The 142,694-nt window shown below is 43.7% G+C and overlaps 3 protein-coding genes and 1 long non-coding RNA gene across 14 annotated transcripts; all 4 read left to right on the top strand.

The window, feature by feature from the left end:
- Window positions 1-3,670: 3,670 nt before the first annotated feature.
- Window positions 3,671-21,620, top strand: LRRC8C (leucine rich repeat containing 8 VRAC subunit C). Of its 2 annotated transcripts, none has more exons than XM_015870066.3 (3): window positions 3,671-3,750; window positions 13,161-13,302; window positions 15,426-21,620. In XM_015870066.3, the coding sequence occupies exons 2-3, from the start codon at window positions 13,165-13,167 to the stop codon at window positions 17,694-17,696; spliced, it is 2,409 nt and encodes an 802-aa protein (XP_015725552.1). In that variant the 5' UTR covers window positions 3,671-3,750; window positions 13,161-13,164; the 3' UTR covers window positions 17,697-21,620. The 2 variants fall into 2 exon arrangements, with proteins under 2 accessions (XP_015725552.1, XP_085367536.1); XM_085511410.1 differs by lacking the exon at window positions 3,671-3,750 and adding an exon at window positions 11,713-12,844.
- Window positions 21,621-42,568: 20,948 nt separating this feature from the next.
- LOC116653796 (uncharacterized) lies at window positions 42,569-47,582 on the top strand. Its single transcript, XR_004308253.2, has 2 exons — window positions 42,569-43,272; window positions 44,089-47,582. It is a non-coding gene; the product is annotated as an uncharacterized LOC116653796 (long non-coding RNA).
- Window positions 47,583-49,747: 2,165 nt separating this feature from the next.
- Window positions 49,748-95,336, top strand: LRRC8D (leucine rich repeat containing 8 VRAC subunit D). 5 transcript variants are annotated; one of them, XM_015870241.3, is made up of 3 exons: window positions 49,748-49,920; window positions 58,830-58,962; window positions 90,088-95,336. In XM_015870241.3, the coding sequence occupies exon 3, from the start codon at window positions 90,090-90,092 to the stop codon at window positions 92,658-92,660; it is 2,571 nt and encodes an 856-aa protein (XP_015725727.1). In that variant the 5' UTR covers window positions 49,748-49,920; window positions 58,830-58,962; window positions 90,088-90,089; the 3' UTR covers window positions 92,661-95,336. The 5 variants fall into 5 exon arrangements, with proteins under 5 accessions (XP_015725727.1, XP_015725728.1, XP_085367526.1 ...); XM_085511400.1 differs by lacking the exon at window positions 49,748-49,920 and adding an exon at window positions 50,500-50,613; XM_015870242.3 differs by lacking the exon at window positions 58,830-58,962.
- Window positions 95,337-110,390: 15,054 nt separating this feature from the next.
- On the top strand, window positions 110,391-130,279 carry ZNF326 (zinc finger protein 326). 6 transcript variants are annotated; one of them, XM_015870243.3, is made up of 13 exons: window positions 110,391-110,506; window positions 110,961-111,035; window positions 116,189-116,315; window positions 118,379-118,784; window positions 121,456-121,654; window positions 122,177-122,211; window positions 123,014-123,101; window positions 124,229-124,343; window positions 125,504-125,651; window positions 125,872-125,971; window positions 126,525-126,655; window positions 127,365-127,460; window positions 129,562-130,279. In XM_015870243.3, the coding sequence occupies exons 1-13, from the start codon at window positions 110,491-110,493 to the stop codon at window positions 129,724-129,726; spliced, it is 1,701 nt and encodes a 566-aa protein (XP_015725729.1). In that variant the 5' UTR covers window positions 110,391-110,490; the 3' UTR covers window positions 129,727-130,279. The 6 variants fall into 6 exon arrangements, with proteins under 6 accessions (XP_015725729.1, XP_015725732.1, XP_085367531.1 ...); XM_015870246.3 differs by lacking the exon at window positions 110,961-111,035; XM_085511405.1 differs by lacking the exon at window positions 118,379-118,784.
- Window positions 130,280-142,694: the final 12,415 nt, after the last annotated feature.

Genomic DNA, 142,694 nt, shown 5'->3' with positions numbered 1-142,694 from the left:
CTGAGTAGAGCTGCTTGGTATGGATTCTGTGCATTAGTGAGCATCATGGCCCTGCCTGTGTGAGGGACAGAGGAGTGCTGAGAAAATAGTCTAAGTAAAAAATAAAACCCATCACTTGGATTAAGCAATCCGAGTGCTGAAACAAGGGTAAGAGGTAATTCCCATACAGGAAAAAAGGCCTCTGTGTGAAAGACCAAGTGTGACTGTTCAGCAGAGACCTCAGAGGGGGCAGAGCTGGGAAAGCTTAGGAGTCAGGAGTGTGAGGGCTGAAAGGGTGGAGCTGCCTCTTATCTTGGAATCCCCCCATAGGTGTCCATGCTGTTGCTTGTTTATTCAGTCGCACCAGTGAAGATGCACTGGTAGTAATAAAAACAAGTGTTACTTGGAAAGCGATGGTTATCAAATATAAAATACTTGTTGTGAGCTTTGGTTGCTGAGCTCCGTCACTCTTGCCTTGTATGAGCCACCCCCATGGAGTGTGTGGCATCTAAAGATGTCGTGTCCTGTGAAGTGCACAGCTGGGAGCTGCAGTCAGGTCTGGGTGTAGTGGTTGCAGGCACACTGCTGAAGGAAGCCCAGCCATCAGAAGTGATACAGAAGGAAAGCGTCACTCACATCCAGGAGCTCCAGTTCAGCCAGAGGTCAGGAAGTGGGAGTTAGCCCTTAGCCCTGTGCCTTTTGGCACAACTTGAGCTCTCTGTTTTCTCAACAATACAAGGTACGTGGGGAGTGCTGTCAATAGCTACACAGAGAACTAGTCAGGCCAAATTCTTCCCTGGTGTAATGGTATTGCTTTCATTGTAATCAGAAGTACTGAACGCGGCTCCTCTTTACTTGGGAGCAACAAAAGAGCTCAGGAGATGAAAAATGATTTCATTGTTTGCCTTCTGATTAAAGTGGTTTTTAATACATAAAAAATGTTGCAGGATTAGGAGATGACAGCTTAATCTTCACCTTGCTCTGAAGCTTTGCTTCTCCTGTCTTGATTCAACCCATCATCTCCATGCAGTTCATTTTAAAAGTATTCCCAGCACGCTGCTATTGTTTAAACATCTGCTGTATCCGAAGTTATGTTTCAGAAACAGCACTGTGGCAAGGGGTTAAAATGTAAATCTGCAGAAATGCAAAGTGGGGAAAAGATGAGCTGTGAGAGAAACTTGAAGCAGCTGAGAAGTGCTGGAGCTGTCAGAGCGCACAGCTCGGATCTGAGTTGAATCAAGTCACAGAAGTAGTTTCTCAGTACTTTGTCTGAAAGCAATTTAGCTTTTCTGTGTTAGCAGATTATGCTGTTTTCAACAGTTGCTGGGAGGAGATGACTGATGGCAAACATTTCCATTGTGGGTCTGTTTCCAAGAACAGTCCAAGCTCTTGCATTCAAGCTGTGGTTTTCTTGCTCCGCTCAGCTTCAGGAATGGGTCTGCCAGGCTCCGAGCCCTTTGCCCCCAGTTTCTGGGCTGCTCATGAGACCCAAGGCTCTTTAGCACAGGGTGAAACTTTAGAGTAGGATTTGAAGACTTGGGGCTGTACTCTGGTAGATGCCATGTTGGTGCTGAGCAGTGGCTTCAGGGCTGTGCAGCTCAACCCTAGGTCCCAGCAAAGAGTCGGCCCATGGGTGGGTGAGTGCCAGCTGCCCAGTGTCCCCTGCTGCTAACAAGGCAGTGCTGCAGCTGTCTTGCTGCAATGTAAATAAATACTGCAAGGCAGCATGCGGTAGCAAGTGATAACACCTCTGGAATTTGTAAATGATGAATATAGGACAGGCCAATTGATAGCAGATGCAAATGCACAAAGTTGGCAGCAGCAGCAGCAGGGTGTCTTAGGTGGCCTGTCCCACATTCCTCAGGAGTCAGTGGGAAACAGGAAGGTTACCTTAAATCAAAGCATGCAAAAACTTGCAGTCGTGCAACTGGTTGAATCCTGTTTCTGTTTGGGTAGAAACAGTGTTTTTAGTAAAGACCCCAAAAGGACTTCAGGCTTCAGCTGCCCAAGTGGCCTTAAGGAAAATAAGGTCACCATTTTTTAAATAAATTATAGTTGTTTTTTTTGTGTGTTTTTTTTTTTTGATGCAGTGGTTGGAGCTGCAGTTGTGTGTTTAATTTCAGGTGTGAGTTGTGGGTTTCCTCCCACTGGGAGCCCACAGAGCAGCACTGCCCTGTGCCTCCATCCTCCAGGTGTCATTACCTGGGCACGCTGCCTTTCCTGTGGGGTGTATGGGGCTGTTGGGGGGTTTGCCCATTGTTATTCCTCACAGAGCAGAGAAGCTCAGACCTCAGCACACGGCAGCTACTCTGAACAAAAATAACCCCAAAGTCCACAACAGGAAATGTTAACAATGGCAGGATTACTGCCTACCGTGTCACCGCCACATAAAGGAGCAACTGAGAGGGAGCTGAAGGAAAGGCAGCGGTGTGATTAAGGGAACGGGAGGGACTGACTGATGAGGAAAGATTAAATGAGCTCAGTGATGACGGCAGGGTGAGCAGAGAGAAGAAACCATCCAGGCCAGGGAGGGATTCTCTAAGCTGCTGCCAGGAGTTAGGAGTAATGGAAAGAAACCAATAAAATGAATGCTGCAGTCATGGCAACGGCTTCTTTAGCTCAGAAACGAAACCCAGATGGAAACCTTGCTCGTTTGTCCTGTTTTAATCTCCTGCCATATCTCCCTACGTGTAGGGGTAACCGTGACACCGTGTACTGCTGTAACGCTGCAGGAATCTTTCAGGCCGCTCGTGGCTCGGCGGGCTGCGGCCTCGAGGTCCCCGCAAACACAGCGCGACGGGGGAGCTCGGCCGAACCAGGTGGCTCCGTGCGATGCTTGGTCCGAGCCGAGCATCGCAGCTGTGCCACCCGTCGGATCCGCGCACCCGCAGCCGCCGGGTGATGGAGGGAGGCACGCGAAGCAGGAGCAGCCCCCGGCCCTGAGCTCCGCATCCCGGCCCAGGGAGCGCTGTGCGGGCGGCCGCGGGGCCTCCCGTCCTGTTTGTTTCCATTAACTCCCCCCCCCCCCGTGGGGTTTATGTATTTGTGTTTCTCCGTGTTTACATAGTTGTGCCGTCCCTCGGGGGACACGCGTGCTGTCCTCAAGGCCGGGGGCGGCCACGGAGGGCGAGTGGCTCCGCTCGGTGCGCTCCGTCCCGTCTCGGTTCCGCCGGAGATGTAAATCTTTCTTGGAAACGTCGGGCATTATTCCCTTAGAGCACGCTGTTCCTTTCAGCGGCGCTTCTCAGTCTGCTCGTTCTGAATCGCCGGGCTGGAAGTTTGTGTTTCCAATTGTCGCTCTCCGAGGCGCTTTCCTGCGGTTAATAAGGCGATGCCAGCCGCGGCGCAGCCCTCTCCGCAGTCCCCTCACCGCACCGCGCTTCACAACGAGGACTTTCCCCACCCACGGCAGCTCCCGGCGGCGCCGTTCCCCGAGGCCTCGGCCGCATAACGGCAGCGCCCCCCGGCTCGGCACGCGGGGCGGAGCGTGCCCGTCCCTCCCGGCTCGGCGGGGCCTGCGGGGCGCTGCGCCCGGAGCTCTACCGCCAGCGGAGACCGCTCTGCCCGCGCCCCCCGGCCCCGACGTCTGCGTCAGGCGAGAGACGTGGCCCGGCGGCGGTCAGCGGCGGGGGCGGAGCGCGGCTGCCGGCGGCCTCCCCGCCCCGCCCGGCCCCTCCCGGCCCTGCCCGCCGCGCTCGGCCCCGCTCTGCTCCGCGGAATGATCGCGCTGCCGCCCGGCCGCCGCCCGTGAGTCCTCCGGACGCGCAGCAGGTAGGACGGGGCTCGGGCACGGGGCCGCACGGGGCCCGGCGCTGCGGAGGGGCGGCCGCGGGGAGTTCGCGGCGCCGGTGCCTCCGGGAACGGAGCCCCCCGGGGTGGCCGCGCTCCGCTCCGCTCCCGGAGGGGCGGCCCCGGTCGGGCGGGGCCCCGCCGGTCGTGCGGCCGCGGGGTAACCGGCGCAGAGCCGGGCGCGGTGCCGCGGGGCTCGCGTTGCTTTATTCCCGCAACCCCCGCACCACGGCGAGCCCGGAACACTCAGTCCGCCCGCGCCGAGCTGTGCCGCGCCTCCGGGGATCGCTGCGTGCGCCCTGACGGGAGAACGGGGCTGGCCCGGCCTGGATGCAGAGCGGTGCGGGCGGTGCTGCTCGTTGCTCCCGGGGAGCGGTTGGCCCGGAGGAACGGGGGTGATGGAACGCTGCCGAATGCGGCAATTGCGTTAGGGTGGAGGTGTTTAAAGGTGAAGGGTTTTACTGCGGGTGTCAGTGTGTGAGTCGTGGATTGCTCCTTTTAATTTTTATTTTTACTTTAAGAGTTAAGTACTGGCTTTAAGGAGAGATGTGGTGTTCGTGAGCGGCCGTGTGTGAGCGCGCACGTGTCTGCATTTGCTTCCATGGAGCTCAGTATGGCTGGTGATGCTTTAAAGTAACCCTGGGGAGGCAGAAAGGCGCTCTGCGAGGTGGTGATGGGGAAAAGGCACAGAGTGGGAGATGAGGCAGAAATGCCCGGCCGATCCCGCTGAGCGGCCGCGCTTCCTCTCACCCCGCGTTGTTTCCGAGCTGCTTTTGCTTTTCCTTCTGGCGTGGGCAGCGGCCGGAGGGCAGCGCTCCCCGCGGGCTGTCCTTCTCCGAAAGCCCCGTGTGACCGTACGGTGGGTCCGGGGGCTGAGCGTGGTGTGTGCGGGGCCTCGTCCCAGCCGGCCTGGGCTCCAGGCCCTCGATGTGCCAGGGCTGCGGTGCAAAGCACCTGTGGTTTCTGAATCATTTCCTTTCTCGTTGCACTCTTGAGTTTGCTAAAATGCACGGCAGCCATGATGCTGTTTTCCTCCAGTCTGGATGCTAACAGGCTCTGCTGTTGGTGTTAAAGTCATACAACGTTCCATCCTTTGTTTGTTTGCTTGTTTTATTATTATTATTAATTACCCTTGGAAGAAGTTTTAAAAAGGATGGGAAGTCTATAAACCTAGTGACTGCATGTCCAGCATTGGACGTGGCTGGTGCTGATGCCAGCAAAGCGCAGCACTGCAGGTTCTTGAACTCCTCTCTGGAGCTCTGTGCTGGGCTCTGCCTGGAGCTGGGTTTTGGTGCCTGCCAGCTGCTCCCTGCAGCCCTGCCACCTCACCTCACACCTGCCCAGGGGGGGCTGCCCCAGGAGCAGCATCACACCAGCCCTGTGCCCAAGCAGTGGTGTGATGCAGCCTTGTGACGGTATAAGCCAAGGAGCAATTCCCCCAATTGTCTGCTGACCTCTGTTTGCGCTGGTTCAAGTGGCCGCTATTCATTTCCCAGCCCAACTCTTTCAATGCTGCAGGAAGCAGAAAATCTCTGGTGGTACTCCAAACAATTCACAATGTCAGGAGCTTGGGTTTGATTGTACAGGCTTTTTCCTCCCTTTGGGAAAACCCAGTGGAAAGATCTTGTTCTGGCCACCATGGTGCTGTGATGGCAGGGGAGGGGCATGGAAGTGCCTGAAGAGGAAACATTCCACACCCAAGAAAAAGAGAAGAGTCCCCAAATACTTCCCCCAAAACCTCATGTAGTAAAGCAAATAAGCCATTCGCTCTCCAAAATGATTTATCAGAATTGTTAAGAAGTGTTGGATTTTAAGTGTTCAGCATATCAGAAACTTCTCTCTCACCTCTGAGTAACATGTCCAGGGATTCTGTGTGACCACTGCGGTGCAAACTGGTGGTGGTGCATCTGGGGAGCACGGGAGATGTGGTTCACCTCAGGCAGATATGGCTGTGCCACCTCGCCTGCTTAGAGCTGCTGGCTGTGGTAGAGAGCTGCATTATCACCTCCCGGCCCTGCAGGAGAAGCAACAGAGGGGACCCAGCAGCCCCTGCCTCAGCTTCTTGAGTCAGTGTCTGACTCGAGGGGCTCAGCTGGCACGGAGCAGGAATCGTAACTGCATCGTGTGGAGAGTCCTGAGCTTTGATAGGGATGGTTTCTTTCTGTGTTTTTGACACCATGGAGGTTGTGTCGACTGTTTCCATCTCCCAGAGTGGAGTGATGGGGCCTGGGCTGGCACAAGATAATACATCACAGCTTGCTTCTCAGGACAGTGCTCAGGATTGTACTTCTCTCTCCTTACCTTTCCATCGACTCCAGGCAGACAGCATCCAGCCTTGTGTACCAGCTTCAGATTCTGGACTAAGTGGTGCTCTGTTGAAAGCAGTGAGATGGGATGCCACATCTTCCTTCAGAGGCAACAGCACATCATTGATTTTGTAGGGGTTGGAATCTAAAACCCCATAAGGTGGCAATAAGGCTGCGAGCTGTGAGAATGCTTCCTATTTCGTTTGCTTACTCCTGGAGCTGAGGTGACAGCTTGGATTGCACAGTTACTCAGCGTCACACAGTGGAGCAGAGCACACAGGCCCGGCATTGCCATGCAATGGGGCAAGGTACTGAGACACACATGCTTTGTGTCACCCTGCAGTGGCTCAGGAGCAGGGGCTGCTGTAAGGAAGCATTTTTAGTATTCAGAGAGCACTGTCCAAAGCTTATAAAGCAAGTTGAGTGTTTACACACAATATTGTTGGAAAAAAAAAAAATCTTTGTTAAATGTAATGTGTCTGAAAAGAGTATTTGCTCTTTGCCATCATTTACTTATGACTGTGATCTGACAGATTATACACCTGCTGTGATATGGCCAAAGCCCCACACAATGGCTTTGGGGTTGGAGGACTCAGCCTTCCTGCTCTGTAGAGCAGCCATGGCCTTTGTGATGGAGCAAGCTTTGAGCTCTTCCCTCTTCAGCAGGCCACGGCTGGACGTGGAGCTGAAAACATCTGACCAATTCAGCAGATAGCTCTGGTTTTCCAAATCTCTGTGGTTTATAATCTTTAAAAGCCTTCCTGCATGAGCAGCAATTCCGGTTCTGTAGCTGTTAGTGCTTATCTCTGGGCGCGTGTAGATCGTATCCACTTCATGTGCTGGAATTTCTATGCGTTTGGCTTTTCATTTTTTCAGGACTGCAGATAAGACTATGAGCTGTATTTTCACTGTTGGGGATTTTTGTCACAAAAGATGGTTTGGGGGCAGGAAAATGCATCAGCAGCGTGTCGGGCTGAGAATACTCACGTGTTTATTAGGGCGTTCGGGGATTCGTGTTTTATGAGACCGTTGCAGAGTTTAGAAAGCTCTCTTGTGCAGTGTGCAAGCAGGAGCAGAAAAGGTCCTTTATGTGAAGGAGCCTCACAAATCACGAAAGCTGCATTTCTTTAATGTTTTTGGCTCAATCGCTGCATAAAAAGTTTTTAACTAACTTTTCGGCTGGTTGAGCTGCTTAGACTCAGAATGGAGCCTTTGTGCTTCCTGTCCTAATTGGGAATTAATTTTTAATTATATCAGCTGAACATTTTTTATGGTGAGTGCTTGTGTTAGCCTGGGGTCCTTCGCTATTCCTTTGACAATGTCTGGTTCTAGTTCATGTAGTATTATCTGTCCTAAAGTGTTCTTCCTGTCATCTATCTGAGTATCAAAGTGCTCTGGATAGCCTGGTGTAACTTTGATTCAAGCTTGATCTGCTTTGCTTTACTCAATCATTTAGACCTATTTCTGCAGTACTAGAAGAGCACTTTGTGGATAGTTTCTTGCTTGTGCTGGAGTTTGCTGCTAATGGTTTGCAGTCACATTAAGAATGTTTTGCTACTCTGGAAAAAGGGCCCTCAGCTTGAGTGATAGCTCTGATAAACCTGGGTCATGATTCCTGAAGCTGAAAGGCGGTGAGTGGTGCATCTGCAGAAGTCTTTGACATGGGAATATATAGAGTTCACTTTGCTTTGAATTTGGACTAACAGTTCAGCAAAGCCAAATCTCTGTGCAGTGCTATCACAGAATGCTGTGGTACAAAAGAGCTCCTATTGATTTCATGGAGATCTTATCTGGCAGAATCTGGCCCTGGACACTTTTTTGTCTTCAGCCCAGCTGAGTGGAAGTCAAAGAGCTGCTGACAATAGGAAGTATTTTTGGTGCGGAACGCATGAAAAAGGACTGTGGCTCAATTAAAACAAACAGCAAGGTTATTGTATGGGATGCCGCCACCAAGGCGGCACTTACTGGACGCGTAGGTGGAAATTGCAGCATATACTTTGACATGCAATTCATTACAGTCACTTCCTCGTTATGTCCATCCCTCGCATCTCCAAGCTCTGAGCTCAGGGCTGGGAGTGGCTCTGGGCACTGCGGCAGAGCTGGGAGATTGCTGTTTGCTGCAGGGGCACCAGGCTGCAGCTGTTGGCACAGGGTCTTGTGGGCTGGCTGGGCTTTGGCCAGTGCCTGCACTGTAGCCAAATGCAGCTCTGGTTGTGTCTGGCATCACTTTGGCTCCAATGGCTCTGAAGGGGAATTTTGACTTGCTGTCAATTTAAATTCAATCATTTTGTAGAGAACTGGAAAGAAGTGGTGAATTATGACTTCATAGCACTATTTGTTCCTGTCCCCCACCAGAAGTGGTAAGGGAAGTGGGCACCTTCCTATTGCAGCTGGGCTGCTGAGGCAGGGCAGTGCTGGGAGCCCATGGCTAAAGCCCAGGAGCCCTGACTCATGCCTGTCGGTCCTTCTGGCCACATTTCCTCGCTGCCCTGGGAAGATGAATTTCAAGTAGTTTGTTTGGCAACACCATAAACACATGTCTTTTAAGGATGACTTGTTTGTATGCAAATGGATTGGTTTTAATGACTGTCCAGTTCCTCAACGTGGGCTTTATGTTTGAGCAACGGCATCGTTTGTTTGTAATTTTGCCAAATGGTGGTATTTCTTCCTATGGAAACCTCTGCTGTAATCATCAGAACGCAAAGTGGGCCATGTTTGAAGAAGTGGCAACATGCAAGGCCTTTCTGCTGTGTTTCCCAAAAGTCAGCTTTTAAAGTAGTTTTACCAACAACAACAACAACAAAAAGGCAGGTTTTGTTTAATTTTTCAGGAAGCACCAATAGTTGTAGAGAGTAACAGGGGAAACTACAGCAAAGTAATTGCCAGCACCAAATGTCGGGGTAGTTCAGACACCATTCCACTGCACGTACTGCGTGTGTGAGAACTCAGATAAGGGTGCAGTGCCAAACTCTTGGGATTTAGGAGTTGCTAATTCCAGCCCTGAACATTTTATTTCCCTCTCAATCTTGTCTGTTTTCCAGCCTGGATGTCTCCTCACAATTAGATGATGAAGAAGGGCGAGTTTATCTGCAGTGCAGGGAGCTCTGGGCATGTGCTGGAGTTAAGGCTTAGCCCTTGCAGTGGATATGTGCAAAGCCATGGTTTCCAAGTCTTATGAATTAAAATTAACCAGCTGTGGGTGGCTATTTACAGTGCTGTAAGAAATGCTTCACCCATACACTGGCCAAATTTGGGGGCTCAGCAAGGCACTGCCACCAAGTCCAAGACATGAACTCCTTGCTTCCTGTAATTGCTGCAGCCTCTGTTAAGTGTACACTGTGCTCTCTTCCTTTAATGAAGATGAATATGCTATAAATCATGTATGGGAACCAGCCCAGAGACCTACTTGCAGCAGTATTCCCAAAAGGCATTTCATAATTTATTCTAACACATGCAGTATGTTTAAATCAGCAAGGAGAGCTGGGTTAGCCCAGCCCAGCGCTTCCTCCTGTTGATAGATCTCTTATGTGCAGGACTGCATGGTCCCAGTTCCTCGGTCTCACCCTGCCCTTCCCAGCAAGCACAGTGCTGCCAGGGCTCGGGGCTGCAGCTCCAGGGCTGGCTTAGGCTCTGTGGGGTCTGGTCCAGCCTCTAAGGCACAACGATGTGGCGGAGTGGTAAATAACTTGAGTGTCTTTTCTGGTTGGCTTAAGAGATCTCACCAACTTCTTGTGCTTTCCAGTTTTAAATGGAACCGCTTTTCTGCAACATTTACCTCTCTCCTACCACAGTGCTTCTCCTCCTTTCTGGTCTGTTATTTATGCCCTCCCCCTACTGAATGAATACATTCTTGCTATTAATTGCCAGTCCACTACCCAGGGGCCCTGTTTCTGGTGCAAGGCTGTGGATGTTACTCTGAAACAGTTGATGGACAATGGCAATTGCTTCAGTGAATGGCAGTGCAGTTGAGTAACTGCTGGAAGAGTAAGGTAGCAGAGGGGGCCTGACTTCTAGAGACAAACACCTGCAGTCTGCACACACAGCACTTGCAAACTGCAGTCACCCATGTACAGAGCAATGAGTGGCCGTGCCACTGCCATACTGTTGCACAGCTGTGCCCAGGTGTGGGACTCTTTGGACCTCTCAGCAAGGACATGGTCTGCTGAGCAGATGATGTTGAGGGCTGCCTTCCTGGAGGTGTCTTTCCCTTCAGAGTTGGGCTGGTCCCCAGTCTGGGGACAGCAGGTGATTGTCCTTGGTTAACCTGCTCTGTCATACTGGGCTCTTGATACCGAGCTGGTGCTGGCAGATCTACACAAAGAGATGGAATGAAGGCAGGGACTTCAGCTCTCTCTGTCTGTTCCACTACATGTGCCGTTTTCAGTCACCATGCCTGACAGAATCCATGCCTTAGGAGCTTTGAGTGCAGGCTGCAGCCAGCACCAGCATTTGCCATGGTGCTCAGCAGCACGGTCCCTTCAGCTGGTGGTGGGAGTGCATCCATTCAGAGCTATGTTGTCTGAAATGAGTTAAGCTGCTCCAAAAGAATCTGCTTAAAAATAGCAACAATCACTTAGCAGTGCTAGAGCGTGGAGCCAGGAAACCGTGAGGGGCCAGGAGCACGTTTATTCAGGGTTGTATCAGAGATGCACACCCCTGAATGCTATGGGATGGGATCTGTGAGGGTAATGGTGCGGTGTCTCCCCAGGTGCTCTGAGGCAGCCCAGGGAGGGAGAGCTCTGGCTTGCTGTGGGTTGCCCTATCAGCTCCTGCACAGTGGCTGCAGTCCCTGTGCACAAGGCCCTTCTTGCTGCTGTGCCCACCACACTCCCCTTGCTGCCATGCTGGGCAGGTGATGAGTTAATTTCCTTCGTGTTGTGTGCTCTCTGTCCCTGCCTCCTCCCTGCATTTCCCCTGGTGAAACCCAATTGCTCGGGAGCTGCTCTGCTTCCTGGCCATTTTGGAGTCATCCTCTGATTTAATCTCTTGTTTATTAAGGCTAATTTGTGTCCAGTACTTTCCTTTCCCACTCGGATGTATTTATTCTCTTTAGCCCTTTCAGGTCACATCGAGTCACCATGCTGTGCTGCTCATTGCCCATGCATCAGCTGATGTCTCCGGGTTGAACTCTGCAGCACTAACTATCTGATATTTGGCTCTAAACTCTTCCTGTTTACTTCAGAGAAGAGTTTGGATCTGACTGGGTGGTTTTTTTGGTTGGTTTTTTGTTTTTTGTCTTTTGGGGTTTTTTTTGGGGTGCTTTTCCACATCTCTTTCCAGCAGTTACTATATTTGTTTATTATCTTCAAGCACTTGCTTTTCCCTTCAGGGTACTGCATTTGACCCTCATTTTCCTTTGCAGTGGAGATCAGGTATTCCTTGCACATGTTCCTGGATTACAGCATTCTATTTTATTATCATGTATTCATTTTTCTTCATCAAATCTTCTTCATTTTCTAGGAATCGTCACCAAAAAATGACTAATCACCGTGTTGCTGTCCCCCTGTCTCTTCCCTGCAGCACTGCAATTCCTTCTTTATTTCCTTCTGGTAGCAGAACACTGGGTGGTTTATCTCATGGGCGGTTTTCTGTAGAGATTTGGGGGGGGGGAGGGGGGAGGAAGGGGGGGTGTTGCTGGAAACACAAGGGAGAAAAAACAGTAAATTCTGATTTTAATCAGCAGTCAGTCCAGTGTTTAGAACTCAGCATTTCCTGTGGTGACTTAGAAGGGTATTTGACGTAAGTCATATTCCACGTCTCAGGTGCCATGTGTTTTGCCATTAAATAGCATTTTGAATGTGGGTGAACTGAAGTAAGTCGTGCACTGTTGCAGTCCAGGCAAGCCTGCTGTTGTTGAGCAACAGTTTTTTCCTTTTTTAAACAATATAAGTGACAAACAGGTTCTGGTGTGGGACTGCAGAGCTCCTGGTGGACTTGAGTAGGTGGGCTGGGCATGCAACTCCACACTTGGACCATTATGGTGGGTGGCAGCGTGTGTCCTGTGCTAATGAGGATCTGCACTATGCAAGCAGTGACCGCTGAAGGGAACGAGGGGTCACAGCAGCATGTGTTTGTGCTGCCAGAATCTCCTTCATCTAAATTCTACACATCACTTACGAGAAATAAAGCAACCCCGTAACACAACAAAGGCCCCTAAAACTACAAATGAAATCTACCAAACGCAGCAGCCACGCTGCACGGTGCAACCTGAGGAGCACCCCTGGGGGTGAGCTGTGTGCCTGAACCATGTTGAGGGGTACTGCTGAATCAGGAATGTGAGCTCTTAAAATGCGACAATGATAGGTGGCGTTTGTGGTGAGCATTTACAGTATTAGTCAAAGGACATTTCTCATTAATTAATTGTCTTTGGGAGTATTTTTGTTACGTTCCCATGTGGATTTATCTTTCCATCATAACTTACTGGGGAGTTTCAGAGCTGGTTTGATCTCAAGGATGCATTACACAACATGCTGTAGGCTTTCGTATCAGTGGCTCTGCCCGTGCATGCTCGTCTGGTAGTTGATTTTTCAGAGGAGCTGGTGACGTCAGCCCAGACATCTGAGGTGAAGATAAAGCCCTTGATCTGCCCATAGCACCCGCAGTTCTGGTTAGTTGAAGTGCTCTAGCAACTTACACTCAAAACATAGCAGGTTTAAAACTGTGGTGAGTACGCACGCAAATATTCCGGCACATCTCAGAAACCACTGTGAATGGCAACGGACGTGAATGAAACGCAATAGCTAAAAGGACCTGTGAAACCTGAGCATGGGGTAAGGCTGTAGCCAGGCACCTGAGATCATGGCCAGCGTGGAGCTGGAGGGATGCAGAGGCCATGTTGACCCTCTGGTGGGGTTGGAGGCAGCGTGGGGCCAGTTTGTCTTCCTGCACACACAGGGCCTCGGTGCTGCCATGGTGCCCATTGAGGTGGGACTTGTCAGAGGGACTTGGCAGGAGGCAGCTGGGGACCTGGTGCCACTTCGTGTCGTAGGTGGGTTTCAAGCCTTGCAGAAGGACTTTCTTGCTATCTCCTGTGGATGGGGAGCGCTGGCTGCTGGAGGCTGAGTGCTGTCCTTGCTCTTTTTCCAGGAGGATGATTCCTGTGACCGAGTTTCGGCAGTTCTCCGAGCAGCAGCCGGCGTTCAGGGTGCTGAAGCCCTGGTGGGATGTGTTCACGGACTATCTCTCTGTGGCTATGCTGATGATCGGCGTGTTTGGTTGCACACTGCAGGTAAATCGGCTGGGGCAGGGCTGGGCGGCTCTTGCAGAAGTGCTGGGAGAGCGGCGGTGCCATGGGTTATTAATCACTTGAATTTGCAGCAAACAAAGCCAAATTTACAGCTACCAGGATTAAGGCTGTTTAGGCAGAAACATTGAATGGCACAGGCCAGACTTTTCACAGCTGCAAATCAGTAGAGCTGTGCTAGGGCCAGTGGAGTGGTGCCAACTTAGATAAGAGCTGTTGGTTTGGCTTGAGCCTGGATGCCTGTTTTCACCACAATTTGGCATGACAAAACAGGTGATCAAATTAAGTTCTCACACATTACCACGTTTTTGCTTAGGAGCTTGAAAATACGCAATTCTGTAATTTCTGTTATTTCTCTATTTGACAAACATCGATACTTTTATGTTTCAGAGTGATTTGAAATGGATGTGCTTGTTTTATTAATGCCACCCACAACTAATATTATGCTTCCTCCATTCCAAAGCAGCTCCGAACATGCTTACATGTAAACAGTTGACATTACTGTCACTCACTGTAGCTAAATTTTGCTAAAGAGCCAAAAGCTGAAGAGAGATGGAAAATACTGTCTGGGATGGACTTCACACGAGCAGACAGTTACAGTACTAGCTCAGACATGGGTCTCTCAGTTTTTGGCAGGACTCAGAAATGGAGCTCTCATACTGACAGAGCTCTTATGTCAGGAAGGTTTTGCTCTTCATGTGGCATAATATTTTCTCATACTGTGTCCCAAATTTCATGTGGAATCTACTGTAGTTTTACCTGGATTCACCATTTCAGATATTTTCACTGAAGAAGATGCAGTATCCATGTTTAAAAATGTCTCCTGTACAGTGCTGTATTTTCCATTAACAGCAAAATGTTTGCTTAAGCACACGAAGTAAAGCTTCTCTTGTTTTTAAATATACCTGCTTGGTTGGATGAGGCCCACTGGAAAACACTGTGAGGAAATGCTTCAAACTTATTCCAACTTACTACCAGAAGCATGAATCCAGGGTGTAAGTAATGGTGTCTATCAGAATAACATTTACAGGCAAAGATTAACAGTAAGAGTTTCTGAAGTGTCGACAGTTACTCTTAGAAACATGTAGTCTCATCTCAGCATCTCCCTGCACCAGGACAGATCATCAAGGAGGATCTGTTTTGGGAAGCTCTTATTGCATACTCTATTCTTAGTGCTTTCAGTAACCACCATGTCAAAGGGTACATCCACACTACAGAAGAAGGCACATTCTTGTTTTGGGCTGATCCCAGTTAGTCACTCAGGGCAAATAGCAGAGCTCCGTGTTTTGTCACGTGGATTCATGTTTTAAATTCATATCTCTGGGGACTGTGGCAAGTAACTCAGGCTTATCCCAAATTAAACCAAAGGTGGTTGGTCCCTAAAAGCAATCTCACCTGAGTCTGCCAATGTGGATGGACAGCCTAAATTAAGGAAGTTGCTCTTTTTTGTGTTATAGACAGACTCAGGAGCAGATGTACTTTATTCCCACAGGAGTGTTGTGGGAAAACTCTATATGAGATGCTGAATATAAAAACATCCAGGTGCATATGCATAAAACACAATTAACTCTCTAAGTATCCCTATCTGTCCTTACTAAGACTGAAGATAAAGAATGTCCCCATGCAGATGTGCTCACGTTGACTCTTTGTCAGCCACTTTGGATGTGATAGGCATCACTGTTTGAGTGTAAAGTCACACAGATGCAGCTGCACTGCTTTCAAGCCTAAGCTGTCTGAATACCCATGTAGCACTTTGATAGGGTGAATACACCCAGCAAGAACAGTCTGTCTCTGCAGAGAGCAGTGCAGGAGATCCCTTTTGTGAAAACATTGCCCATGCTTTACCTTCTTCTGGTTTATCTCAATGCCCTCTTATCCAAATAATGGGAAGCTAACCATCATTGAAAAGGGGTGACCTAGTTCTTGGCATATAGAACAAGTATCTTCTGGGAATGACAGCAGTAATAGTTATCTCAGACTGTGGGACCAAGTGCTAGGCTATGGGGTAGAATGCCTAACAGCTGGAAGAACTCCAAGGGCAGTTGCCCAGTCATACTGCCATCACTGTTTGTACATCAGTTTAAAAGATACATTTTTGTGTGTTTCAGGTCATGCAAGACAAGATAATATGCCTTCCAAAGCGACTACAGCCTTGCCAGAACCAATCTAATACTTCACATGTAATTAGCACAATCCCGGATACAACCCCTCTTCCTCCACCCAAGCCATCAACCCCTCCAGCCACAGTTGAAATGAAAGGACTGAAGACTGATTTGGACCTTCAGCAATACAGCTTTATTAATCAAGTTTGCTACGAACGTGCCCTGCACTGGTATGCCAAGTACTTCCCTTACCTTGTCCTTATACACACGCTGGTCTTCATGCTGTGTAGTAACTTTTGGTTCAAATTCCCTGGATCGAGTTCCAAAATTGAACACTTCATTTCAATACTTGGGAAATGTTTTGATTCTCCGTGGACAACCAGAGCCTTATCTGAAGTGTCAGGAGAAGACTCTGAAGAGAAGGATAACAGGAAGAACAACATAAACAAATCTAATACTACCCAACCGAGCACTGAAGGCACTTTGGTCAAGACACAGTCTTTAAAGTCAATCCCTGAGAAGCTGGTTGTGGATAAGGGAACACATGGGGCATTAGACAAGAAGGAAGGTGAACAGGCCAAAGCACTGTTTGAAAAGGTGAAGAAATTTAGACTGCATGTTGAGGAGGGGGACATACTCTATGTCATGTATGTTCGCCAGACTGTACTTAAGGTAATTAAATTCCTTATTATTATTGCTTACAACACAGCACTTGTCTCAGAAGTTAATTTTACAGTCGTCTGTAATGTTGATATAGAAGACATGACAGGATACAAGAATTTTTGCTGTAATCACACAATGGCACATCTATTCTCTAAACTGTCATACTGCTACCTGTGCTTTGTAAGCATCTATGGCCTCACATGCCTTTATACTCTATACTGGTTGTTCTATCGCTCACTGAAAGAATATTCCTTTGAATATGTACGGCAGGAGACAGGAATTGATGATATCCCAGATGTCAAGAATGACTTTGCTTTTATGCTTCACATGATAGATCAGTACGATCCTCTCTATTCAAAGAGGTTTGCTGTCTTTCTGTCTGAAGTCAGTGAAAATAAGCTGAAACAGCTGAACCTAAACAATGAGTGGACTGCAGACAAACTAAGGCAGAGGCTACAAACGAACTCCCATAGCCATCTGGAGCTACAGCTTTTCATGCTCTCCGGATTACCTGACACAGTGTTTGAAATTACTGAGCTGCAGTCTTTAAAACTTGAAATCATTAATAATGTAATGATACCAGCAACCATTGCACAGTTGGACAATCTCCAGGAGCTGTCACTGCACCAGTGTTCAGTGAAGATCCACAGTGCTGCCTTGGCCTTTCTGAAGGAGAATCTCAAGATCCTGAGCGTGAAGTTTGATGACATCAGAGAACTTCCACACTGGATGTATGGCCTCAGAAATCTGGAAGAGCTCTATTTAATTGGCTCCTTAAGTCACGATATTTCCAAAAACATTACATTGGAATCATTTCGGGAACTTAAAAGCCTTAAAGTTCTTTACATAAAAAGTAACTTGTCCAAAATCCCGCAGTCTGCAGTTGATGTTTCAAGTCACCTGCAAAAATTGTGCATCCACAATGACGGCACTAAGCTAGTGATGCTCAACAACCTGAAGAAGATGGTCAACTTGACACAGCTGGAACTGGTTCACTGTGATTTAGAGCGCATACCTCACGCGGTCTTTAGCCTTCTCAGTCTCCAGGAGTTGGATTTAAAGGAAAACAACCTCAAATCCATCGAAGAAATAGTGAGTTTTCAACATCTGCGAAAACTGACAATCCTAAAGCTGTGGTACAACAGTATAACATACATCCCTGAGCATATAAAGAAACTCACTAGTCTCGAACGTCTTTCCTTCAGCCATAACAAAATAGAGGTTCTTCCATCCCACCTATTCCTATGCAACAAAATCAGATATTTGGATTTGTCTTACAATGACATTCGCTTCATTCCACCTGAAATAGGAGTTCTGCAGAGTTTACAGTACTTTTCCATTACTTGCAACAAAGTGGAGAGCGTGCCAGACGAGCTGTACTTTTGCAAAAAACTTAAGACTCTGAAAATTGGGAAAAATAACTTGTCTGTCCTTTCACCTAAAATTGGTAATTTGGTATTCCTCTCCCACTTGGATATTAAAGGCAATCACTTTGAAATTCTCCCTCCGGAACTTGGTGAATGTAGGTCTCTGAAGCGGACTGGTTTCACTGTAGAGGACGCTTTGTTTGAAACGTTGCCTTCTGACGTCAGGGAACAAATGAAAGCTGAATAACCAGCTTCTTCTTGCTCAGTTTTACAGAAATAACGCTTCTACCAAATACCCTGTAGAAAGTGCATACTCCAAACATGCATTTAGTTTGTTATCGTTTCTTTGCTTTCTCAAGAAGTCCTTTCTGTACAAACAAATTTGGAGTAAGGAGTACATATATTTTTAAAATAAAATTTTCTTGTATTTTTTCACTGTTTTAAGATATTTTTAAGTTTATTTTGCCCTGACAACAAGGGTGTTTGTAACTTAATTTTTACTAGCAAAAGTAAACGGTTTTATCTGCTGAGATTTTTTTGTTTGTTTGTTTTGTTTTGTTTTGTTTTTTTCCCTTTGGTAAATCCCAATAGGGAAATTGTATTTCAACTGTATGCTTTGGATTGCATAATTTGTAACAGGTAATTATATTGTCTTCCTGGTTGCTGTTAATCTTGTAGGATGTGGTCTCCATCAGGTAGTCCTGCAGGTGCTGAATGCCTCATTCCTTCTTTATTTTTTGGTGGGAACTGAAGGTGTTCAAGATCTAACAAGATCTGGGTTGACTTCCCTTTAACTTATGACACTGTTTTCTCAGATGGTCAAAGCAAGTCGATATGGTTCTTTCTGTACAAGGGCTGGAGGTATTTTCATAGGTCAGAGGCAGTATGCAGAACTCCTCCAGGGACTTTTGGGAAGTGTAGTCTGTGTCTGTGATTATGTGCTGTCCGAGCAGGAGGCACTGACTGTGATTTCTGCACCCAAGATGGAGGAGTAAGGGCACAGGTCACAGAGGAGTCCCTACCAAAATGATGCGAGCTGAAGATTTTCTGAACAACGCAGAGGGATTCAGCTGCCCATTTCCTTCCTGCTGGCATGAATGGAGGGGGTGCAGTGAATGCACACTGTTGGAAAAGTCAACCCCGGGAGGTAAAACACTACTTTCAAAAACGCTGTACCCATCCTCTACTTAATGTCTGGTCCTGCAAGGGAGAAAGTGTCCTCTGCATCTCTCAGTCACTTCCCACAGGGATGCTTGGCACCGTGCAGGACCAGGATTCAGAAAAAGTGCAATCGTCTTCAGTTAGTGAACCTTCTGGCAAGGAAATGACGTTATTTTTAGCAGTGAACATGCTCCTTATTTGAGCTTTGGCATTACATTGCCAAGCCCAACACAGGAACATTTGCAGATTTGCAAAAATGGGATTCAGTGAATACATTAACTTTTTCAAAGTCTCGGCCTCCAGAGGACAGTGATGAAGGCTCTGGTTTCCTCTCACAGATAGTAATTAAATCAGAAATCATACACTCGGAGGTCTGTCTGCTTTTTAAAATAATTTAATAGTCAATGGAGTCTTTAATGGATTATGCTTCAAGTTGGGAACTTTGTCCTCTGAAACTGTCCTGTTCTTTATTTATCCAGCCGCTTGCTTTCTTCTAGGCAAGTTTGGCAGACACAGTCCATGATAACTCACGTGCTGCTCGCAGGCTAATTTAAGCTAATAAAAAATAACCATATGATAGCAAAGTATTTGGCTGGGAGATCTTTTCATTCTATCCAGCAATGCACATTTGAGTCAGATGCCAGCACTGGATAAATGCTTTGTGAGAATATCTAGGAGTCACTACTTCTTTCTCTAGGAGACAATGCTGTTTATGAGTTGCAGATTGTTCCAAGTTCTATAACTGTTTGACTGTTGTTGGGTTGGTTGCTCTTAAATGTTTTCTAGCTGCAATCAAGTGTTTTGAACTACCGTCATTCTGAGTTCTTGAGCTGATTGTTGTTTTGAGTCAGACGTACACAGGTGGGGAGGCAAAATGAATATTTCCCCATTCATTCAGGGTGCGATGCACTGTCTGATAAGTGGGTTTGCCCCCAGACCCAGCGAGTGATTTGTTGTGCTTGAGCGTGTTCTAGAGAAGGTCCGTGTGATTAATCAAAGTTGGGTCAGGCATGAAAGAATTAAAATGATTTTTTTTTAAAGTGGTTTGATTTACTTCTATGAAAGAGCTATAACTGATGTAGCTATTGCAAGAGCTACTCTTACTCATATATGGAATGCACTTATTGGAGCAGCTTGGCAGTATATGTATATTCTAAATGTATTTCACTTTGATGTAATGCGGGGGAGAGAAATGTTTCGTTACTCATATTAACCTAATTATGTAAACCAAAGTGCTGTTGTCCCTGATGAATGTAAACTGTTTAAAATGTCCCAGTAATCGGTGGAGCTGTACAGTTATCTTACTTAGATTTGAAATATGGGATTGATTACATTTGAAGTTTTTTAGAAAAAAAAATATCTTTATATTCCTAGATGTCGCATTTTAAGCCTATAATTTATTTTGTGTCTAACGTTGTTCCATGTGCAGCGCTCTGTCTTCTGAACGGAAATTATGCACACCTCGTAACTGAAGGCTGGAGATTTGTTCTGTGCTCTGTTTTTAAATACATCGTGTAGAGAATATGGGGGTTTTGTTTGCCGCTGATTATATTTATGCCAGTGCAATCCCTCATGTGGACACAGTTACATGAGTATAAAGTGCCTTGTGCTGGTATTTCCTTATTTACCTTCTGCATAGGAATAAACCTTACCAGCCTAAGCACTTTCAAGCTAATAACTGTATCTTCCCCAAGGGTTTGGTCTGCTGGGACAGTGAATGGAGCAGCTCGCTGCCCCTGCGGAGGGATTTCCTTGGTGTCCTTCCTCCTGTGCTCCCGTTCAATAGCATCTGACTGCTTTGATATGCCTTTATGGCTCTGGTGCTTGTCTGCTAACTGCACAGGACAAATCAGCCTACTGAGCCAGCAGAAAAAAGCCAGTAAGAAAAAAATAAGGGGGGAAGGGAGGGGGGACATGTTTACTGCAGGCTCAACTCTCTGAAGGATTGATGGACAATCGGGTAGGAGCAACGAGGAGCTGGGGCTGCAGCCAGAGTCTGTGCCAGGAGCAGTCGGATGGGTCACTTTGCTCAGCACTTGCAGCGCCATGTGTTGTGTCTGTAGCAGAGTCAGGTGGCGTGGCTTTCATGGGTAGACAGCCCTCGGGCTTGTGGAGGATGAAAAATTATCAGATCACTGTTAAACTGAATGAAACAAACTCAGGTAGCTGCACTGCTGACTTTTCTATACTTACTATCTAGTCTGTGGGGTGTATTTTCCAAAACTGTATTATAGTATTTTAGAAGTGTGTCAGCTCAGAGAAGATTGTTTCCTATTTCTGTATGACCTCCTGGAAAACATATAAAAGTGCCATATTTACTCAGTGATTCATGTACTGCTCATATGTATACTCACGTGCAATTGCATACTAGAAGAGTTTTCTGTGAACTATAATATTTGGCTTGGAATAGGTGGACTTTTTGTGGATAATGCTTCAGGCATGGTTTGTATGAATTCATATAACTAATTACACTAATCAGGTGCCTAATAACTAATACAATTGCCAGAATATAAGAAAGTCATTTAACATTACTGCTTAAAAATAATACAAGTCTTCCTTGGTAGCGGAAGCAGAGGGGACAGAGTGCCTCAAAAATAAGAAGGCAACCTTAACTGTGCATTAAGCCTGAAAAACAGAACTACTTTGAGGTCAAAACTGGGTGGTGGGCACTTCCCCCTTTGTCACATTCGGGATGGGTATCATGCTGACCTTATGCATCCAGCCAGTTCAGCAGCTTCTGCAAACTGTGACTGTAAAGCACCCGCTCCAAGTCTCATATCACATTTCTGGCACTTCCACTAATTCTTGTGTTGAGTGGTGACAGGTTCTGTAAGAACGCCAAGGAAAAGCTTCAAGATTTGACCAAATGGACAAACACCTTAATTCTGTAGCAAGAATCTTAATTTGTCAATAGACCTGCCTAGTGTTACATTGCAATAGAGTGCACCCAGGGGAAAAAAAAAAAAAAAAAAAAAAAAAAGAGAAATAAAATGTTCTTTTATAATAATGAGCATGGTGAGACTGCAATGTGGTTATTTCTTGGGAAACACTTTGTTTCTGGGCTATCTATAGATCGAGTAGCCATCCTTCAGGTTTGATATCTTGGGAGGGAAGTCAGGAAAACATGCTTGAGAAAATTATGTGTGACAGGATTTGCAGTGACACAGTCTGGCTTCCTGCACTCCTTCCTTCCCATGGCTCCCAGCTTGAGGGCACACAACGACGTGATGTAGCAAGGAAGTGGAGGGCCAGGAGAGCTGGTCCACTCCTTGCAGCCCCGCAGGAGATAGCATCTCGGGGCCACTCCCATTGGGATGGGCATGGAAGTGCTGGCCAAACGGCCGTGGGGTCCCTGGGGCAATGAGGCCACACTGTCAGTGCTGATGTCACCTGTTCAAGTGTGATAAAATGTTTGCTCATTAAGACCGGGATGTGGTAGCATTGTGGTGGAGTGCTTGTTCATTAGGACCGGGATGTGATGGTGGAATATGGAGGCCACAAGGGTTGCAGAGCACTCTAATTTTATGGGTAGATTGTGTACTCTGCATAGTTACAGGCAAAGCGCGCCCCGATGGATACAAAGTTTCACAGAAGGACCAACCAAGGAATGACACACCAAGTGGCACGATCACGACCGACCAATTAAAGGACAATACACTCGGGATGGACCTTACAAAAGAAGTTGCAAGGGACGGGAAGGTGCGGCAGTTGGAGGAACGAGGATTCCCCTGTCGCCCAGCGCTGAATTGCCTTTTTGTTTTACCCGCTACAATTAATAAAAGTTTCTAATTGGAACATTATCGGCTCATTGCTTGTAAATTGATGACAATTTGGTGCCGTGACTCGGATGGGAATACTGGCGTGGGTACGAGCCTGAGGGGGCGCCCCGCCTAAATAGGCGGCCTCGGCTCCTATCCTCCCGCCCTACTCCTGCCGACGATCCGAAATTTAAAACACAAAGGCAAGGAAAAACCGGTTAACCCTTTAAATTTCGTGCACGAAAGTCCGGACGAAGACGCAGGACAGGTGAGTATAGTCCGGTCTGGGTTGGGAATCCGGCGTGTGGCGAGTGTTGTGTGCTTGTGAAGGGGGGCCGGCAGCCGGCACTAACCCGAGCGAGTGTGGACCCCACAGTAGTGCGGTTCCCATTGCCCGCGAGGGCGTGGGCCACGACCTGGGGGAAGCGAGTGAATGCAACACTGAGTGAGGGCACGCCGAAGGGTGGGTACAGGGTATAAGCGGGACCCTTTCACCACCACAACCCCTAGGGCTATGGGCTCTATGGAGGGTTATTCTTTGGTGTTCCCCTAGAGCTACGAGCACTAGGGATGATTATTATTCAGGTGTTCCCCTAGAGCTACGAGCACTAGGGATGATTATTATTCAGGTGTTCCCCTAGAGCTACGAGCACTAGGGATGATTATTATTCAGGTGTTCCCCTAGAGCTACGAGCACTAGGGATGATTATTATTATTTAGGTGTTCCCCTAGAGCTACGAGCACTAGGGATGATTATTATTTAGGTGTTCCCCTAGAGCTACGAGCACTAGGGATGATTATTATTCAGGTGTTCCCCTAGAGCTACGAGCACTAGGGATGATTATTATTTAGGTGTTCCCCTAGAGCTACGGGCACTAGGGGGAGCTACAGACGTTGAATAAAACAAGAGAGCAAGAAGTAAAGAACGAGATGGGGCAGTGTAAAACTAAACCACCCACCCCTTCTAAACGACCATCCATTCCTAAGGACTCACCTTTAGGGTTCATGCTAATTGCCTGGACGCACTATCCAGGAACAAGAAATAAAGATAAAGCAAAGATGATTTATTATTGTATAGAAATTTGGAGCGGACAACAAATTGGCCCGGCAGTATGGTGGCCTAAGTATGGTTCTAATGAAGATTGGGTACAACAGCAATTAAATTTTTGGGTAAACTCCAAAACCCCTTTCAATCAAGAAGAAAGTGACTATGCAGCAGTATGGGTCACTCGCCCAGAGGGTTTAGGAGTCCCCATTTTTAATTTGACACGAAAAGAAAAAGATGTCGAAAAACGTAAACCTCGAAGGGAAGAGGAGGCCTTAGTGGGACCCCCACCATATGCTGTACCACCAGCAATTCCCCTACCTTCTCCTCCTCAGTTGGATCATGGGCAGATGGATTCGAGAGAGGGAGAAGTACAAAAGATAGAAGGGGGAGGGCCTGTGACACGGGCAAAGGCACGACAAAATAACCTCTACCCTTTAAGAGAAATGCCCATGGGAGGTCCACAACCTCAGATGGGGTTTATATCAGTGCCCTTAAATTCAGGGGATGTTAGAGATTTTAAGAAGGAAATGGGTAATATACTAGAAGATCCCCTGGGGGTGGCAGACAGAGTAGATCAGTTCTTAGGGCCAAATGTTTATACCTGGGAGGAACTACAATCTATTCTAAGTATACTGTTCACAGCAGAAGAGAGAGGTATGATTAGGCGTGCAGGGATGCGCATTTGGGATGCTCAACATGCCCACGGGCCTGCTGCGGATATTAAATGGCCCTTACAGAATCCGCAATGGGACCATCAAAATCAACATCATAGGACTCACATGCAGGACCTGCGAACTATCATCATCCAGGGCATTAGGGAGGCAGTCCCAAGAGGTCAGAATATAAATAAAGCTTTTAATGAAAGACAAAAGAAGGAGGAAACACCCACTGAATGGCTAGAAAGGTTACGCAAGAATTTACAACTATATTCAGGATTGGATCCCGATACACCGATAGGCCAGGCTCTGCTCAAAACACAGTTCGTAGCTAAGGCTTGGGAAGATATCCGCAAGAAACTAGAAAAGATAGAAAATTGGCAGGATCGGGGGCTTGATGAACTTTTGAGGGAAGCTCAGAAGGTATATGTAAGAAGGGAGGAAGAAAGACATAATAGGCAGGTTAGGATGATGGTAGCAGCGGTCAGAGAAAGTAGGGAATTGGAAAGGAAAATGGGGGGATGGACGCAAAATCGAATTCCAGGACAGCAAAAATTTAGGAAGCCTGAAAACAGGGAGGAGGAGAGAATATGCTATTATTGCAGGAAAAAGGGACACATGAAGAGGGACTGCAGGGTTAGAATGAGAGACGAAAAGTCCTTCCAAGAAGACTAGGGGTGTCAGGGGCTCTATATATTGGGGACCCAGAAACAACAGGAGCCCTTGATAAAATTGAAAATTGGTCCCCAAGCTGAGGAGGTAGAGTTTCTAGTAGATTCAGGAGCAGAAAGGTCTACTATACAACAGATCCCCCTCGGATGCAAACCTTCCCGGGAAACTACCAAAGTAATAGGAGCAAAGGGAGAACCTTTTACAGTAGGAATAGTTAAAAATGTAATGATAGAAGCAGAGTCCAAAGTGGGGTTGGGTGATTTCTTGATACTGCCTGAAGCGGAGTTCAATTTGTTAGGACGGGATCTGATTATTGCATTAGGCATAGGACTAGAAGTAGAGAATAAAGAATTGAGAATCAAACTCTGCCCTCTTAGGGTAGAGGATGAACAAGAGATCAATTCTGATGTCTGGTATACCCCCGAGAGTGTGGGACAACTAAAAATACCCCCTTTCACGGTAAAAATCAAGAATCCTGAAATCCCAGTAAAAATAAAACAATATCCTATTTCCCTGGAAGGAAGGAGGGGTCTCAAACCAGAAATAGATAGATTAGTGAGCAAAGGATTACTGGAACCCTGTATGTCCCCATTTAATACCCCTATATTACCGGTAAAGAAACCTGATGGAACATATCGGTTGGTTCATGATCTGAGGGAAATTAACAAGCGCACTGTATCTAGGTTCCCAGTTGTAGCTAATCCCTATACATTGCTAAGTAAATTAGGGCCCGACAACTTGTGGTATAGTGTCATAGACTTAAAAGATGCTTTTTGGGCTTGCCCTTTAGATGAGACATGCCGCGATTTTTTTGCATTTGAGTGGGAAGACCCAGATACTAACAGAAAACAGCAATTAAGGTGGACTGTACTCCCCCAAGGCTTCACAGAATCCCCTAATTTGTTTGGGCAAGCCCTAGAACAGATCCTGCAAGAGTATCAGCTAGATCCTGATACCAAATTAATACAGTATGTAGATGATCTGTTAATTGCTGGAGAGGATGAGGGAAAGGTTCGGAAAGAAAGTATTAAATTGCTGAACTTTTTGGGACTGAAAGGACTTAAAGTATCAAAAAGGAAATTGCAATTTGTGGAAGAGGAGGTTAGATATCTAGGGCATTACCTGAGTAAAGGAGAAAAGAAGATAGATCCTGAAAGGATACAAGGAATATTGTCCCTGACGTCGCCAAGCAATAAGAGACAAATAAGACAATTGCTGGGATTAGTGGGATATTGTAGACAATGGATTGAAAATTATAGCAGTAAAGTAAAGTTCCTATATCAAAAGCTCAGTACCGATGGATTAATAAAGTGGGATAGACAAGATGAAGAGAATCTACAAAAGCTGAAGGAGGATCTCATCAATGCCCCTGTCTTGAGCCTGCCTGACTTAAAAAGACCCTTTTATTTATTCGTTAACATAGACAGTGGTACAGCGTATGGGCTTTTAACACAGGATTGGGCAGGGAAGAAGAAACCCGTTGGATATTTGTCAAAATTATTAGACCCTGTGAGCCGAGGATGGCCCACTTGCTTACAAGCAATTGTTGGGTGTGCGTTATTGGTAGAAGAAGCCAGGAAAATTACTTTTAACAGCAATATAAAGGTACTATCTCCCCACAATATTAGAAATGTGCTCCAACAAAAAGCTGAAAAATGGATATCTGATTCTCGTCTTCTAAAGTATGAGGGTATCTTACTGGAAGCCCCTAACTTAACCCTGGAGACCACAAGTCTCCAGAATCCTGCAGAATTCTTATATGGAAAACCCGAAAATGTGGGACTCATTCATAACTGTTTACATACGATAGAAGAACAAACAAAAATCAGACCAGATTTAGAGGAAGAAGAATTAAGAGAAGGGGAAAAATTATTTGTGGATGGATCCTCTAGAGTAGTGGAGGGAAAGAGAAGATCAGGTTATGCAATAGTAGATGGAAAGACCCTCCGGGTATTGGAATCAGGACCCTTGAGTAACACTTGGTCAGCTCAAGCTTGCGAGCTGTATGCTGTTTTACAGGCACTAAAAAGATTACAGGGAAAAGAGGGCACTATCTATACCGATTCCAAATATAGTTATGGGGTAATACATACCTTTGGGAAGATTTGGGAAGAAAGGGGATTGATAAATTCCCAAGGAAAGGACTTAATACATCAAGAATTAATAAAGCAACTCTTAGTGGCCCTACGAAAACCAAAGAAGATAGCGGTGGTACACCTTAGAGGACACCAACAGGGGACCGATTACAAGACTAGAGGAAATAATGCAGCAGACCTAGAAGCTAAGCAAGCTGCCCTCAGGGAATTGGTCCTGAGGCAGGAGAGGCAGGAAGAATTGACACATGATGAGGCCCCTTCGTTTACACCGAAGGAAGAACAAAAACTGAATCAAATGGGAATAACTAAAAACACAGAAGGGAGGTGGTATCTAGCTGACGGGAGAGAGGTACTGCCTAAGTCAATAGCATCTCAGGTGCTGACCCAGTTGCACGAACGGACCCACTGGGGAAGCCAAGCTTTAATAGATCATTTTGCCACTAAGTACATGTGTATAGGCCTACATAATCTAGCTAGACATATTACTCAAGGATGTATTACGTGCTTAAAGATAAACAGAGCCGTACAAAGAAAACTGCCTATGGGGGGAAGACCCTTGGCCACTAGGCCATTTTCTAGAGTCCAAATTGACTTTACCGAATTTCCTAAAGTAGGAAGATATAAATATGTATTAGTCATAATAGACCACCTCACACATTATGTAGAGGCATTCCCCACAACTAAAGCAACAGCTCAGGTAGTAACAAAAATATTACTCGAACAAATCATCCCTAGGTATGGGGTAACAGAAGTAATAGATTCAGATCAAGGACCACACTTTACATCAAGAATCACTAGAAATATAGCTGAAGCCTTGGGAATAAAATGGGAAGAACATACTCCCTGGCACCCACAGAGTTCAGGGCGAGTAGAGAGAAAGAATGGGGAACTAAAAAAGCAATTGGCCAAATTAACACTAGAAACTAAGCTCTCATGGATAAAATGCATTCCCCTTGCCCTCTTAAACCTTAGGGCCCAGCCCCGGGCTGACATAGGAATATCTCCCTTCGAAATGTTATACGGAATGCCATATGATGCAGGAACCCCTAAAGATCACCCGGGGGTGGTAGATCAGAACATTCAAGCTTATATCACGGAATTAATGAAGTATAAACAGGAATTGTGGAAAAAGGGACAATTGACTCAAAGACCCCCTCTGGACATTACCCTCCATCGAATAAAGCCTGGAGATTGGGTTCTGATAAAGACCTGGAGAGAAACCACACTGCAGCCTCGCTGGGAAGGTCCCTATCTGGTGTTATTGACTACCAATACTGCCATCAGAACTGCTGAAAAAGGATGGACACATGCTAGTCGTGTTAAGGGTCCAGTACAAAATCACGAATGGAGAGTCACTAGTCCAGCGGGTGATTTGAAAGTAAAACTGTCACGAAACCCTCCGTCAAGGAAAATGAGAACATGAATTAACAATGATTGTATAAACGTATCAGTATAGAATTTAATGTAGAAGGGAATATTTTGACTATTGTGAATGCAACTGTTGGGATATGTTTTAGAAAGGTAGTGGACCCACTGCGGAAACAGGGATACACAAATTGGTTATTAGCCTTCAGAGTGGCCGTGGAAATTTTAATAGAAGGGGGTAAACCTGGGGGTGAATTTAGATCCTTACCAGCATCACTTAAGTGTATAACCAGTGGGAAAAAGAATAGGGTGCAGTACCCCAAAGACCCACTTAAAAGGGAAGCAAAACCAGCCCCTCCTGAAGAATACTCTTGCTGCCGAGAAGATTATACACCCCATGGCTCGAGGCAACCGAGTCGATGGGCGAGGCAGAGGAGATAAAACATGTGGAGGGGTCTGCTCCATTATGAATGAATCCAAAGATTTAGAATCCAGAAGATACCCCAAGACTGGAAATAACTCCCCCGAACAATTAAAGACTCACTACTGCAGTGGGAAAACTGCCTATCTAAAACTAGCTCAATTGATAATAATATTAAGTCTCATTAATGAGGGTTGGGGTACAGAGGTACAGACACATGAGTCATTTAAGTGGTCCCATCAGAAGTAGTGTTACAAAATAGAAGGGGGTTGGATCTTCTCCTATTGCAGCAAGGGGGACTATGTGTGGCTCTTAAAGAACAATGTTGCACCTACGTTGATCAAACGGGGGTAGCAATAGATACAATGCCTGAACTAAGAAAACAGTTAGAACAAAGAAAAAGAGCCCAGGAGTCGACAAGAACTAAAACGGTTTAATGAGCAAAACAAAATAGTACAATAAAAGAAAAGGGGGGACTGTGATAAAATGTTTGCTCATTAAGACCGGGATGTGGTAGCATTGTGGTGGAGTGCTTGTTCATTAGGACCGGGATGTGATGGTGGAATATGGAGGCCACAAGGGTTGCAGAGCACTCTAATTTTATGGGTAGATTGTGTACTCTGCATAGTTACAGGCAAAGCGCGCCCCGATGGATACAAAGTTTCACAGAAGGACCAACCAAGGAATGACACACCAAGTGGCACGATCACGACCGACCAATTAAAGGACAATACACTCGGGATGGACCTTACAAAAGAAGTTGCAAGGGACGGGAAGGTGCGGCAGTTGGAGGAACGAGGATTCCCCTGTCGCCCAGCGCTGAATTGCCTTTTTGTTTTACCCGCTACAATTAATAAAAGTTTCTAATTGGAACATTATCGGCTCATTGCTTGTAAATTGATGACACAAGCACTGTGGTTGCAGGACAAACTCAGTGGAGTGAGCTGAGCTCTGACAAACCTCATCTTTCAGTTTCCTTTGCATGTGTTCAGGGAAGGGGGACCTGAGGCAGCACCTGACCAGCAGCAGCTTCACATGCTTGACAGCAGACTGCAACACAAGAGCCAGGCTGTCCTTCACATTGCTGCTGGGAGCTGTCAATAACCACCCTGGAGGGTTTGTTTGTAATATGCTGCTTGTGAAAGTGCAGACAACCAGATCACCTGTCCTCTTCTCATTTGGAGAGTGCACGAAACCCTGAGGTAAAGAACAGTGTTGTTTCTTTTTCCCTTGTGATTGTCTGAGAAACACCCCTCCTGTCAAGGGTACAGACATTCCCGTTGCCATCTCCTTCCCAGTCAGCAATGGGAGATGGTCCTTGTGAGAAAGCCAGGATCACTGCCGGAGCACAGAAGCAGGACCAGGAGCGCTGGCAGGGATGAGCTTTCAGCTTCCTCCTGCAGCTGGGGCAGCAGCAGGGCAGGGCCAGGCAGGCTGTCCTGCCAGGGGGGTGGCTCGATGAGGCAGGTCCGTGCAGGCTGACCTCCAACCACCAGCACCCGCACAACCCCAGGCTCTGATCCCCATTTCCCATCCCATGTGCTGCCCTTTCTGCAGCCGAGGACCTGGCAGTCAAACCCAGGCTGCACCTGCCCTGTCCCCACTGGGATAAGAGAAGGCCTGTGTGCTGCAGGCAGACGTGAGGTTTGGCAGAGGTGCAATGGGCAGCAACTGGCCCAGTTTCCATACAAGGAGTCCCAGCCCATCATGAGCACCTTGCTCTAGTCCTCCGGCTCCAGGTGTGCATTTGAAGGAGTTTGTCTGGCACAGAGGTTTTTATCACTGTCTCAATACTAAATATGCTGTCCTGCGACTGGGCTGTGGACAACTGCATTTGCTCCATCAAGTAAACTCTGATACAGGTCGTGGTTTGTAGGGCCATGGTGGGTCCTTGCTCTTGGTCTGACTGAAGGTGGTTAGGCCTGAAACTGTCTTTTTCCACTGGGCCAGTGTGGGTCTGGACGTACCCAGGGGAACCTCAAGGAGCACTACAGTCATGACCAGAGGGATCTGGTGGCTCCTGGCCAGGGCAGAATTCCCAGGTACTACCACGGGCAGTGCTGGCAAGGTGCGCAATCCCAGGGTGTGGAGGTAAAACACCTGCATTGCAGACAAGCTCAAACCTTTCTGCTGTCAGGAATGATTTTATCAGTCCATCCTCTCCTCTGCTGCCAGGGCTTATGAAGCTACACACCTAAACTGGGGGAGGGTCTGAGCAGCACATCCAGCAGCACTGTACATGTGGCATAGTAACAGCAGTATGGGCAATGGGAAAGGCAATGGCCAGATGGTGCTTCCTTCAAAACCATTTGAATATCTACAGGATGGCTGGGATTTGCGTGTCTGTGTTCCTTTACAATGCTACCATGGCTGGCACATGACATAGGTGGACTTTTAGTTACTTCCAAAGACTGGCAGGTCCCTCAGCACAGCATGGAGGTAGTGAGGGAGTTCCCTAGGAGAGCCAGATGCAATGAGAGCCACGGAGCACGTGGAGACTGCAGCCAGGACTCTCGCTAACACATGTGTTGTTGCCAGCATTGCTTGATCCTGCAGAACATGCACCGACTTGATGTGTTGTGCTTTTGCATTTCTGGAGTAAGAGGGCTACTCATCTGCCAGAGGTATTTTTTTCACATGAATTTTATGGAGTGTGGTAAATAAGCATTGATGTTGTGTTGAATTAAAATGTAACCCTTGCCTCTTGCCAGTTGGGGTCATGTGGCACTGCTAGGCTGGCTCATAGAGACTGAATACAGTTGTATTTATTCAGTAAAATACTTTGGCAAAGCTATAGCATCCTGCTTCCTTACTGTGAGAGGAGAGTTGTTCAGTGAGCAAAGAACTCCAGGGTTACCCTTCAGAACAGTTGCTGGCTGCAGCTAAAGGCTTAGTGAGATTTTTACAGCTACGGAACAAGTTGCAAACCAAAACAAAGTGCAAAGTAATCCCCTTGGCAGGCAGTTACTTTGGGAAGCTGAAGTGTCAGGAGCTGGTGAGCTCTGCAGCCCCTGTGCCAGCCTCTGCTTGAAGATGATGCTGCAGTGAAGCAACTTCCCTGTCCCCTTGGCTGCAGCAGCTCTGCACTGTGGGCGTTCAGCAGGAAGAAACTGCCATGCTCAGTGGGGTGGGATTTATTGTTGTCTTTAAATACTGTTTAATGCAAAGTAAGCCTCTGGGGAATGTTACCCCTGTTGTTTTAGCAAGCTGAAGAGTTTCTAAGAAGCCAAAGACTTGAGCATCTCTTCCATACCTTCAAATAGAAGTGTGATCTCCTGAGCTATGCTCTGCAAAGCATGCATACACCCAGCAGAAGAGCAACCCAGCAGTTCAGATCTGGGGCTGGATTGGGCAGCACCAGCTCCCCCTGTGCTCACAGCATCTCCATGCCAAGGGTCTCCATGTGAGTGACCTGATGCACTGCCATGGGAGCCAAGCCCTTGCTTTGCCCGGGCCATTTCTGGGCCATTTCAGACTATTTCTGGGGTACGTTGCACCAGTGTGCAGGGGCTTTGTTGGGACTTTGGCTGCTCCTGGGCTCGTGTTGATGATGCAGGGAGTGGGGAAGTGGCAGAAGTAGCAGCGTTGCCATGGCAGTGAGGCAGCAGGGTTATAGGCACAAACCGCTTTTCCTTCCACTTTTTTAGATCACTGGGAGCCAACAAAGGGCTGCAATGCCTTGGGGATGCAGCAGGATTAGGCTCGGGCAGCCCCAGTGCTGAGATGCAGCATGGCCCTGCTTCCCCAGCACCCAGTCTGCCTTTAGGATATCTGGGGCTTTCATGTAGGGAAAAATGGTCTGTATTTACCTAAGCTTTTTTTTTTCCTCCTTTTTTTTTTTTTTCCCCTCCAGTTTTGCAGCTGTAACTCCCATTAGGAAGGCTGATTCCTGCTGATAAGGGCAGGAGGCAAAGTCCTTGCTCCCAAGGGAAGTTACACCTAAATATGAAAGATGTTGATGCTCAAAACTTGGAGATTTCAGGCCTGATTGTTTCTGTGTCCTAGATTTTGCAAAAGATTTACTGACTTCTTTCAGTTTTTCCCAAGAAATAAACCTGACTCCCCCAACAGGCTAGATGACCGAATTAGTGCATCTCCTGCAGCCAGTCAGGCTGCCTGTGTGTCCTAATTCCAGCGAGGGCAACATGCCTTAATAGACCAGAAATGATGTGGAGAGATCAAGTACAGGTGCTCCCACTGGCAGTGTCACCATAGCTCTCCTTCACACTGCCTGAGGTGTGCTCATTCTGCCAGGAGCAAGCCCTGACCTTGTTTCTGGCTGCAGATATTATGAGCAGGGATTGGAGGATGAGGAATGGTTGCTGGCTGAGCCATTCAGTAGTTTCCAGAGGTATGAGGCTCAGTGGCATCGACAGGGATTGGGTCCCCTGATCAGACCCTTTGGTGGGAGCGCTGCTCCCTCCTCCTCTTCCTCTCTTATCCTTGGCTGCCACTGGCTACAATGGGATGCTCAGTCCTAAGTGCTTACAGCCCAAAGTGCTCACAGTCAGACACTGCCCTCCCTGGGTGCTGAAGGGTGCTTGATTCCAGCAGTTGGGTGTAACCCTCTGTAATGCACAAACCAGCTGAAAAGTTGCAGCCAGGATTTTGGTATGGGTTCAAATGCTGCCCAAACAAAAGTGGACAATGGCCCCCAGATCATTCATTAATAACCGCTGCATGGATGTTTTCCCCTGACAGGAGCAGAGACAAGTCTTAACTTCATCTAAATCCCATTTAATCAGCTTTCCAAGACAGCCTTAAAGAGAGACTGGAAACCCAATCAGAATCCATCCATTTTGTGCAGTGCTTGTTTAGAAGTTATGCTTGCAAAATCTGCCCCAATGTGTGAGCGTGCCTTCCTCACAGAGAGACTGCCTTAACATCATCATTCTGTTAAAGATCACTCAGCTGTTACGGATCTGTGCTAACGATGACTTAGAACCAGGTCAGCAAGGAATTCAGACAAACGGCCCCAAGCTGCCTCTATCCCATGTACATTTCCATTTTTCACACTCTTTGTGCCTGCAGCATAGCAGGCTCTTTTGACTCCTGCAGTTACGCGTTTACAGTTGCTTTGGGCCTCCAAATACACCCGGCATCAAACTCTTTCTGACTGTGTAAGAAATGCTTTCAGTTTTAGGAGCTGAAACCAAGTGCCATTCCTGCTGCGCTCTGCCTGCCCTGCAGCTTTGCACTGGTTTTGGTTCCATCTCGATATGTGCTCAAGTGCTTTGGTTGCCTTCCAAGACAGCCAGGCTGACTTGCAGCTCCTTAATAACATGGTGTCCCTGAGCACTTTGTTTTCAGGTCTTTAATGTATTATTTGCTATGGATGCACAGAGAAATGCAATAGATGCCAGATTTATTATGCCTTACGGAGCATTCTGTGAATTTTTTCCTCATTGCAGTCCACATGAAGAAGTTTGTTTATATTGCAGAACTTCAAAGTGTTTGAATTCAATTTTGCTTTTCCTTTTAAGGCTGTGTAAGGGAGAGGTGAGACCTCAGGGTGTGGGCTTCAATTGTGTCACGGAGGGGCAGACTGGGGGCTATGGGCACAGTGGAGCCCAGGGGGAGGTATGGGTGGGACACTTTCATTGTATAATGAATTCCCATCTGACCCAGATGGTAACTGCATTTACACCAGACACCAGTTAATCTGATGATAGGAAAGGTACCAGTTGGATATTAAGGAAAGTTTCATCTCAGAAAGAGCAGTGAGGCAGTGGCACAGGCTGCCCAGGGAGGTGGTGGAATGGATGTCCCTGAAGGTGTTCAAGAACTGTGGAGATGCAGCACTGAGAGACATGGTCAGTGTTCATGGTGGGGAGGGGTTGGACCTGATTATCTCAAGTGGTCTTTTGCAACCTTAATGACTGTATGGTTCTGTGAAATGCAGCTCCAAGTCTGACCCAAAGGTGATTTCTGCTCCTTCTTTACTGCTTCCAATACCACTCTGACGTGTGTCCCTTGTGGGGGGCACACACATACTGTCTAGCTGACCCCAGCAGCTCTGTGTGACCATGCAGATTCTGTAGCCCACCCTTTGCAATGCAGAGCTACATGGGCATCTGCAAAGGGCAGAGCTGAATCCTGCAGGGAAGAGGAAGGAGGTTTTCCTGCTGCTTTTAGTTTCTGTTCTTTCTTTTTAACTAAATTCTGAAAGCCGTCCAGGGGAAGCTCCTATCCTTGCTACCATTCCTCTTTAAACCATTCTTTTTCTCCTCTACTTGCTTTGAAGGATGTTTTATTCCCTCACCTTGTTTCTCAGAGCCCCTCCTTTTCCTGGTTGCTCCATCACTGAGGGTAAAAGAAGTCCCAAAACCCAAAACAACAACAACAAAGGAAATAAATAACCCAGACTTACAGGAAAAGGCCAGCTATTTCTGAACTTCCTCTGCTGGGCTTTATTTCTGGATCCTTCTATACCCAGTGCCTTCTGCCTCCTACCTGCAGGGCCCCAACACTCTGACATCCCAAGTGCTGTGCCTGGGGAAAGAAAGGGGCACTTATGCTGCTCTTAAAAGCAAAGGAAGAGCCTTGACTAGCCGAGGAAGTGTAACCTCTCCTGGAGAGGTGCCAACCCAGAGGATGGGTTCTCCTCTAAAAGATGCTGGAGACATCTTTTGCAAGCTCCCCCTGCTTGCACAGAGTGGAAAATATCTCCATCAGCTGCCAGATGGGATTCACACAGAAGGAAGAAGGTGGGTCTAAAAGCAAGCTACAGGGGCGGGATGAAGGGCTGCACCTTCCTCCTCCTTCACGCTGCAGGAAGGATGTGAGGATTGAAAAACAGCTTATTTTTCTTGAAACAAATTGCAAATAACTGGAGGGCTTGAAGTGCCTGATCTATTTATAATAAAGCCAGTGGGAGGTTTAATTTGCTTATTTTCCTAACACTTAATAAAATATCTGGCAAACAGAAGTGAGAAAACCACTTACACTAAAAATTTTGCCTTCCCAGTTTTTCAGCAAGCCCTCAGCTGCAGCTCTGCTCATCAGTGAGGATCTGCAATTCAGAGCCTCGAAAAATTAACGCTCCAAAATAATGATGCTAAACGGGCTGCAAGGCCCATTTCCTGTCATCAGAAAGCAACCCCCAGCCCTTCCAAGGTAACTTCAACAAATGTTGTTTATTTATTTATTTAAAGGAGGAGTTCTTACAGAAGTGCCAATCCCTTTCCATCTGAGTGCAGAAGCTGACACAGCACCAGGGGAGCTGCTATGGTGAGCCCCAAAACGTGCTGAAATTCTGTGCAGGGAAGGAGACGTTATGAGCAACTATGTACATTTACAGAAGCTTATGAAGCATTTCAGAGCATTTAAACAAGGCAGAGGAGCTTTGTTTCTACCACATGTGATTTTTCCCTTCCTGTGTACCAGGCATGGCTCACAGAATAAGAGGGACTGTTGCATCAGAGCTGTGAGGGCTGTGCTGCTGCTTGCTCCATGATGGAGCGGAGCTGTGGGGCTGTCCGTGTTGGAGCAGGTAGGCTGGGTTTTACAGTCATTTGTCATTGTCTCTGTGCCGTGCTCCCTTGGGCCGCTGTTTCTCGAGTTCTTCCTCCAGCCAGCGGTTCCCACACTCTCGGCATTTTTGTAATGCAGATGAGTGTTACTCTCTTTCTGCGCAGTACTTGGAAAGCACAGAGAAACGTTCATCTCTTGGGGCAGGAAATTCCCAAAGCCCCCCTGCTAGCGGCCTATGATCAAATCCTGGCAGGCTCTTTGGCCCTCTGTCCTGCTTTCTCTCACTCACCTGACATTTACCCATACTTCCCATTGGTGCTGCAGCAGCTGAAAGGCATCTGGTCAGTGTCAGCAGTTATCCGCCTTTTTTCTTCCTACTGTGCCTCGTTAACGTATGCTCACTAACTCAATTCTGTTTTGAAATGAAATATATAAGAAATTAACTGGCAAGGCTTCAGCAGCTGCCAGAACTCCAGGGGAAAAGAAATCCATGAGCTAATGGAGTTAGCAGCAACGCAAACCTGGACACAACTACAAATTGCTTCAGCACATGTGACCCTGAAAACAGAGAGAGGGTCAAAGGAACTGGGAAAGCTGGGAGGAAAGCAGGGGCATTGCCTCTGGTGTATTGCACAGCTGAGTATTTCCACTGCCTTTTATTTTTTCTTTTCTTCCCTTCTTTATTCTTTTTCTTTGGGGTGCAGGGGGGAGCAGTGTGGTGGGAGGAGGGCATTTGACATAGATGTTCCCTAGCACTGAGGAGACATTTGTTGTTTTAAGACCGTCCATCTCTGACCTCAGTGCTGGGGCAGGTTCCTCAGTGTGCTGCAGCTACACAGCTCTGGCCTGGTGCTGGCAGGCATCCCTTGTAATAGGGGCATCCCACAGGGAGCCGGGGGAAGGCTGGTTGCAGCCCAGGTGATCACAGTCAGCACTCAGAGCCCTGGGCTTCATCAGCTGCTGCTCATGGTTACAGCTCCTGTGCCCTACCCAGCAGCTTGAGAGTGTTTTGGTGCAGAGAGATGCTGCTCTTTCCCACCTAGTTTTGTGTCTGGCCAAAATGGAGAACTCAGGTACCTGTAGGTTGATGGTATATGGATGTGCTGCCTGGGACAAGCGTACAAATGGTGCAGCACAAGGGACAATGACTCTTTAAACAATTTGGCTGCAAAGCAGCCCTGGATCAGCAGCTCTTGCAGCAGCTCTGCACCTTGATGTTATTGTGGATTGTTCTTTCTATCTTGCTGATTGTAAAAGCAAGAGCAAAGCTTTTCTTAAGGCTTTTTTCTTTTTTGTCCTTTTTTTTTTTTTTTTTTCTTGGAAGAAAACAGATGGTCCAGTGCTCTGCAGGCACTGTGAAGATAAGTGAGTGTCCTTGGCCACAAAATGAAATCTCTTGTTTTTTTTCAGGTCTCGCTTCCTGCAGCACTTGCCTGGCTCAGCACTGAGTCTGTGTGCTGAGATCTGGTGCTCCGTGCTGGGCACAGGGAGAGCTTTCTTAGTTGACTCCTCCTGATTGACTTCCCAAGGCAGGAGCTGGAAACCCCCACGGCATCAGGGTTTCTGTACTAGAGATGCTGTAAATCCCAGTGAATGAGGCTCAGTGTGGAGTGATTATTTTCAGGTGCTCTACTACCAGTCTATCCAGAGGGACTCTGGGCATTACTGAGAAGACTCGGATAATGCAGCAGGAGAGAGAGGTACAGGAGTCACTTAAAAACAGAAAAAATATAATTTCAAAATAAACTCTTCTGGATGTAACTTGAAAAATAAGCAAGTAGAAAATATGAAAGAAATGCAAATATCTTCAGGTTTCTAGTTCTTTCAAGAGTGATGATGGTTCAGGTGGGTGATAAGCAGATATGGAATTAAACTCCTAAATCAAGGGAAAAAGAGAATGTATGTACGTATGTATGCACTTTGAAAGACTTATGCTGAATTATAAATACTATTGAATCATAAAATATAGAGCTTGTCAGTGGTTTCTGTCGAAGATTGAACATCTGATTTCATTTGTTCACAGCACAGCCTGTATGAGCTATCACATTAAAACCAGAGAGATGGGAGAAAGATACCACAATATCCTGTAGGCTTTAAAAAAGAAAAAGAAAAATGAATGGCAGTTGAGTAATTATTAATGGGAATCTCAGCATGGGTAGGTGTATGCAGCAGGTTCCTCTAGGAATCAGCTCTTTCCATGCAGTCATCAATAGATGTGCTGCAAGAGGCATGGTTCTTTCTTCTCTTATATATGCAGGAATATTTATCACTGTGAAGGCTTATCCTTATTGCAGGACAGTGGGGAGGTGCCACACTTATAGGCACAGCCTGAGGAGCACGGACATCTGCCCAGGAAGGAAGAATAGCCGCGAGCAGCTCGGGGAAGGTGGAGGAGGAAGCAGCTCTGACAGAATCAGTGACCTGCATTCTCAGACCACTGAATTACAGGAAGACTTGGAGTCAGAGCAAACAGACAGCAAATAAAGCAGAAAATCAGATTAAGAGTATAATGAGCAACTGGAAGTCCTTCACCCAGCAGCCAAAGCCTTCTTCTAGGAGGAGAGGGATGGCACTGCCTGAGAAGGCAGTCAGAATTGGGATCAAGCTGGAGAACAACAGAGGCTTTGCAATGCACTTAGGAAGAAATCTGGTTGAGCCAGCAAAACATTTGTTAGCTGGACAACATGCAGGAAACAAACCTCAGCACGTGGCCAGGCAGAGATAGCTATTCTGCTCTGAAAATACAGAGGAGCCACAATTATTCCTTGACTCTGCGGACTCCTGTGCTTCTAAGTCTGTGCAGCCTCACTGGGTAGGAACTGGGTTATACAGTAACTGTGCTGTTATCAAGTGTGATGGTATCATATGGGCTTCTCTTACTGACTTCCACTGACTACTGCTGAAAAGAAAGTGGTGTGAGATGAAATCATTAATGCAGGGACATAGTGGATTTCTAGCAGAAAGTGGAAAACTGAACAGAGCTCTACCAGGCAAACACCTTCCTGCTCTTGAGGGTATGTATGTACGTTTGTGATGCCCAGGAAGTCTTTGAGTTATCCAAATAACAATGATGTCCAAATAACCAAAAGACCTACAGGAGAGGCTCATGGTGCAGAATCCTACAGATCTCTGCATTATAACTGCTGCAAACTCTCATGTAGATATGTGTATTCACTAGAGAGATTTCTATGTATTTTGTATTGCTTCTATTCTTGGATGCAGAGAGCAAGTCAAACCAAGGTAATGTCATCTGGATTCAACATGCATCAGATACAGGGGCCATGCTTGTTTAAAGCAGTACCTTGAGGGCAGGTTTCTTTCATCTTCAGTGAGCAGGGTGTGCTGCTTGGAGCTAAGGGCTTCCATGTGCTGTGCTGCCCATGGCCTTTCTGTGTGTTAGCCTGCAGCTGCCCTTTGTCCTGCCCAAGGGCCACTCAGCTCTGAGAACTGGGGGGAGCTACAGTTAGTTTCCCCAGGGCAGGAGAATGCAGTGCTGGGTAGCAGTGGAGGGTTGGTTATGTGTGTCCTGGTTAAATGTGTCCACTGGAGGCTGCTCGTGCTGCTCCCTTTGCAGAAAGTGCCTGAAAGTACTGAAGCTGAAGCCATGCATGACCCCAGGGAGGATGTTCAAAAGGACTGAGAGATCCACTTCTGCCATCCCAAGACTGACAGACGTAATTGAGGTGGAGTACAGACACAGAATGATGAGCATGGGGAGACCTGACAGCAGAGCAGAGTGCTGTTAGTAAAACCTGCTAGCAAAAGGCTGCAGGTAGCCATCACCTCATCATGTAATGCTCGCATTAAACAGGGGTGCTCTGTCTCTCAGGTCACTCATGTAGCACCTGAGGTGGTAATGCTGCTCTGTTCAGCCACAGAATCCTGCCTCTGATAACACCAAGTTGCACCCCCTTCTCGTCTGTCACTCTGCAAAGCATCAGTACGTAGAGTTCCAAAAGAGGGGAAACAGAATATACAGAAGTTCACTAGGAGAGAAATAGTCTGTTTGCTCAGATGTTTTACTTCTCTTCCTTCTGCTGCTCTGAATTAACCCTCTCCAGTTCTCCCTATCTGTAGAGGAAGATACTGGTGTCCAGTGCTGTTTTAGACCACCTTAGGTGCCACCTCTACCCTCCAGCAGCTGCTCCTGCATTGCTGAGTCTCCTTAGACACTTTGCTGGGTCTGGCAGCTCCATGCTGCCTAAGAAATCTTGGGTTGCCTCAGGTAGTACCAGGCACCACTGGCAGCTCCTTCTCTTTTTTTCTATGGCCCTTTCCTGTTGTTTCTCTTTTTGGTTCAATCTGAGCCTTGGTGGCCCAGGAAGTGGGAAGATGGCTGGTGTTTCTGTAGAACTGCAGCTGCCAGCAGTGTTTATGTTGTAGCCACAGCTACTGCAGCAGTGCAGCAAGTGGAGATAAGTGGTGCCAGCTGGTTGTGGCTCGGAGTGTTCTCCTTCCTCTCCCTGAAAGGAAAGAGCAGGAAGGAAAATGATAAAGCAGAGAAGAGTTCATTCCAGCTGTGGATTCAGCTGCCTATCACAAGCAGTAACCGTCAGCACTGGAGGGCAAAGGCCTTGCACAACATCTTTCCTTTGCTTCGGTGGATGTCCAGAACCCACTGGTGAGTAAGGAAAGAGGTCTGAATGGGACAGATCCAGTGAGGATCCCCTGTGAGGGAAGGACTTGCATAACAAGTCCTTGTCACCTCCTTTATGCTCAATATTAGGAAAATTTTTATGATAACTCCATTAATGATATGCAGTTCTTTCTCTGCTCCTCTTCTCTTCCCTTATGTCCCTGTTAGTCTTTTTGAGAATGTTTAGATGTGCAATGCTTTCCCAACCCAAAAAGTAAAAACAGAAAGAAAACTGAGGTTAAAAACCCAGTGTCACTCTGCAGCTCAGCCCTGATGTAGCACCGACTTAACGGCGCAGAACATTTTCTCCTCTGGCTGCCTGTTATCAGCAATGGAAACAGGAAAATGTTGCTTTTTCCAGGCCGTCATCATGAATCCTCTGAGCAGCAGTGACGGATGCAGGAGCGCGATGGCACAGCAGCAGTGTCCCCATAAGGCCTTGCCTGCCTGTGCTGCGTGGGGGGTTGTGCAAAGACTTATCGGATAATTTGTGAGCAGCTGTGACCCAGACAAAGAGCAGTTGTTTTCCCACTCCTTCCCTGCATCCTGTGAGGGAGGTGGGATCCTGGGCAGGGATGTAGGGGGCAAAGAGCATGTCAGCATGCATCTTCCTAAGGCATTCTTCATTTGTTTTGAAGAATTGTTCTCCCTTTTCTGTTAAAGCATATGGTTAACAGAGAAATCGGCTGCATTGTGCCCTAAATCCATGTGGATGCTATTTTTTTTTTCTGATGCAATGAAGCATTCAAACAGCGTATAGCTCCCTATAATGTGGTCTGATAGAGCATCTTCTGTTCGCCACTGTGTATGTGTTTCTTTGATCGCTTTGTGACTAATGCAATTGGAAACATATTCCAAACACAATGATGGGAAGAAAGAGAGGCCAAATTTCCCTTCAGTGCTTGCCATGTGATTATCTTTACTCATGCAGCTTTCTGTGATTCTTTTGCATGCAGCTACTCACTGAGTAGAGTGTCTCCCTGCCTTTTTGACATTAAAGGAACCATCTTTTCACAGAGTGGGGTTTTCCAGGCTAGCAGGAGAAATAACACTGTGTTTCTTAAAGCAGACCTTCTGCAAGTGAGGTTTGTGAACACTGCTGCCATGGGTCAAGGTCTGCTTCACCTCCACAAAGGGAGCAAACCGTGGCCACTGACCCTACAGTAACCTGCCTCACCTCCAGCTGCTCTTCCAGCAGCAGAGAGGTCTCCCAGGCCCTGTGTCACACATGCACTGCTCTGGCTGTTGACCTGTGCCCTTTGTGACACTGTGAGGCAATGGTTTATCAGAGGCATGGTGAAATGCTGCTACTTACCCTAAAAATTCTAAAGACAGAAGGTGAGTTCCTAAGCTTTGATTTGCAAATATCGAGACACCAATCTGCCTGTCCAGGTGGAGAGCCCTGTGCTCACCATCAGTGGGTATTTGAGGCTTTTAGGGCCCCACAGCAACATTATTTTTAAGTCTGTGCAAGCATGAATTCAAGCAGAAAGAAAATATCTGTAAGATTTCAGTGAGAGGACTTGGGGAAGAACCACGAGATAGCAAAGAGCAAATCCAGCATGTGTGTATCTGATGCACTCTGGTTTTTCAGACACTGCTGACACCAGCTTCTAATTCTTTCCAAATGATGAAGCCCTGGAAGGGAAAACATAAGGGTCTCACACTAATGTGATCTGGGGATGTTGCTGTACTTCTGGTCTCTGCTAGCTGGGTTGAATGAAAACACCCACTGCTCCTGAGTCTGTTATCTCCAAGCACAGTAGGAGGAGGTGAGGGCACAACCAACCTGCTGTGTGAAGGTAAATAACCCTGGAGATGAGCCCTGCCCACAGCAGGGATTAGGAGCTCAATGAATTTTAACTCCCAGCCCAAGCCATTCTGCGATTTGATGATTCTATGATCTTGTGTCTCCTGTGGCTCTGGTGCTGTCAGCGGTGCCTCCTCATCTTTCTGAGGTGTTGCTCTGCTCACTCTATATCCAGGAACTCCATATAGGAAGAACAGATGCAAAAAGTGAGACATGGATGAATGAAAGGGATCTTCAGCTTTAGTCCAAACCTGTTTATCAAGCTGAGATTTCATTCCAGACCATTACAATCTCAACCAGGCACAGCAGAAATCACTTCTTCCTTCCTGTTCGCGCAGGCCTGGGTAAAGATGCTGCACGTTGTTCGGAAGAATAAACATCAACCAGCATCACGGACAGCTCATTTCTACCGTCATCACTGATCTCAATCTGTCAACTGCTTTTGCTACTTCTTATTTCTTGGCAAAGATACCCAAGCCAAAGTTCCTTTGGGAGATGCAAAGACAATAGAAGGAAGCATTTGCCTGATGGCTGATGTTGCCGCAGAGCTGGCCAGCGCACATGGAAGTATTGAATTTGTGATGGAAAATGTCATGGGAAAACTGCAGCGATAAGACCTACGTTTCTAAGGACCCCTTTGCTTCCCGGTGCATGCTCCAGCCCTGGCTGGAATCAGCCTTTCTTGGCAAAGCTCCCATCTGCAGCACTGAATGGTTTGGGGACTCAGGTAGGGTAGTTCATTGGTTGCAGTAGATCTCATACTTGCTCTGTTTTCTGCTCCTGAGCCCAACTTGTCACACAGATTTCTGACAGGGATGTTCTGATGTGGAGGTTAATTTAAACCCAAAATACTATCTGTCAGATCTTCCCTTTTCTAGACCATGGAAGGAGCTCTTCCCTCTATGTATTTTGGCTTTTCTCTCTTTCACCAGAAACTTCCTCATTCAGACACAAGTGGTGACTGCTCAGTGCTTCTGCTGCTTGTTAGGCTGTCAGATTCCTTTGTACCAAAGAGATCCTATCTATGCATGAAATGAAACCCATTTACAAAAGAATTGAAAAACATGGGTTCTGTGGTGCTGGGGACAAGGCTGTGGGACTGTATTACACTCTGGTGGATGCATTTCTTTTTCTGTAAACAAGCTCTAAGTGGGAGACACTGCATAGTGGAGCCAGCTCTTCCCATAACAAGTGTTGCTCTGAGACCCACCATATGTGAAGGCCTTAACTGGGAAATATTGTTATGGACCACTGTCAACACAGGAAGCCTACTGAATGTTACCTACTCAGCTGATATCCATTGGAAAACCAAACTGTTTTTAGTGTAGATTTGGAAAGATGCTGTTAGTTTATATACGTTCAGGTTTATTGATCTGTTTTCCAAGCAAAGGTATCAGGAATAGAAGCAAATGCAGATCAGGACAGTGTATCTGGGTACAAGCACAGCTCCCTTCACAGCAACATTATGAGTAGGGTTGTGCTATTTTGAATTTCCATACCTATCTCTCCACTGCTGCTGCACCAGCTTTCATTTCTTTTGCAGATGAGCACATACGGGGAAGATCTGTGTGGTTTTAAAGGGGAAAGACAGAAATGCTTGTTGATAGCACAAGGACGAAGCTGCAGACATTAGTAAGGACATGAAAGGGGAAATGAAGGATGAGCTGAGAAGAAACCGCTGAAAGCACAGGTAAGAAAAGCTACTGAAAAATGAGAGCTGAGAACAGCTGAGAAAAAGATGGGATTTATTGACAGAAATTTGGAAGAAGGGAAGACTATGGAGCTGTCAGCTTCCCCCAGACCAAGTATCATCACAAAATGGTGTGTGGAAACTAGACAAATATTCTCAACTACTGGAATTCAGGAAAGTGAAGGTGATAAAGCTAATTCCAGAAGCATTCAGGATGTTGTCCTAAGAGACGGTGAGGATACAGAGCTGGAAATTTGGAGCCCAATTCTATGGGTAACAGGGCAACACACTGTGCAATAAGCATCTAAAAGAGCGCTGCGAGCGGGCTTAAAAAGACCCAGTAATTGATCATCTTGGGGGCCAGGGATGTTGCCCGCTCTCCTCCCTGCCTCCCGCAGTCTCGCAGCGCCGTACTCGGGCCGCAGGCCGCCTCGCAGCCGGGCGCTGTGGCTGCAGGGGGCGCTCGGACCGAGGAGAGGCGGCCCGGCTTCTCCGCGGGGCTCCGGCAGGGAGCGCTGCCGAGCCGGGCGGGGACGGCCGGGTGTATCCGGGCACGGTGCGGCTGGGATGTGAGCGCTGGGTCGGTGTTACAGAGCTGCGAGGAGGGGAGAGGATCCCGGCGGCTCGGGAGTGGCTGATGTGTATAGAAATGGTACAAGCTTGGGGTTTTGTTTTCTCCCCCAAGGAAAACGGCCTGCGCTGAGCACTGTTCGAATTCATTTCAGAAGATTTCAGTGACATTTTGGAAAGCCAAAGCCGTGAATTCACACCAAAATCAAAGCCGTGCAGCAAACATGCCTTGTAGCTGTGTAATGCACCCGTGCTGGAAGACAATGGCGGCTGTGGCTGCATGTGGGGTGGTGGTGGTGCCAAGCGGCCCCCACGGCCACACAAGGCCACGCTGTGGCTGTGACTCGCTGGCCACAGAGGGCTGAGCCGGAAAATGAATGCTGTGGTCTTCCCATGGCTCCTCACATGGCCCTGGGCTGCACACAAGCGCTCATGATTCACTCCGCAGTCTCTGGGCAACCCAAAGGAGAACCACCCACTCGCTGTAGGGCCTGGTGTCAGCAGGCACAATTGCTGTGGCAAAGCAAAGCCTTGTTCTGAGCTGAGGCACAGCCAGATCCTCCTTCTGCCCATTTCTGTATGGTGATAACACAAAACAGGAGGCAGATGGGGCTGGGCAGGTCTGCATGTTACTGTCCTGTGGTGGCTGCACAGCGCTTGTGGGCAGTGACCCCACAGCCATGTAACATGGATCAGTACGGTAAGAGCTTTTTCCGATCGTGTTCTGAAGGAAAACACAGAGACGCAATGATTTCAGACACCGGCTTCCCATTGTGGCACATGTGCAGTGCTCTCAGATACACAGAAGAAGGAGATGTAGCAGGTTGTAGAGGAGCGAGCTGGCTGGAGCCCACATCCCTACAGGTCCCTTTTTAAGCACCCCTGTTTTTAAATACACTTTCTGTCTACAGAATGACTGGAGATTTCTTTGCTCCAAGGAAAAATAGGAAGGCAGGAAAGATGTAGCATGTAAGAAATAAGTTATACACTATTCCCTTCTTTTATTATTTTTTTTTCCCCATTTTTTCCCCCCTGGTTTTTGCCTGGTCTTTCTCAAATCTTTTCTTTATATTAATTTTCCAATGGTCCAGCAGGGTGAATCCTTAATCTCCAGCCATCCGATTGACCGCGACCAGTCATTTGCAGGCTCTCAGCACTTTGGGCCCTCACGTATGTTCTCTCCTCCTGCTGTTCATAAAACCCTGCCCAGCTGCACACCTCATTGCAGGCTATTTTAGGAAAACTTCTAAAGAAATAACAAAATCAACAGGATCTGACTATTGTGACTGTGGGGCTGGGAAAGTAAAGTGCTAGAAAGGTATAGCAAAGCACTCAGAAGACAATTGACTTGTCCTTTCTCTAAATACCAGCATTTTCCTAGATCCAGGCAGGGCATTTTAGGTTTTGCATCGTGTCATTTGTACGCAGCGCCTCAGCCATTTTACACAGAAAGCCAATTGCAATCTGAAGAGGGAAGAAAGGTTTTCCATCATGATTTGAAGAAAGAAATAACAGACTGAAGTGTGTGTGGGAGGCAGGGGAATAGCAGTGAATAGGGCTGGGCAAATTGTGCCAGCTAAAACTTCCTTTGGGCTCACTCTGCTAATTCAGGCTATCGTATGTTTTAACGTTTATTTCTTATTCAGCCTTCATGGTTAGGGTTTAGTATTTGTGGAAAGGAGCGTGAGCAGGAATAGTAAAGGTCATAGAAGGAGCTAAGTGTTAACTTAAAGAAAATGGGAAGAGGTAAGTAGATTAAACAGCTTAATCCAGTCCTGCTGGACATGGGCTGACCTCTTCCAGCCCTCGCTCCGTAGAGCTGAAATCACTCATCACCACAGTGATGGGACCTGGCAGATGCCAACTGGTTTGCTGAGGAGAGCACTTAGATGCCACGCTGTCAGGGCTGTGCTCGGCTGAGCACACGGACCCTGCTGTGGGATGACCAAGTGATGTGCAGCCCAGTTCTTGCTTCTGCCAAGTTAAGGCCCTGCTCATGTGAGCAACGAGGGTGAAGGGCAGGTAATGGTGTCTGCCTGCAGCAGAGCTTCCTGCTTTACTGCTGTGCCTCCTTTCAACTGAGATGGCTCTCCATGCTTTATGAATTTATGGTCCTTTATTGGTACACACCAGAATGAAGGAAACCGGCCACCAGGTAATATATCCACTGGATGAAAAGTGAAAACTCACACAAACCAGATTTTCAGCAAAATTTGGAGCAGTGAGTGTGAATTGTTGCTCACACCTGCTGCTCTTTTTCCATGGTGTAGGTTCCAAAGGTTGTGGTACTCATTATGAGTAAGGTCTCAAGCCCCAGTCTTCATTCCATCTCAGAAGGCTGTGCTGCACACTGAACAAGTGACTTCCTACTATCTCAAGCAACATGGAAGAGTGGCTGAGCATGCTGTGCTATTCTGGACATAGTAAGAAGGGGAAGGAACTGTGTTTTATCTACAGTAACCATTCTCACATTGCAGAGTGGAAACACCTCCTCATCTCAGCACAAAGAGCGTGCAAGGAGAGCATCCTTTTACAACCAGGAAGCTCTGAAGCCAGGAGTGAATCACACACCAAGCACAATTCATGCCTTGCGAGGCATCTACAGGCAGCCATATCCTCACCCTCTGACTGCGCTGGGTGTTTGAAGAGGAACAGAATAGAAAAGTGTCTCTAGACAGTGATAATGCAGGCCTGAGTAAGTCTATGAGGTGGAGTTATAGAGTAGCAAAGGAATCTGGACTGCAGGAAGCAGGGTAAATAAACTATGAATTAACCTAGTGTGGTAGGGACAATGCTTTTACTGTGAAAAATGATGCTTCATTGTTTCTCTTGGGCACCCCTGGGACTGTCAGTATAAACTGCAGCTGAAAGAGAAGTCAGAGCTTTCTAAAGCCCTGTGCAGGGCACACGGTGCTGCAGGCACCCACTGCTTTGGGCTGCTTCTCCTGGCAGCAGCCAGCTGCAGGCACAGGCAGCGCCGGCTCTTGCCAAGCTCACTGGGCTGCAGGGGTGGTAAAAAAGCTGCCAGCATATTGCCTAATTTTGTCTGGCAAGTCAGACTCACCACAGCTGCCTGGGGCATAGGGGTGGCAAGAACGGCAGGTGGGTGGTGGCATGGGGAGCACAGCGGTACCTGATCCCTGCAGCACTGCCATCTTCCTACCACCGTCCTGTTCTGCAGCACTTGCAGACTCTTTTTATTGGGATATGGTGGTCAGTTCCCAGTCAAAGTGACCCATTCACCTTCTTTCCCTTGTTTAAGCAGGAGCTTTTCTCTCCAAGCTTTGTGCGTTCCATGAAGACAAATTATTGTGCCTCTGGACAGGGGAAAGGCAGTTCCCTGGGCTCTCTCCTTTGTTGCCATCTGCATTGCTCCTCACATAAGCGCTTCATCTGCCTCTTTGAAGTGGTAACGTTTCCCTTCATCTTAAATTTGTCTCAAATTTAAAGCCAAGGAGCCACTGAGTCCCTACTTTTGGCAACATCCATTCCCCATGAGCACCTTCTGCTGCCATCCCCAATGCATGCCCACCCCAGGCTGAGCATGGGCAGCTGCTGGGAAGCTTGTGAGCAGCAAGCCATCCAAAACACAGCTCCTGCATCCAAATGTAGACATATGCTCAGATCAAAACAACAAGAAGGATTTTTCATTTGTGAAGGGCCAACTCCAAACCTGTGCTCAGCAAGGTGTCTGTGATGGCCAAGGGACAGCAGATTCAGCTGGTTTGGACCAACTTTGGCATTTTTTCTTCTGCTTTAGTTTGCCTATCAGCTGCCTGCAAGTCAGGGTTTCCTGGCCAGCAGCTCTCAGTTACCTGTTTTCACTGGCCTTGATGTTTAGCACATCAGAATGCTTTTCTCCCTCTTAATCCCACATCAGTGGGATCCCACAACTGCAGATATGGGGTGGGCTGGGCACTGGGTGGGGGCTACAGTAGATGAATAAACAGGGAGATGATTTCGTTCTGCTGAGGAAACAGAGAGGTCTGAAAAGCTGCCCGAAAATAACACAAGAGCTGCTGATCTCAGAGAAGAAAATAACTGAAAGCTCAAATGAAGGTATTGAAAATCAAAGCTTAAAATAAATGACAACCCATTAGACTAAATCTGAACTGTGCTAAAATTCTACTGGATGAAAAAGCTGCTATGGAAATAGTGCTGAGCAGCTGGGAATGGGACGAGCTGCCCTGGTTTCCTTCGATCTCTGGAGCTGAGTGCTGCTGAGGAGTGATTCCATTGCAACCCTGGATACATCCCACAGATACTGAGATGGGGAGGGCTGAGACTGATTAAAAAATGCTGCTAGGAACATAAAGGCAGAGGTTCTCAGTCTCCAAGGGGCCATAGAGCTGTTCTGAACCAGCACGCACTGGCTGTTTCCCATCTCCTCCCGTTCCTACAAGTCATAGGGAAGGAAATACAATTTGGAATGTCTGTATTTTTTTTTTATTATTATGTTTTAAATTCTATTCTTGATCACGTTCAATAACAATTCAAAACGGGATGGGTCTAATCCAGTTTTAGTTGAAACAAACAAGCGAGCCAACAAAGCGGTGCGGTTCCGGTCCCTTGTCATTGCCCAGCACAGGGCACGGAGCCTTCCCAACTGCAGAAGGTAAGAAGGGCTCCAATAGTTTCTGGTGTGAGACTGGGGCTCGGGGCAGCCGTAGATCCAAGAGCAGTATTTTTATTTATTGATCTATTCATTTTTAGTTTGAATCACCAAACGCAGAGTTTGAAAGCATCGCAATGAGGTGAAGCAGCGTGGTACAGCTCCCAGCCCCGCTCCCCCGGGTCCCACCCCCCAGCCGTGCTCCCGCGGCACCTGAGCGCGGCGGGGCCGTGCCGGGGCGGGCCGTCACATGCGCGGCGCGGCGGGAGCCATTGGCCGCGGCTGAACCGCGGGCGGCGCTGGGGGCGCTGGGCCGGGCCGCCGGCAGCCGGTGCCGTCCGTGCGCCGGGCCATGCGGGTGCGCGTCGCACGCGGGGAGCGCGCTGCAGGGCGCCGCTAGGAGCCGAGCCCGCCCGGCCCGGCCTCCCCTCGCCGCCCGCAGCCGTCCGCATGGCAGAGCGGCGGGAGTGAGCGCCGCGGGAACCAGCCGGAGCCCCGGGAAGGTGCGTGTCCGCGCTCGGCTCGGTTCGGCCCGAGGGGTCCCCGTCGTCCCCGGGCGCGGCGAGGCGGGCGGCGGAGTCCCGAGCGGGGGCGGCGGAGGGACCGCGTGGGCAGCCCCGCGCCTGCTCCGCGGTTTCCCGGCGACCCGTTCTTTCTTTATTACCGTTTCATTTTATTTCGCGTTTTCTTTCTGTTATCTGTAATTCCGCCTTCGGATCGGCCGGGCTCTGTCTGCCCACGTTCCGGGGCTGCCCACGCCGCCGTTCCTCTGCCGGGCCCCGGGGCGCGTCCGCTGCGGCTCCGCGGGGCAGCGCAGCCCTCGCCGGGCGCCGGCTGCATTTTCTCGAGGCGTCCTCCCCGGCCTCCCCCCGTTCCCCTCTCCCCGGTACGCGGCGATACCGATCTCTCCTTCCTCCGTGAGCCGGGCGCAGCCTCGCGACCTCCATTTCCCCCCGGCCCCGTTGGAAGCGCCGCCGTTCCGGCGTCCCCCGAGGGTCGGTCCGGCGGTGCAGCGCGACCCCTGTCCCCCGCGGCAGGTTGCTGGGGCTGGAAAATGGAGGGCGGTGGCGCTGAGCGGCCCCGCCGTGCGCTGGGGACGGCTCCGTGTACTTCCTGTAATGGTGGTGCTGAAAGTGATGTGCTGCTCGGCTCCGCCGCCGCCGCGGGGAAAGGAACCACCTCGCCGCTCGCGTTGGGTGCGTGCCGCTCACCGGCATCGTCAGCTGCGGCTTTCAAAGCGACACGGGGAAAGAAGGGTTTTCTTGGCGGCGGTGGGAAGCGGCCATCCTTCATCTCTAGGACTGGAGGTGGGGATGGCTGTGCCCCCTCGTTGGGGTCCTGGATCGGAGCTATCAGAAGGCGTTCGCAGCCCAGGCAGGGCCGAGAGAGCCCCTTCTGTTTGTTTCCCTCTTCAGAGAAAGAAGAGAAAAACGCTTCTTCAACTTGGGAGTAAGGGTTGGTGGTACGGGCAGCATAATTTGCACTTGATTGCCATCTTAAATGAATGCAGCAAGGCTTTCTCCAAGGCCAGGGTCGTGTTTGTTCTCTGTGATTTATAGATTCCCATTAATCTTTTGTTGTTGCGTGAAACCAATTTATGGGGCTCTGACCCAGGGATGTGCTGCCCTGGCTGTATTTTCTGTGCTGTGCACCATTTTCTTTGATGTTTCTGTGCGAGCGTTGCCTTCACAGTCACAGTAAACTCATTTGGAGCTCTACTTGCATCATGCCTAGCGTGAAGAATGCTTCTCTGCTATGTCTGCTGGGTCTGTGCTTTTGCACATAATGAAAAGGGAATATTGAGATCGATGCTGTTATTTGCAAGCAGGGTCACTGTGATAGAGCAGCCAAGCTCACGGAGCCTACTTGAGGACAGGCAGAGCAAGGAGCAGTGCTGAGCAGCACTCCAGGCTGTGGGATGTGGATGTGAAGAGGGATGCGGATGTGCAGCAGGTATCTGCCCCAGGCCCAGCACCTCGGGAGGCAGCAGACAGCTTTGTGCTGTGCTCAGTGCTGGGTGGGAGTTGAAGCAGCAGAACAGCAGCTGAGAATGCCAATGGAGGAAACAGTGCGTGCGTTCCTGTGGTCAGGAGCACTTGCGGCCACGTGTGCTGCGCTGGGTGCGGTTCTGCCAGAAGTGATTGTGCTGAGGCTCCTGGCGTCCAAGCAGCTCTTGTTGCTTCTCTTCATCTTCCTATTGCTCCTGTGCAATGTGTTCAGGTCCCATTCAAACCCTGATGAGGGTAGCGCACATAAATAGATACCAAACCAAGCGCTGTGTTGCTGGCTGAGGTTCTCCTCATGTTGCCGGCTGTGTCAGCGCCTCGCTGGGCTGCCAGGGAAGCAGTGCTGGCTCGGCGCCTCGGCTGGGTCTGCTGTGCCTCCCCTGCTCCTCTGGCTGGGGATGCTGCTGATCGCAGGGCACTGATGGGTGTCCTGTGGTTGAGGCCATTTGATCCGTGGGGCTGGTGATGGCTGTTTTACTCAGAAGTGGTTTAGTTACTAGCGGTGCCGTGGGGGATGCCAGGAAACTGTTTTCTCAACTGGTTGCAAACAGAGGAGAGTTTTACGTAGTTAGTGGTGTGGCAGGTGGTTTTGTTTTTGTTTTGTTGTCAAATAATGAACTTGAAAGGCTTTTCTCCTTTTCAAAAGCACAATCTGTATCTTCAGCTAATCCATGAAAATACCTTTAATATTCATAGAACACAGCAAGCAGTATCTACCTTAGACTCAAATATCAAATGGAAAGAATAAAACATTAAGTTTCCGCAGTTTAAATTTCTCTTTTATTTTGTTGGATTGAAACTAGACTGCGCTGTTCTCCTTTGGCTTGTTTCGTTTCCTTTTTGTTTGATTTGATTCTATTGTTTTTTTTATCTCTTTGCCATGTGGAGACGATACCATTATGCTATTGATATACTAAAAGTAGCGGAAATAAATTCAAAGTTTCTGGGGAAAATTATGTAAGGACTTATTTGTGCTTTTGCATAACTGGCACATTAAACTCTTTTTTTTTTCCCTAACAAGCAGTGCAAAGCCTGTGGACTTCACCGTGCAAAGACTTGTGGATATGACTAATTTTCTGCTCATGTGCAGTCTCACGAGCACGCCTGCTTGCAGGAGGCTCTCTGGGGTCACGGCAGCGCTGCTTCATCTTGGAGTGTTTTCTCTTGGCTGTGAGTGGGGCTGGACCTGGAAGTATTTACCAGAAAGCGGCTGAAACACAGAGAAGGATGCCTGTGAAACACTATTTTCTAGGAACTATCAGCATTGCATTCATAAAAGCTGATAATGGTTTTAAAGCAGGTCTGCATCTGGTACCTTGAGGAGGCTTTGAAACACGCTTTTTCAAAGTTTGGCTTTCCTGCATTGGGGATGGGTTTGGCTGGAGATCTTTTGGTCTAAGCAAATTGAGTGCAATTTTCTTTTAGCTGTCTAACGAAGAATAGGTACTGATTGCTTGCCAAACAATGTTTCCCCTCAGGGATTCCATACAAATTTAGGAAAGAACAAAGCCAGCGTTTCTAGTGTTTAACTTGATGAGAATCATCCTGGGGTTTGGCACGTTAAAAAGCAAAGTGCGTCACAAGTCAGGTTGGCACTTTCTAATGCCATCCGTAATACTCATTTCCACATCACTGAACTTACACTGCTTCCATCTTTCCCTCACCACAAATCTCTATAACTAAAAGATTTGAGTCTCTTTTTGGTTGTTTCTATATTTTTTTCAATGATATTCTTCCAGCCTGGCTCCCTCCAGGGGTGGATAGAGGAGGCAGCTCAAAGGCTGGCATGGAGTGCCTCCCTGAGTGCTCAGGAGGCATCCTTGGAAGGAGGGGGCTTGTTTTCTTGGAGTCATCCAGCCTTTTTCCCAACACCTAGAGGGAAGCAGTGCTACGGAAGAGCGCTTGTCTGCACCAAGAACCTGTTTGTTGGCACTGTGTTAAAAGGAACGCCTCCCCTTTTCTTCCTTCTCATGCGTAAACCAGGCTGTGAAAGCATGTTGTTCATGTAGTCCCAGAGCTGTTCTTAACTGCAATTTTACTTTTTTCTACTTGAGCTCATTCCTCAGAAGTGTTTCGTTCTGAGGCTGAAGTACTTGTGATACTGAAGGTTTCTGAAATGATCCCTGTATGAAATACAGTCACCCTTAGGGAAGGGAAGGAGGGAGAAGTTGTTTGTTTTTCAGATTTTATTTTATTTTTTCCTTGTTTGAGGCAACTTGGTGAAGTAGAAAAGATAGCCAGGCTGTAGGTGTGTGGCATCCAGCAGAGGGTGAGAGTAGCGATTGCCTTTATTCCCTGTGGTCCTGCATTTTGTGTTGTCTGATCCTCAGGAGAAATGGCCCAGTTCTTGTGACCTGTCCTGCTCCTTCTTAGCATTAAGATTGAGCTCTCTCTGTGTGTGGTCTCTCCGTTAAACAAAGTTGGGCATCTCAGGTGTTCTGTCTCACAGAGGGTTGCCTTGAGCCAGGAAGCTGCAGTGGAATATTTCTTTGACCCGAAGAGCAGACATTACAGATAAATGTTATTGCTACCTGTTGTTGTCAAGTGGCTCTTAAAACTGAAAAAAAGGCACAGTTCCCATACCAGAGTTTTAAACAGCCTTAATATAAATCTCTTTCTCCTTACTTGCTCAGCGTCCAGGTTGTGTCTCTGCATTTCCCCAATGCTAGGACCACATCTGGGACTGCCCCATGCAGATGTCCCTTGTTGTGTTGGATGCATTATTTCTGTTGCCCCCTGGATCTGGCTGACGTGAGGAGATTGACGGTAGACAGTGTACTCCCCATCCCTGCTGAATAGATCCACTGCGAGAAGATTGGCCCAAATATGGTGATTCTTTATAGCCTTTCCAGTGAAGCAGCAGGGCAGGCTCTTTCCCACCCCCACACAATTAAGTGAGTGTAAAGCCTCAGCCAAGATGCAAAGAATGAAGTCCAAGGGGAAAAAAAAAACACACTAGTCAGCACTGAGATAAGTTTTCTCTATAAAGTTGTTTGTGTTGCCCTTGGGTTCTGCAGGAGATGGGGCTGCCGCACCTTATGTGTTTTCAAGCCTGGCTGATGTCATAGATGCCAACATGCCCTTAAAAGCAGTGTTGGTTTCTTGGTTTGCTTTTGTAGGTTTTGTGTGAAGAACTTCATTTTAGCTGCAGCACTTTGCGAACTTCCGATTATAGCTGTAAGGAGAAAACATTGCATGTGGTGTCTGAGTGATGTGTCTGTTCTTCAGCCATCACAGCATGGGAAGGAAGGGGCACCTACACACTTCCAGTTGGTGTGAGATCTTAAAGAATGCCTGTGCCCACGATAGCCCCGGTGTGAGCTTGCCAGAGCTGTGTGCTGGGGGCAGAGAGGGTTTGGTAACCTTGTAGTACTTTAAGGTCAAAAGAGAAGCCGGTCATGCTGAGATTGTGTGTACCTTTATGTGTGTATGTACTAAGTTGATTTTGGCATCTTCTGTCAACAAAAGGTATAGGTTGTGTTAAATACAATGATTAATAAGAACCAGGCTTATACAACAGTACTTTGCTAGTCACTGAAAATAGCTTCTTGGTTCAAAAGCTTCTTCTGTGAATATTAATATTTTATACAGGAGTATTATGTAATAGACATTTTGTTGTCTTTGCAGTCTTGCACAGAGGAGCACATCTTCCACCTTGTGTCATTGTGGTTGTTCAGTGTAAATTTGCTCATTAGACCAATGCAAATATCAATGAATGATTTTTTAAAAAGCCCATCTTGCATATCTGTACGTGGGGCTCTGTGTACAGACCATGGGAAGGGAGGGCAGGAATCAGGATCAGATGGTCACTGCCTGAAAATGTGAGTGAGAAGTGGGAAGGGTAATGGGTGTGCTGTCCATTCAAGCTCTGTTGTGGTCACAGACACTTTCTGCATGCGTTAACAATTGCTTTCATTAAGGATGCACAGAGGAACCAGACTTCACGCTTAGCCTGACTGCTGTTTAAAAATACAGCCTCACAAATCTACGTAGAGTTCCTCTCAGTGGCTGCCATCCAACTTACTGTCTGTCTAATTAAGTTAAGAAATAATGCTTGAGCTACCTTAGCCTGAAAGAGGAACTGACAAAAGGAACACAAAACTTTTTATATGTTTGAGCTTTTTTCTTTTTTGGCCCCTGGAATGAGAAGGCAGACACACAGAGCTGCAGGGCTGGGTGCTCAGTGTGAACACCCCAGTGGGCAGCAGGTAGCAGAGGGTCTGATAAGGGCTGTGGGGAGGAATGGATCTTGGGGGCAAGAGTAAGCTGAGAGTGAGACTGAGGTGTACAGATAAAATGGGAATGTGGAAAGCGTGGCAGTTTGGACAAGACTCCAGTGGTTGAAAATCATGGTTATGTTTTCTATTTGTTTGGTTTTAGTGTGATTTGACTGAAGATGTACCTAGATTGGAAGGAGAGTTAATGAGCGTCCATATTGGCATCAGTTGGTTTAACCAAAATGGATATTTTAAAGGACCTGCTGAGCCAGTGTTGTGGTAGAGCAGGAATGGTAAAGCATGCGTGAGAATCAGAAAATAGAAACACCAAATAGGTGTTTGAAAATGGAAAAGATAATAGCAACAGTGTGGCAAAGGCAAGGAGATGGCAGAATCATTGAGGTAAACATTGAGTAAACATACAAGGAAATCTTGAAGCATTAGACTGTGCATAATCCTCTGTATGTGTAAAGCATGCTTGTGCTGCTTGTGCTGGGGGTGTGAGCCCCTCTCCAGCAGCAGGGCTGCATGCTCCTGTCTGGGTGGCCAAATCCTGCTAAGTGAAACTAGTCCGGAAGCGTATTGCAAAGCAATATAGAACTGCGTGTAGACTTACACATCCATTACAACACATTTAGCTGACACGTGTGGGCTTCTAGGTTGGACTGTTAAGAGCCTGGCTTTACCCCCACCATATCTGTACTGTAAAGCTGCAGTGTCTGTGTGCAGGGCAGCCCAGAGCTGCAGGCAGCGTGTGGGCAGTGGGGCAAGGACAGACACAGTGCTGCTCCTCCACTTCCTCTCCTCCCATCGCTTCCTCCATCTTGGGACTTCCTCAACGGCTGCTTGCTGACTGAGCTGGTAAGGTCTTGTACTTTGCCTGCTGTGCGGTAAAGGACATTAGCACTAGAGCTGCCACCGGCAGCCCCCGCTCCTGCTGTCTGAGTCAGTGCAGCAACAGAGCATCCTGCCCACTTCCCCAGCGGGTCTTGGTTTGCTCTGTTTTAGTTGCCTTTCTTGCTTTGGAAGCAGCAGGAGAGGCATGAAAAAGAAGGGGCAGATGGTGGGGAGCCCCTGAAGTGGAGAGGTGGTGTAGGAAATGCTGCAGCAGAGCTCAGGTGTGGGCTGGGAGCAGAAGCAGGGCAGTTCCTGGCCTGGCTGCAGCAGGCTGCTCACCCCACTGCCTGCCTGCTGCCCCGGGCCCTGTGCTTCACCCAGGCACAGCTGGGGAGTGGGTGGGAGCCTCTGGAGCAGCAGGGTGGCCTCTGTCAGCTGGAGTGGGTTGTGAAACCTCACTGGGAGATAGCAGCAGAATCTGGTATTTATCTGGTTGGGTTACATGCTGCTTTTGACAATGCTTCTGGAGTAGGTTTCTGCGCTGGCTTGGGGGTTTTCTTCACTCGTGGTAGTGTGACATTTTTCCTGTGTGGCGCCTTGTTGTTTGTCTTTCTCATGCAGCAACAAGGGAGGAAGATGGCATTTTAACCAAAGCAACTGTCAAATGTCGGCTGCTGGTTGGGCGCTGGGAGAAGTGTGGAACTGAGAATTACTCGGTTGTTGTGAAACTCAACCTCATAATGAGTGAAACTGCTTCATTTGTAGTTATTCTATTAACTGAGTTCTTTTCCCCAAGATCTGCGATTCTTCCCCCAAAATACTGTGACTTCTCTCACTTTTCATTTTTTAAAGCAGAATTCACGATAATTTGCTTTGCAAATGTGTCATCTGATTTCCTTCTATCACTGTGCTAGCAGCGATTGTTTCTCTTCTGAGCACAAGAAAAGTAGTGCTTTTATTAGTGGGGAAAAAAACACATTTGATTGAGTGACTGCACGTTAGCTGCAACATATAGGACATGGTGTGTAGTGGTGGAATGAGCTGCACCAGCGATGCCCAGTGGGGTGATGCCATAACCTGGTGATTTATATGGCATTTTTCCTATTTTAGTATTAGTATTTCTATTTCTTTAACCAAAATCTTATTCCTGAGTGGTTTTTCTTGTGATTTGTTTCCTTCCACCTTTCCTCTTGGTATATTCCAATTGGTCTGCTGCTTCTGCCCTGGAAAGGGGATGAGGCAGGTGGTAGACCTCAGCTGGCTTTCAGATTGGAATAGAACTTGTCTGTGAGGGTTTTCCTTCTCTTCATACTGCACTGTTGTGGTCTTGGTGCTTAGCCTCTGCTGATACCTATCCTTAAAGGCTGATGCGTTTTCCATAAACACAGTGCTCTTGCTTTGTCAGTGGGAACTGCCTTTGCCTTCTGTTTTTAAGAGCGGATTGTTGCCTTTGGCATGGCTGCAGAGGAAAGGCTGATGTACGGCAAACCCTTCTGCTGTGGATCTGTGACCTCGCCAGGGAGGTTACAGAAACAGCCAAGGGGAACGGCCCCGCGGCCATCAGAGCATTCTCTGTCAGAGCTCAAGTACGCTCCAAAGGTCTGTCCTGAAACTGCTCACTGCCGATGTTTGTGTTCACTCAGGGCTTTTTTTCCCATGTATTTAAAAGCAACAACAAAAAAAACAAAAAAAACCCAAAAAACCAACTCTGAAGCCTCTGTTTCTGGTGCTGCAATGCAAGTTCTCCCAAGAGACCACTTGGCCACTTTGCAATCCCCAGCCTTTGTGATGGAGGGAAAGGAAAGCCCTTGCAATTACCTGGTGTTCTTGACAGGACCTTCCTGTCTCCTTATGCAGGTCCCTGTGTGCAGCAGGGCCTGGCAAGCAGCTCCCTGTGGGCTGCAAGGTGGGCTGTGCTGGGAGTGCAGAGTCTCTGGGTGCTGGCTGTGGAGCAATATCAGCACACCTAGCAGCTTGCTCTGTGTTGGCTAATTGGAGGCAGTTACCGTAAAATACTTGATTTATAATGAGGCATACTTAATAAGCAGCAAATGAAAATAAATACTGATGAATAACGTGCCGACACGTGGCTGCTGGCTTTGCTGAGCTGCTGCTTTCCGTCCATGGACTCCACTCGGCCTGAGCAGCTGGAGGGGACCAGAAGGCAACTCATTTAGGATATTTCTGAAATTATTAATATGAAGGTGTGCTCAGCCTTCCCCAGAGACCAGGGGTTGTGGGGAGAGGGTGACTAATATGCTACTTCTGTGTCGTAGAGCAGTGTTTCTGTGACCCCCTTGTAGCAATACGTCACCTGGCTGCTTTGATTCACATCTGTTTGTTTTTGCACAGGAAGCATCCGTGGCACTCCTCAACATGAGCCAGTGACCAGCAGCGCCTGGCGTGGTGTCACCAGAGCCTTCTGGAGCCACAGCTCAGCCCAGCTGCAGCCAGAGGAGGGAGGAGGAAAGCACAGCCTGGTCAGGTACGGGGCTGGGAGCGGGGCAGGCTGCCAGATGCTGACCTGAAGTGAGATTGTGAACGATCCTTAATTTAGAAAAATAAAATGCAGAGCTCTGTTCCTTAAGAAGTGTTGCAGATGCCACACCATGGCCCAGGAATGACATCTACATCATCCCTGTGCCTGGCGTGGATGCATACTGTAAGCTTCTTTCTGTACTGGATTGGAGGTGAATGTAACCAGATGCAGCTTCATGCTTTCTGGGATATCTGATTTAGATATTCAGTGTGTGATGCAGCCCAGTGCTTGCCAATACCTGTACCAAGGCTCCGTGTGGGTTGGAAAGAATTGGCTGGGAATGCTCGTAGTGACTGTTGAATGCTGAAGAGCGATTTCATGTCTTGAAGGACAGATATTTTTCTTTAAGTGCCAGCTTTCAAGAAGCACTAAGTTGTATGGTACAGAAGAGTTGATGAGTTTTAGGACAAAACCAACTGTCAGCTCGATAACTGGTTTTTTTTTTTTTTTCTTTTTTTTCTTTCTGAGATTCCCTTAACTGTTCTGGGAAACTGGTATTTATTCTTGTGTGCGCATCTTTCAAACTGTCATACATCCAAGGGGCTTTGTTAGGCTCATCTTTGATAAAGACAGTCAGAGGAGTTCAAGGTTTTGGTGTACTGTTATTTTTTTTCCTTACATAACTGCACTTTTCAGTTGATGTGGAGCTCCTGTTCTGAGGATCGTGTTCTGAAATGTCTCGTGCATGTTCTCTGTGCACATCAGCGATTCAGGAACAGGACTCGTGCCGCTCACACAATAGTTGGGACGACCACAGCCCACAATTTTCTTTTGGAAGAAAGTATTATCTGAAGAGGCACAGTGATTTTCACCTCGGGTGATACTTTCTTTCCAGAAATATCAGCATCTGTCCCTTAGATTGTTCGAATTCATTACAGTCACAGATTGATGTTACTTTTTATTTATTTATTCCACGTCAAAAAAGTTGGATTTTTTTTTTTAGATTATTCATTTTGAACAATATTCTTAGTGTTTTTGGGGTGATTTCCAGCTCAGTCTGATTACATCTTTCCTGGCATGGTTAAAAAAGGGGAGGGAGTCTTTCTAGCATGCTGTGGGGAAGCCTTCACTGTTTTGTCTTGGGAAATAGGAATTAGCATTTATTTGATTCAACAATCAGCTTCCTGCTTCACAGGGAAGAGATAGAGGTTCATTTGCCTGCAAACATCCCTCCTGTGGAGCGTCTTTGTCAGGGAGATAGAGGAAAGCTGGTAGTGACTGGGGAAATAGCTGCATAGCAGGATGAAGAGGGATTACTGAGGCATTACTAGAAAACATATAGCTATGTGCAGGACCTCATGTACTCCACAGACAAGCTGACCTAAATTCTGCAGCCAAGCCTTCCTGGTTTCTGTATTGATGGGATGTGGCAGGCTGGATGGATAACCCGCAGCAGATCTGTGTTTGAAGGAGAGAAAAAAAAAAAGGGCAGGAGAGAAATTTATATTTGAGTGTAAACACAGACAGGGCTGTCATTATGACTGAGCTTAATCTGCCTAACACTTAGGGTTTTGGTTTTTTTTTTGCTTGTTTCTTAACCATCAGTTCTCAATTTTTAAGTACTTCTCATCAGAATGAAATGGTAGTATAGGTATTCTCATTAGGAAGAGTGGAGAGGTTCTTTAATCCTGGATTTAAAGTAGGTGGATGGTTTTACTCATTAGAGGCTTTTACAGATGGTTTAGCAAATAAATCCTCATATGCATCTTATATCAGTATATCTTTTCAGTAGAGAAGCAATTAACTGGCCTGACACTCAATCATCCCTTGGAGGGTGTATGGAATAGGATTAGTATTTGTTTGTCAAAAAATGGAATAGCTTCCACGTATGTTTTGAGGTTATATGTTTATCTCTGAAGGTTACTATACACAAAAGACCACGTGGGAAATGAAATGCCACCTGTGTCAAAGTAAAGTTGTAGATTCTGACCTGCATGCAGAGCTCTGCTGCTGTTACTGCTTATGGTAGGGCTGTGACTTGGCAGTTTGGTTTCTATTGGCACAGACCCGGTGTGATGGCAGTATTTGTTTCCTCCCTTTTTCTGTGGAAGGAAGCTATACTGATGCAATACTCTCCTTCCCCTCAGCCCTCACACATGCATGCTTTCTTTAACGTGCCTCACCACTTCCTCCTGAGGTGCCCCTATGGCAACAAGGGACTTTTCAGCTGTTGCTGCTGGAGCTGGGTTTGAGGAAAAGAATGGTTTATGAGTGCAGGAAAAAAAAAATTGCAGCCACTGTTTTCTGCAGTAAGGTATTTGCTGGCAGAGCTGGGAAGCCTTCCCCTCATCGAAAGAGGAGAGATTCTTGACTGGTACGGCTAAATCAGCAAAACATTGGTGTGTCGGGGGCTTTACTGTGCAAGTGTTCTGGTCTGGTGACTGGGATCAAGTGTGAGTGTAGTATATACTATATATAAATTGACATCTGGAAACCCATTTCACAAGAGTGTAAGCTTTAAGCTCTTTTGAATTTAAGAGGAATTTCTGCAGCTGCAGACTGACGAGGTGCCAGGGGAAATAGTGATACCTTCAAACACAGCTCGTTTATTTTAAATCACATTTCACTGATGTGCTTTTAAAAACAGCTTGTTTGTATGAGCTATTTGTTTTACTTTATGCTCACAGCAAGTGGCGGTGTCACTGGGAGTAGAATGAAGGGGACCTGAGGAAGGCAAAGAGTTTCTTGGTTGTTTTCTTCCTTTATTTCTTACTGCAGCACCGGTGAGCAGGGCACGAATTGTCCCTCAGTGTGGTGTAAAACAGAACATGAGCTCTCTGGAGGCAGGTAAATCGAATGGATTTACTTGGTACACATCAGCTCAGTCTGTGAGCAAACTGCAAGTGCACTGATATCACACTTCCCGTTCAGAAGTAATGTGAGTCAGTGTGCACTGAGCTGCACACCGAGTACCAGGGTCAGCAGTGCTGGGAGTCCTTGGTGCTCCGTATGCTGGAGCTGTGAGCCTGCAGCAGGAGGGGATGGTGGCAGTGCCTGCTTGCTTCTGAAAATAAAGGGAATGTGCTCTTGTGGTGGCTTTGACTGTGATTCCCCCGGGGCTGAAATGTGTACTGAGGGAGATGTATGTTTTTAAGTGACCTCCAGCTCTGGGATGGGGCTTTGCTGGCATCCTCACCATTCTGCCTACTCCTGTGTTATGTGGCCATTGATGTCAGCCATGATGTTGGTGTTGCCTGTGGTTGGTGAGGTGCTGGCAGTGCAGTTGTAGCCGGTTCCAGCCAGCTACTGCTGGGTCAGAGCCTGTCACATTGGTTGTTGGAGCCCACACTGCTGGGCAATAGGCAGGGCAGCAGGCAGTGAGACCTGGGCTGCTCTGCGGGGCTGTGGGGCACTTGGTGGCCTCATGGAGACAGAGAGCTTGGCTCCAGCACATTGCTCTGCCACTCCACTTCTCAGAGGAACAGGAAACACAGTGAGAACAGGCTTGTGGGTTGGGATAAGGACAGGAAGATGGCTCACCAGATGCCATCACAGGCAACAGGCTCATCAGAAGGGAGATTAATTTTATTTATTACACGTTGATAACAGATGAGAACAGTGAGAACTAAAAGCACCTTCCTCTCATCCACCCTCTCCTACCTCCTTCCCCCAAATGGCACAGGGGAATGGGGAATAGGGTTGCAGTCAGCCCCTAGTGCTTTGTCTTCGGTCACTTTCTGCCCCTGTTTCATGTGGTGTCCCTTCCATGGGATGCTGTCCTTCCAAAACTGATCCTGTGTGAGCTTCCTGCAGGCTGCAGCTCTCAAAGCGCTGCTCCAACATGGCTCTGTACCACAGGGCCCATCCTTCAGGAGTGCTCTGCTCCAGCATAAGTCCCACAGGAGTCTGCTCTCTGTGGACTCTACGTCCTTCAGGCCACATCTGTTGCTGCACCATGGGCACTTACGTGGCTGCACATGGACATCTGCTCTGCACAGTGCCCAGGGGCTGCAGAGGGCAGCCTGCTCCTCTGTGGGCCTCTCCTGGGCTGCAAGGAGCTTCTGCTCCGAGCCTGGAGCACCTCCTGCCCTCCTGCTGCACTGACCTTGAAGGCTGAGGGCTCGTTTATCTCTCATTTTCTCTATCTCTCTTTTTATTTTTCTCTCCTGGCTGCTTTATTTCAGTGCTGCTGTGGTTTAGCTGTAATATTGTGTCACTCTGTTCACAGTTTTTCCTGGGCTCCTTATGGAAAACTTTTGTGTTTAAATAAATAATACATTCCTTAGTTTTACTTATTATTTCATGTGCTAGAGTTTGTTTGCAATTAGAACATTCTACTGCCTCTAGTGATTAAATATAATAAACCTGGCTTTTGCTGTCAAGTTTCCAAACTTTCCATGCATCTCATGTAGTAACTCTTGCTCAATGTTTTAATGGGAGCTGTAGAAAAGTTTTCTGTGCATAGTTAGAGGCATCAACCTCTTTCCCATGCCCTTAACACTTCCCCAGGAGCTGGGCAAGAGGAGTGTGAGTGGTAGAGCAGAGAGATGTAGGATGGGACAGCAGCCTGGAGCCAGGAATATGTGTAGTGTATTGGTTCGGTGCTGTGGATTCTGCTGACCTGGGATGTGTACCCAACGTGAGACAACCTGGCATGTCTGGCTATTAGCCTGATAAAATAATCAGACTGCCAAGAATTCCATCATTTTGTTAAGCATCATTGGAGATTTATGGTATGTTCATTCCTCTTTAATACAGCTGATTTAAGATATGCAAATATGTTTCTAGCATTCTGGCTCCTTACAACTCTTATAATTTAACTTTTTTGTTTGTTTGTTTTGCACTCCTGTTCTGTCTGAACCAGAGTTCAATCAGAAGGCAGCATTGGAGGAGAAGCTCTGTTTGTTCCACTCAAACAGTATGTATAGACTGTGGGGGGTGGGAAGATGAGAACTGGTATACTCATCCACAAGCATTCAGCAAAGCTAATTTCAGCTGTGTTCTTGTTGTAATTACTGGAGTTATACCAAACTAAAAAGCCCCAAGCCTGCTTTTCTTAGACATCTGGCTAAATCCTTACAGTAATGTCCTAATGAGGGGAAGAACTGCTTCAGTTTTCTTTGTATATTGGATAGATTTACATACATAGCTAGTGGAATTAAGGTGGTTTTTCTACACAGTCACAAGTTGCTCTTGTTTGTATGGGTTGCTCACATATCTGTCATAGTAGGAAGAGACAAACACTTGAAATAGAAGAACATGATGAGGCAAGGGCTGTCATGTGTTGGGTATATATTTTGTGCCTTGTGTGCTGGGGCTCTGACCTATGAGTGAAGCAGTGATAAACTGCAGTAGCTGGTAGAGGGATTTGGTGTGCAAGAGCAACACCTGAAGCAACCTTTAATCCTTTATCTGAAACGAGACAGTTTAAAGGTTTTTGTTCCTCTAGGAGGGGCTGGACAAGGAAGGTGTGAGCTGCACACTGCATGGCAGCATGATATTCAGCGGCCAGTTCCTTGACCTAGTCAGCAGTCATATGATTTAGTTACCTTATTTGACCCGTGGTTTTCTGCAAGTGCTGCAGTAATTTTTTTGAGTATGTATTAATTTTTCAGAAATAGTTAATATAACAAGAGAAGCCACAGTTGCTAATAACATTTGAAAACAACAACAACAAAAAAAGCAAGAGACTAGAAAGCCCCCAGCAACGAGTTATAATCTGATCAACAAGAGAGCTGCTTGCAACTGATGGTACTCACTAGAGTGGAGGTAGGTTAGGAAAACCTGACAGCCATCTTAGATTTTTGAATGAGGACCAAGTTGTTCTTTGTGACTAAATGTTCCGTGTAGCCCTGTGGCTTGGTGTTACTTCTAACATTAAATGGCTGAGTTTCACAGCTTGTCACAAAAGGCCTTGGGGCATACTTGGTTTTCTGGATGATTTGATCAAAGATATGATGGAACCAGGCAGGCCAAGGGGTCAAGGCGCTTCAGAAAGAGATCCTCTTGAAAAATAACTCTGTGACCTTTTTGAGTTGGAGGTATCCCCAAGGTAAGTTGTTTCTGATTGATCTGAGGCCAGGGATATGAGTGGTTCTTGCTTATTGAACTGCACTGAACATGGATTGATGTGTGGAGGGTCAAAAGGCTGGGTGGGTTAGCACTTTCTGAAAGAGTTTTCTGAAGTTTGGGTTAAACAGTGATACTGGTATCTCTTTATTTATTTATACTTTGGAATATCACATACTGAAGCAAATGTGCATGTAGGAGATGGGCATGTTTTCGTTCTGTATGACTGGAGGTTACACCAGCAATGTGTATCTTGTTTTCAGAGCAGTCACAGACCAGACCTCAGGAGCTGACTCACTGCTGTTTTGCAAGCAGGGTTTGCCTTTCTTTCATGTGATTCTGCATTTTTCCATTCCCCAGTCCATGGCAATTTAGATCTTCCCTAAGCGTGCTGGTGTCAGAAAGCCTGCTTCCTAGCACAGAGCCTCATCCTGTCTGCATGGTTTGTACTCTGCCTGATTGATACTAGCAAACCTACTGTTTGCTAGTTTTGTTCCTTTATAGATATGCCTTTGTCAGGTTGTGCTGCAGGGCATTTTCCCTGTAGCCGTGTAATATGATGATTAAGAAATGACTATTAATCATTTGGAGGGGGGGGGGGGGCAGGGTATTGTATTTAGTTTGTTAATGTTATAGTCTTACTTCTGTCCGCTTGCTTTCAGTTTTCCCTACACAATGATTGAGACTTTTTGTCTTTCAGACTAAATGACTTGTTAGACAGGTATTTTATGTGGGCTCCGGTGTTGGGATACTCTGGGAGGACAGGACTGGGAAAAATGGAAGGGATGGGGGAGGGCATGGCTCTGTACAGCTTGTGAATGTTCAAGTTACAATTTCTGGTGTGCAGCACAGCTTGAATTATGGCACTGGATTCTACTGACTTTTAAAACCACTGAAGCTTATTCTTATGCTGTGGTAGCACTTTATTTACGGTAGTACAGCTATTTTCCTATGATTTATAGTAACTTTTTATTGCTTCCTTTTACTTGGTTCAATTCACTTGTGTTTGTTTTGTTTTTTACTGACAGCTTAGGAGAAGTTAAGGTGCCAGAAATCTTCAGCTCTGTCATCTTTTTGTTTAACTAAGAGCTTTTCTTTAAATAGCTGTGCACAAGTGTGTAAATCAAGCTCCCAGCAGGTCTGCTACCTGTAATTCATGTAGCTCTGCTAGAGCAAAGTAAGAAGTCCTAATTGTTTTAAGTGATGTTACCACAGAGCCTGCGTGGCTGTGAAACTGATGAGCGTCATGTGAATTTCACATTACTTCTGTATGATGGAAATTGAGAACATCAATGTGGGTTGCCAGGGGAGATATTCCCAGGGAAGCTATACATGAGAGACAAGAGAAGAGAACCCAACAGAGATTTTGTTATTTACTTGTATATTCCTTTTCCTTTCACTTCACTATAGCAGAAGGGGAAAATGGAAGCCATTCTGATGGAAAAAGGGTGGTGTGATACCACTATTCCTGATAGTACCCTTGAGGTTGTGGAGAGAGGAGAAACTATAGGAAGCTTTTCATTTCCTGGGAGGAGTTTCACATCTGGTACTGATAAGCAGGACACGGATAGGAAGGCATCAGGCTGCAGAAAGGCAGCACCTTCCCGCAGTGACTGGACTTCAGTCTGGGTGTTCCTGCAGGAAACTCCACCCTCTCATTCCCTATCTGTCTGGTATGTTTTCTAAGCCTTGATGCTGTTCTCTTGTTATTGCTGGCAAAGAAACTTGGTGTGTGGGGGAGATATGCAAATGTATTGCGACGTTCTGATATAATTTTAGCGTAGGAAAAGCAAGCTCAGTACATAGGTGTCTCCAGCTGAGCTCCAGTCATGCAGCTGAGTTTACAAAATAGAGCTGCTAACTCTGAAAAAAGGTTTAGATGGATGTGGAGTGTAGGATCAAGCTCTTAATTCTGTAAACATAAAAAGCGACTCCTGTCAAGTCATGTTTCCATAAAGCTTAAATTCCTTTACAGACAATTGGAACTGTCTGCGTGAGTAAAAGAATGGATTATTTAATGGCATGTTATTGAGGATTTCTGGTGATGTGAATTTTCTCATCACTTCCAGTGCGTGCCATCACCAGGAGTGTACTGCTTTTCTGTCAATAAATGAGGCAAGCCTTGTCTTCTTTTTTCTCTCAATATGAAAATTCTAAGTATTGATTTTCCTTCTTCTTTTTTTTTTTAATATTATTTTTAGGATCAATGAGAACATTTTTCCATTGCAGAGAGAAATGAAGCTCCTGAAATTCTTTTTCATACGCAGGTTTAAGTATTGCTCTCAAGAAGGCGGCGCACCACTGGAATTGTTATCTTCTCATAACAGTTTAGACTTTGGTAAAGAAAATAGATGAATCACTGTAGAGATTTGACGGCTGAAAGGATTGATTAATAATTAATTTAAAAGCAAAAAGACCTTTCCTTTGTGTCCCAGATTTCAGCCACTCAGAAGATTTTCACATGTGGTTTAGCATTTGAGTGCTATGGACATGTTTGTTTTGATGGCCTTCACTAAACTGCAGATGTTGGATTTTTTCCTTTGCTTTTTTTATGCATTATTTATAAAGATATAAATGTCAAATTAGTTCTAAGTGTTTCTATGAGGTTACAACACCTTGAAAGAGCCAGTGTGACACCCATTATTTTAAGTGCGAGGATGAAGGCTTATTCTACTTGTTTCATAACCTTTTTGGGTGGCACTGGCATGCTCGTTGCTTCCTGGTTTCCTTTGCTTTTCCTCACCAAACATATGTTTTGTAAGGTCTGTGTTGAGCTGGACTCCAACAGGAAAGCTGGGTTAGTGGTAAAACTGGGGAACGCTGCAGACTGCAGCGTCACCCTAACAGGATGACTGGAAACTGGCCCTTTGAATTCAGTCAAATTAGCTTAAGTAATCTTGACTTCACTTTTTCAGCTACAGTGGGCCTAAGACAAGGGGTCAATCCAAACCATCAAAGGACAGAAGCTTCAGCATCCTTTTGAAATCCTTTCTGATGTACTCAGAGTGCTTCTTCCCCAGGCAGCCTTTGATTTGAGGTGCTCATGTGACTGATCCTAGAAGTGGCAGTAAGCTGAGTTTTGTCTTTCTTTTAGTAATTAATTGTCCTGTGCTGGGCACTTTTGATACAAAATATTGAATATCTTGTGTGCATAATGAGCACAGGTAAAGGCATTTGTTTGCTGATGGTGTACAACAGAAACACACTCCAATTTTCTTTCTCTTTTACTTATCTATAACTGTAGATAATTAATTTAAATCTGTAATAATTTTAATTTGGTTTGTTACTATCATTCATAATTTACACCTAAAATGCTTTGTAAAATTCAGTTCAGCAGTTCCTCTTGTCATTAAATCCTCAGTTATGTCCTGGCTTTAGTCTTCTGATCTCACTCCTTTAAAAAGGGGGATGGCTGTCAGATATTTGGCACTGAGACATAGCTACAGCCTTCTGGTGTTGGTATTTATTACAGCGCATCTTGTCAGATACACAGTGTGCAGCAGCTTCTCAAGGCCTGAGTCTGTGAAGAGCTTTCTAGGTCTTCTGGCTGAGAGACCCTAAAGCCTGTTTTAACCATGAACTTCAATTTAGTCAAGTTAGGAGTTAAGATTTAGTTGCAGTGCCAGATGAATTCTTCATAACACACATTATGTTTTGTACATCATTACCATGAGTAGGGTGAAAAGGAAAGGGAGAGTGTGCAACACTGCTTTGCAAGCACAGCATTGGAATTGATCTCCGGTTTGGTAAGAGCAATTGTTTTGTCTTTGTAATAAACAACAGCTTGCCTTGATACAAAGTAAAGAAGGAGTTGTGGTGTTGAATGGAGTGGAGGTGGGGAAGATGAAGGCGTCTTAGCTGCGGGGAATGATCTTTAATTTTATCTATGAAACTAGCACTTGAACACCTTTATGTGTAAATGCCATGTGCAGGGCTGAGCAGATGTTCACCTGCTGGGTCTCAGAGGGGGGGCAGGGGAGCACTGCGCTCTTTGGGATTCTTGGAAGCACTGGATGACTTCTTGGCTTCATGAAGATAAAACTTGTTCTGGTCAGGGAAATTTGGCAAGAGGTGGGAGGGGAGAAGGATATGTGTGACAGGGCTGTTTTTACACTGTGGAAGGAAGAAGCGAGATCTGGAATTCACAGCCTGACATTTCTGAATGTGTAAATAAGCCAAAGGAAGCTGGTGGGTGCTGACACAGGGCTGATTTGCTCCTGTCTGTCAAGTGATGTGGACAGCAAGAAAGCATTGGGCTCTGCTTGAACTTAAGGGGCAGCTAATGGTGTGAGGACGCTGCTCAGTAGGAAACATCACGAGGTGTTTTAGGCTGCTCTGGGTGCTCGCATCTGAGGGCAGCAGTGCTGCTGTGCTCGGTTCCCAGCTCCAGAGCTGTTTCTCTGCTGTTGGAAATCTCCTAATGCAGAGAAGGCCCTAAACAGTCATAGTTGCAATCACATTTGTTTTTCCTGTGGGAACAGCTTGGAACCCCTAGAAAAATGAGATAGGGATGCAAGGTGACCTGTGTCCCCTCCAAACCTTGATTTCTCCTGCCTGCAGACTTACCTGTTGGGAGAGATGTGTGGCTTGAGCAATAGGATGGCAAAGGGGTGGATTTGGCTGCCAAAATCTCCCCTGGGAAGTGGGCCCCACCAGAGGAGCTTACCTGGAATGCTTGGTCCAGAGATTGCAAAGCAAGGGTTTACATTACAAAAATAATTGCAGAGGCAATACTTTTGCATTACATTTTGGTAACTTTTGTAACAGTTTATGTCCTTCTAATTATTTCACTTGTGAACAGGTAATAAGTGAGAGTTTATTTGTTTTTAATGAACTGCAAATAGTGGGTTCCTGTATTTTTTCAAGCCTGGCTCCAAGAATGTGACTTGTCACGGGGAGTCACATGCATCAAGAAATCCCAGACAGTAAGCCTGCCTGCATTATCTAATGCTTGTCTTTCTCTTATTCTTGTCACAATTGTTGAAGTGATGAGAAGCCTCTTTTGATGATCATTCAGCCTGACTGCTCGTGTATGTTTTGGTGGTGAGGGTAACAAAGCCTGTGACCTTATGCAGGAAAAAATAATACTCTAAAATATTCCTTCGACTTTTCTAGTGAAATCATTTTTTGCCGTATATTTGTGTTAATAGCAGTTGGCTTTTAGTTAACAAATACAGTGCCCTATGAAAATAATTGGTTATTAGGATTGGACCGGTTCCTGTGATGCCCTTAGTGCTGCGGCTTTTGCTGGCTAGCTGTGACTTTGCTCATGTGCACAGCAGAGTTGTTTACATGCTTGGAATATGCTAGAGGCAAGGAGAAAGGAACGGCCTTAATGTGATGCAGCTAGATGCTCTGTGGGGGAGGCCTCAGCTGTTTGTAACAGGATCAAATGTTGGTCAGTGTTTTGGGAAGAATGAGGTTACTGTTTATTAGAAAACTTAAGAATAATATATTACATGTTTTCCAGCCGTCCTGAAAACCGTGTATTTCTGATCCAATTGAGGGATGTGTCACTCTCCTGTATTTTTGAACTCTGAGTGTCAGTGGTGCGCAGTAGAAGCATCTATCCAAACCACTCCTGGTTGTCTCTGGCTGCCTCTTGAAGCCACCTTTGGTACAGAAACAAGGAGGTGCCAGGTTTTCTTTTGTGAAAAGCCCAGTGATTGTAGTGTTGAGGGTGCTGCTGGAACATTGTGACTACTGTTGGGTTTGTTTTAAAGGTAGCTGTGAGGATGTATTGGCTTTGTGGAATAAGAAAACAGCTGTTCTAACATCAGTGTGAGAAAATGGCTTATCCCTTATTGCAAAGTATAAAAGCTAGAAGGAGAAGATGGAAGAAGCAGCTCTAGAAGACTGGAGAAAACAGCTGAAAACCTCCTCCTCTCCCTACAGAGCTATTTTTTGTCGGTGATAAAACTGTGGGATGAGCAAAGCTGATTTGTATCTGCAGCAGGTCGTGGCTGTGATCTGAAAACGTATCCCCAGGAAAAACAGCAAGTGCCTGTCTGCGTGGGAGGGAGCACACCAAGTCGAGCTGGCTGGCTCTGAACCTGGAGTTCCTGTTTGCTCTGCTTTCTGCCATCTTCCAGGTGATGCTTAAAATCTCCCAATAAGGTCCATAAATCGCACTGCATTCTGTGCTAGGCTGTTCATAGCCCATCAGTTGTTGGGTGGCAGGCTGGGTTTTCAGCAGGGCAAGTTGTGAGAGAAAGGAGTTGAGGGATGCAGCTTGCAGGGAAAGGGTGGGGGTGGGGAGGGAAGGAATGGAGAAGTCTTGGAAAACTGTGTCAGAATTAGAGGCTTTTAGAACTAAGGCTGGGGCCTGTTGGAAATCCCTTCTCTAAAACAAACCTGACAAATACTGTCTTGTATTCATTTACTGCAATTCAAGCTCGTTTTTATGGTTGTGTGGTTTCTTGCATTCTTAGGCTGGTTTGGTGTTGAACCAGTAACATGGCGCATTGTGTTGTCTGGGCCCATCTCCCAAGGGTGGTTTTTTGAACAGTTACTCCCCAGTAAATCCAGTGTGTGGTTCCGGAGTTAAGGGCTTGCCTTCACATGCCATTGAGAGATTATTCAAGTCAGCCCCAGGTGTGAATTTCGTATGGATTGCTTTACATCCAAGGCAGTATGATTGAGAGAGTTACTCTGATTCTGAACAAGAGCTCATGAAGATGGTCTGAAGCAGTTTAACTGATCCATTTTTTAATTTATGTGCTTTTTGTCTCTTAAGAAGTAATCCAAAGTACTTTGCCGCAGACAAAGCCTCAAAGTGGATTATGTTACGCTGGAAGGCTGCTCATAAGGATTTGGGAAGGTTTATGTGGACATAGAAGCATTATAACTCAAAAATAGTGCTTACATTTTAAAGGCACTCTGTTCTTTCATCTGAATTTAATATTCAGGCAACTCCTTCTGGCTCAGCTAACCTTAAGCAGAAATTATGAGAGGAATGTGGACTGACTTCAGTCTTTGCAACAGACCTTTGAAACATTGTTATGACTTCTTAAAACCATCATTAACTGTGTGATTACTGAGAGTTTCAGTTGGAACTTCTGGTGTTGAATCTTTCTTAGTGAGTAGAATGCTGGGTTCCTGTGAGAGTTTCTGAGGTGATGGACAAAAAGATAGGGGAATCTGGAGAGGTAAAAACCCTCCTGGACTCACAGCCTGACCTGAGATTCTTGTAATCCCTCTGAAAGTTTTTTAGATATCTGAACAGTAAAAAAAGGCTGAACGTTTTGGTATTGTGCTTTTGCCAATGTGTGTAGTTTTGTTTGCCTTCAAGCCTGAGAAAAGGGGGAGGTAGAATCCAGTGCAGGGAGTGTGCGCTTCACAGCCTAAGCTGTCTGAGCAGACTGATGGCTTTGAATGCTTGCTGCCTAACGCCGGGGTAATTTGTTGCAGGAGGTATGGACAGGGCTTTCTATTTTGCTTATCAGTGTACTGCTGCAGTCTCTTTTCCCCTCCTTCACCTTCCCTTCTGCTGCTTTAATAGGAAGGGTAAAAGGCTAAATTACTGTAGGAGTTTTTCCTTTGTCATTTTTGGTTAAAATAAGCTGTGGTGTTTGTGCAGCAGTACCTAGCTTTCTTCCTTTTTGGCCACTGAGCATTGGCATTTGCTAAAAATCATAATGAATTTCTGCTCTGACCGAATGCTTATAAGAAGATGCTTATAGGCGTCATGTGGGGTTCTGGATTATATAGAGAAATCCATGCATGCTGCAGTGCAAAATTATCTCAATAGATTGTCGCCATGCTTTAGGATTTATTGGATATATGAATAGTTAGCATGTTTATTTAAATCAAGTTATGCTGGAGACTGAAAGGTTCTGAGTGTTTTTCCTACTATAGTGGCAATTACAAATCCAAATGTTGTGGTTTCCTTGCTGAATATATTAAGTTTTATTGCCCTATTAAATACTAGGTCCTAGAGGCTAAGGATTGGTTCTGTACTAAGGTTTAATCCCACTGTGTGTGCAAACCAGGGTAGAAGGTGTCTCCCTTGGGTGGATGAGGAATATTTCATCTACGCGCAGTGTGTGCTTTGTGTTGCCTTTCTTCTCCACTGAGGCTGCCACGCAGTATTTTCTGTTGTAGCACTGCTCTGGGAATAGGACTGAGGCCAGTTCCTTTTGCACTGCTCATCAGAAAAGCAGCAGATGGCTGGTAGCGTGCATAAGCTTTTAACCTGTTCAGGCTGGTGAGGAAGTGCCTGTATGTGTGTGTTGTCCACTTTGGTTGACTCATCAAATTAGTGACTTGCTGAATGCAAGATAATGAAACAGATTATGCAAAAAACATAAATATCCTTTAATACTCCTTTGTATTTATGAAGGTGCATAATGTGATATCTTGTCACTCTAACAGAAGATGAGTTTAACATCATAAGGATTTGATATTCTAGGGATAGGCATCTAAATCAGCAGTGCTGTAACTCAGCTGTTAAGAATAGCATACTGGAAAGTTTGTTGGCCTGCAGACAACAATCTTTTAATAACTGTTGACACAGAGGGTCTCAAAATTAACGGTGTCAGAGTAGAGAAGGGGAGGGTGGGGTATCTGTGTTAGCTGTATTCCAGACAGGCTGACATTAATCCTCATTAAGGTATTGGAAAAGTTAAAGCAGTGTTGAGTTGATTAAAAAAAAACAAAAAAACCCAAAAACATTATACAGTCTAATGCCAGCCTATATCAGTTCATGGGAAACACATCTTAGTGACATGCTGGAAAACACATCTGACTTGGGAAAGGGATTTGCGTGAGATGTAATTCAGCTACACCTTCCAAAGGCATGTGATGCAGCTGCAGGGAGACGGTCCTTCCCTTGAAGGCCACTGCTGCTCCCTGCCTCCTTCCTTCTGCTACCTGTAGTTCACTTCATCAACAACAGCTGGGGTAGCTGGCTCGGACTTCAGTGTCCCCCTCTGAGGCTCCTGTCCGGGCACGTCAGTGCTATGTGCTGTTGCAGAAGTAAATGAATTAAGAACTGACTAACTGGCATTTAACGGTTAGTCACCAGTGGTGAATCATTATCAAATGTGAATGCTTCCAGAAATCTGTTTTAAGGGGTTGAAATGAGGTGAAACTCTACTGAAGCTTTTCATCATGTGTCTGGAGACAGGGATGGGGTCTGTGCTGATACAGCCAGCAGGTCTTGCTGCTGTAAGCAGTGGTGTAAGTGAGAACAAGGCTGTTTATTCAGAGGACTTTGCGCTGTGTGAGTGAGTAGAAGCAATGGACAACAGGAGATGGGAGCAGTGCTGGAGCTGTGTGTGATTCTGGAGTTGGAGCAGCTTCTTTTTACAGAGTGATGGAAGAGGCTGACTAGGGAGGTTGTTTAGTCTCCTCCAGAGATATGCAAAATCCAGCTGGATGCTTTCCTGTTGGGAAAGCAGGGGATTGGAGCTAGGTGATCTCCAGAGTTTCTTCCAACCTCTACAATTCTGTGATTCAGTGGAAGTGTCATGTTAAGCACACGAAGATTTGGTGTACAGTTTAAATTAGTCTTCTGGTCTAAATGCAGCAATAGTAAGAGTGCAGTGGTCTCTGTTGTTCTCTTGGCTTCAGTAATTCACAAATGGAACTATAACAACCCTGATAAGTAAGATGTTCCTCATATGCTGAAACAACCAAGCGCCAGCTGGCATTGCTTGGTAGTATATATTGCATAGATCTATCAATACATGTGAAGCATATTGGGTGGATGGTGCCTCTTCTGTTAGATGTTCTGAGAGCCCTGGAATAAACTGTGGTCCAAAAGTGACCATGTTCCTTAAACATGTGGTATGGCATCTTATGGACTCTTACGCTACGAATGAATTCCTGTCTGCAGGGTGAATGAGCCTTTGAGCAACAGTGTGTGAACCGTGCTCTCCTGCACCTGGAGCTGGTCCTTCTTGCATATAACCAGGTTTGGTATCTTTGTGCTGCTCTTGTGAGAAAATCTGTCTGATCTTTCTGCTCCTCCTGTTGAAGAGGACTGACAGACACAAGTAGAATGAATGGAGTATGTGTAGTGGGAGGCGTTGGAGTAATGAGATTATAGACAACAGATTTTTTTTTGTTTTGTTTTGTTCCAAGTTTTCTCTATGACGCATGGTTAACCTCTGGACCTCTCTGCCACATTATATTATTATGGGTAGGAGTTAATTTGATCCTAGAAAGGATTAGAGATCTGAGCGAATGAAATTGTTTGTGAATTTCTATGAATAATGTGATTTTGTAAATTATTGTTTTAAGGTTTAAAAACAATTGGCAACTGTGGGGTCTGACATAGTGGACAGATTATTTTATAACTGTTTACTAGGAAACTTATTTTGCTGTAACATCTGTTTCTACCTACTTCCAACAACAGGAACTGGTGATTCAGAGACCTGTTTCTAAATTTAATATGAGAAAGAGCATAATGTTGGATTCAGGAGCATTGAGGGTGTGTGTAGAAGAGAAGCTGGTGATAAAGGCAGAACTCACCCTGCATGAAATATGTCATTGTGCTTCTGATTGCAGTGCACAGATGCTGATACACAAACAGGATACATGCGTCAGAGTAACAAACTGGTTCTGAGCATTCAGCTTTTTGGTGATAGTTCTGTGCAATGTCACTCCATTGTATTTAAAGTAATTGATCTACAGAAAAAATGCACAGTCTTTATTTTGGAGATTGATGTCTTTACAAGTGAATGAAGGAAAGGGAGTAAAGCAACAAGATTTAAGATGTGGAAGGAAGAAGGTCTGGCTGTGGTTTTTGATAAGCAAAAGTCTCCAGTTTCCATTATTAGCTGCCTCCTACATTTGCTTCGGTGAAAGCTTCTGTCTTTTCTTAAAAGGAGTTACAAATGTTTCCAGCTTCATTGCTCTACTTTTTTTTTTTTTTCTTTTTTTTTTTCTTTTTTTTTTTTTTCCTTTATTTTTCCTCCAAAGGGTACATGCAGGCACGCACATGCACAAACCATAGCTTTGTTTATGACAATTGCATCTGGGAGCTACTAATGGGCAGAAAACCTTGGCAGGCATGTATAGGCACAGGCATAATGCCTTCTAAGGTTTAAAATTTCAATAAATGCAGGATATCAAACTCTCCAGCCTCTTGATCCTCTCAGGTAGGAATGGTTATTTTATGGTCATGCCATTCCTGGCCCAGATATGGGATCTGTGAGAGGACTTTGCTTTGACACTGTGTGCAAGGATGAAATAAACAGCCTAGTAGTGATACCTACTTACACTGCCTGTCTAGCATTGAATAGTATTCCTCTGGCAATGCAATCAAGTAGAGAAGCCGGAACTTTGAAATGTTAAAGTCATAGATGCTCTGAAAAGCAGCATCAAGAATCACAGGCTGAGTGTGATGTTTTGTAGAACTTATATGAAGGCTGCGTTTCTCCCTGTGTACGGTCACTCTGACACAAGTTAAATTCTTTGTTGTAGAAAACTCTAAATATTTTGAAATGCCAAGTCTGAAGCACAAATGATATGTTGGAGCAAAAGACTCCTGTGGGATTTTTTTTATGAGATGGATTTTATTTGTTAAATGGGTTTTCAGTAGTTGTTCAGTACATGCTATTGTATTGCTTGCGTGATGTCTTACAGTGTCACTGGTCTGATCTGGACTGTGATGACTGCATAAACTGCATCATTTGCTAACTGTGGAAAGATGGCTGGATCCAAGAGACTTTTGTGTGTGCGTGTATTTTATAGTGTAATTGTAAATTGTAAATTCAAGATCTTCAGTTAATGCCAAAGATTAGTGGTATTCATAGTTCTTGATGTTCTTGTCTGCCCACAGGAGTTCCAAGAGTTGAAGGAGATCACAGAGGAAGCTGAAGTTGCTTTTGTATTTTGTTTGTGAGCAGGAAGTAATGAAATAAGTTATGTAGTCTTAAGACATCTTGAAAACTGAGACTTTTAAGTGGACTTTGGGCTTCTACCAAGGAACATGCTTCTGGCATTCTGCTTTTGTGTAGTATAAGAAAGAAAACTAGAAATCCTTTGCCTTTAATTTATAGAGAAATAAATGTACTTTGCTACTATATATGTTGGCCACGTTGGTTTCTAGTACACAGTTGTGGTAATTCATAGTTTATACCATGTGATTTTCAGTGACTTAAATTACTAAGAAGAAATAGTTTGGCCTGTGTTGATCGGTGAGATGGTGTTACGTTTGGCTGGGAGACCTTGTCTCGTAGCTGGAGGATCCAGCCTGTGGCCTGTTGTGGTTTTGACAGTGACAGATGTCTCAGGGCAGGCTGGTGGCTATAGCATTGGTGTAACAGGAGAATCTGAGTTCACACTGATGGTCCCTTGCTGACCTTTGCCTTCCTAGATAGAGTTATAGGGCTGCTAATCATAAAGCTTAAGTGCAAGTTTGAATTTTTCATGTTAAGCCTATGCTTTTGCTCATTGCAATGAAACTTTCATTTTGATTATGTGTTATACAGTGAGGGGGTAGAGGGATTTTTATTCAGACCTCTGTTCAAATTGCAGCTATTCACAAGCAGCAACTCAGAAGAAAGAGGACATTGTATGTAACTGGCTAATTTCAAATGTGCCATCATCACATTTCTTTTTGTGTTTGCTGACTGAAGACAGTAAAGATTACTTAATAAATGACTCACAATAGCATTATTACTCTTATTTATATAACTAAGATCCTGTAGTCTAAGTTTGTTGGCATTTACTTCCATGAGAGTTCTGACTTTTGGTGGGGGTTTTGTTGTTTTTTAAAGCCACTTCACGATTACTCATTTTGTTTTTTTTTTTTTTTTTTTTGTATGTATACAGCCAATTGTATATATATCATTATAGGGATGGCAGTAAAGCTTTATTACAATCTATCTTAATTTGACAAAACAAGTGTAAGTGAATGTGGCCTGCTTCAGCATGTAAGTCTATGGTGAGGGCTGAGAGCTCTTATTCCCAGATTAAGCAAACATGGAAACCTACTTGGAAAGCATGACTGCAGCCCATGAGGCCCTTCTGCTGCTGAAAAATATATGCAGCGTCTCAAATAGCTAGATATAAATGGTTCTGAAGTGGATGGGGTGAGTGAGCACTGTTGCAGGCTTACTTTTGAACCGCAGGGAACATACTGATCTGAGTTCCTAGCTGTAAAATGTGTGCGTGTATGTAAGTAGCAAAATTTTCTACTAGGTTATGTCCTGCAGTGAAATCTTCGCTTAAATCGCTCCATGAAACAGAGTCACATGATAAGGAGTAATTCCAGCACACTGCTAACACTTTTAAACTCTTTTTGAATGTCTTAATTCGTGACTTTTTGGGTGGACAAAATGTTGCTAATAGAGAAGATAAAAGGATTCTGTTTCTAGCCCATGGCATAGACTTAAAGGTTCTTCCTGTTACGGTTGGTCAAGCTTGAAACTACTGCTTCCCTCAATTGTCCTGACATGTTATACAGTGTGAAATCTGGCGCAATTCAACTGAACTTTTTGGCTGTAATCTTTTGGAGGCAGGATACTTGGATTGCACAATGTAAGGCCTCGATACGGAATAGGAAATTGTATCTTATACAGTCTAAGTATTAAGTACTAGCAGAGTGCAGGTGTTTGTCTAAAACGTATAGTTTTTGGTTTGTTTATGAAGGAACTCTCATTAAGACCCAGGGCTGAGCCCTACATAAAAAGGTAGGATAAGGAGCACAAAACATACAATACCATTATTGTGAAAGGTAATGGCATCTGATGCTTGGTATGATGAGACAGAGAGAAGACGCCCCTAGTGAGTCAGGAAGAGTGTTTGCCATAAAGGTCTGTTACATAAAGGATATTTTAACCCAGCAGTAACTCTGGCTCTCATGTCGGAGCAAGCAAAGCAGCAAACCAGTAGGCCTATTTTGGGACAAGGCTTTGACTTTGCACTAAACTTAAAGAAAGATGCTTGTCTGACTGATAACCAGCTGTTGTACTGGCTTTTCCCTTTCTCTACTTCAAACCAAGTTTAGCAGCCATACCGTGCCTGCTTATATGTGGTGAACAAAATACAACTTTGGAATTCCTGAAAAGGAATTCTGTGGTCCAGAATCAGTTCACTGTGAATGTGGCTGTGTCCATGTGCAAAAAACCCCTTCAGCTTGCAGTAGAGATTGGACCTTCTTGCCAGTATCACACTGCATGTTGTTACCATGGGACAGATGGCAGCAGGGGGATCCTTTGACAAAATGGTGTCTAACATGGAAATGCATATGAAAAAAAGGTATGTAATTGAGTTCCTCTGTGTGGGAAAAATGGTACCCACTGACATTCCTTGATGCTTACTGAATGTTTATGGAGACCAGTGAATGTGAGTGCAGTGAGGCAGTGAGTGTTGCCTTTCAGCAGTGGTGGCAACAGTGTGAAAGACAAGCCGTGTTCTGGGTGGCTGTGCATAGCTGTCACACTACAAAATGAAGAGCATCTTGATGAGCTTATCTGTGTGAATCAGCAGGTTACAACCAGGTACCTGTGTATGGAGCTTCCATGCACTGAAAACAGTAGTTCCAACATTGGAATACTTGCAAAGTTTGCGCTAGGTGGGTCCTACTAGTGCTCACACAGAAACAGGAAGAATACTGTGTGCAAGTTTGACAGGCCATATTGAACCAATGTGAAGTTGAATGTGACAGTTTCTTGGATTGCACCGTTACTGTTACTGAGATATGATATCATCACTACAAGCTGGGAGTCAAAATGGCGATCTGTGGAGTGGTGATGTGTGAATTCCCCATTGAAGAAAAAATTTGAGACATAGGTCTCAGTGGGTGAAGTGATGTGTACTGTCTTTTGGGACAGGAAAGGGGTGATCCTTCTGGATTTCCCGGAACTTGGATAAACCATCATCTCTGACTGCTGCATCACAATACTGACCAAGCTGAAGGTTCAAACTTCCAGTGTCAGGCTGGATAAGAAGACAACCTTTTCTTTGCATCACAGTAATGCCGGGCTTCGTATCAGTTTGAAGACCATAGAGCACATTGCCTGTCTTGTCTGGACTGTCCTACCACACCCACCATATAGTCTGGATTTGGTGCCCTCTGGCTTCTGTCTGATCAGGCTGATGGAGGATAGACTGTGTGGGCAACATTTTCTCAGCAACAATGCTGTCATAGCAGCTGTGAAACAATGGGTCACTTCCGCTGGTGCAGATTTTTACGAGCATGGCATGCAACCTCTTGTTCATTACTGGCAAAGGTGCATAGTTAATGGTGGTGACTATGCTGAAAAATAATGTCTTGTAACTGAGAATTTGTTCTATCAAATAATGTTGTTGTGCTCTTTGTACTAGTTTCCGTGGAAATAAATAGGAGGCATAACTTTTAGAGCAGCCTGTGTGTGTATGTGTATATATATACATGCATACATATGGAAAAAAAAAAGATATCTGTATTCTTGGTCAAAGACAAATTGTTGCAGAACTGTGATATACATGAAATGGATGGTTTTGTTCATGGTTTGGTTTGGTCATGACAAATCCTAAGCTCTCAACTGATGGTTATAGGAATGTAGTCATATGTTTATTATTGCAGAATACCTACACTCACAGGCAGCCATCTGGGTGTACAAGAGGAGATAGCAGGAACATACAAGTAAAGCAACTGGCTGGTTGTCCTGTTATTCTTCACTAAATTCATGTTTAAAAAGTGCCAGTCAAACATAAGAAATAGATCTGGTGATATCTAAGACTACTTGAATGATGTGATTGAGTTCACTGTCTGGGCACTTTGTGGCCATTTGGAGTTTACTTTTTGCTGAGTTATTGATTCAGATGCAAACAGGGTGCTGAAGTAACCCCTGTGTGTCTCCTGATAGTTGCAGGAAGAGAATCTTTCTCCCAGCTCAGTGTGAATCTAACTGTATGATGAGCTTGCCTTGCTGTGTACTCAAGCTTGCTCAGAGCCTTCTGGGCTCACTGAGAAAGTTGCCTTGGGCTGTGTATGGAAACAGTGGCAACAACAAAAACCTGGCTAATGTGTTTTCCTCCAGCAAGAGGACTACTTTGCTTTTATTTCAAGAACAGCTGGGGAGCAGCAGTTGTGCTGCTATAAAGGATGAGTAATTTGCCCAAAACTAGTTCAGGAGTTGAGCACCTGGGGCAAGGGGAAAGCATTGCCTGCAGAAAATGAAGAGCTACAGTAGTGACCTGATTAGTTGCCCATTTGGTCAGCCAGCCCGCTTACACATCGGTTGTAGGAGTCGGTCGATAGGATGCTGTGTGACTGGATAGTTTTGAAGGCGGCTGCCAATGTTATTGTGCATGTATGGTCATGGGTGTGCTAAGGACAGGAAAAGAAGCGGGAGTTGTGGTGGGGCATCTTTTCCAGGAGGCATGTACTTGGTGCTTTCACTTGTGCTGGGCTGAGCAGGTAGCTGGATGTGGGGCTGGAGCAGGAGTAAGATATACTCAGAGACTGGCTAGAGTCACGTTTCTCCTTTCTGCTGTTTAACTGAAGTACGTACTCAAAGTTTTGTTGTCCTTGATACGGCAGAAGCGACTGAAAAAGGTAGGTTTCAAGAATTTTTACACTTAATGCCTTTTTCTTGAGATAGCATCATCTTCAAACCAGTAGAAAGGAGGGTGGCTAAGTATAGAGGAAAATTGTAACTATAAACAGGTTTGTCTGGATAATGACGTTAATCCTTTTCAAAGATAGTGCATTAAATATTAAGTTTGCCTTTATTTTTAATAACATTGTTATTCCTTTTTTTTTTTTTTTTTTTTCTGGAAGCCTGGCGGTTTTTGTTTTCTTGCTTTGAATTTTACAGCCTTGAACATGCTTGTCATCGCCTAACAAATAATCGCTTTTAGATTGTAAGACTTCTGGGGCAAGGGTTGTCTGCCCACTCGCTGCTGGAGAGCCCTCGGTGCAGAGGTTACAATTCCAGCTGGAGCATTTGGGTCAAACCATAATATAAACTTAGCAATAGTAAATATTTAAATTGGAGGCTGAATTGGGTATGTTGGTGCTGGTGATTGGCAGCAGACAACACAATTGAGCTTTACTAAGCCCTTTTGCAGAGCTGGAAGCTTGCTTGTGGGTATGCTGCTGCCTCAAGAAAGACAGTCTACGTGTCCTTTGAAACTTTTATTTCTGTGTTTAAGGCAATGTTTTGAATGGGATTTGAAGAAAATCCAGCATAAGAAGAAAGGAGGTGTTCTGAATCCATTAGCAAAATTTCAAAGTGACAGCCTCCAGGTGATGTGTGGTAGTGTAATTCTTATTTTTATATTCAAGTACCGAGACTGAAGTACACACCCTGAACCAAACAATTATGGGACTAAATGGACTTAAGTAAATAGCTTACCTCTTACAGAAAGGAGCTTAAGTTTAGTCGAGGGAAAAGAAATATAGTAATCTTAAATCTCTAGGAGGATAAATGGAGCTGAAGGCATTTTGTCCTGGCATGAAAGCACTGAAGTTTCAGCTATTGGAAGCTTGGCAGGAATGTGGAGACATTAATAAGTCACAATTCATCTCTTGTTAAAGTTCTTACACAAGAAATCACCGTTGTTACCCATCTGACCGGTACGTCTGAAGCACAGAAGATTTATTTGCTTGATAGAGAGCAGGTAGGGATGGAGCAGCCTATCTGCTGCTGTCGGGTGTCTGCCTGGGGGATCGGATGGGGGCTGCAGTGTGGGGGGAGCAGGGTCAGAGGCTGCTCAGTGGTTGTCCAGAGTACTTAGTGTGACGTGGCTTTACAGCTACTCCTGGGCTTGAGTGAGGAAGTCGCTTCTCCCAGGGGAGAAAAGAAGCTGCGTGATGTTTAAGTGTTAGCATAGTTTGTATTTTGTCCTGTTAAATGTGCTTTTGTATCCTGGTTCTCAGCTGAGCTGGCACACCTTCGCACAGATCTTGGCAGGAACTGAGGAACTCTGATATGCGAGTAGGAGACTGGTGTTACGTGCAGCTTTTTGTGTTCCTGAGTGCTTTTGTGTCCATGTGTTTTAATTTGCCTTTGTTTCTTTTTTTTTTTTTTTTAGTTTAATTTAAGTGTGACCTTCTCCTACATAAATTCTTGCTAATAGAAAGTGCCAGTGTGGGCACTTTAACTACAGTATTTCATGTGTGTGCAAATCATATATGAAAGTTTTGTTTAATATGTAAACTGGTGAGAGTCACAGTGTTTGCTTTTCTGTCTACAGAGATGAACTAGCTCAGGTAGGCAACAATGGACTCTGTGCTTTCGTTAAAGGAACTTTTTGTCTGCTCTTGGCTCTGGATGTCTGTGAAGGTGTTGTAAATGTTCGAGTGCAAGGTCACTGGCACATCCATTAGAAGTAAAAAGAAGGAAAGTATTCATTCATAATAACTGGTGTTAGTTACTCAGTAAACCTGCTTACATTCTGATGGAAATGTGGTTTGGAAATGAAGTAAATCTAGACGCTGGAGTGCTATGAGTTAGAGTGGAGGGGTTGCTCCCCTCTGAAGAGGGGCTTTTAAAGCCTGCAGCAACATGAACATCAGTGATGCATTTTGTTTTCTTTGGTAGGCGTTCCTTCTCTTTCTCTCTGTAAGTTTTGGGTGTGTAGTTAAAAGTACTAATATCTTCTGTAGTAAGATTTGTATCTTCACAGGCTGTGGCTTAAAAACACCAAAGGAGCAGCTCAATGCCAAGTTTAATTTCTTGCAGCTTTTGAAGTTGCCCCAGTTCCTGGCGAAATCCAGAACAAGATGAGACAGACTGGCAGTGTGTGTGGCTGTAGACCAGAAAAGAATATTTTTCAGAGGAATTGCATGAGTCACAGAGTGCTGTTTCTACCTGACATCGAGCAATTTTATATAACAATCTTTGTAGCCACAAGGACATACATATGGAAAAGCAAATTTAATGTATTGATTTGTTTTGTCTTTCAGATTTATAAGCTAAAATTAAGATTTCATTATAATTTTTGTCTCTTTCCCTCCCAATTCTTGTAATGATTTTTTTTGTGAGTGAAAGTTGTCTGTAGGGGCTGGAATCACAAGATGTGCTTTTATTTTGGTGTAGTTTGCTTCTGCATCTTGATAAATTCCCAATGTGCTCTGGCCAGTAGAAGCACCAGATGTTTGCTGTGTTCCTGCGCTTCTGATGGTTGTCGGGAAAACTGCAGAAACGTCACTGACAAGATATGAGGACAGCAGATTTTGAAAGGACAAAGGAATTAAACATTTAACACTGAAGTGCAAGCAGCCGTTCTGGTCTGTGTTGTGTAATTGTTACGTTTTATGTCCATATTGGCACAGGTTAAATCAAAACTTTGAATTGCATTTGAATAGAAGTGCTTTTTGTTAAACTGTGGGTTTTGTGTGCACAAGTTAAGCTGTCTTGTTGGGATTACTAGCTTGGCTACGTGTTAAGAATTTGTGAACTGAGATTGGAAGCATCTGCTCACTGTTCTTGTTTTTAGGTAAAAGAGAAAATGCTTTTTCAAGTTTGATCCCTGCCTATCTGTCACTGTCTCCATCACTGGTGATGTATCAGCCTTAGGTAAAAGGAGGGTGGAATTACCAAATGTCCTTTTTGATTTTGCATCTTGTTGAATTCCTGGTATCATGTGAGCAGTGGTGCTACTAGCTGCAAGCTAGGTTTGGTGTGGGTGTATGCAGCTATGCTAAGGCATAGTTTTGCCTTCATCCTCAAGGCCCATTTGTTACTCTGCTCTAGAGTTTCTATAGAGAACTGTATACTGCAGAGAATTCATGTTCTCCATTAGGGAAGAAATTATCCATCAAAGTTCTGTGCGCTCAAGGACTGTTGCTTGCAGACATGAGAAGCATAAGTTCCTGCTGGGTCCAACCTTCGTTGGACAGTTCTGGATTCCTGCCTGTTGCCCTGCTAGGTGATTTGCTATAGAATGGTAAGAGTACATGTAATTGTCAGACCTGAGCTGTATACCAACTTGTTGAGGCTATGCAGAGGGATGCTTGTGGACCACTCTTATTATCTGCTCATTTCCTTTTCCCGGCTCCTCTCTCAGAGCCTTTGTGGTTTCTGATGCTACTAACACGTGAGCAAGGAGCTCAGTGTTGCTGGACGTTCACCTTGGGATCTCTCTGAGCTTTTCAAGGTCGGCAACTGACTAATCATATTCTGAAGAGGCAGAGCCCCTCATCTGCATCCAGAAGCCTTGAGATAAATGTGACTCAAAATGTAAGCTTGCACTTTTGGTAAAAGCAACTCCTCTCTTAGAAGACCTGTTCAGGAATAGCACAGCAGGCTGAGTGGGAAGTGGTTCATTTTATGTGCTCTGTGGAAACGGAACTCATACGTGGCAATTGCCAACTTAATTGTGTTAATGGCCTTTGGGTGCTTTTAGGAACTACTCAGCAGTGCAGTGTTGGACTTCTGTCTTGAAAGTCATCCTTAAACAGACCTGGTGATTGGTAATGAGGAAAGACTGAGGTATGATTTGAGAGTTTATTGTTAGGGAAATTATGGCTGGTAATACTGCTTTTCAAATACCACATTGATTACAAAACCATCTGTGTAGGAGTGATGTATAGCACTAGACTTCCAAAGAGCTGATAAACAAGGAAGATTGAGTATAAACACTTAAATAGCAGCATCCAAAAGTAGGTTAGAGTGTTATACAACCAGCTTCGATGGGCAGAATTTTTGAAGATTTAAAACAAAAAAAAACAAAAAAACCCACAACAAAATGAATCATATTTTTGTAAATGGGTACTAATTTGAAACTAGTTCTCTAAAGTGAGAATCTTATTTCTGTCTCCAGCGTATTGAGGCCTAATGTGTATGTGCAGCCTGAGAGGAATCGTGTTTTGTTACTTGTTCATTTACCGAATAACTGTTGATCTGGTCAATATTTTACGTAAAGATGACAATTTCCAGTTGGGGAAATGATTTACAGTCTATATCAGACAGATGATATATTCTGTTTCAGTCAAAGTCCAAAATTATAATTGTGCAATTTGGACAGTGGGGTGAAGAAGTGGAGGGGATGTGTTGGTGGTGGTTTTTCTTGTTCTTTTATTTCTCCATGTGTTGAATGGTGCTAATCCGTCCTCCTCCTTAATCATGCGACTATCAAATAACAGCAGCCTATTTTTCCATATGTGTGAGTGTATACATTTTACACATTTAAAATGCATTGTGAAATTCTTGTTCTGTTGCTGGGAACCTCCTTTGCCTTTTATTGCATTCTCTTTATTCAGTTATCACTAATGATGCACACAGAGCATCGTGTGGTGGTACACCATCTCTGAAGTTCTACCTTTGGGTTGAAGCGCTGTTAGTTTTAAGTCATGTAACTCTTCCCATAGCAATTTGCATAGCCTGAAGTATAAAATAGATAACCAGGGCAGATGCTGTATGTGCAGGATACATTCATTTAGTTCTTTGTGTGAGGCATTACATTATGAAGACTCTGGGGCTCCTTCCACTTGTCTCTGTGAGACGAACAGACAGGATGGTGCCATGGTGGCAGTGGTTGCAGCTTGTCTGTGGATCTGCTGGTGCTCGCTGCCGCTGGCTGGAGGCAGTTCATACTGTGTTTGTGGCACATCCAGGCCCAGCTGTCTTTGTAGGATACTGCAGAAGTAGAAAAGCAAAGGAAGTAGGAATGGTTGGTAGGAAGAGAGTAAAATATACAGAGGAAATAAGTAGAGCTCTATGGTGACTTGATCAAAAGCATGAAAGCAAAGCCTTTCAGTTATGGGAAAACTTTTCTTCTCTAAGATTTCCTGTGGGAAGGAAGCAAATGATTTTGGACAGGGCACTATTTTTTTCTTTATAACTAGAAGCGTGTTGGTTTTGTTTTGTTATTTATTTATTTCTTATTATTATTCTTGAATTCTTGACCAGTCGCGGTGACAAAGCTCATTCAAGAATCTTGTTTCTTGAGACAAAGTGCTCTTGTTCAGAGTCTTGGGAACCTGAGAGTGAAATGTGCTGTGATTCTGTTTTTATTTGTTTGTTTTAACTTTGAATTTGCTTTAACTTTAAAGATGCTCTTAAAGCGGGAGGGCCAGTGAATTACAGGGTCAGAGAGATGAAGTTTTATCAGTAAGCACAGGAAGAAGTAGGATGTGGATAAACATTAGAGTGACATACCAATCTGCTGCTTCCTTTTCCTCTAATTTCTGTGTTTAGGTTGAAATATTTTTTAGGAAATAACCCCAATACGTTCACTTTGTATTTCAGATTTTATACTCTGAAATAAGTTAGAAAAATTCAATAGGTTAATCACATTCTGAGTTCTATTTTTGCTTTTCCTTATGTTTAATGAAAGCGTGATTTATGAACTTCATTGCCACCCTTGCTGATTTTGCGTAGCAAGTAGCTTAGAACAATTGTATTTTGATGGTTAGCTCTCACTGCAGTTGCTTCTTTCTGTAATACAAACTAAACAAGGTGGTTTTAGTTTTAGAGCTCAATCTCATTTTAGCAGTGGAAAGGTGGATAGCATTTCTCTGCTTTGAGAATTTATGTTTTTCCTCCTTAGTAGGTAAGAAGCAGTTGCACTTAGAGCAATTATATTAGCTTATATAAAACAAAAGAGAGATGCCCCAGTGGTTGGCTGCAAGTATTGGATCTAGATGTTCTCCTGGAGAGTCATCCAGGTTACAGAACTGGAGACAAAGGGCTTTGGAAAAAAGATTGTTTTGCTTAAAGTAAAAGTCTAATTTTTTGTAGCTGTGCAACTCTGCATGTTCTGCTGTAACAGGCTTGAGATAAATTTCTTCTAATACTGAACTAATGTGCTATTCTAAAAGGAGACTATGTCCCTACATTCCATATTGGGAATTGAAAGATAGTTCTCTCCAGGAACCACAGTTTGGGTCTAGATCTGTGTGCCTTCTGCTGATGCTCAAGGTCTGTTTGGTGCCTTGTGAGTCACAAGGATGTGTTTTTACTGTGAAAAATCAGGCATTTCATCTGCTTAGTACTTACTGAGTTGCCTGCTTACAGTTTTTGCGCTGATGTTGTGAATGGAGCCCACAGTGGCCTTGAGGGGAGAAGATAGAGGACAGCAAGTCACAGCTCATGCAGTCAACCACATTTCCAACAGTTTGCCTCTTACTTAGCTATGCCATTCCTATGGCTGGTCATGAAACCCAGCCCCAATCTAACGCCCATGAAAGGAGGTGAAAATGAGCAATGATATACTTCATACCAAATCCAAGGAATACTGCAGTTAGCAAACTCAAAGAACAGGTAATAAAAACTTAAAATAGTCTAAATTCAGTATTGGCATAAGGAAAGCCTCAAAACATGGTACTGAATTGGATCCATTCTTCTGAGTACCTCTTAATATTTTGACTATTTTTGGGCAACTGCAAGTGCAAAACAAAAATTAACTTTTATGGTTAGTATTGTAGTAAAATCGAAGATAGATAAATGTAATGATGGATTTGAGGGAGAAAATAACAAAGTTGCTTACAGCTTGTCAGTCAGAACATGCCTTTGGACTGTGTGTAGGCTTGAAGTTTGCATTCTGTTTTTAAAGGCACAGAGTGTGTGACTATTTTAGATGTGTGGAAGGAAACCAGTTTTCAGATCCCAGAGTTGATTTTGATAACTACAGAATACTCTGCCTTTTCTGTGATGTACACAACTTTAGGCAGTAATACAACATAGGATATTTCTAATGTCTTTTGTAACTGAAAATCTTCACCCACAGAAGAACTATTTTGACATCAGTAACTTGAAAGAGAATATATGCTCAGAGCAATGGATATGGTGTTTGAGTGTAAAGCTCCTGTTACATTATGCTGACTACAGCCTCACAAAGAGGATTGCACAAGCTCTAACCTTTTTTTGAAATAGTTTTGTGTACAACAGAGGTCTGACAGGCAATTTTTAGCTTTTTAAAACTGCTCTTCCAGTTCTTCCCAATTCTAGATGAATTAGGACTTGTTTCTTCTTCATTGCTTTAACTGCTTGGAGCAGACAAGGATGCAGTGGTTGGACTGCAGTGCTTTAAGCCAGATGTTCTCATGGCAAAAGCAAAAAAAAAATCTCTTTCATTTGGTGAGAGGAGTTCCTGTAGTCAGCAAGCATGTCTGGTCCTTTCTGTGTTGGCACTTGTGTTGATGCTTGAGCATCTGAGTGGAGGGGAAATTCGTGTGGATGGCAAGGTGGATGAGCCCACAGGGAAAGCAGCATGAGATCTCAGAGCATCTCTTCTGAATGGCTTGCATGATAAAAGCATCCATGCAAGAAGTGGCTGTTTGTGTTCACCTGTCCTGGGCAGGCAGCTGTTGTGCCTTCAGTGCAAGGAGGGCCCTTCGAAATGTCTGTTCACATTAGCACAAATGGCTCATGCTGTTCTTCCACACACTGTTGTTACCTGACTGCTGAATGTTCTGGGTAGCAGTTCTGAGCTAATCTGCTCTGACTCCATCTAGGTAAGCACTGGGAGATGTGAAGGCAAGCAGGAGTTTGTAGCTCATGTTATGCAGAGAGGATAGTGGGGGGCTGGAGTGGGGGGCCTACCCTATGGTTGAGGTGGTGCCTGCATTGTGAGTTCCTTGCTAGGGTCTGTAACAGTAAGAAATGCATGCTGGAAATAATGAGACCATGGTCTTGCATATTCATGGCCATCGTGATGCTGTTGTTTAGGATTTGTGCTGTGCAAGTCTGTACAAACTGGTGTGCTGTAAGTTATAAGTAATGAATCTGATGCATCTTTATGCAGTCTGCTGTGATCTCATACAAAAACAGTTAATAGTGAGTTTCACATTTTCAAAGACTCAATCAGTCATTTTTACAGAGTCAGATTTTATGCAATGTAGTCACTTTTTTCCTTTTGTTGCTAGTGTATATCAGTTATGGATCTTTTCAGTTGCACAGACCGGGCCTTGGTGCTTGTACTGTGAAGGGTGAAGTCTACATAAATGTCATCTGGCCTGAAGTGAGAATCTTTCTGTTTTGATGCTAAAATAATGAGTCATTTCCATACGTATCCCTTGTGAGAACCCTGTTGAGTGAAATAATAGACAACGTGTGATATCCAACAAACTATAATGAAAACATACGTCTTTTGAGGACTTGTATATCCATGGTGTGATTGTTTTTCAAATGGGAAAGTAACCTACTCACTGGTTTCATTTTTGTTTTCTTGTAGGAATGTTTACCCTTGCAGAAGTTGCATCGCTCAATGACATCCAGCCAACCTATCGTATCTTGAAACCATGGTGGGATGTGTTTATGGATTATCTAGCGGTCGTGATGTTAATGGTTGCCATTTTTGCTGGAACCATGCAACTGACCAAAGACCAAGTGGTCTGCTTGCCAGTTTTGCAGTCTACTGTAAACTCAAAAGCACAACCCAGCACATCAGGGAAGGCTGACTTTACCACTGTTGAAACAACCACTGGTCAAGGAGAAGAAGCATCAATGAGAACGGTTTCTTTTGGAAGTGCCCCTACTGTAACACCTGATGTACCTCTGAGCAGAGCTACCTCTCCTCAGTATCAACCCACTGAATCAAGCCAGGAGCCGAAGAAGGTGCAGAAGGATTCTACAGGCCGTAAAACAAATTTGGATTTTCAGCAATATGTATTTATTAACCAGATGTGCTATCATTTGGCTCTTCCTTGGTATTCAAAGTATTTTCCCTATCTTGTTCTCATCCATACCATTATTTTAATAGTCAGTAGCAATTTTTGGTTCAAATATCCCAAGACCTGCTCAAAAATTGAGCATTTTGTTTCCATATTAGGGAAGTGCTTTGAGTCCCCCTGGACTACAAAAGCACTGTCTGAAACCGCATGTGAGGACTCTGAGGAGAACAAACAGAGGTTAACTGGTGCCCAGTCCCTGCCCAAGTATGTTTCCACTAGCAGTGATGAAGGAAGCCCAAGTGCCAGCACGCCTATGATAACAAAGTCTGGCTTCAAATTTTCAGCTGACAAGCCAATGATTGAAGTTCCCAGTGTCACTATTTTAGATAAAAAAGATGGAGAACAAGCCAAAGCTCTGTTTGAGAAAGTCCGTAAGTTCCGGGCTCACGTGGAGGACAGTGATCTGATTTACAAACTGTACGTTGGCCAGACTATCATCAAGACTTTCAAGTTCATATTTATTCTCTGCTATACTGCAAACTTTGTCAACACCATTAGTTTTGAGCACATCTGCAACCCGAAAGTGGAACACCTGATTGGCTACACGCAGTTTGAATGTACGCACAACATGGCTTACATGTTGAAGAAGTTGCTTATCAGCTATATTTCTCTCATTTGCGTCTATGGTTTTATCTGTCTCTACACACTCTTCTGGCTGTTCCGAATACCCTTAAAAGAATATTCCTTTGAAAAGGTCAGAGAAGAAAGTAGTTTCAGTGATATTCCCGATGTGAAAAATGACTTTGCTTTTCTTTTGCATATGGTGGATCAGTATGACCAGCTTTATTCTAAAAGGTTTGGTGTCTTCTTGTCAGAGGTAAGTGAGAACAAACTACGTGAAATTAGTTTAAACCACGAATGGACTTTTGAAAAGCTGCGGCAACACGTGTCCCGCAATGCCCAGGATAAGCAAGAGTTGCACCTTTTTATGCTGTCGGGGGTCCCTGATGCAGTCTTTGATCTGACGGATCTGGATGTGTTAAAACTGGAGCTGATTCCTGAAGCGAAAATCCCAGCAAAAATCTCCCAGATGACAAATCTTCAGGAGCTTCATCTGTGCCACTGCCCTGCGAAGGTCGAGCAGACTGCCTTCAGCTTCCTCCGGGACCATTTGAGATGCCTTTATGTGAAATTCACAGATGTCGCAGAAATTCCTGCGTGGGTGTATTTGCTCAAAAACCTCCGTGAACTGTACTTGATAGGCAACTTGAACTCTGAAAACAATAAAATGATAGGGCTTGAGTCTCTTAGAGAGTTGAGACACCTTAAAATTCTCCACGTGAAGAGCAATTTGACCAAAATCCCCCCCAATATCACAGATGTGGCACCGCATCTGACAAAACTGGTCATTCATAATGACGGCACTAAGCTCGTGGTACTGAATAGCCTTAAGAAGATGATGAATGTTGCGGAATTGGAACTGCAGAACTGTGAACTGGAGAGAATTCCCCATGCCATCTTTAGCCTCTCTAACTTACAGGAACTGGATTTAAAATCAAATAGCATACGCACAATTGAAGAAATCATCAGTTTCCAGCACTTAAAAAGATTGACTTGTTTAAAGCTGTGGCACAATAAAATAGTCAACATTCCTTCCTCCATTACCCACGTAAAGAACTTAGAGTCTCTTTACCTCTCCAATAACAAACTCGAATCCTTACCAGCCGCAGTGTTCAGTTTACAGAAACTTAGATGTTTAGATGTAAGCTACAACTCAATTGCAATGATTCCAGTGGAAATAAGTTTGCTTCAAAATCTGCAGCATTTTCACATCACAGGAAACAAAGTCGACGTTTTGCCAAAACAGTTGTTTAAATGTGTTAAATTGAGGACTTTGAGTCTGGGACAAAACTGTATTACCTCAATCCCAGATAAAGTTGGTCAACTGTTGCAGCTGACTCATCTGGAACTGAAGGGAAACTGCTTAGACCGTCTGCCAGCCACGCTGGGGCAGTGTCAGCTTCTCAGGAAAAGTGGGCTTGTCGTGGAAGATCACCTCTTTGACACTTTGCCCTTGGAAGTTAAAGAGGTATTGAACCAAGACACAAGCATTCCCTTTGCTAATGGGATTTAAGCTGAGGTGAAATGCTTGAGTAGCTAACTTCCAAACAGCGAATGCTAAAAAGTGTGGCTATTGTGAGACCGTGCGTCTTTAGAAAGCAGAATTCCTTGGAAGGCAAGGCTACTAGTGGGATTATAAGAGATGTAACCGAGTGTTCAATGTTTGCAGTGTTTTGAAAAGATTATTTCCAAAATTTCCGGGAGGATAAAAAGAACCTTAATAATCTCAATTCTTTTTTTTCCTTAAATTGTTTGTAACTTGGATGCTGCCGCTTTTGAATGTTTACAAATTTGCTTGCCTGCTTAAAGTAAATGATTAAATTGATGACCTTTTCTTACTATGCAAGTTATTCTTTAAGGTCTGGATTTACTTTAGTGCATTGTGGGAGGAAAAACAAAGATAAGTGTTGTATATGGGATGGTTCTAACAGCACTTGAAACACACATTGGTGTGTTGTTAGGGTTTAGCCATTCTCAGCAAATGAAGCCACCAGTTTCCTGCACTAAGGTATGTGGCTTGCATGGGGCCAAACGTGTTTGCCCTCATTCTTCATTCTCAAAGGCCTCATGGATGAGATTTGTCTATGACCTAGTGTGACTCCCTCAAAGCTGCGAGGTCCTGTCCTGTTCTACAGCTCCTCTACCCCAGCTTCTTTAAGGCTTCTTTGTCCCGAGTAGCAGGAGCTGGTAGGAGGGGATGTAGTGCCACTGGCCTTCCAAGCTGGGGATAATTTTGACGTTTGAACTGTTCTGTATGGTAACTTTTGAGAGGCATTAAGCAGCAGGTGACTTAATTGCTGGTGTTTTGCTTCTCTTTGGAGTTTCCATCTGGGAAACTCGAGATGTTTTACAAGAGTCAGTGATTGTTTTGTTTCACAGCCCTTGCCTCGGAACAGGGTTGTCTGCTCTATTTTCCAGACTAATGACAGAGACTTAGAATTACCCAAACATGATTTAGCTTTATCACCTATTGTAGCATATCTTCCGCACATAGACTTTAACCGTAGGTACCCTTACCCCAGCCCCGGTAATTTGGTATTTTTGAACATTTATGCACTGTTAGAAAACCCTAAATGTGTGCCAGATAAGTCATCAAATAAAGAAAAAAGCAGACAGCAGTGAGCGTGGGATTTTTTTGTTTGGTTGATTTTGTTGATGTTGGGGTTGTTGGTTTTTTTTTTTTTGCTGTTTTTGGTTGTGGTTTTTTTCTTTTCTTTCCTTTTTTTTTTTTTTTTTTTTTAAACTGAGCTTAAACTTGCCAGAACCATTAAAGAAATACAATCCATTAAATCTGCAAAATCATCAGTTGTAAATCCTGGCCATTTACATTCCATGTGTGCAGAAAAGAAGTACTATGCTGGGAGATGATTACATGATTACTCATGGTTTAAACACAATTCCCTATTGTAGTGCGGTCAGGACTGAACTAGTCTGACGTTCAAGGGACCGTTCTTCTCACACACAAATCCTCATGCACAGCAATTTCTGTTGCAGCTTCACCAGAGCTGCCCTGACTTACACCACTATTAACGAGGGGATAGTTTAGGCCTGGGGGCATTGAGCAGTCAGAAGTAATTTAAATACTGCTCTTACGATCCTTGCACATTTTATTGTTAATCATTTACTATTAGTCATGTTGGGGTGACTGTTCTCAGATGTAGATAGCAGTCTCCAAATACATACCTACACCATATGCTTATGTGCATCAGAAGACTGGTTAATGAACGGTGGGTTTTTGGGATACGGTCTGTTTTCTCCTTGCCAGCTGCTGGTAAATGGGATGTTGACAGTTGTGCAGCACCAAGGCACAGGTTTGGCAGAACACTTGCAGTTACTGATCTCTTCTCCACTGGGAGATATTTGTGCTAATTCTCAGATGATTATTATTTTTTTCAACTAGGAGTTGTTAAGTCTGCGATGGATTTTTTTTGTTGTGCTTTTAAGAAATTCTTTCACATGTTAAATTTTTTTTTGCACATAGATCACTTTAAAATTACTGGACTAATAACTCTTAGAAAAACTGTGGAAAATAATATTGGTGTGTGCATTGTATTTGCTGTTGACTGTCATTTCAGTTTCCAAGAAATTGTGTGTAGGAGGGAGGAAGAGTTGGAAGATGGCAAAGTAATTAAAACCTTCAGAACTGTTTTTATATTTTTCTTCTTTATATTTTTCTTTTTTTTTCTTTTTTTTTCCTCTTAATTTAATAGCAGCGTCACACAGAACGCAGCCTCAGGCTGATCCTGCTTTTTTAAAAGGCTTTTTTGGATGTTCTGATGCTCCTGGTGTCCCTACCGTTGTTAAAAAATAAGCCCATGTTCACTTAATATGAGTACAGTATGAATAAATTAGGTCCCTGTATGATTAGTTGTTAGCCGATTGTACTCATTTAGGCACCCTCCTCCAAATAAGCGTGTTTTAACTTCAGGCTTGTGATGCTTACTTAGCAGAAGCTCCGTTCCTGTTTTTAGGAGAACCTTCTCAGTGTGGGGAGGAATTGCCCATCTTCCCCAGGTCGCCTCCTTCCCCATTCCTTCCTCCTCTCTGTGACTGTTTATAATGTTCCCGTTTCCTGCCTGTCAACTGACACACTCTTGCTTTAAGGTCTTGAAAGTCCATCTCCTTTCCATGTAAGGCATGTGAAACATATTTTGCATTTCTATTTGATTTAATAAATAAGATGTTCATATCTTCTTCTATTCTGTTCTTTATGGGGGGAAAACACGTTTGCAAAGTGAAGTCTCTGATTTCAAGTGTCTTTTGTTGAACTTGCTCTCTGGTGCCTGTAAATTAAAGAAGACATTAAAGAAGGCATTCCTAGTAAATCCTGTAGGAATAGTTTCTAACTACAACAGGTTATATCAAAATGGGTGGGATTGTTTCTTCACATACATAATTTAAATGAGGTACCACCATTTTTACATGGCCAGCAGGTTTTTGTATGGTATACCTGTGGCTCTGGAAGAAAATATGTTTGTGTTCCTTTAAAAAAGAGGAAATAGGAGATGCCTATTCTGTTTGCTGCCACCACTGCAACACAATTCTGAGAAGATCCTTCAGTTTTCCAGTTAGTTGTCCTTTTGGAACACTTGCACCCTGTGGCACAAACTGAGCTATTGCATTCTGAGCAGGCTGGAAGATGTTGCACTAAGCAAAAGTTCTCTGATGCTAAGTAGATGGTATTGCAGTCCTGAGCTGCTCCCTCTCATCTGGGCTTCCCCTTTGCTACACTGTTAATGTCTGGTCATGGGGGATCCATTCTCCCCTCTCCAATGTCAGTTAGCAGACTGTTTTAATACAAACCTTAGGGAAATAGCTATTCTTTCTAACATCATTCCATGTACACAGAATGTAAAGATGTTACAGTTATGCGAAGGCAATGGTTGAACTGTTGTTCTTAAAGCCAGGTCTGACAAATTAGGTCCTGCTATACAGCGGTGATGTTGACTGCCATCCTGACCCCCTGCAGGAACAATTTTACATTTCAAACCTTCCCCATTCTCAAGAGAATTAACTGTGTGCAGGAACCTGGCGGTACTGAGTAAATCTGTAGCTTGTGATCATGCAAAAATGAGGCTTCTGTCAGGTGTGTGGCATGTGAACCGGTGAGGGTGCTGAAGATGAGGATAAAAGACTGGAATTTGCTGAAGTGTTCTAGTGTGAATGAAATACTGTTCCCTAACTTTTGCCAAACATTTGCCAAGACTTAGCAACAGGTTAGTGATGGTGATTCCAGTAATCCTCCTCCCAGTTAACGCAGCACAGCTGGAACATGAGCCAGACAGTGACTCCTAATGCTCTGTTCAGGCCAAACCAAAAGATAAGAAATGTGTTTGTTTGCAGAAGTGCAGACTGAGACAGACTTCTTCCTGAATGTGTTGATTGCCAAGCAGCTCAAGAGGACCGGAGTTTGAGATTCCTTGGAAAAGAGCTGTGCAGATGCGTTAGCCCCAGTTTTGTCACAGGTATAGTGTGAAACATTGCATCCCCCAGTGACAGTAAGGCCATCTGCAACCATGGTGCAGCGCTGTAATGGCCAGCGAGCCTCACTGCAAGGCAAAGGTTGGCAGCAGCGCCCTTCACAGCCTGGGTGCTCTCTTTGTTTGGATGTAAATTTTGTGATGGCCTTTAAATTAATCATTTTTTGTTGTTTTTGTTTTGATTAGGAACATGCTGAGAGGTGGTCCTTGATGTTACCAGTCACAAGAGAACTGAGAAAAAGTCTTGTGTTTTTAACCTTGACTTTAACCTCTTGTCCACTGCTGTGAGTTGTCAAAACTGCCACCTGAACCGCTGATTAGCTTACAGTCGGGTTCCCTGAACCATGAGTGATTTTAGCAGAAATGTTCCCGGTTCAGACTGGCCACTTGTGCTCGTACAGTGTGTTCAGCACTTAAACCAGTGCCATCGAGCACTGATGTTGCAAAACCCCGAGGGCTTATGCTGTGACCAGTTTCCCAGGACAGCAAATCATTCCTCATGCTGTTAAAGGGCGGGAAGGCTGTGTCACTGAGTTAGAGTTTCTGTAGCAAAGATGAAGCTCTGGAATCGAGCTCAGTAACAGATTTTCCAAGCTGATTACAAACAAGCACCCATTCCACGATAAAAGTCATGGGAGATGTTACATCTGGCAGAGAGATGCTGAAAATAGCTCCTGCAATTCAGCCAGGCATGGGTGCAGAAGGGGCAGCTCCGCAGCGGTGCGCTTCCACACAATGCAGCTGAAGTGGGGGTCAGTAAAACCACAGGCGCTGGAGGGGGGCCAGGCTGCATCTCCCTGCCCCAAAGAGAACAACCCCTAAAGCCCTGTTACAATTGCTGGAGCCAGAACCTTTGTTCTGTCTTGCCTCCAACATCATGCTGCCCCTTGATGCTGGAGGTAACGTCGGGTTGCTGGTTTAATAATGACTGTTTGGGAAGAATGCCATCTTCTAAATTAACACCATAGTCTCTTGCCGGAAGCCTTCCAGCACAGAGCAGGTCTGTTCCCATAAAACGAACACGTTGTGCCCATAAACAACAAAATCATGGATTAGGATTGGGTTGCATAGACCATTAAGAATAAATGCATGAACATGCTGCTGTTCTGGAAACCAGTTCTGGGTAGTTCTGCAGCTTCAGGTGGTTTTTAGAAGTGGAGTTTCAAAACCTTTTCAGAACCAGCATTTTGTAGCACCTCTAGAACAAACACTGCAGCCTGGGGCGGGCTGATCGCCATTCCTGGAGCTGCCCTGGCACAGCTGGGCTGGGGGTGGCTGAAGGGGCAACAGCATCCCACCGGACTCCTTGCTGCTGGGTTTATCTCACTCCTCTCTGAATATGTTTCTGGGAAACACCATGCAAAATCGTGCCCCTAGCTGCATTGTAAAGAGGCTGCTGCTGAGGCTGCCAAGCCTTGTGCTTGGAAGATGGGGATCCTGATAATGGGATGAGATGCAGAAAAAAAAGAAGGGAATCAACAGTCCTGAGAGGAGATGGAGCATCCATTCACTCTTAAGTGTGACATTTCAGAGGTTTTAGACCATATGAAGTCCTGCCTGCTGCTTCTGCTGCAAGGTGAGCTCAGTCGCTGGGCACCCTGAGTTTCTCTTTTTAGGTTTTTATTGTTTTTTTCCTTTTTGCACATCCATCTCTCAGGACCTTCTGGTGACAGTGTTTCTGCTGCCTGTATGCATCCCTTTCCCTCTCACTGCAGCCCCAATATCTACAATAAGCTCAGTCCTGCAGAGCCTTTAATGCTCAGTACCAGCATGGCCAGAACCCTACCACCAGTGCAGCTCTTGACTGAGTGCCCAGCAGCGCCCTGCAGGGAAACTTCTGTGCTCTAACTCGGCCTGCAGCTTCCCCTTGGGGTGGGACTGGGATTCTCCCAGCTCCTGCTAGCAGGTGATGACCACACAAGCAGAGGTGAGGTTCCCCTGGGGAGGCTGCAGTCCCCTCCCCAGCTCTGGGGCTGCTCCGTGGAAGTGCTGCAGGGCTGGGGGGCACACAGGGCCTGTTTGCCCCAGTTCTTAACAGCCATGGGGAACTGCAGCCCACTGAGAGAAGCAGCCCCCATAACATCACTACCATAGTTGGGCTCATTCTGTTTTGTGTTCTAATGGCTTCCCCTGATGCCTGTTGGAAATGGAGCTGGGTGTTTCTTACGCTGTTTGCAATGTGTGGCGAGCACCTGGTGCCTGTCTTCATCACAGCCCCCCTTGCAGTAAGTGCATCTTTTTCACCCCTTGGAATTTTTTGCCTGCAATATATTAAAACCCGTTTCTTCAGCCTTTCTTCACATGTTGCTTGGGCATGTTTGTTTTATAATGCTCATCACTGCCATTGCTCTCCTGAGTTCTCTCAGGGTATTTAGTCTGACAAACTTGGCTCGAGTTGCATCAAGGTGGGCAGAGACCCTCTGCAGGGCTTTCGTTACATAGAATGCCTGGCACTCCCCATGGGAAGGGTTCAGATTTTATTTCTTTCAGTGTTTCTTTTGGTCTGTTGGTTTGCAGGAAAGAGTGCCAGGGTGTTGCATGCCTCAGTGCCCCCACCCAAAGGCAGGTGCTTGCTGCTCAAGTTTGCTCTTCACCTCCTCCACAGCACCAGGAGCACACTTGAAGGTGGTGGTTGCCAATCCCATCTATTGGGAGCATTTTGCTGTGGGCTTCTCCCCACTCTGTAGTGCCTTTCCCTCAGGGAGACTGTCAGGCCTCTCACAGCCTTGACCTGCAGACTTAGGAGCTCTATCCATCCTGCTCGGAGCAGGGCCGGATGGGTGACCTGCCCCCAAGCAGGCTGCCATTGCTGAGGGAAAGAGGGGGCAATGCACTGGGAGGGCAGCGTGCCTTCAGAGCACAACATTCCAGGTTGCCTTCCCACCCAGGCGAGGTCGTGGCGCCTGCAGGGCTTTGTTTAGTGTTACGCTTGTGTTGATCAGCCTTAGCAACATGTTTAACTCTGAATATATTTGTTTAATTAAATGTTTTTAGCATTCATTATGCTTTCAACGTTCCTAATAGCTGACTTGCTCAGAGGAGCAGAGCAGCAGGCATAGGGCCTCGTGGGGGCTCCCAAAATGAGTGGGTTAGCCCCACAGCCTGCTGCTCCACCCTAACCAGGCTGAGAGGGGCTGGCTTCCAAGACCTTGGGGATCTAGCACCACTGCACAGAGCAGCGCTTCTGGAAGCCTGAAGTGAAGGGCTGCTGCTAACATTAGAAAATGTTTACGGTTTGATAAGCTCCATGCAGGACATGAGTTCAGAGAAGCTTAAAGGATGAACAGGCACTGGATGTAGGTACACTAGCAGCCCTGTGAAATGCAGAAAAACCTGTGTAGGCAGCAGTTTCCTGCTTGCTGGGCTCTTGGAGATCAACAGCAAACCAGGCCCAGTGCCCATCAGTGCTCCTGGCACAGTGCACAGTGAGTTGAGGAGGAGAGGAGGCAACCTGTGCTGGGACCCTGCTCTGGCCTGACAGGGGAATGCCCCAAGGCCTTTGCCCTCAGCAGCCCCCTGCCAGCAGAACTGGCTCCCTTTCTGCCAGTAGCTGTGAATTACATGTCTTGGTAAACAAACAAACAAACATAAAACAAACAACAACAAAAAGCAGCCCCAACATGCTTGCCTTAGCACAAGACGAATGTGGGGGTTTTGGTGCAGTGCTGTTGGATTGAGCTGTGAAATTCCTTGCTATAGGATAGCAGGATGCCATGAGTTTTTGTAGGCTGAAGAGAAAGCAAGGGAAGTTGCTGGAGGTGAAACCCAGTTAAGGATGACTGCTACATGGAAATCTCCTTTCAGGGTCCTGCTTGGCATGGGTGGAAGCACAGCTCATGGTGACAGGCCTGAGTGATGCTACATGGCTGGTAGCCATTGACAGAACATACATTCCTGTGCCATGACAGTGTTATTATGGGCTACTTGCAATAACTCTGGAAGAAGAGCTAGTTTCTCTGCCTTGCTTTCTTCTCCCCTCCCTCCCCAGCATACATCCCTCTGGCTTTTCCCAGACCACCCCATGGTGTTGACACAGAGGTGCTACCTGTTGGAGCTGCTGCGTGGTGCCAGCTGCGGCATGGGACAGAGCCCTCCTCAGCTATGCCACCCCACATGCCCCAGGCAGGCCCATGGCCCACTCTGTTCCACTCTGTTCCACTCTGCTGTTCTGCAGCCAAGGAAGGAGCTGTGGGTATCCATCCCACTGTGCTTGTTACATAGTCCCCTTAACCCCCTTCCCAGCAGCTCTCCCTTCCCTGGGCCCTCTGATAGAGTGGCTGCTGGCAGCAGTGTGTTCATCCTCCTGCAGAATTCTTGTGCAAAGGACAGTGGCTCAACGGTCATTGAAGTCAGGGCTGGAAATGTTCAGTTTCTAATGTTGTAGAGTTGAAGTCAGGCACAGCTTGTGAGATGACAGAGAGTTTGGAATCAGTCCTAACACCACAAAAAGCAAAGGAATCCTGCAGGTCAGCATGCCAGCTGCTCAGAGGGCTGCTCTGCCTCTTTGCCACTCACCTTCTGAAGCCCTGTCATGTGAAGCGTGTGGGGTTAAATGAGATCTGCTGGAGCCATCCTCCAACGTACTGGGCTGCTTCTCCGGATGTGATCAATAGCTGGGGTGGAGAGGTGAGCTGCTTCTTGTCCTGCCCCCCTCTTAATGGATTTCTCTCTGTTCCTAAGATGTTTATTTTCCTTTCCTTTGGCTTTACAACCAAAGTGATTCTACCCTTGCTTTTTCCAGTTGCCTCTCTTAAAAACTGCAGCTTTGAGCCATTGTAAATGGGAACTCCTATTTCAACCTGCTAGAAGCTGGACAGCAATCTCTACAGTCTTTATTTTCTCTTCCTCATGATTTTTATTTTTTATTTTATTTTATTTATATATTTTTGCTCATTTATTTCTTTATTTTCAGCCTGGAATTTCATCCCTGCAGTCAGATTGACAGTGACCCACAGCGCCTTTATTGGATTAAAGGTCCTAAGGCATCTGGACTGGCCTCTTATAGATTTCTGGATATCACTTATATCCATGTAAGAAACTCAAGGCTGTCCTGGAGCTGCTGAGATAAATCACTCGGGTGAACACTTTTTCTTCTTTTTTACTGCCAGTCTGGAACAGTAGAGCCTGACTACATCATTCCTCCCTATCAAGATCTGATGCAAAACTGCCACTAATTTGGAGGAACCGTTTTACTGCAGCACCCTGTCAGTTCATGGGAATACCTTTTTTTTTTTTTTTTATCCTGACATGACTTTGCTGTACATTCATGCTAAGTTTCCCAGAAAAAAAAAAAGGTGTGCTTTAAAACTTGGAGATGAGACCTCAGCTCCTTTGGAGATGCTCTATCTTTCTTTAACTAATTTGCTGGTTTATTGAAACCACAGACTCGTGGGGAACATTTCTATGCCAGGCTTTCTCAATGGGCTGTTTGTGCAAGTAGGCGCTTGGTGTTGTAAGAGTTGCACAATCCAGCCCTTCAGATCCTGTAACAATATCCTTTTACAAGCTCTAGAATCAGGAGTACCTGAAATATTTACACTCTGGTGCAGTTCTCTGTAGAAACGAAGGGCTGTGTGTATGTGATGTTTATTGGGAAACACCATGACTTGAACCTTCTACAAGTAAAGCTGCAGTGACTGATTTTCACCATCCAAGGCATGCAAAGGGCAAATACAAATACCATACAGAATCAGGGTTCTTAAAATGTCACTTGGGTCTAAATGTTTACAAGGACATGAGTAACAGGCAAAGCAGCATGCTTGAGGCCAAAGATGTTGGAGCTGCATGTTGCCCCTGCCTTTGCTGGTCTGATTCAGATGGGAATGAGCAGCAGTGACTGCCACAAAGCCCTGCCCTGGTGCCCTGAGCCAGGAGTAGGAGGAAGCTGGGCATGAGGCTGAGAAGGCAGAGTTCTTTCTTTGTGTCTGCTCCATGTGTTGCCATCAGCCTTCCAGAGGAGAGCCAAGCAGTGCAGTTTGCTGTAGTGGCTCAGTGATGTGGGCACCAGCCTTAATGGGAAAAGGTCCAGTGCCATCAATTCTTTTTCATTTCCCATGATGCAGTTATGAGATGAGAGCACCAATTTGATCTGAGAGCTGAAATTGACAAAACCATACCCACAGTTGCTGATATGTAACTCTGCCCTTTTTGAGGTATACAGCATACATTCAGGTTTATAGGCAGCCTGCTGTGAGGAGGGTAATGGCAAAGCTCAGTGCATAGACAGTTGCTGTGTTGCAGCCCTCTCTTGGCTGGATGGATCCTGGACAGGTGGGACACTGCCTTGCTGGTTGCAATCAGTGCAGAAGCAGATGAAATTTGCTCAAGAAAGTGGGTCTGGAAGAGCTCTAAGACTTCATAAGCAACTTTAAGTTCATTTTTCCCTATCCTTGCTCAAATTCTCAGGTGAAAATAAGGTGAGGAGATGCAAAGGTTTGATTCAAAGCCCTGCGTCCTTCACCTGATGTCCTCAGCAAGCTGAAAGCCAGTTCTAGACAGGTAAATTAAAATTGCTTGTAGTCACATGCTGAAAAAACAATGTATGCATATGAGTGCTTCTTGGTGCAGAGAAGTCAAAGCACAGCAAAGAGAAAGCACAAAAGCACCTCATGTTCAATACTGAATTCTCAGATTATAGAATAAACACACTATGTGGAAAAAGGTGATCCAGAGACAGGAGCTGCATTGAAAGGAAAAGTGCAGAAGTTTTTGTCATCCTTGAAGTGAATGGGAAGCAGACTGCAGCTATTTACTTATCTTCCACATTCTAAAGGATTCTGCATATGTTCCTTGTTTTTGCAAAACCGTGTGTTGATTCCCCAACAGAGCTTATTTCCAGTAACCTGGAAGTAAACTGCTACATGAAAGCTTGACTGTGTGCCAGTGGGCGCACATTATACCATAAATCTGGCAAAAGCAGACGGCAATTTTCCCTTCCTGCACTATGGGAAAATACCTTCTGCAGACCAGCTCCCTCACTCGTGCTTACCGGCATAACACAGTTTAATGAACAAAAGCTGAGCGCTCTGATGGCAGGATATATTGAGCCACGTGGAAATTGTTCCTGGAACAGACTACTTGTGGAGTACAGTAAAAAATATCTGCAACGTTATGTCAAACAGTCTGTTGAAATTCTGGTGATTTTATCTCAGATCTTGTAACTCCGTGTGTTTGCTGTATGACTCTGGAGTCTGACTCAAGAGAGCATGGAAACCTGAGCTTTAAATAACAATATTGGTGATAAATTAAAGATGAGAGAAAACGTTGCTCGGAGTCACAGAGTTCAAGAATGAGGCCCAAGAGCAAAGGCTCGGGAAGTGGCACGCAAGGGCAAATAAATATAACTTTTTTGTTGTTTTGTTTGTTTGTTTAAATTTTACTCATTTTTAAACTCTGTGTGAGATCCGGGGAGTTCTGAGGATGGAGGCACAGGAGCATAGGCAGGTCCTAACTTTCTGAATGATACTTGTAGAGAAGTCTACCTCTCAGAATGTTCTAAGCTTGTTGCAGCACAGCAGAATAGTAGCTGTGTTCTCTTCTGTCCATTTCCCTACAAAACAAGAGTAACAAATACGTTACTGTGTGCCAGCAGCTCTACAGAGATAAGGCCAGGCATTGGACTGAACACCACAGCCTTCTGTGTGTGTACTTCTGTTCCTATGACAGGAATGAGTTTTCTTTTTCTGATGGGAGAAGTTATGCACCTTCATGTCTCGTGCTCGGCATTCTTGTCTTCAGTCACAACAGCAATATCTTTGTTAATGGTGACTTTCTTTTTAAAGGGAAACGTATACAACATGTCTTTTTACTCTGAGATAGGTTGTCTGACTGCTGCTGTATTGTTTATCTTTGTGGTTTTTATCGTCTTGGTACCTCACAGCTCTTCATACATGCTTCTACCTAAAAAGTGCTTCTAATGTATATGCCTGCTCAAACTTTCTAGGAGAGCAGAGTGAATAAACTCTTGCTGTGAATGGCACATTGATATCTCAGCTGCCCTCTGTAAGAAGGGAGTAGGCATCGTGCTTCAAAGCAGAGCTTCTTGTGAGGAAAAAGTAACTGGGTTTGTGACATTTCTGATACATAAATATATACACAAAAGGTTTGAAAAATATTTGCAGTGTGTATATGTTTGTGTTAGTTGTATGTTTGTCTTAGTCTTGAAGGGCAAGGGAGGATGGGGGGGTAGGTGTGGGACAGATATTTAATGAGGGAGCAAACAGTCAACTGATTGTAATGCCCCAGGACAATGATGGGCTGGCTGACAGTGAGCAGGCAATGACCAAAGACTAGTCCAGGTCAGTTTCCTCTTAGGGCACCTATGTTGCTATGAGTCACTCAGTGTGGAGGCTTTAGGGAAAAAAAACCCAGAGTCCTGCACATGTCCATCAGCACTCTCCTGCAAGATTAAGTAATGCTAGAGCTGGCTTTCAGGGAGTAAGTTGTAAACCAAAAAAGGAATAAGCATAATTGCTTCTAAGTATTTGTATGCACAAAAAGTAGAGCACTAATAATTTGCCAGTTACTAATAGGTTGCTCTGTAAAGATCCTTTTTCCTCTAGGGATGTGTGATAATGGAGCCAGTATTCTCTATTCCCAACAAACCAGCTGCTGGAAATCATGCCAAAATCAAACCAAAGCCTGAAATGTGTTCTGTTACACTCAGTTCTGTGCCATTGTGACTCAAAAGTTAAAGCAATTGCTTTTTCTGGTGACTGCCAGCTGCTGCTTGAGGGTTGCTGATGCAGCTCCAGCAGAGCCATAGCAGCACATGAACTCCAGCAAGCTGGTGCTATGGTACATCTGAAAGTTTCTAGTGTTTTTTGTAAAGGGGTATGTAAGTTAAGTTTGTTTGACTTTTCATTTATGTTCTGAATGTTTGGGGTTTTCTTCTTTTGTTGTTGTTTCTTTGTGTGTTTTTTGTTTGTTTGTTTTGGCTTTCATTGTTTGCTTCTTTGTGTTCTTTGGTTTGTTTTTTGGAGATAATAGGTAACATCATTAAGATGCTTCTGCTTTAGAATGTTTCCACTCCCTCAGTCTGAATTTTGGGACACTTCTTATGCTTCTGTTGTACAGTATATGCATAAAGAGGACATAACATGCCAGCTTTGGAAATACCATGTTATGGCTTTGATTTATGCTGTGATGACAGACATCTGAGCCCACTGAAAGCAGCATGGCTCTGGATGGTTACCATGGTTCTTCAGCTAGGCTCAGATGGAAAGATCTGATTCTGTGTTAACACCTAAGGGAGTTAGATTTCTAGAAAGAATCAATGTGGTGTTCATGTTCCTGTCCAATTCTCCTCTGTCCTAAAATGCAGAGAAGGCTATCCCTTGAAAATGTCACATATGAGTGGAGATTTATGTTAAAAAATAATACATCTATATTCCACTGTTGGGAATGCTGTTTTAACAGCCTGGGTAGTCTGTAGAGATGTAGTTCTGTAGATTTAAACATTATGTCAGTCACAATTGTTCTAAGCAGGGTTAAGAGACAGATAGCTTTCATCAAAGGCCAGAAGAATGATCCTCACATCAAGTATTGTCAACGAGATTTAGATCAGCTTCACTGCATTGAAATACAGCGGATTTGTTAGGATTGGTTGCCAGTACCTGGTTGCTAACCACGGTTAGCTGCGATTGACAGGCATTTCAAGCAGTTTCCTCAGGTTTTAGACAATGCTTTAAATGAAAGGTTAGTAGAAAACACAGCATTTGGAAAGTAGAGGAAAGGGTGTGGGTAGTTACAGCACCAAACTACAGAAGAGCTGTATTTCACAATAACTGTGCTGCTGTGTGTGCCTGGATAAATCACTGATTGTTCTCTTATCCCTGTACTACTCTGAAGAATTTACAAAAAAACACAACCAAAACACAACAAAACAAACCCAAGGAAGTAGCAAAACATGAATTCAAGAGTAGAACAGGATTGTACGGGGAGATTCTGCACTGAAGTGAAACATTCATGTTTTGGATCATCAGGAACTACTGAAGTACAATACTGTTCTGTTCCCTTTCTCTTATTATGTCTCCATTTTGTTTTGCTTTGCTTAGATTAGATTTTTCCTTTTTGGAGTCATGCAGGGAGAAAAGAAGGAGCCTTTGTTTTAAAAAGACTCAAAGCAACAGTGGGCCATTGATCATAATTAAGTCTAAAATAATACGCTTTTGCTGACCTGCTTGTATTGAATCCAAGGACTTGAATGTTATACCTGCTAGAGCCTCACTCTACCCTCAGATCCAGTTTCTTCTCCAAAAGCTTCTGCTTCTGGGACAAGAACATTAAAAGCCCAAATATATCTGTGTGTTTTCAGGGCTGCATGTGAAAACCCCCACTCCCCTGTCTGGTGTGCGGGGTGTTTATTTGGTGCAAGGATAAGTTTTTCATCATTGGGTGATCTCTTTGTCATGTGCTCTCTTTCCTTTGTCAGATCTCTGTCCCCGTAACAATCACCTCAGTTATCTCTATCTTTCTCAGATGGTTAAATGACCCATAGAATAGCAACAGTTCCTGTCACAACATTTGGATACTGCATGCAATTTCTGAGTAACTTTGCCATGTTATATGTGCATGGGCCCAATTCTGGACTTTCTGAAGTCTGTAGGAATGTCTGTGCTGATTTCAGTGATCACTTGTTTATTGGGGTACTGTATGTAGGCTTTTGTAGCCTGACTTTTAGTGTAACATAAGTAGCATAATATAAAGGTTAAGCCCTGTGACTCTGGGCAGTAAGAAAAAGAGAAGTGTGTACTCTTGTAACTTGATTGGCAGTTACACTATTAGTGTTCTGCTGGATTTTTCTTGACTCCTATTTTCCTTGCATGTCCTATTGCATTTATTTTCCAGGATGCTCCAATGAGTAAATATTCTGATGGATTAGTCACAGAACAAATGTTCTTTAGCAGAATAATGGAGAGATTCACAGATGCTTCTTTTGTCAGCATGTCCCACAAATGGGGACTGCTTCTACCCATTCTCTGTCTGTCCAGACACCGTTTAGCCAGCCTTATACATCTAAAAGTGATTCCTGAAATTAAACCCAAAGCCTAAGACTGGTTGTGTTGGATTTCTAGGAATGTTAGGTCCTCTTTCAAGTCCAGAGGTATTTATGAAGATCTGCACAGGCATTGCAAATGCTTAGTACTTTTACTAATTTGCAGTAGATCCTGCAAGTTCTCTCTGGTCCTGTCAACCTGGAATGCTGTGATAGTTAAGGGTAGCTGAAGGTATGGGAGCGTAGGGCCTTGAAGATCCTTTCTCTCCTAGGTGCATGGAGATGGCTGTTGCTCCTTAAACCCCTGAGTCCTACCTTGGTTTCTTACTTCCTTGTCTTTGGTCTTTCTCCTGAACATTTCATAATTTCTCTGTCATCTTAACAACCTCCTGTTCAGCCCCAATGTTTTGCCCTCGGGCACTCCCTTTGAAATCCTATTGTCATTTGTACAGTAGTCTCTTGTGTAGCTTACTGGAGAGTTTCTTCTGTTGAATCCCTCAGTATGTTTTACACCAGGGCAACAGCTAACTGACCCAGCTGAATAGAGCTTTCTGGATCTTTGTGTTTATTTTGAATAAGCATTAGACAGACATCCTTCCAGTGAATGTGAATCTATTCTGCATGGTATCTTCCCTTCAGAGCTGCTTACTCAGGAGAATTTGCATTAGCATTCTCACTTGATCCAGCCAGATTCAGTGGAAATGGGTGAGAATCCACTTAGTGCATTCCTTAGTAACTCACCCTGCAGCATGAACAGAATTACTCAAGCAGGGATGATGCTTAAGTTTTGACTGCTGCATGTTTCAGGCCACCTGGGAAAATCAGTTTATCCCCACTACATTTCTACTGAATTGTTACCTGGATGTCTTTGGGTTTTGTGCACATTCATGAATTTATTTAATTCCTCACTTTTATGTTATTTATCACTGAGAAAAATGCATACAGCTGTGCCCAGACGTTATCTTGCATGGGGAAATATCTTCAAATATACTATTCCTTGAGAAGAGAGAATGTTTGTGCCAGGTTGTGCTGAACGTGTGTGCAGGCCTTTGGCAAGCTTGCTGAGACAAGAAGCACCTGGCTCTCTCTGCAAGTGCCTTGTAGCAAAACCCCTTGTACTGTACATCAGTGCACTCATCTGTTCATTCCTGCTCACAAACACAAGACTGTAGATCAGACAGTGTCTAGTAGAGACAGTCTGTGTTGCAAAGATGGGACAGAATCACAGAATACAGGGGTTGGAAGGGACCTGAAGAGATCATCACATCCAACCCCCCTGCTAAAGCAGGTTCTCTATAATAGGTTACATAGGTACTTCTATGCTTGCTATTGGTAGACCTCACTGGGTTCCCCCCGTGTAACTCTCAAGTCTGTCCAGGTCTTATTGAATGGTAGCACAGCATTCTGGTGTGTCAGCCGCTCCTCCCAGCTGTAAGCTGGAGGATGTAAGAAACTCGTGTATTTTGCACAATAGTAGATACATAAATGGATGAGTGCACAAACAGATCAGTATATGGACTATTTGGCCCTAGAAATCACTGCTTTGCCCAAGCGTGTCCTTGGTTGAGAAGTCAGCAGCAATGAAGCTAGAGGAAAGACATGTTTTGGATGGGATTAAATTTTATCTGCATGTATTTCTCCAGTGATCATGGGGAATAGATAGGAGCTCAGGTTTAGCAGAATGCTAATCGAGGAAATCCTCATGCTACCGAGCTCTTCACTGAGCCGTTTCCTAAGCCTGTGACTTCGCATCTGCTGCCATCTAGAGCATGGGGAGGGAAAACGTCTGACTGCTGTACCAGACCCAGGTTTTAGTTAATAAAAAGCTTGGACTCTGGACCTTGGTGAGTCAAGTCTTCCTTTCCTGCAATGAGACTTTTATTAATTGAGAGATGCAGAATTGCAGGTTTGACCCAGGCCTGTCATCTATTAAGAATGAAGTAAGTTTCTCTTCCTTGACAAGTTAAGAAATAAGGAGATAATGAATTTGCTTGTCGTTACAACCAGAAATTATGACTATAACTTGTCTACAGAACCAGAGCCCGAGATTTTCTGTGTCAGATGCACCCGCTGCTGCTTTCACACGCCATCCCTCCATGCTTTTCTCGTTCGTTTTGGCTGTCTGGAGGAGGGCAGGTGCCTTGAGACTAAGTTGAAACACACCCTGTGTTTACCTTTGTCGTGTTTCAGTGTATCCGTGCGGCCTGTTACATAAGATAAACACCTCCTTATGGGATCTACGGAGGGAATGCATACACGTTAGGTTCATTGGAAGGTAGGAGATGGCTTAAGTAAGAATTGCGATGCCGTTGAGGGCCTGTGCTTCAGCACGGGGTCACTTGTGTTCACTATTTTGGGAGAAAAATAAAGAGTGAAACGAAGTTATTTACTGGTTTGCCCCATGAAGGCACCCAAAGGGCCAGCAACACACGAGGGCACACAGCCATCGCAGGAGGACAAGGAGGACAGGCTCTGTGCTGGTGGTTTATCACATCACCAAGCTGTGCCTCAGACACTACCGAAGAGATGTGTTGTGCCGTGTGTTGGCACAAAGCACCAGCTGTTTCGCCACTGATAACCCCGTTGAGCCTCCAATCGCGATAAGGCTCCCTGCCATCACCTAAAATGGCGCCTGCCAGCACCTAACATGGCGGCCGCGCAGCCGTCGCGCGTGACCCCTTACATCCGGGCACTCCGCGCGGCGCTCATTAAGCGCCACCGCCGGCACCGACCTTCTCCTTTCGTGCCGGGCCGATCACGTGACGCACCGCGCGCAGGGCCCGCCCCGCCTCGTTGTGCTGGAAGGCGCCATTGACAGAAGCCGGAGCCGCCGCCGTCAGCTGCGAGGGAGCGGGGACGGCGCCGCCATGGACTACGGGGAAGGTGAGAACGAACCCCCGGAGCGAGGCCAAGGCCCGGCCGCCGTTCCCCGCTGTCTGCCGCGGGGTCCGGCCGCGTCTCAAAATGGCAGCGGCCGCTTTGTTCCGAGCAGGACGGAACCCCACCACCATCACCCACCTCCTCGCCCCTCCCGGGCTGGGGGAGCTGTGGCGGCGGCCGCCGGCGGGAGGGCTGTGCGGGACCTTCATGGGGGAGCGGGCGGGACGGGCGGGAGCGGGAGGGGGCGGCCCTCGGGGGGTGAACGGGCGGCGGGCGGGCGGAGGGAGGGGGCGCGGGCAGAGCCGGGCCGGGGGGAGCTCGGGGCGAGCTCCGTGAGGGGCCGAGTCAGGAGACAGGAGGTCCGACAGGAGAGAGAGCCGCTCCGCCGCGCCTCCCTGTCTCTCCCCTCCAGTTGTCGCTAAGCACTAAGTCATTCTCACTGACCCATCCTCTCCAGCTGAAGACAGAGATTGGAGATTCCCAGATACCCCCATGCATTGTGGTGTGAACATGCCCAGTGGGTCAGTCTCAGGTATGAGCTATAAATAAATCTAACCTGTAAAAAAAAAGCGTTGGGGCTGAACAGTCAGTAATTACAAAAAATAATTTAAAAAAAAAGGGTTATTATGAATACGTGGCGCGGTATGACTGCAGATGTTGTGTTCTGGAAGAGGATAGCTGGCTTCATGTTCGTCTTGGGCATGTCAACGTGGGCTCCTGCACGTTCCCAGTTAGAGCTGAGGTGTTCGAGGAGTGGGGATGGGAGGAATACAGACTTCCTATGGACTGTGCTTTTTGCATAAGTCAGTAATTTGCTTTCCTATGGAATGCTGTATTTTATTCCTGCAACTTATATTGAAAAGGGTATCGCTGAGGTTTGAGGAATGTAGAATCATTAATGGTGGAAAAGATCACTAAAATCATCTTGTCCAACCATCAACCCATCCCGTTGATGTTGGTTGGGGGTGGTTCTCCCTTTTATTCAGCTGCGGGGGAAAAAAAAACAGAAGCTAGTTCTTTATTTGTTTTTAAAGTTACTGTACAAGTTTGGGAAGGAAAAACAGAAAGCATATAAATAAATGTGATAGAGCAGAAGTGAGCTTTTGTTTATGTGTTATCAAAATATTGCATACATACAGCTGAAAGGAATGCACCATTGTAAGATGAGTAAGGTTATGAGTTTAGCAAGACTCAGGTTTAATTGTGCCATTTCATGCCAGCATGCAAGCAAGTACCAAAAAGTTGTTAATGTTGTTCATATAAAACCTTTGCCATAAACTGTACCTGAGCTTCATTTACAGATATCACCAAATAAGTATTTACTATTGGATCTCTTGATGCACTTGCTGGCTGTTATGTGGAGTAGACATGGATTACAGAAGCATCTTTGGTTGCAGTATGATTGTTTGTGTGACGTACTCCTTGAGTCTTAGCTCTTTTACCAGTAATACTGTTGTTGAATTTAGCTGTCTTCAGAATGAAAGAAGTAAATAATGAAAAGCTCTGGCACTATTTTATTTTATTTTTTAATTTCTGTATTCATCCCTAATTAAATTTCCCTTAGATATTTTGTAGAAAAGGTTCTTAATTGGCAGTTTTGAATGTCTTATTGGAATGTTAACCTTAGTTAATAACCAGCACCTACTTTTCTGAGATCTGATGATGGTGGCATTAATGAATCTAGGCTGTTCCTATGAGAAGTAACTGATGGAACGTGTATTGTACAATTAGAATATTACTTCAGTGTACCTCTGTAATACTCTTTCTTTTAAGTTATAATTAAGCTGTACGTTACTTATAACAATTAAACAAGTTAATGATGATGTATGCAGCTTTTAAACATTTGACGTTAATGTTTGTGCACTTTATATACCTTAGTAAGAAATGAATGAACCTTTGTTTTACCCCGATTCTGTACAGTGGACTAAAGGCTGTTTTGCAGGGGGTCCAGTAGATGGCAACAGAGGCTGAATGTTGAGTGCTTTCATCTTTGCCCGGCTCTTGGCTAAGTTCTTCGTGTTGGAAATTTGTAGCCAGTTGGAAGCGTGCTTTTCGTTGGATGGCTGTTGATGGCTGTGATTCTGCCATTGTCCCTTGCTGATGACTTGGTTGGAGATATGGATAATGTGGCCTGTCAAATACACTTTATAACAATGTTAATGTTTTGGTTTCTATAACTATTGTCCTTGTAATTCGTAGGGGAAAATGACATTTGCTGCGAATCTGGACATTCATATACATGGTGCTTTGGTTTACGTGGGCCTTAATAATGCTTTAAATCTTCTATATCTAATGACAAGGTTGTGATCTTAAAGTATTAAAAACCAAAAAAGATGTCAGTGGGAAAAATGCTGCTTATTGTTGCACAGTGGATCCTTGTTGTAGTTCTTGTGGTTTACAAATGAAAAATGTTATGGACAAGTAGATCTTATTTCAGATCTGTAATTGTTTTTATTGTTTTAAGACTGAGATTAAGTTTGACTGGAATTTTTCATTATTCATTACCGCAAGAGCTTTCTCCCTTCTTGCATGTTTCATGTGAATAACGCTGTTGGAAACTACACCATTTCTTGGTGCTGTGAACATTTTCATTGCCTTCTAATCTTAGTTATTTCTTTACAAACACCTGTCTCCTAGAGTCATTTGTACCAATGGATCCTTATTCTTATCTGCTATGTGTTTATCATCCTACTTTTCTTCCTGAGGAAAACTGATCCTTCTTTGCTGTATAATGAGGCATCATCTTGCAGCAATTTTAAATGATCTTCCACTAGATCAGGCATTTTTTCATTTCTTTCCTTAAACTGAAGGAATACACGTACACTGACATTCTAATTTGTAAACTGAACTTGTCTTGTAGTGACCCATTTGTTTCTAATCTTAGAGGTAATGGATTTTCATCCCCCTTTGTCTTAACTTTTCTCCCTTTCCCCAAGAACCTTTATGTGTAATTTGGAAGTGGGAAGTGTAATTGTTTTTTGCTGTTCTATTTCTGTACTTTAGCTCATCGTCTCATTCACCCAGCTGTATTTGTGCATGAGGCTGCTGATGCCAAAACCTGACACATCCCTCCATCAAACAGTTTAGGATACTTCATCAGTGACTTCATCACTTCAGAGATTTACTCCTTCTTTATAAACCTTAGGAGTGACTGTGAATCACTTCCTTCTTTTTCTCTTGGAAGCGTTGATGGATACAAAGATACAATAGTTCTTCAAAGCTTTCCTTGTTAAATAGCTACTCTTTAAACTTAAATAAAACCCAAGTAAAAATCTTCTAGATTGTTTTCAATGTGAGATGCTGTACTATGATTCCCAGCTGTGCTGTTTTTTCCCCCAGCATTTAAGTATGTGTTCTCTTAGAGCATGAAATATCTTCCCATTTTGTTTGAATAGTTTTCAGTGATAGTCACCTTCTGTGCTTTTCTGCTGGTGGTGATAGCTGATGTGGACATGATGGTGATTGGGGAGCAGGCTGCAGGCTGAAGAGTTGTTCTGTGCAGATGTTTTTCTGCTCGCTGGCTTTAGTGAGTAGAAGGAGGATCAAAAGTGGTGAGTGCAATGGGATGTTGATGTTGGTGGTCAGGTTTGTGAACTCAGAGACTTTTTATCTTGAGACTGTAATGATCAAAACCGTACAAGTGATTCTTATTTGGCTGCGTGCAGATATTTACTGGCTTCTATACTCCCCCTTTCCCCTTTTAGGACGAAGCCTATCTGGAGAACACATTTCAAAGTAAAGAACTCAGTGCTTGAAGAAGCATTACACTTGTTATTTGAATGCAGTATCTTTGCCAAGCTCTGGGCACGAAGCATAAATGTTGTAAATCTTTTGTTAAGTTTGCAGCTGGCAAAATGACCAAGTGAGAGGCCAGTGGTTGGAACAATAGGTTCTGCTCAACTGTCTGGAACAGCTAATGATAAAGTTGGAAGAAAATGGTAAAAAGCGCCTGTTTTTAGGTCAGGTTGAAGTTGTCTGCTTTCTGCTTTGCCCATGTCCTGCGTGTCGCACTGTCCATTTAGGGATTGGAAAGGAGTGGCACCAGTACTTCTTGAATATATTTATATGCCTTGCTCGATTGGTAGCTTAGAAACTTTCTGTACCACAGAAATCCACATAACTTTTAAGTAACAACTTACAAAGAGCAGCTCTGGGCCTTAAATATCTGTTGTGGAAAAGCATCCAATTTCTGTTTTTTCTTTTTTATTTTTCCATTTGTTACCCCCAGTTTCTTGTAGTAGGAAACAGTGCGGCTGATTGTCTTGTGTCACATCTTTGTACTTCTTTCAACTCCCTGTTAAGTCATACAGTGTAGGTAAAAGTAGTGCAGTAAGTCTGGGTGGGAGGAATGTTGGGTGCTTATGTTAGAAGTTCTATCAGATTTCTTAGTTTAACTTCTTACGCTTGAAATTGAAGTTGCACGATCAGTATTTTCAGCAGCCTTTTCCCTACTTTGTGTCTTTGTAAGTTCCAAATACAGGAATATGCAGCATGGCTTCAAAGTTCTAGAAGTATCATCCATCGATATCTAGAAAGTGTCTGTGCTCATTGAAAGAAAACAACAGCAACAACAGATCTGCATTTCTCGGAGGCTGGTCAGGTTGTTTAAGAACATCTGTGTAACAGTGTCAGATAAGCGCTACTTGCAGAGCTCATTCTTAAGGGATGTATAAGAGTAACTTGCAACATTTCTCTGGTCTAAAAGAAGTTACAAGCAGGAAACATCTTGTCTTAAACATGGAGATTTTGAAGACTAGAAGCTACTCTCTCTTGTCACTGTGGGCAAGACTTTTTGTGGCTGTATTTCCGTTCTTCCTGCACTTGCTGACTGTCCTTCTTTTCCGCTATCTCTTCTAAGGGGTTTGACTTGATCGGCTATTGCCAAATGTTAGTATTGGTCAACACTGGGAAACAGTTTGGGTTGCTGGGATGCTGCTGAATAGCAAATGGCGTATCCTAAAGGCTGGATCATGCTTATTAATGCAGATCTATGACACTGTCTTAGGGCTTTTACAGAGGACTTACAGTTCTGGGGAGAAACTCGGTTCTTTTGCCAGACTTCCTTACCAGATACAAAGATGTCATAAGGTGACATCAGTTCAGCTATAAAATACAACCATCTTTGTGGAGTTGGTCAGTTGCAATTCAGTGCTGGTTGTGGTGGGTTTGTGTTGGTGCTAGAATGGAGAAAATTCTTTTGACTGGAGCCTGCGTACAGTGTGTGCATAACAGCGTGGGATGCGTTGTGACTTTGAATTAGCACCTCTGTCAACATGTGTTTCTTGTGGCATTGTGTGGCCAGGTGTCTGTGAACTGTGTGTCATACTAGACAGTGGGAAGTGGTCATCATTCTGTGCTAACTTCTGATGTTTTCATCAAGCTAATTCATTTTAATTCTCTTAATTTAACTTGTCTGAACTTCAGCTGATGGAACAATAATCCTAATCTATTCTACAGGAGAAAAAAAAGTTGATTTTGATTTCAATTAAGCGGTGTTTGTATGATGACAAAGATGCACGGCTTCCCTCAGCACAGTACTGAAATTAACTCACAACTGAAAGTTTGGTATTTTGTTTGTAAGCACTGTGGTGAAGATTAAATGGTTTATTTAAGAATATAAGCTAGACTACTATATAAGACTTCTTTCTTGCTTTCTTGATAAACATTTTTCTGCTCTTTTTTTAGACATGGACCGTGATTATGGGCATGGAGGTTATGGTGGCCCACGATCCATGGACTCTTACCTTAACCAGTCCTATGGGATGGAGAGTCATGGAGGTGGAGGCGGAGGAGGTGGTGGTGGTGGTAACAGGTAAAATGATCCTTCAGTTCTCCCAAGAATTGATTAAATCCGATTTTAAGTTTAAATCATTCTGCTCTCTAACTTAAGTGTTCCTGAGGCATGTTGTTACAGTTTTTTTTTTTAATGAACATTTTAGTTCTGAATCTTCATATATATTAAATTCTGGCAAATATTAAACTGTAAAAGCTAGATTGTAACAATCAACATTTTTGTGGAAATGTTGGACAGTGAAACAATGTATCTTTGGATGAAAATGGATATTTTTTTGTTTTGTTTTGCTTGGTAATGGTTAGTAATTTTGTAGCTGATTGGCCTGATGTACTGTTTCCGACATAGCAGACCAAACCTAATTGGTTTAGTACCTTAGACTGATTCTATCAACATTCCGTTTTCAAGGAACATTTAGGGTATGTGCTTTTTGGTTTGAATGTGCAGTGCTCAAATGATCTCGGTATTGAATCTGAAAGTCATGTCCAGATTATTTCATTGGCAGGTACCGATTACACTCAAAATTGAGTGCATGTTCTAGGCTGCTTTGTAAGATGGATTGGTCTATAAATAAATTTTCTGATGCAGTGGTCTTAAAGTTGTGTATTCAACAGTAGGATAATATTCCTGTTGCTCTTTCAGATAAAAAAAACATCCAAAATAACCAGTGAGAAGCAGCTGATTTGATTTAGGTTTCAGTACCATATTCAAAAACACGCTTTTTGGAGTAGTGTTTCTATCTCAGAGGAAATAACACGTGAAGAAAACTTTGGTAATCTGATGGTTTTCTTGTGTGCGCCTTTGAATTCTTGTCTGACTGTAGCCAGCCTACACTATGATTCTTGTTTGTAGTCACTGCAGTGCCACTGGGCAAGGGCAGAACTAAGTAGGTAGGCTGGAGAAATGTTGTGTTTTGCTGCATGGTTCTGTTAAACATTTTAGTTCAGTTTAATATGTTTATTGATTGACTTAAAAGTCTGAGCAGAGATTCAGGAATGAGCTGTACCTACCATACAGTAATCTGCATATGATTGATGTTGAATGACTTTGAACATGGGAATATCTCTTGCCATGTAACGTTAATATGGTGCATGGACTCTTTCTGTAGGTAGTGTCATTTTCTGTGTAGTTCTCGGTCTTCTGAGACCAAGATGTTTTAAAATGAAGGCGTTCAGTTTCCTGTAGATTCAGGCACTGAGTCTGTTCTAGTCTGTATTTTATCAGTCCAGGGGTTGTCTATCCCAGCTCCTGCTGAATAGCCAACTATGACTCTGTAGGGATACTATGTGTTTCCCTTCCAACTGGTTACACATACATATGATTTTCAGCCTGACTCTCTCCTAAATAAAACAAACTCTTAGTAAATAGCTAAAGATTTCAGCTCCTTGTTTCTTTACTGTGAATTTTTGAAGGCTGTATTTTTGTTCACTGTGCATGGATTGAGATAGACTTTAAAAATCCTGAGCTGCTAGACTTAATGGTCTGCAAACAAAAGATACTTATATATTGAAGATGGCGAACCTTTAATGGGATAGTGAATATTACAGGGAAGGAGGTTTCCAAAAAGTCTTAATATGAATGGAAGAGCAATTAATTTTTCTTTCAAATCAGAGTTCTGGGATGTTTAAGACTCACAACTGTACCACTAAAAAAAAATAATGTTTTTCTCTCAGTTGAGAGCTGAGCCGCCTTTTAACTGCTGTTTAACTGTTAAACTATGAGGGCATGATTTTGCGGAAAGGAGAGTTTGACTGGCCTGTGAATGTCTGCAGGTGATTATTGTCATGAGACTAGGGCTGGGCTCCAATAATATTTAAGCAAATGTTGCCGAAAATTTTAACTAAGCAAAGTTCACACATACTGAACTTTAGAATTCCTTGTAGCAAAAATGGCTCAGATAGCTTTCTATCTGGTCATAGTGTCATTTGCCCAGCCCTAATCAAGATTAAGCAATAACACAACTGTACAGACCAGTATAGTAGTGAATTGATTTTAGTTGATAAATGTCAACTGATAATTTGTCTTTGAAATGTATAACATTAGTAAGCTTACTTTTTTTTCTCCTCACTGTGCAACTTTTCCAGGTTTGGACCTTATGAGTCTTACGACTCCGGGTCTTCTCTGGGTGGGCGAGATCTGTACAGATCTGGCTATGGTTATAATGAACCCGAACAAAGCCGCTTCGGAGGTAGTTATGGTGGTCGATTTGACAACTCCTACCGGAATAGCCTTGACTCTTTCGGAGGTAGAAACCAGGGCGGGTCTAGCTGGGAAGCACCTTACTCCCGTTCAAAATTGAGGCCTGGGTTTATGGAGGACAGAGGAAGAGAGAGTTACTCTTCCTACAGCAGTTTTTCTTCACCCCATATGAAGCCTGCACCTGTAGGCTCTCGGGGGAGAGGAACGCCTGCTTATCCTGAAAGTGGATTTGGAAGCAGAAACTATGATGCTTTTGGAGGACCATCAACAGGCAGAGGCCGAGGCCGAGGAGTAAGTACAGAATCTTTTCAGATTCTTTTCACTAGACACTCTTTTAAACCCTTTCAAGACCACTGCTATAAAATTGATACACTGTTTGATACAGTGTGTTGTGTTTTTGTTGTCTTTCTTTTTTTTTGTCCAAGCAAAATATCATGGTTGACGATGTTGTTTACACCTTGAAGCTGTCTTCAAGTAGAACGCAGTCTCTTTCTCTTATGAAAGTAATGAGTAGTAGAAGACTAGTTGATAAGGTTTATTCAATCTCTCCTTTTGTGTGAAAAGTGAAGATAAAAGTACTAGGTTTGGTCTAAAAGGGATTAAAAGGACTTGCATTTTTCCTTGTAAACACTGGCATCCTTCTTGCTGGTGGGGAAATTCTTGAATATTGTAAAAGTTTAATTCAAAGCCATTTGAAGTTTTAAGTAGGTTAAAGGTGCAATGTATATGCAAAAAAAATAATAAAACCCAGGTTGTGAAATGCTAGAGGGAGTAGTTTTTGTTCTCCTGTAAAGGTAAAAATCTTAGCTAAATATAAAATATGTTCAACATGTGCTTGTATATTGAAAAATGCACATGACTTGTGTACTGAAGGAATGATGAGGAGGAAATTGTGAAGGTAGGTGGTTAGCTGTTACAGTGATTCTCATTCAAAACTGAAGTATCATTAAAAGGGGCATCATCAACTTGAAATCAGATTCTTTCACAGACTTGAGATTGATTTCCTGATAATGTTCCTCGTCCTCTTAATTGTATGTTTTATTTTGCAGCTGCATGTTGTGATTCTTTTTCAGTGGCTTCTTTTCTAGTGTAGGATGTAAAAACTATGTTGGTATTAAACATACACACATGGTGGATCACAGTTTGGAGGAGTAATGCTTAATGTTAAATGAGTTAGAGGGAAAATTGGATAGAATTAAGAAATCATCTTGACAGAAGTATGAACTTTAAGTTGATGGTGTCCCTTTACATTGGTTTTATAATCTCAATTCTGATATATATACATATATATATTTAATTTCAAAGCACAAAGAGTTCAGTGAGCACATTTCTGCCTATGCCTCTAGATGCAATTTACCTTTTAAAATTCTTAAGTGTGCCGTATTTCTTTGGGAAGAGATTCTTTTAATGTTAAACTTTACAACTTGTGTGTAGCTTGAAGTGTAGAGGAAGATGATTTGTTTATTTTTACTGTTTTTTTAAAGAAGTTCCTAATTGTGTGTTGGTTTTGTTTCAGAAGATTTACTCTGCAGCATTCTTGTATACTGTAGTTACCATATTCAAATTTTAGCTCAGTTTTGCACATAGCTGCTAGCTAGCATGTAGCACGGTATTAGACATAGCCTAATCGTCTTATTTCTTCACTTGTCAAGCTGAAAGCATTTGATTCCTTAGCTTTGATGCCATCCTTTCAGAACTCTTTTGGATCTGAAAGTTTGGTGCAAAATTTTAACCAAGCAACCTTAATTCTCTTTTGTTTTTGCTTTTTTTAAATCTTTGTAGACCTCTGCATTATCCTTTATTACATAAGAACTAAACCACTTACTATATTTAAAATGCATTGCACCTTTAATAGATATTGTTTTTTTAAAAAAAAGTTCTTGAAATCATTCAAGTACCTACTTCATATCAAATTTACATATGTACAGTGTAAATATACATGCTAGGTAGTTCTGTAACTATCTCAACTAAATAAATTAACGTGGAGATCTTGTGCATGGACTTCTGATTAAGAAAAGTAACCTGTTCTGGTACATTCACTTTATGATTTAAAGTCTGCTAATAAAATGGGTATACATTTTGTGGAGAGTATGCTTGAAGTGGTTTTTATGTTCATTTAACTTTGTTAGTGTAGCAGTAATTTTCTTCTCACAGTGATGGGAATATTTCTGCTTATCCAATATACCCACCCAGTCAATGGGCTCCTTCTGCCCTTTATGATTAATAAGTTGAGTTAGTATTAAGAAAGTGTTAATACTTTTGGGGGGGGGGGGGGGGAAAGCCAAAAAGGCTGCCTAATTTCTCCCTCTTCAGATTACTCAGAGTTTGTTTTTGTGAACAGATACCCATAAATGTCTGTAGAGCATTTCAGGTATGATAAAAAGGCTTAGTCTTTCAACTGAGTTTTCATTCCTCTGGCTTGGATGGTTTTTGTACAAAGCACAACTTCTGAATTCACTGTCATGCATCATCCTGGAATGATTAATTAAATTCCTTCAAGTTTATCGCTGGACAACCTTCCTTATTAAGTTTTCAGTCGCTGATCATTGGGCATAAAGAAGTTTGTCTTTTTCTTTTTTTTAATGGCTGTTAACTAGAGTGTAGGAAAAATGATTTGGTTAGCTCTGTTTTTTTTGCACAGAAGGACAGGTCTTTCATGTAGAAAATCTGAAGAGGGAAACAGATGCTAGACTGAGACTGACAGGCATGTTCATCATCTTGGACAATGGTTCTGAATAAGCAGAAACATAGTTTATATATATGTGTATATATCTGCATTTTACTGGACAAACACTCACACAGCCTTTGCACAAAGCATTGAAATTGGAAGCTTAAATTTCCCCAGCATTTTGCTCCAGGATGCACGTTTTAGTTTATGGTTTAATTGTAAATGCTTGTACCAAGTAATTGTTATATTTCTATTGATATCATATAATAATACCTTCTTTTCACAAATTTCCAGCATATGGGAGACTTTGGAGGAATGCACAGACCTGGAATTGTTGTTGACTATCATAACAAACCCAGCCCTGCAGCAGTTGCTGCAAGAGGAATAAAAAGGAAAATGATGCCACAGCCATACAACAAACCTGGTGGGACGTTTGTCAAGAAACCCAAAATGACAAAACCTATTTTGAAGTTGACACAGAAAAAATCATCCAGTAAGTGATTTAGTGCCAGCATTTAGTTAAAATAATTGCTAATGAGTAAATAGCAGTAATTTAATTTTAATATTCAGGATGTAGTCTGCATGTGCTGTTTTGTAACTATTCTAACAATTAAGACTTACTCTGAAAATGCTCTGAGCAATATTCTGTAGCTGAAAACTAAAAAGTGGATGCCAAGTGACAGAAAACGGATGCACACAACATGGGGTGTATTTCAGGGATGTGGTGTGGGTTGTTTTTTTTTTTGAGTCATTTTTAATGCCTAACCTATCTCAAAAAGTTATGACTTCCTTGATTTTTGGAGATAGGTAGCGGTGATTGTCTCTAAAAGTATTGTTATATGTTTCTATTGATATCTGGTTAAAATATGATGAATTGTAGATATAGGCTGTCTTAAATGCAGGGTAATTTTTTATTTTATTTTATTTTTTCTGAATAACTTCTTTAAAATTAATTGATAGTGATATTAAACAGCAGTTTTGTATTTTTTATTTCTTCCTCGTTTCATGCGTATAGATACGAAGTCATCTTTCCAGGATTCTACCATAGAGGTAAGACACTCAGAAGTTTTTGTAAGCTTTTTTTTTTCCCCCATTTTATCTTAAACTATCTCAGTTTGGCGGTGGCATAAAATCTTACTGACTTTGAGTGAATGGTGTAATTTGTGCTGCAGCTTGCGAAAAGTGACTTTGAAATGTATTTGTAGACTATTTGTAGGCAGGCTATTCTTGTAATACAGCTGTGATATGAACACTTCCCATATTGTTATGGGCGGTCAGCTTGATTTCACATACCTGTGACCTGCTCGGGGTTAGGAAATTCAAGTACAAAATGATGGAAACTACTCAAGTGAGGGAGAATGGATCAGAAATGAGGCATGAGAGAAAGTAAATGGAAAGGAGGTCACCGTTAACAGATGGTCTTTGGTGAGGAGCAAAGATTAGTTCCCATGTGCAGAAAGATCGGTTGCAACAGTACACAAGAAATGTGAATATTAAGCTCAGGGTATATATCTTTTCTCTGTGTTGAGACTGAAACATCATTTCCTTCTTGTTGAGTGGAGGTATTAACGTATTCTCAACGAAGTACTTACAGGTTTGAATTGTAAGTCAGAAGGCTTATGTAGAAGATGGTATTTTGCTTCTGGAATTAATTCATAAAGATATGGATGTATTAAAAATTAATGTGTAACTTGAGATGGTTGTACATTAGGACTGTAGGTAGTTACTTTGTATGCTTTATCATATTTGATTAAAATGAGAAAGTAACAAATTATTTGAATTTAAGTGATAAACTTTTTTGGGTTTAGAATGGCATTGCATCTTTTTCATGAAATTTGTGGTTTTAAATTAGGAAATTGAAGTGGACACAAGTGGTGCTGTTGTTATATATGAAGACTTTACAAGAGATGCTTATGATGTTGGGTATCAGACTTTTGGAGGTAAGTCAGTTGGCTTTGTCAGGTAAGGTTTTGTAGGTGATTTTTGTGTGCAAAATGCTTCTATTTCTCCATCTTGTAACAGAATAAGTGTTTAAGTTTCTGAGCCTGAGGAGTAAGATGCAGGCTACTTGACTCCACAGAATGTTGTACTGTTTCTGCAGCAGTTCAGCGAGTGATTCTTTGGATGCTTCAGGGATTGGTGGTAAGACACTAAGTACAATTGAAATACTGAGGCCTGTGGGAATTCTGGTGTTTGTTTTTAACATGCATTTTTTTAATGAACTTTTATAATAATAAAAAGAATCCAGCAGTTTTGGAAGTAAGTTTTTCTTGTGTTTGGATCAGATCAGTTTTTTTCAACTGCTACAAAATGAAAAGATTCAGTGTTAATCAGGAACGAAGGCAAACTGTTAGTCACTAGAAATGTTTTCAATCTCAGTGAGTTTTCTAAACCTGCAGGGCTTTTCACAAGTCTCCAGTTTTCTTATGCTGCTGTAGGTTCCTTTCTGCTGCTATTTGGATGCAGGCAAATTATATATATTATATGTTATATATCTATAATGTGTATGTGAAGAATAAGCGATTCCTTTTTTTACTGCCCTGAAGCAACTCACTGAATTATATTATAATATTCTCACTGTTTTAGGCTTTAGAAGTAAACATAGTACACTTCTGCAAAAGATCTGTGTCTTTGTAAGTCTCCAGTGTTGCTAAAACATTTTGTAGTCATTTGTCTATGCTCTTACATATGTGCTAGATGATAGTTTAACAAAGTTTTTTGCTGGTGCTTTTTAGTGTGCCTTTTTCTGGTTACTTATTTGGAAAGGCCTTTAATAGCTAGGCGTGACAGAAGAGGATTTGATTTACTCTAAATTTTCTTTTGTAAGTGTAATCTAGAACTGTTTGAAGTAGATGTTTTAATTTGTCTTCTGTAATAGAGGGAAAGAGAACTTCTATGGCATTTAAGTAGACTTTCAAACCATTTTGGTGTAGGACCTAAATCTGCATTTTTTTACTATTTTGTGGGTGTCTGTGGTGGAAACATAGAAGGCAAATGCTTTCCCTGGAAAGATGGATTTTTTGAGAGGAGGTTCATAACATTTTAAAATCTTTCTGTGTATGTTAAGATTCCAAAGGAGAAGCTAAAAGTGAAGAGGAGGAAAAGCGGCGAATTGAGGCTAGAAGAGAGAAGCAAAGGCGTAGAAGGGAAAAAAACAGCGAGAAATATGGTGATGGATACAGGTTTGTGTTGTAACTTCTGTCTTGTGTGCTTTGGTTTTCTTCTGCCTTATTCTGTAAGAATGTCTGTTCTTGAAAGGACCTTTTGGACTGATTTTATATGAAAAATCAAACAAACATGCAGAAATAAACAGCATCCAAATTTCTTGATTTAGAAGACTGGATATTCAGCTCTGAGGCCCAAAGCATGAGAAAGAGACATGGAAATGATAGAGAAGGCCCGGAGGAGGGCCCTCTCCGCAAGGATGATTAGGTTAAGAGATCTGGGGTCATTTACCCTATAGAAAAGATGTCTATTTGGAGAGACCTTATAGCAACTTTATTGCACTTAAAGGGACCTATAAAAAAGATGAGGGACTTTTTGTTCAAAGTTGTTGGGAGAGGACCAGGGGTAACAGTTTTTTCTGTAATAGAGTAGATTTTGATTAGGTATTGGTGAAGAAATTCTTCATGATGAGGATGGTAAGGCATTGGCTTAGGCAGCCCAGAGAAGCTGGGGATACCTCATCCCTGAGCAGTGTTCATGGACAGATTGGGTGGGACTTTGAGCAACTTGATCTAGTGGGAGGTGTGCCTGCCCATGGCAGGATGGCTGGAATATTTTAAAGGGTGATATTTTATAGTCTGTTCCAAATGAAGATGTTTTATGATTCACTTGACTACTACTGTATCAGGAAGTATGTTAATTACGAACCTCTTCCTGACAAATGCATCACTGAACACTTGAGAACCAGCTTAGAATGGTACTGCTTTTGAAGTATGGATTTCAGTTAGACGAATTTATGTTAATGCTGACTTAAGCTGATATGAAACTGACCTCATTCAGTTTTTATATGTATAGTGAGCTGTTTTGTAGCAAAAAATATTTTGGTAGTTCTAGAACTTAGTTTTGCTACGGTGAAGCATGCTAATGACTTTAAAATGTCTAGCAGTTTTTCTCCTACATAGAAAGTTTCTTAGTCTTAGAGTAGCTTTTCTTTATAATTGCATCTTGTAGAACATATGCTTTTTAATGTTAAAATACTGGACTTTTTTTCATTTAGAAATGGACTTATGGAATACTTTTCCTATTCTGTTTCTGATGAGTTTTGTGAAGTCTTCATTCTTGTGAGGGAAGAATGTTTCTTTAATAGTAATATTATTTCTTGCATTTCTCTTGCTAGAATGGCATTTACTTGCTCATTTTGCAAATTTCGAACGTTTGAAGAAAAAGAAATTGAAGCCCATCTGGAGAGTGCAGCTCACCAGGAAACACTGGATCATATTCAGAAGCAAACCAAATTTGACAAAGTAGTGATGGAGTTTCTTCATGTAAGACAAGGGATTTTTATTTTTTTACTTGTAAAAATACTTTTTCATTAGAGTATAGTTAGAAAATATTATTTAGTCTTCAAAATGTGCCTATCATTATTGTTACTATTAAATTTAATATTATTCTGAGTAATATTTTAACTGTATTTCACCCATATGTTCCTACTGGAACATAAACACTCATGTTACACGTGTAACTGTTTTCTCTGGTTTTCTGTAGGAGTGTATGGTGAATAAGTTCAAGAAGACAGCTATGCGTAAACAACAGACTAGTAACCAAACGGAAAACGCTCAAGCTGTTGAAAAAGATATCATGGAAGGTAAGTGAATGCTCTTTATGTGGTGGCACATGCTGTGGAGATCAGGTTTGGAGAAACAAGGAAAATAAACTATTAATATCAGGGCTGTAACTAATTCAGCTTCTTTGTGAAAAGTTGAGAGTTTCAAGGTTTATTTGTTCTACTAAAATATGTGTTAAGAATGTTGACCAATTTGGATTTTAAAAAACAGGTGGTATTTGATGCTTGAGGGAGATCAAATTTCTTATTGTTGTAACATTATTATTCTATTTAGATGGGTAGATATTTATGTTTTATATCCTCAGGCAACAAACATAATTGTCTGAGTCTTATGTATAGTCTGTTGAGAGAATGAATTGGAATATCCAGATAAAGTATGTCCTCTTTCAACATTATCTTCAGTGAGCCTAGTTTTGATGCCTGAATTTGCATGAATGTTCCCCTGTGGTTCAGTTTGACAGTTTAACAACTGGAAGTTCTAACTTTCCTGGCATAGAATAACTAATCCCTCTTCTAGTCCTCTGGACTAGGAGACACATTTCACATTAATGACTTGTTACATGTTCTTTGGCAGGGGTTACTGCTGATGACCATATGATGAAAGTTGAGACTGTTCACTGCAGTGCTTGCAGTGTATATGTTCCTGCATTGCACAGTTCTGTTCAGCAGCACTTAAAGTCTCCTGATCACACAAAAGGAAAACAAGTAAGATATAGCATATTACTGAAAAAGAAATAATATTAATAGTAAAGATATAATCTTATGGTAGATGAGCAGATTAAGTAATTTCTAAACTATATTAGCATTATTTCTCTAAAAATCTAGAATGCCCTTTGTAAACATGATGTCTCATTAAGTAGCTGGCATTTGAACACCTACAGTTAATGAACTGATATTGAAATTGGTAGCTGTCAATAGTGAATTGACAAAACTGATGTCTTTTGTCTGATATCCTTTTAATGTGAAAAAGGTGAAAGCAGTGTAGAATTAGCAGTGGTTTGGATTCTGTTATAGTTTATGATGTGCTTCTAATGTTGGTAGAAGAGTTAAAGAGTAGCCTGAATAGTAAAATCATCTCAGCTGTCACAATAAGTTGGGTTTCCAAACTAACGTTGCTTGAGCTTCTTTAGTTATGAACTGTTATTAGGCTGTGATGGAGAAATATATATGTTGTCTATAGGTGGGAACAGGTAACTAGGAATAGACAGGTGCATCGTTGTAGTTTGTTATATAAGACTTAAATGCTATCAAACTTAATTCATTTTATTATGTAGTTTGGACTTAAGTGCCAGAAGTGAGCATTTCATCTTCTATTACTTTCATGACTTACCTCAGAAAAACAGACCACAAATTGAAATATGTGATAATTGGAACAGGCTTATAGTAGTTATTCACTATAAAATCTATTTCCTAGGCGTACAGAGAACAAATAAAAAGGGAGAGTGTTCTTACTGCTACCAGTATCTTGAATAATCCAATAGTCAAGGCACGATATGAGCTGTATGTGAAGGTAAGATGTAGATAAGAAAAATAAATTGCCATCATCTGTAAAATCTGTGACATCACCATTTCATCCACGTGGTTGGAATTTAACTTCAGTACCTTGTCTCCTGTTTCTGCCATCTTGGCTGTTCACACTGACTGTACTGTAATGTATTTTCCCAGTCTCATATCACTGTCTTAAGTCGCAGAATCACAGAGTCATTGAAAGGGACCTGCAAAGGTTAACTTGTCCAACTCCCCTGCAATAGACCAGGTTGCTAAGTTTTAATACCATGCTGTCTGTGTATCTTAGCAAGCACATCAACCAAGGCTGCATGCAAATCTGCAGAGGTGTTCAGCTTCTGAGTACCACCTGTCCCCTGCTGGTGGGGAGGATCACCAAGCTGCACTGTGGGACCACAGTCTTTAACTTAGTTTATTTGCAGAAAATGTGTCCACTTTCAGATTTACCAGTTACCTTTTTGATTTTGCATTTATAAATGTATCTGGTCAATATTTGATCAGTCATTTATATGAAACGAAGATTTAGGAAAACATTAGCAGTGGCATTACACAGTACTAACTGTAGAGCACAAAGCACTTTATGAATGAGTTGATTCTTGTTCAGAAATCAAGACTCCTATGTAGACTTTGTAGTAAAGTACCCTGTACACTTCTCGTCTAATATTCTTCAGCATTTCTAGAGTTCATGGGAGTTTATAGAAGTAGCTGTGATTAAAAAAAACTTAAAAAGGCTTGGCAGCCTGCATTGTAAATCCACAGCTTGTCAAATATAGGTGAATTCATTTGGCAAAAATGTTTTTTCTGTTCAGATACGTAACTTTCTCTAGTAACACTGCTGGCTATTTTTGTTATTTATGATTAATTGGCTTATAGCTTTCCTTGTGCCTAACCAATGGGTTCTTTGAGAAAAAGCAGTTTTGCCTTGCAGAAATATGACAGATATGAGCCAATGCAGAATTTAACTGTAATCTAGAAGATCAAATTTAGTTAGCTCTGAACAGTTGTGGATGATGGGATGCATGAATTGGTTTCAGACAACTTCTCTAGGAAGAAGAAAAGGTGGCAAGCAGCTAGCACAGCTTTAAATACTTGCATGTATTTCCAGCTGTCTCTGCTGGTATTTTTTATGGCTTGATGTGTATATGCATTGTCCCTTACAGCCCCCTAGTGGGGGATTTGATGGGATGAGGGATGGAAACTTGCTGTTCATCAGCAGATAAAGGGAAGGTTGCCTTCCCAAAGAGGGTGCTACCACTTTGAGTGCTCATCATTGGTATTCCTTGAATATAATACAACACATGCTCAGTGAGATGTGTACAGCTTCTGGTTATGCAATTCCCTTTATACACTTATCTCAGGGTGTAAAGAACTGCAGATAGAAAGAGTCAGTTGAGTAGACTTGGTACAAGTCTGAAAGGCAGGTAATGAATTTCATAATTTCCTCTGGCAAAAAGAACAAAACTGCAAGTCAACAACTTCTGATTATTTTTTTGTTAATGACTATTAATATAATTTAATGAGCAAAGGCTTTCTTTTTCTTTTCACTTTACACTGTGTTTCTCTGTGCAAAGTAGTGAATCCTGATGTAGTGAGTTGTTGATGTCATTTTTACATCAGTGTCAGCTGTTTGAAGATGAAGGGGCAAAGAAGCTCCTATATTTCATGTTACTCTTTGTTACTGTTTATTCATAGTGTTTAAACATCTGAAAGAAGTGAAAATTGTGGTACATCTTGTGTGTAATTATCCTATGAAATAGGATAACTTTTCTGGATCGGCAATGAAATGAATTTTAGTCTAGCCAAAGTAATTTTATTTATTTATGGAATTGTTTGCCTTTGGTAAAGTTATTTGGAATAAACAGCGAATAAAGAAAAGGGATTTTTATTTTTATTTTTTTTAAATATCCAGGTTTTATTTGAATGTGGGGGAAAGGAAGCATCTGTAGGTCTTAATAAAAATGTGATTTTTAATTTACTCAGTGATGAATGTTGCATTTTATTTACTTGGGATTTTTTTGAAGTGCTGCTTCAATCACCGAAATGACAAACGTTGCTTTAGTTTGTTTGGAAAAAATATTTAAAGTGTTTTAAATTTTCTCCTCCAGGGTGAAAATCCTTTTGAAATCAATGATCAGGCTCAGGAGCAGCAGACAGAAGAAGAAGAAAAGACCGAGGAGCCAGCTGAGGGTGAGGAAGAAGAAGAGGAAGAAGAGGAGGAAGAAACTGAAGAGCAAACTGATTTTACTTTAGACCACACTGAAGATAATTAAATGCAAGAAAATGAGGAAAAAAAATATTGGGGGGGGCAAAATGGCTTTTCTTTTCTGCTCTAAAGTGGCTAGGACTTTTTAATAGTCTCAAATGAACGTTGTTGAAGAATCCCCACCCTATGCATGCATTCCATTCTGTGGAGAACTTGTTTATATAATTCCTCTGTGTTTCTGATTTTGTTGAAAATGAAATTAAGATTATTTTAGTTGAGCTTTTTATAGCAAACTGACTGTTAAAGCTGATTAAACATTGTGTTGTATATTTTTTTAAGCTTCCTATTTTTTTGATGTGTGCATTGAAAGTTGGATATAATAGTTTTTGATCTAATCAATTGGAAGGGTTGTCTGGGGGTAAATATTTTAAATGCTGTATGTTGTAAGCTTATATTTACCTCAGTACAGAAAGAGTAAACTTCAGAAATTGTGCTGTTGAGTGTGGCTGTTTTGGGAACTGCATTGCACTCTGTATAATAGAATATGTGTTATAATATGCCTTGTAGCTTTTTGTGATAAAATGTACCGGTTTGTAGTAATAAAACATGTAAGAAATGTTTCTGTTTGAAGTGTCTATAGTGAAGTATCACAAGGATTTCCCCATGCAGACTACCAAACAAGCTTTGAATCAAATCTTAATTGATACTATGATTATTTAGAAGTTAATCTTACTGCGTGTTGTTTTTGTTTCTTTTTATGTGTTCAGACTACACCTAGCCTTTTCATCTTAATATGATAATATTAATAGAAATAACGGCATGATTTCTTGCAGCCATCGTGGGGATTTTTTTCAAGATATCATCATATATGTGGTTTGTGCTCCTTTCTTTTGGAGAATATTTGTGTTAAATTGTAGCCATTGCTGAGTACATGTGAGGAAGGCAGAGGGTGGGATTTACTTCCTACTAGTTAGTGTTGGCAGCTGATTGCTCATCTTTGTGCTATGTTTGTACTTCTCTTGTTTTATGGGCCGATTCCTTCCTAGACAGCGTAATAAGAACCGTGGCAGTGTTCTAGAAACTGGCATGAGCTTTTACATGACAACTATTTTTTTGTGACAGTTCAGAGAGCTGAGATGCTGCCCAAATTTCTTCAAGTGTTTTTTTGTTATTGTAGGCATATTTGCTGTTGCCTCAGGATCTGTTAACTCTATGCATTCTTGACTTAACGTATAATCTAAAATGCTTGTGTGTTTTTTTCCCTATATGTTGTCAATTCTATTTGTGAAGCCTATTAAGTGATACCCCAAATGACTTTTTTGAAAGGCAGCTACTGATTTTAGTGGTCATAATTGCTTTTTTCTGTAGGTTGAGAAGGAACTTCTGATGGTGCTCTGTGTCTCTTCTGTATCTATTGTTTCACTACATTCAGTTAACTTCCTGCATGGTATTAAAGCATGGATATAATTTCAGACGGAGAGACTGAAGGTCCCTTTTCCAATTACAAATAGTCCTGGTAAGGTGTGCACACACTGGGTTATTCCAGACTGAGTTGAGATAGCATTTGTTTAAAATGTCACATGACAGATGGTAGTAGAGGGGCAGCCTGACAGGATGTGTTGTTTAAAAGATAAAAGGGGAGAGGGCTTGTAGCTGAGAATTTGCTCTCTCAATCAGTGTTATTGTGCTCTTTGTACCTGTTGCCATTTCCGTAGAAATAAATAGGAGGCATTACTTTTGGAGCAACCCAGGTATACTAAAATGATTTATTACCGAGTGATGCAGTTTATAAGACAGCAAATGCTGTGGGAGCATAGTTGTATCCTCCCACCATAAGGACCGTGTGAATTAAATGAAAGATTAGTAGGAAAAGCCGTGCTTGGAATGTGGCAGTAGATGGGTCCAAAGGATCCAAAGGGAGGATGATTGTTAATGGCATTTCTCTGGAGAAGCAGTTGGTTTGGGGGAAGCAGGTGGATGGAGCTCAGGCAGCTGGCAGTCATAGCTCCTATCCTGGAGCTGACATCAGAAGCTTTGATAAGGAATTTTGTGGTTAGTGAGAAGTGTTATCAGGTGATGCTGCGTGTTTGAGAAGTCTACAAACATCTTGGGAACAAAACAATGTGGTCCTGGATTATAGGTGTCATCTTTCTCTTTTTTTAGTGTTTTAAATCAGGTCAACAGAGATAATATGGTACCTCTGATCTGGATAGCCAAAATTACACGGGCTATTTCAGGTAAAGATTTATTTTACACAAGAATTGCAAGGATTCGACCTGTGGAGTGATGGTAACAGTATTTTATTTCACCTTGTGTCTTTGCTCCCTTATGGGACATGGCCGTGCGTTGTGGTGGTTGATACTCATTATGATGGAGGAACACAGATACACCAGGCATTTTGCATAGACTCATCTTTATACTCTGTGTAGCTTCAGAACAGTTTCTGTCACAGTCATGCAGCATTTGACTTCATGCTATGAAAACCTTTCATGCAATTAAAATCTTGAAGTATGCCCACAATTTCCCTTACTTTGGCTTTTCTGGTACTGCACACAGTTAAGTTTAAATCAAATTGGTTTTCAGATGCTGGATTACCTTCTGCTCTTTTTATGTGGAACCAAAGCTGTTCTTCAACTGTTTTTTCTTTCAGATAAATGAAGGCCTCACCTACTCAGCTCATAGGATTGTAGGGGAGACCATTATTGTAGAGAATATCCATACCCATCAGAGATCTCTCCTAGGTGCTTTCTCCCAACTTAATGTAAAGAAGGGCTTGGTAAGTCCCTCATGTTCTTAGGTCCGCAGCCTGTAATGAAGTCTGTATAAAATAAGTGTATAAATACTGAAGTCCAACATCAGAAACAAAAGAGCTTCTGATCTTCTACGAATCTAAGCTTTTCTCGTCACGTACTTCGATTCTTCTAAGCTCACAGGAAAAAGAATAAACATGCAGAGGGTGAACTGGAGCATCAAAATCTGCTGAAGCGAAAACATAAAAGAAAAGGTTTCTCAACAAGACCCCAAAACCACTTGCCATCCTGTGGATCTTTATGATCTACAAAGTCCTTCCTGTGTGTAGAAGTGTGGCTTTCCTTTTTATTTTCAGAGCTGAAGGATGCCGAGTGCTGTGGGAGAACAAGGAATAAATAACTTGCTTGTGTTTGTGGTCCCCTGCTGGTCAAACACTTGAGCCTCCGCATCAAATATGCCTTTTCTATCATGGAAACTTGCTGTCTTCGTCTCTTTTACCCTGTGCATCTTCCACGTGGGCTCTGAAGTGTGTTTTCCAAACAACTTTACAGTGTTTGTATGTTTTTCTACTAACCCAGAGCTATAAAGGTAAGTCACAATTGTTGGGAACTTCTGTGTGGTACCAAAATTGTACAGCGCAGTGGAAAGAAGAGTGAATAAACACAATGTATTGGGTGAGTATTTGTCAGAGGTTATTCAGAGGAGAATGGCTGTGCTGACAGAAAAAAAAAAAGACTCAGGTGTCCTCCATTCAAATGGAAGCATTTTACTGTGTTAATCCTTAGATCTTCTTGTGCAGTCCCACTCTGAGGGTATCACAGGTGGGGACTCACTGCAGCCTATCCTTCCCCTGCAAACTTCTGCTGAGTGTCTAGAACATATGAACAGACATTTTTCCTTTTCCTCTATGGGTTGTCTTAGAACTCTGTAGGAGGTCAGGTTATGCTGCAAGCCAGTGTTGTTAGCAGTTATTAAGTGCTAGCTGTTAGCAGCAAAATGACTGTGCATGATCTTTGGAGCATCCCAGACCTGAATCGAAATATGCTTTTAGTAAGACGTGATTGCCTTGTGAAATAGGTGTGCATAAAGAATGCAGCCTCCCTGCTTCTGAGCCTGGCCCTTAAATACTCTAAGTCAGTGAGGAGTTATCTCTGCCATTAAAATTCCTTTGCATCTTTTGAAAACTATCCATTATATTTCAATAATGTTATGTAATTTCACATGGTTGTTTTTTCTTTAAAGTGCAGCAATTATTATTTTGAAAATATGCTCTATTCTGCCTACTGCATGTCTGCAAACCGAATCTCCCCCACCTTGTTCCCTTACAGTGTGCGGCAGCCCTAGCGTTGGAGTTCTCATCCACTGTGTACCAAGGGGTTAATTTGTTTCCATCGCTGGGGATTTGAGTTGCTTGTCAGTACTGAGGTCACTGTCACTGTTAAATGACAGATGTCTTTCTGAAAATCCCTTGCATCTTTCCTTGTGATGTAAAGCTCAGTGACTGCAATAACAGGGTGTTGTTCTTTAATAACTGTTAAATTTATTCTTTAGAGAATTTACAAAGATGTCCTATTGCTCTGGGAGAGCTCCCTTGATGCCGAATTCTGCATTTTCTTTTTGCATAATGCCTACAGATTTAGAGCCACTGTACTCCCAGTTGTATAGCTTCTGTATCCCTGGTTCAGTGCTGCTGAAATACTCGTAAATCTCCTTTCTTCTAGTGGCTTTGTGCAGCAGCTGGGGTATGACAATAAGGTCCCTGATCTATAATTCCAGACAGCCCCTGAGGGCGAACAGATTGACCAATCCTCATCCCCAACGTAAGCCTGAGGAGCTCTCTGTCCCTGGGAGGTAGTCGTCTAATGCTTTCTATTTGTATTCTGTATGAAACTCTTCTTGATGCCGGACTGTTGTTCACTTAGAGAATTATCCAGTGCACAGTATATAAATTCCCGCTGGAGATTGGATGCATGTAAATAAAGCATGCCTTAAGTCTGTCATAATGTAACTTTAAGTGAGAAGAAATAGACTAAATCTGAGTGCCTGGAAAGGCCGCATTCACTGCTCAGATTTGTGCAGTGCTGTCACCATCTGCATTTCTCAGTCAAACGGATGGTGGAGAAGAGGACAGCTGTATAGGTTTCCTAATTTCGGGGATTTCTTGCCTTTTTATTCAATTTGATTAAAATGTAACACTGACTTTTTTGAAATAACAGCTGTTTTACAAATGTTCCTGTGAAATAGCAGCATTGACGTTATAATAGAAAGAGACATCGTTTGAGAAATGTGATTGATTGACCTTTATGCTGCATACGCCAGATGAAAATGTTACCCTATACTCCGTGCTTTCACACCACCCACAAGCCTGGCAGGCATTTCAGAGCGCAGACAGGAGATGATCCCTGCCCTACAGACTGCGATCTTGTAATCTCCAGCTAGATTCATTTTTGGCTGTATTATTTTTTGCAGCTTTGATATCTCCGTAGGAGCACTGACATATATTTTGAATATAAATTATTTAGGAAGGGTCTGCTTGAAAGCCAGTACTCGTCTTCTTATGAGCCTCCATTATCTGTTTTAAACTTTGAGATTAATGAAATGTAAAGGGTTATTTTTATATGCAAGGTGTTATGCATATGCTATCAGCCTTTGATTACACTTGGCTTATCCAAGCAGATTTAATGCTGACACAATTTTCAGACTAATTTTATTTTCTGCAGCAGCCTTAAAGCAGATTAAACTACTGTTGTTTTGGTGGCTTGTTTGCTGGGGAAAAAAGATAGTAGTATTTTTACTGAAAAGCAACAACTGTGTATTTGATGGGAGCAGGACACCCTATGTGAAGTCCTCATTGTGCTTAGGCCACTGCAGAGCCCCCACTGCAGCACAGCCGGTGTGGTGCCCAGCATGCTTAGCTTGAGTGCTGGGTGCTCATCAGCACAATGTATATTGTAGGAGTACAATACAGGTTGTACTTCTGTAATATCAGTAGAACAATGCCATGCGCGCTCTATGAGAGATAATCCATAATGAAAATGTACTTTTCATGTATAATTTCACACTGGGTTCTCACACATCCTTCAGAACAGATTATATTTTGCCCAGATGCTCCATAATGGCAGTGGGATGCTGATCTGTCAGAACATGTAACTTACTCCAGAGGACAAACCAGTGGAAACGCAGTCAGATCTGACCTGTGTTTGAGACTTCTCTGTAAACACAGCTCTGTGTTTGTGGTTTCTGTTTCTGCTCAGGTGGGAATTCAGGGAGACAAAGAGAGAAAATCTTGCTTTAAATTTCAGTGGTTATGTTCGTGTTGGTTCCTATTTTAAAGCGTTTAGTTGCCCAGATTGAACATGGAGACATATAAATCCAACCCTACTGGACTTGGATCTGTGATTAAGGAGTTAAGGACTATTAAGGTACAGTAGGCTGTTTGAGGAATACATTTGGGTGGGTTTTTGTTACCACATAATATTCATTTTCCTAAATTCATTTCCATTCAGAGTTTGAAGCATGCCTAGCTTCATAGTATTGCTTAAATGCAATGAAACTCAGTAGGCACTAAGTAGGAAAGTATACCTAAATCAATCTGCAGAGCACAGTTTTGTACTAAGGTGCTGTGGTTTGCTGTTGGCATTTATGTAAGAACCAAGCATGGTGCTTGGTGGGAAGACAGACACTTGTATGGTCAACCTGTAAGGAGTTCAAAGTGCTAAAATGAATTTTGCATCAATGTTCATTTGTCTTTTATCCTCACCACTCTCAAGAGATATATTTACCTGGAGATTCACAGCCATATGATTTTAGGGTGCTAGAGACGGTCAACATAAAGAGTTCAGCAATCAGAACTAGGCTTCTTCCATTTAACAGATTGGTCAGAAAATCTTTTTTTCTTTCCAGAAGTGCTCACGAAGTCTTTGTCCAAACTATGGGAAGCTTTTCTCAATACAGAATGGATAAAAAAAGTTGAAGTGAATGTTGAAATGAGAAGCTTAAAATGTAAAAGGTAAGATAGCACAGGTAGCTTAAAATGCAGCAAGCTGGCTTTCTTAAAGCTTTATTCAAGCAAAAAGACCTTTTGCTCTATTGAGAATCTCTTGTTGTTGTTGTTGCTGTTTTGTTTTTTTGTTTAACGTTAACCAAATGTTAATTAGTATGTTGATGTCAGTATTGTAAATAAGGACCAGCTTAGCTTCCCTTCTGATTCTCTGACTTCCATCATATTTGTTTGAACATTTCTGTTCTTGGATTTCTTGTAATTTTTATTCATAACATTTTCTCATAAATTTTATTCATTTTGTTTAGGGCAGGAACTATATAATATAGAAAATATATTTAAATACAGATTAAGAGGCTGATTGGCCTCTCTTAATGTTACTGCAAATGTGTGTGAATGTGGACTGTTTGCTAGATGTCACCTTAGAAATACTATAGCTCTAATTTTAGTATCCTCGATGTAAAGGGAAATGTTGTTTTGAAAGTCTCTCCATAAATGTTCCAGGTTCTCTGCTCATATTTAGCCTTTCCAATGGCTTTTTGTGTTTGTGGGAGTTAGTAATGGCTGAAATTCTCTTGTGGAGATGGAGGAATTAGAACAGTTTATAAAGCAGCTGGAAGTATTCTGAGATTCCAGCATAGTAAGCCCCATGATGGAACTGGGTACTTCCTTATTTCAGTAACTTAACGACTCCAGAACAGTTGGAATAGAAAAGCCTTCTTGTTGAAATAGGCAACTTTCGTTTAATTACTTTGACTCCTTTTGTTTGAGCAAAAGCAGCGCTAGATAAGGTTTAGCCAGTATGTTTCCCAAATGGCTCTCTGTGGTTTCTGTTCAGATATTATTATTTAGTGCCATGTGAAATTAATCCAGTTTTCAGTTCCTCTTGAAAGCCACACTTCTTATTTTCCTGTTTAAACAAATAGGAAGCTGTTCTGTGAGAACAAGCTCAAGATGGGGAAAAAAATCACACTCCAAAAACAAACCATGTCACAAAATCCAGTTGACCGGGTCTGTGTGGCTGCCTGCCTTAAGGTTTTGTCTCGGCACCTGCTGGTGTGCTTTCTGTGCAGTGGTGTGAATAGCAAAGAGAGATCCCAGGAGATCTTCCCAGAGGCTTTGTCCTTTGTGGCGATAGGCAGCAGAGCCTGTTGTAATCCTGGATGATCAGTGCTGATGTGTCAGCTTCATGGAGAGCAGAGCCTGAGCATGACCCAGAAAAGGCCTTGTCTCTCTCTGGATAGTGTGTGTTCTTGCATATGTCAGCTGTCCAGAGCAGATGCTTTCTGCCAAACTCCTCAGAAATTTTGCTATTAAAGCCCAAGGAAAGCCACTTTTCATTTATGCAGATTCTTATCTTTTGGTAATAATCTGATCCTAGTGGTTGTTAACATCATGAGTGTACAACCCATTAAAGCAGCCATCAGTGGGCTGCATGACCAGTGGTCTCTGAGCAGAGGGTAAAACCAATGGTTTACCTGAAGGAGGTGTACCTTGACATCATTCACACCAGCTCTCTAAAACAGAGAGGAATGAAAATGGTTCTTGTTTGCATTTGTTTTCCTGAGATGCAGAATGTTTAAAAATACAGACCTGTGACTTGGTGTGCTGCTGTATGCAGGCTGTACAGCCTTAGTGATTTACTGTACTTCAGGGCTTCATTAAAATGCAGTGGACCTTCACTGTGTTCCATGTACAGCTGCCTTTGCCTGATAGATTGCTATCAAAGATGAAAGAAGATGGAAGTTGTTTCCTTAGTATTTGTTTTTATGTTTTGTTGTCCCACTAGCTTTAATCACCACGGTATTGAGGACAATGCTTCACATTCCCCATTTTGTACAACTGGACGAGAGACATATTAGTTGGAATCTTTCTCTGCTTTTCAGTGAGAGGGTGGGATGAATAGGCTGCTGAGGACTTGGTTTTCCTATCATATTATAATTAAGTGGACATTAAGAGAAACCAACGTACTATCAAGTTCAAAGAGGGTGTGTAAATTGTTGTCCTGTAACTAACAGTGTTTAGCTTCTAATTATTGGTGCTATAATGGTTGTGTTGATCCCATGGTTGTTACCACAAGTGTGATTTGAATTCCTGATAGAAAAAGGAAGTAAGGAGGAGCACATTTTCACAGCTTTGGGTGTTTGGAACTGGAGATGTTCAGCGCTTCTTAGTACATCAAAAAGAAAATGAGCTGAAGCAGGGGCTCAGGCTGATTCCATCTGATGTCTTTTGTGGGTCTTGCCTGACAGAGCAAAATGAACCCAGAATGTGTGAAGACTGCTGCCTGTTAAAGGGCTGTGCACTCCTGTGAGAGAGAGCAGAGGTAGAAGCCTGGTTGTTTTTCTGTATATGCTGGATGAGACACAACATTTAGCAGAAAAGGAAAGGCTTTGGCTCGAGGAAGTCACACTCAGCCCCAGCAGCAGTTATCCAACAGGTAAGTGGCTCAGGGGTGCTCTCAGCAGCGTGTAACTGAGTCCTTAGAAAAAGATTTGACTTGCTTAAAATTTGACTTCCTTTATCTATTCTCCCCCTTAGAGCTTTGTAACATTCCATCAATTACAATAAGTAAATCGAGACGATAAACATGAACTTGATTTTTCCACTTAAGATCAAGTCAAATTACATAGTTGAGCCCTCAGTATTCTGAGAAACACCTCGGGCTGGGCGTACTTTGATTTTTGTCCTCTCCCACAGTCTGGAAATTGACAAGTAGGGGGCAGCAAAGTCCTATTTTTAAAATTAATTTCCTAGCATTTTTTGTTTGTGTTGTACGAAGCAAAATAATGTTTGCCAGCTTGGTATGTCCAGTAGTGCTCTTAACAGTGAGGAAGAAAACCATAAACTTTCAGTTAACGGACAACCCTCACAACACTTTAAAATACAAATAATTTGGAAAGGAACTTTCCTGCAATGTGTTTAATCTGGCAATGAATTGGGTACAGTACAAAGATACTCATTTGCAAAACCAATTAAAAGACATACAAGAATACCAATAGTGATTTATTTTTATTCTTGGTGCCAAAACCTATTACTGCAAACTGCTTCCTGGATTGCGTAAAGGGAACAAAATCGTGCTTTGTTATCTCCCGCTTTCTTTAAAGAAGGAAAAAAAAAAAAAGGGAGAGTTCCCTACAGCTCCCCTATGGCTCCAGATTGATTTTGGATAAGTGCTCCATCTTTGCCTCATTTATATCACATTGTGAAATTATTCATACTATCTCATGGTGACACACTGCTCTGCAGTGCTTCCTTAGGTGTGTTTATGAAATAATGGAGTGGTAACTGATTCCAAACTGCATAAGAGGAACAAGAAAAGTGTTAAAGCAAAAAGTGGAAGTGCTGATCATTAATGCAGGCAGTAACATTTGCTTCATCAAATATACCAGAATGTTTATTTTTCCTTTTAGTGGTAATAACTCACCAATTAACTCCTGCTGCTTCTTGATGCTAGTGTTGCACTTTGCTGTGCAATGGCTATGCAGTGAGCTGGGGGCATTTTGGGCTCAGAGCACTGGGTTTGTAGTAAAGAACTGAGTCTAAAATTGGCAGCAGACACGTCACAGCTCTGAAGCAGTGCCATGCAGGCTCTTGTTCATCACTGACGGAAAATATATAACTAATGGTGCTGACTGTGTTGAAAAATAGCATTTTGTAGCTGAGAGCTTTCTCTGTCTAATAAGAGTTATTGCACTCCTTGTACATGGTGTAATTTCCATGGAAATAAATAGAAGGAATTCCTTTTGGAGTGACCTAAGAGCAGATACGTGCTGGGGCTATGCAAAGGGTAAATATGGCCTCCACTTAATTAGTCTTGTTGTGATTTGTAGTTTGGATTGTGTTTTATCTTCCTTCCATCACCTGTTCATTCACCAGTGATTTCTGCAGGACTTCATACAACACTCAGTTTTAAAATGCCTTTTTGGAGGACATGAATTTAGATTTTCCTTGTTCTTTCTTTGTGTGTCTTTTGTCCCCCTTGGAATGTTTGGGCTGCGACTGTGTCTGAAAATGATTGCAAGCATTTTGATCTTGCTTTATCTAAATTAAGGTTTTCAGGCACGTTACTTCAATCTCTGCTTTATATTAAGAAATGGAACTTCAGTTGTCACTAGGAGGCAATAAGTTTAAGTTTTAAAGTCTCTCTGTTTATGCAACAATGCCGTATATATTTTTAGCTTTATCAGAAATTAACGTTCTTTGATGCTGCATTTTCTCCTGATTATTTAAGTGTTAGAATCGTAAGTATTTACATATCAGAGTAAGAACAGTGTGTTTAAGTACTAGAATATTTATTGCATAAGTATTTGGATCTGCCAAAGAAGTTAAGAAATGTAGTAATTCTTATACTTAATGTTATCATTAAAAATAATAATAATTACATAAATCAGAAAAGTAGCAGTACCTGGTGAGTGTTGCACTGTAGTGTGAACTTGTGGATATCCAGAACATGAATCTTTCTGCTGTAACAGCATAAGGGAGTTCTAAGGCAAGTTGTCTGTTTTAATTTCTATGTGGTTAATATTTAGGAAATACAATTAATGAATTTTAAAATGATTTTTAATGTTTTTTTGTTTGTTTGTTTTTGTTTTAATTTAAAAGGAGAATGAGGAGGTTAAAGCAAGGCTTTTAATATCCATGCTTTGAACCCAAGGTAGATCTGAGATGTTTCATGTGATCTAATTTTATCATCTAAAAACAAACTAAATTGAAGGACAAAACGACACTTTACTGTATAGCTTATCTAAAACATAGATGCTATAATGTGCAAAATATTGTATTTTCCATTGGCAAGCCAAGTCTGTAGTGCTGCTGGTTGGAAAAAAAAAAAAAACAGATTGACATTTGGTCATTATTTCTTATCAGGGGTGTTTTACTTATAATGCTACTTGACAGCTATATTCTAGGTCTGACAGCATTGAACCAGCTTAATTCCCACTGAACTGCTCTAAATACGTGGTATTGCAATCAGTTTAACAACCCCTGGAGGCAATAAAATCTCTCCTTTGAACACACACAAGGGGAAGAAATCTAAGATTTATAAAGGGCAGCAAGTATTCAAGATAGGGGCAAAGTTTATGTGTGAGCCTATAATTGATGTTTCCTTTGTTGGAAAAGAAAGCTTGAGGATGCTTTAGGAATTAATCTTTAACAAGTTATAATCTGCACTAACAAGATCTGCTCAAGATGAGTGAGAGAGATGTATGATACCGAGAGTTTTGTCAGATTGAGCCAATGATAAAAATTCAAAGGTACTGTGTAGTTCAGGAACACTCCTGAGCAGATAAGAAAAGTCTGCAATTAAATGTGAAATCTGCTGGAGCTCCAGGCCGCAGGTGGGTGAGAGCACAACTGGTAGCCTGGGCTGCTTGATCTCTGCCATCCATCCTATGGCTGAGAGCACTTCCTGTTATCTGCTGAGCATTAATGTAGGTGGAATGGTACTGAAGGTTTGTCTGCTGCTCTCATTCTCACAATGTGTGATTTAGCAAATTGGGCAGTGACAAAACAAGAACGGATGCTGATGAGATTCCTTATTAAACCTCATCATACCTTACAAGGGATTCCCAGGGTTTTAGAAATGTTATGGTAGGTATCTCCCACTGAAAAAGTATAGCTGGCTCTAGGATGAAATATGCTGTCACTTTAAGGGTGGCACTCAGGGTTTAGGATTGAGAATGTAAAATACTTAATTTAATTGCAACTGGCAAATACCCTTTATATCTTCTTCTGCTCTGTCTGAAAGACATCGTGGGAATTCTCTTGAAGATGAATGTCTTCTCTGCATTAACAAACACTACTTTCTTTGTCCCCTAGTGCATGGAGATCCTGTGTGGGACTCTGCCACTTGGTCTGCTTCAATTGTGAGATCTGAAGCTTGCTGTTACACTGAAGGCCTAACAGCTCCTCTTATGTAAAGGGAAGGAGAGATGGGGCCAGCAGAGGAGGCTGACAGAATGTGGGTTACTGTGCTGTAGCAACTCGCACAATTCATCCACGGAAATGTATTATGCAAAACTGCAAACCCTGTCATGGCCGTGTGATCTAATAAGGTATTATAAATGTCACAGGAGCTCTTTATTAAAATTTAAGCAAGAATATTTTCCATGTATGTATTGAAAGGCAAAGGGTTTTTTAGAGTCTTCCTAGGTTCCTTATGCAGAACTACACAGTGCAGGGTTAAAATACAGCTGAGTGGGAGAAGTCTTCGGGTTGTGGTCACCACCCAGAAGTTGTAAATCATCACTCTGTGCTTGGCTGTAGTTTCCCAGGTGAGGTGG

This window comes from Coturnix japonica, chromosome 11 (assembly GCF_054131305.1).
Source record: "Coturnix japonica strain WE chromosome 11, WE-NBRP24, whole genome shotgun sequence".
Taxonomy (NCBI): Eukaryota; Metazoa; Chordata; class Aves; order Galliformes; family Phasianidae; genus Coturnix; species Coturnix japonica.
The sequence above is the reverse complement of the archived record's forward strand: the minus strand, read 5'-3'. Positions and strand labels throughout refer to the sequence as shown.

Bases quoted from the DNA above. Each gene is read 5' to 3' on its own strand.
- LRRC8C (XM_085511410.1), top strand. The intron at 13,303-15,425 runs GTAAATCGGCTG...TGTGTGTTTCAG, and splicing joins TGTTTGGTTGCACACTGCAG to GTCATGCAAGACAAGATAAT.
- LRRC8D (XM_015870242.3), top strand. From the start codon at position 90,090: ATGTTTACCCTTGCAGAAGTTGCATCGCTCAATGACATCCAGCCAACC.
- ZNF326 (XM_015870243.3), top strand. The intron at 111,036-116,188 runs GTATGAGCTATA...CTCTTTTTTTAG, and splicing joins GCCCAGTGGGTCAGTCTCAG to ACATGGACCGTGATTATGGG. The intron at 121,655-122,176 runs GTAAGTGATTTA...TCATGCGTATAG, and splicing joins GACACAGAAAAAATCATCCA to ATACGAAGTCATCTTTCCAG.